The sequence below is a fragment of the Thalassophryne amazonica genome, chromosome 19, assembly GCF_902500255.1.
Source record: "Thalassophryne amazonica chromosome 19, fThaAma1.1, whole genome shotgun sequence".
NCBI lineage: Eukaryota > Metazoa > Chordata > Actinopteri > Batrachoidiformes > Batrachoididae > Thalassophryne > Thalassophryne amazonica.
Genome location: NC_047121.1, coordinates 67051227 through 67195405, shown reverse-complemented (window position 1 = coordinate 67195405; position 144179 = coordinate 67051227). Strand labels below are relative to the sequence as shown.

Genomic DNA, 144179 nt, shown 5'->3' with positions numbered 1-144179 from the left:
CAGACGCAGTTCATCCAGCCTCTGGCCTGACATCATCTCTAGAGCGGAGCAAAATTAAAAATGAAGCGCAAGCGCCAAAATATCCAGAGACGCTGCCAACCTTGTAATACATTATCTGCACAGACAAACATTGAAACTCCAACCCTGTAAATGTTAATATGACAATCCCATGCTAATGCGAGTGCATGCGGCCCGCTGTAGTCTGAGCCGTCGCGAATGGAGTCGATATCGGTGGGAGGAGGGGGTGTGTGTGTGCAGGGGCCAGTTGTCAGGAGACAGCAACAAACAACCAGCCAGTTGGAGGGATTGAGGAGGCGCCATGTTGCACTGACCCACCAGATTCTTGGGATAGCTCAGGGGAGGACAGGCTGTTCGCTGGCAAATGAGAAGAGGAATCTCTGTCCAGCGGCTGTGCAACACCCCCCCCCCTTACATCATCCTGCAACAACCCCTCACTTTCAATCCCACATCTATGTATCTCTGCCGGTGATCGTCTCGCCAAGTTGCTTCATGTTGGGTCCTGAACTTGAGGAGCTGCCAGGATTTTGTTGACCCTGCTCTCTTTTCAGTTCCCCCTCGCTCTTTTTCACTCTGTGACCCAGTAAAAATAATAAACCAAGACGATGGATTCTGCATAAAGAGCTCAGCTCAGAGATACGCCTCATTTACAGTATTACCAATAAATAATCTCTGCTTTGATCTCACCGTAGGTCACTGCAGTTAAGTGCACACAAGAAAATTAAGACGGCTAACAATGACCTGATTCAGGTTTGACGGAAAGTCTTACTCATGGTGATTGCACGGCGTTTACCTGCATTATGCTGGTGTCCATGCTGGAGATTTTATGCAGCAAATAATGGTGCATCACAAATGGACCAAGTTGATATTAAAGCAAACATTCTGCTGATGGCCTGAAGATTGAGATATTGCAAAAGACAATACAAGCAGGATGGGGTGTATTTATGTATTTACTTGTATTTATTTTACCGAATTTTGTACATTAGATAAGTCGCACCCAAAGATGTACCCACTGTACTGTTGCACATTCTAAGATGTGTTTGTAAGAAGAATGGGACAAAATAACAACTGAAACTCTACATCGCTTGGTATCTTCAATGCCAAAATGTCTTAAGTGTTGCGAGAAAGATTTTCAACATTACAAAATGGTAAATGCTTTAGCGTCCCAACTTTTTTGGAATGTGTCGGAGGTCTTAAGTTGGGTTCATACTGTCTGCAATGAAATAGAAGTCACAGTAAATGTAAGAAACACTGGATCTGTTTTTTTTTTTTATCTGTATTTCCTAATTTCCATACTGTCCTAACCTTTTCTGATTTAGGGGTGTATTTTTCCCACTGATATAGTAACCCTATGGCGGCAGGCTTTGTACTCTCTAGAGTATTCCTATCTACGGGAGTTTGTTATGTGCTCACCATCACCTGAAGACACACAGGAAATGGAACAAACTAGATCAGGATTAAGAGTCAGGCCAAAATGTTTCTAGGTAAATCCGTAACTCCACAAAGGATAAAAGAAAAAAACCAACCACTGATAAAAATCTCATGGAAATATGCTTCTATGAAAGCCTCATGATTCAATCTCCAAAAGTTTTTTTTTCCACAAGTAATCACCAAGTGGGAGGAAAGCAATGCATTCACTCAGGTTAAACTGATCTCGCTGCAATGTCTGCCAGTTTCATCGCAGCACTGACGTCTTCGTTCTCACTGAGCCTCGGTGCAGCAGAAGCCAAACCAGACAAACAGTATGTCATTTTAACACACCGCAGAGAGAAAGCGAGCATCTACCACTGGGATTAACCAATCATACACGTGTGACCCTTGTATACGAGGAAGGTGGCTGTAATTAAGCAAAAATCAGTCTTGATTCTCATTTGGAATTAACACTGAAGTCAGAAAAATAAATGTATTAATGATTAATAATGGAGTGGAAATGGTTCATTTCACAAGGTAAGTAGATGCATGTCTAAGGAGCTCAGTGGTCAAGGAAACATTTGAAAACTTTTCCCCTTATTTATGTTTCCAAATGTCCCCAAGCATGTTCTCCACTTCCATTAGACTGCCAGAGTCAAAAAATCATGAGCTGATTAAAATTACTCAGGTTTATATCCATTTTCCACCTCCTACTCAGTGCTGGGTTAGGGATCATGGTGGCAGTAAATTAAGTGCAGTAGCCCAGATATCCATCTTCACAAACACATTTTTCCAAAATGCCTTTGGATTCCTCCTGGGGAATCTGAAGGCATTCACAAGCCAGAGGGGATATGAAATCTCTCTCATGTATTCTGTCTTCTCCCAGCTGAATATGTCAGAAAAACCTCCAGAGGTGGGTGTGCAGGAGAAATCCTACAAAGGTGCAAAACAGTAATGGATATGGTTTGAGCAACATTTGGGTGTCACAACTCCTTATGAGTTACACAACCCTGCAAAACAAAGTCATTTTTGGCATTTGAATCCACAGTCTGATTGCTTTGGCTGCTACCAAGAGTTCAGGGCGAAATGTGACACCAGAATTCAGATCAATGTAAATTGAGAGTGTCACCTTCTAATTTAGCTCATTCTTTGCCACACTGGTCCAAAACAACAATGCAATCACTGGTGACGCCACTCCAAGCCACCAGTTCCCTCACTCATGAACAAGACACTATGATACGTTCTAGAATCAGTCCAATCTTGGTCATCATCTCTTACTTTGGGCTATATTCTTGTCTTTGAGCTTTAGTCACATCTCAAACTCATCCTCTCTGGTTAATTTCACCACTTGGGGGATTGAGGGTGAGATTTACATTTATCTTTTATCTTTGCAAACAATTACTTAAAAGTTAATGAAATATTGTTTCTTATATGCAAAAGAACCGGGTCATGATCCAGGTCCAGATGAACATCCAGAAGTTAATTGTTCACATGCAATATATATTTTAACACCATGTGTTGCACAATTGATGATCCACAAATGGGGACAGTATGTTCAAACATCTTTAAGGCAATGTTCAGGGAGCGCGAAGACAAAGTGTCCACATCATAGTGACATGGACTCTAAAGTTGTAGTAAAGATCACAAATTATAAAACCAACCCAAGCTTTGTGAACACTCACAAGTATTCAGTATGTGCAACATCTCACATGTGACTTATGGTGACTATATGGTTGTGGTCTCGATCTCCAACCTTTCATTTTAGCACAATCAGCAGACACCCTCGCTTTGAACTAACGGGCAACTTCAAACTGAACAAGAGCCAGAAATAAACTTTGTTTCCATCAATTCACAAGTCATGAGAGTACTATACGTCATATAGTTTTCTGAATTGCCCTGTGTTTTCCACATCTGCCTGATTATGGCTCTTCTCCTGAAGCTTGGCTGTCACAAGACCGGGCTGCATCTCCTTCTGCGAGATAGCACAGACTCTGGCACTAATTAGGCATCTTAGAGTAATTAGACTAAACACAGCCTTCACACTCATTCATCATGCTCGGCTCTAGTGCAGAGGAAATACACTGTACGCCCAAGTACATGTACACATGGCTGAAGCATGAGTAAAATACTTAAACTGCGTGGTCAAACTGTGCTCAATCCTCAAGGCCTCATCCAACAGCTGTGTGAGCCTGAAACCGCTGCTATTAGACTGAATGTGTTTCTTATTGTGGCGCTGCAGACCTCCTGCCTTTACAGAGTGTAGCCTAAGGAAAAGGAAGAGCTTGAGCTCCAACTGAGTCACAGACGATGAAGTAGTATGAAATATTATCCCACATGGCTGTTGACTTTGGGCAGGCAGTGGATGGAGCTATAACACATACAACAGATGAGAGGATCAACCTTTGACCAGACATAAGTCCTCTTGTTTTATAGCTCAACCTCTCAGTCTTCCAACACTTGAAATTTCAAACTGCGACTCACAACTGTGAGTTTACACTTCTCAAACAGGAGATGCCATATTTTACATTTGATGTCATGCTAGTCAAGTCAGGTCTGAGCGCTTGCACTCATGTTACGCATTGCCACATCCAGCATACCATGGAATCGCCTTGCATCCAGGATGGCAACCACACAGGCAGACAACCGGTCCCCACCTCAAGTATATATATATATATGTAAAATTCTTCAGCCACGACAAGGAATTAAAGTATTTCCCAGACATCCTTTTCCAAAATAAGGGCGCTTAATATGGATTAAAGTTTTCAACAGGCTGTGATGATGAATTCAACTGAAACCACGTAACAGGTAAGATTAAGACTTTATACTTACACAGTGTGTAAATGGTTAGCCACTTCCTTTAATATTTGAAGCAGTCTGAGCTTTTCGCATGAGGACTGCAGTGTTTGCTTTTGGTGCTGAGCCAATCAATGCACAGCAGCAGGTTGGCACCTCCCTTTTATAACAATCCATTATTTTGGGGCCCTAGTTAAAGGGTGTTGAAAAAAATGGTACAGTACGGGTTGGTTATTTTGGCACCCATTCACCCATTTGGCACTAAATTTGGATGTGGAAATGCACAAAATAGCATGCCATACCGTGCTGTAACAACCCGGACCACTCAGTGGAAATGAGGCTTTAGATCACTGGTGGGTGTCGAAATCTCAACAACCATATGGTAAGGCAGGAAGCAGCACGACCCAAAAAGACTTGGATGTTCTTTGACCTGAGAAAACAAATCAGCAACACCTATATCCGGTGACCTCATGACTCCATAAGCCCTTCCCAGGGTTCTCTGGATCTCAAAGGCAGAGGACCCAGAAACTGAATGTCACTGCTGAGATGAGTGATTGTCTCTACATGTTCAACACTTCAGCACAGAGCTATGCTATATGCTGTGAGATAAATAACTTTGTTTATAGGCATCTGACAGGATCAGACTGTATGATAAGAACTAATGGATACACATGGCAGGCAGTGGAGCTGCCTTGCTCATCAGCAGAGGAGGCAGGACACCTGACAGTCATGACAACAAGCTCTGACATCTCATATAATTGCCATAACTGTCATTTCTTTCTTCTGTTTTTGTGCTATATTGGACTGGGCATTGGGGAGTCCATATTGCCATCCGAGATAACTTAATGTTCCCCAAGATAAAAGCTGAATGCGTATCTGATCACCAGCTAACAGGCTGACGGAGAAACAGACACTACAGCCAGATTATTTCCCACCAGGAACCAGGACTCCACTGAAGATTAGATTGATGCATGGATTTAGTGACAAATTAATACCGTGCAGTATGTGTGGGATAATAAACATACAACTGCTTCAAAGTAATGAAATATACAAATATAGTGAAAACTCAGGTTTGATGATGACAGATTAACTGTACAAATTCTACAACCCCAATTCCAATGAAGTTTGGACATTCTGTGAAATGTAAATAAAACAGAATATAATAATTTGCAAATTCTCTTCAACCTATATTCAACTGAATACACCACAAAGACAAGATATTTAATGTTTAAACTGATAAACTTTTTTGTTTTTGTGCAAATATTTGCTCATTTTGAAATGGATGCCTGCAACACATTTCAAAAAAGATGGGACAGGGGCAACAAAAGACTGGGAAAGTTGATGAATGCTCAAAGACCACCTGTTTGGAACATTCCGCAGGTGAACAGGTTAATTGGAAAAAGGTGAGTGTCATGATTGGCTACAAAAGGGGCATCCCCAATTGGCTCAGCCTTTCACAAGCAAAGATGGGGAGAGGATCACCACTTTGTGAACAACTGTGTGGAAAAAATAGTCCAACAGTTTAAGAACAATGTTTCTCAACGTTCAATTGCAAGGAATTTAGGGATTCCATCATCTACAGTCCATAACATAATCAGAAGAGTCAGAAAATCTGAGAACTTTCTACACGTAAGCGGCAAGGCCAAAAACCGATGCCCGTGACCTTCGATCCCTCAGGCGGCACTGCATTAAAAACCGGCATCATTGTGTAAAGGATCTTACCACATGGGCTCAGGAACACTTCAGAAAACCATTGTCAGTTAACACAGTTCATCACTAAACATACCACTATCCCAGCTTTTTTGAAACGTGTTGCAGGCATCCATTTCAAAATGAGCAAATATTTGCACAAAAACAATAAAGTTTATGTTTGAACATTAAATATCTTGTCTTTGTGGTGTATGCAATTGAATATAGGTTGAAGAGGATTTGCAAATCACTGTATTCTGTTTTATTTACATTTTACACAACGTCCCAACTTCACTGGAATTGGGGTTGTACAGCAGCTCTGGATCACTCATGAATTTTGTTCGTAAATGTGAAAAAATTCAAAACAAAAGAAAATTGTGGTAGTTCTTGCATGAGGCCCAATGTTTGAAGCGACAGGTTGCACAAACCCCACCTGGACTCACCAATGACGATGAGGGTGTAGTTGACATTAACGCTGCCAAACCCATTGATGGCTTTGCAGATATATGTCCCCGTGTCATCTGCCTCCACCTCTTTAATTTTAAGGCCCATGCGGAGGATACGAAAACGGATCCAGCCACTGTGGATATTGCGTCCATCTTTGGTCCACATTATGAGAGGCGGAGGGTCTCCTTCCACTGGGCAGGGCAGCTTGATGGCGCTTCCAAGCCGGGCTGACTGTCTGTGATTCACCTTGTCAGATACCCGTGGAGGTCCTGAGAACAGACACAGCAATGGTAAGTTGTTTGAAACATTTTTTTTTCTGCATGAGCCTCAGAAATCACATTTATCCTAGCAGCTACTAATGTTGAGAAAAATATCTGATGACCGAGTGCCTACGGCCTTGTTTTTAGTCCGTGTAATCACTATCTGCTTGGAAAAATAGTCCTGTGACTAGTAGTCAATATAATTCAATTTAATTATATAGCATGAAATCAAAAGAATGTCCCTGTGGGCTTTACACTCCCCACAATAACACCCTGTGGCCTTGGACTGTTACCCTGGACAAGGACAACTACACAGAAACACAACAGCACAAGTGCAACAGAAATAATGCGTGGAGCTATGGGACAGCAGTGTGCTCGTCCTTATTACCTCACCTGCTCATCTGTCATTCTCCAAGTCTGAACAAACTCTTAAATTCTGGAATGTTTTTAGTCAGTAATGCAGCTACAGCTGTGGGAGATCTTGTACTCCAACATGCTTAGTACTCAAGAATGAATGAACAAAACTACTGTTTGGAAGCTTACAGCCACATCTCTTTAATTTCCTTCTTTTGGCTTCTCCTGTTTGCTTGAGATCTGGTATATATGGATCCACATGTTGATTTGTTTTACACAGATGCACCTTCCTGGCGTACGTAACTCCAGATGTAAGAGAATAGCCATTGCGGGTTTTGAACCCCAGACCTTCCTCTTGAGAGGTGAGAGTACTGGCATCTGCACCACAAAACTGCCCGTATCTCTCTATGTTAAAAAAAAAAAAAAAAAATTCAAATGCTCCACATCTGGAACCTGATCAGCAATGGAAGTGATCATTCCGGCAACCTTTATGGATACTGGCTAATCCTTCTAATACACCACATTTATGTAGTACGTCTTCCATCCACTGGATGTTCAAAGTGTGTCATAATACTGCCTTTTTATCTGGTTGGGGATCGAACCGCTGAACTTCCAGGACTAAGTCTTAGTTAAAGTAAAATAAGACACTGCATGGATTTTTTTTTAGTTTGGGTAAGGGGAAATCAAAGCATTCAATATATAAAATTTAATATCTAAGTCAAAATATTTCCTGCAGATGGAATACCACAAGCCATTTGTCAACTGTTTGATTACTGAGAGATGATGAAGCCAGATTGTAATAACTGGACAAGCCCCGCTGTCCACTGCACAGAGAGGGTAAAATGTTCTGACTCTCTTTTGTAGCGTGCAAGTGATCAAAGCGAAGACGGGGGCGGGCCACAGTGAGGTGGGTAGCAGCCTGTTCTCCCTCCTCTTAACTGGCTCAGGTCTGCTCCTTCAGATCTGGTGAAGTGGAGCGGGCCAAAACACATGATGGCGTTAGGAGGCAGCAGCGCCAACCGTGGACTAACCACCCCAAACTACAAACTAAACACAACCCTGAGCAGACCGTAGAGGGGGCGATGTAGGGGGAGCAACTGCAACCAAACCCTAGTGCTTGGAACAAATGGTCAGTGTGGTAGCAGTAAAAACAATGGGGAGGGTAAACGCACAAACAAAGTCACATTCCTTTGGTGCGTTTCACACAGACTGTAAACAAGAAGATACTTACAGTATACTGATGCAGGATGTGTAAGGAACAGAGACAGGTAGCTCCATCTAGGTTTATTTTCAGAATTAATTGAATTATACACTATTTTGCAATCACAATTCCATCACTCCAGCTGCAGATTGTCTTGTGTGTATACCAGGATTCTTGCATTTATTCCCAGTGTTTTATCTGCCTGTTACGACCTCCGATGTGTTCCTGTTTTGTTCGAGTTTAGCCTGTCATCTATTGGACTCCCCACATCGTTTGCTTGATTACTGTTTACTGATCTTCTGCTAACATATTTGTATTCTCCCTTTACTCGAATTCTCTCGGACACAGTCGCTGTTTGAATTGTGTATCGAATCCACGCTTGTTACTGACAATGTCATTGTTTATTTCCACACAAACCCCTTCAGTACAGACCGCAACAGCTAACTGTTACCCTCTGGTCAGCTGTAAATAAAGACTGTTTGAACTTCCCATTGGTGTTCTCTACTCAGGGGTCACCAGCTGTGCAATAACCATTACAACCTGCTGCACTAGATGCACTCACACATTTTCACACAAGCAAATTTATATAAAGCCACCAAAAATCAAATAAATCCATTTGTTTTTTCTGCAACTTTCTTAGGCATTCACTCCCACAAACAGTTTGTCAGTTTTCCTTCCCTTCAGTGGATGGATGGTGGTTCCTCATCCACGACATGCAGAGGAAATTGGACATGTTATTGTTTGTCTGTGGAGTAAACGTGAACACAGAACATTCTTGCTTGTTTTTAGCTGTCCCATATCTTGCTCGTCTGCTACCAGGAAGGTAGAACAGAGGCGTTCACTGTTTGTTTCTACCCTCCTGACTCTGCTTAGGACCACAATCAGGTCACAGCTCTGGATTGGAGCTGTGATCGTATGGACCGAGTTGATCTTAAGAGACTAAACCTGCCTTGTGAAAACATAAATACCAAATCTTGAACAAATAGGCTTCAGTCATCTCTGATTTATGGTCCACGAGCCACTCAGCCATGTGTTCCATTCTGATCACAGATGTAATGGAGAGGAATGACATACGAAAACAAGGCCTGATTCTTTTCAAAGGTCTAGCTGCCTCAGAGGCAAAATGATGCTTTATGAAAGATGCGGACCTTTCCTCAGACGTCTATACTTCTTGAGACAAACATGCTCATCTTATGGTATAATTGTAGTTTTCAAATATTTTGGGACTACTACATGAATACTTCTGAGTATTTAATTAAGCCCAGGTGCCTAGTGGAGAATCACCATGTCTTAAATGTTTAAGGCACTGCATAAACAGGCTGGAAAACCTCCAAGGTTCTTGTCCAAAAACAATGACAGGAACCATCAGCTGGAATCGAACCCAGGTCTACATATTGGTAGCCTATCTCCAATCCCACTGAGGTGCCTGCTACTTAACCGTGACTATGAATTTACAGCATATAATGCCTTTCTGGAGTAGACATGACATGCTTTACAATCAAATAAAATATGTGCAATACAAGAATTCAAACTTGAACATAATCAAGTTCAAGACCACTTCTGTTCCTGAGTGTTGGGCTTAATAAACTGAAAAGGGTGCGGGCGGCTCCACTACGTACAAGGAATGTGCTACAAATGATTTTCTCCCTCCATCTCCACTCCTAAAAAACCTTTTGAAGTTCTTCTAACAAACAAGGAACGATGAGGTGCTGAAATCAAGGCTATCGGCTAAATCACTTAAGTATTTTTGCTGTCTGTATGACCACCAGCCATTCTTCAACGGGTCACTCCACTGCCTCCTCCGCCTCCTCCTTCTCAAGGACACGTTCTTTTAACCTCGCAGCTGAAAACTAACAAACCACACAGTAATCCTCTGTGCAAAAACAAGTCTGAGAAAAGGGAATTTCTACCGTAGCTGTTTGATTACATTATGCCTTTTTTTAAAACATATGCTGTAGCTGTAACTTTAAAAAAAAAAAAAGAAAAAAAAAAAGAGCGTTGTGATTCTCTGCCAACATCCAAAGTTATGGCAAAACTGTTGAGCATTTGAGAATGGTTTCTCAAATTCTTACAAAAGTTCACTGCTCCGCAAACAGAAAATGATACACATGACCATATGGGCTTTCACGTATTGGTACGGCTCCTTATTTTAGGCCAGTTGCATGTGTGAATGGAATCTTTCATAGTACAGGAAGGAGAGGAGGAGGCCTGGCGACGTACAGAATTCACTCTGTTTTTCTTTACTCAGTTTGGAGATGGATTATTTTAAGAGAAAGGAGTGCATTCAATAAGAGGCATTCTTGTGATTCGGACTAAATATAGCCGTTTTACGAAAGCTTGTAAGCGAGTTAATGAACCGTTGATCTGGCTTGCAGGCGTCCATGAAGGGAAATATAGAGAGCGAGCGAAAAAGAGAGAGAGAGAGAGACATCAGAATGCAAATGAAAGAGAAGCGCACATAAAACTCTGGAAGATTACAAAGACCGCCAGGCTAAAGCAATATTCAGATGTGCTCTCTCTGCGTTACTGCATTTATGTTCTCTTTTACAAAACACCTGTGGATTTGTAATGATGTGTGCATGCAGGTTTTCTTCTATAAAGTGTGTTGATCTTTCTAGTCTTTTGCAAACATGCCAATAAAGGGTTGGCTTGTCCGCTGACAGGCACTGCAATACAGAACACCTGGAATACTACCAACCACAATGCCAACAATTTCATCATGCACGCAATGCTGTCTGCCCAGTACAGGACACAGTTAGTCAAACAACACTGCAAACATCAAGTAAAGAGAGTTTGGTCGATAATCTCCAGCCAAATGCAAGATCTTCTCGTGCATCATTCTGTGGAGACTGCCAGACCGTAGTGATTCACTGCTAAGATAAACACTGATATGACTGAATGTGTCTTCATTATGCAATCTTTACAGAAAAAATAACCGGCAGAGAGCTTCATAGAAGTTGGACAACTGTTCCTCCTGCTGCATTAGTGCAGCAGACCGTACAAGAGCAGGCGGACGCTCCAATGGCAGCATAACGGAGGAAGGAACTACAGTTTCATGGATGTTGTTGCTTCCAGGGAAACATTCTATCAAGCATAACCTCAAGTTCACTGGTATGCTACAAATCAACAAAGTGCATGGAAAAAAGGAAAGAAAAACAAAAACAGAGAGGGAAGAGAAGGGGGGGTGCATCAGGAAAAACACATGAAAGCTAGAAACCAAATCCCAGGCTAGTGACTTCACTTGGGGTTTGGTGAAGGCGAAAGGTGAGCTGAGACACCGTAGCTTTGAGAGTGTGTGAAAGGCTGGTTCTTCTGTTCCAAGACAGCCACTTCGCTCAGCTATACATTTCACAAGCGGAGATAAAAATCAGCAAGAAAATGAAAGCGCGAATGAGGGAGAGCCACTTTGGCAATTCAAGAAAGGAATGGGGCAGCGAAGGGGTGAAAAAGGGGAGGCGGGTGAGGAATACGTGGCGTAGTGGCAGGTAGGTAGGCTGGGGATGTCCTGACAGCAGCGGGGCAGCGGAGGGTAAAGAAAGACGCCTTTTCTTACTCCTTTAGACGTCCTGCCCGACAACTTCCACCCAGTATGGTAATCAATACCTGTTATTTTCCCATCTCGGCTTTCCAATCAATAGATAAGCATGGGGTAAGAACGCCCGGAACAATGGGTCTTTCTTCAGCGCCATCTGATGTGCGCTGAATAGCAAGTGCTTTGGTGGTGGGAACAGCAGAGAAGACGCTATTGGGTGACATGGAGTTATCGTAAAAAGAAAGGGCTCAAGAGAATGAGATGCTCCATTCAATCTATCTGATTAAAACTCTGGAACAAAGTTGTTTCTTTTGATGATCGCCAGAGAACGTCTGTCTACTTCCTTCGCTAATGGCTCCAGAACAACCGGCTCCTGCTGACTCCATCAAAAGAACAGGAAAGGAACAGTGAGAAATGACTCCAGCATCATAAAGCTTCTGAAAACATCTCCATCACGAGGCTTTACCCCTAACAGGCCCTACTGCCGCGCCTTTGAACTCTAAGCTGCTATATTTCATTAAAGTTGATGGCCTTCTCCCGGCCCCAGCTGCCTCTGTGGGGAAAAAGGAGCATGTGTGAGTCTAAGCATGTGTGTTTTTGTAGGCTCCTGACGGCCGCCGTGTAACATAAATCCAGGCTCCGCCCACCGCAATAATGGGTTGAGACATCAATACTGCATTCATCTGTTTATAAATGAGGCTGATGTAGCTTTTTTTCATATTATGTACTTCTGATACAAAGGTGTTGACTTACTGAAGGGTTTGCAAAACGATTAATGACAAAAAGAGAACTTGATGTGCAAACTGTTACATTATTTGTGTAATAATTTGGTACGTCACAACTGATGATGTAAATATTTTGCAGTGGGCGCGTTTCCTGTGTTTTACCTGATTCACCAGCGTGCAGAATGTTTCATTTTTAACTCAACCAAGATGGTTCTATTTTCATGACTTTTTTTTCCGTCTGGTTAGCAGGATTACTCCAACATGAGCAAACTTTCTTAAAATGTAGTGCAAAGACCTGGGCCCTCATTTATCAAACTGTGCATAGAAATGCTTGCATGCATGGTTTACGCACAAATCTGTGCGTACAAATGGTTGATAGATGAGGGCTTTAGAGTCGAAACCAACACAAGTGTCTCCAGTGTAAAACAGGGTGTTTTTAAATCTTGTAGACTGCCTTCCAAGTTATGTTATTCATTGTTATCGATGGGTTAGTACAGCAACAAGACAGGACATTCCACTTTTCCAACTAAACAACCTGCCTCAGTTGGGGACCTGAGTACCATGGCATGGCTCTTTGATGGGTTTTGTGTCTTCCAAAGATGGAGCGCCGAACATCTTCCTGCCAACCCTGACAAAGAGTATGTTGTTCTTTGGTGGAACGCAATAGGGGCATCATCTTCCTTTTGCTGTGGTTGGAGTGCCACAAACCCCCGAACGGAGTTCTTTGCAATCTGCAGCATCAAGTGCAATTCAACATCACATGCATTTAATATCATATAGGATGAATGGATTATTTTCATACTAGGTGTCTTTGGAGACTCTGCTGGAATAACTTTCCGGCAAATAAGTTGTTAAAGGAGCTTGGATGAAGGCTAGTACATGCACCAGAGCATCAACTGTGGTCATGTGGTTTGCTTCCCAAGCATGACCATCCAGCATGCTGGTGCCGGACTGCCGTGGACCTCAAGAGTTGGACTAGAACATGGGTGGGCAATCATGTGCCATGAAGTGCAAGACACTGCAGGTTTCCTTACTACCAATCGCCTCAGCAGGTGATTTCATTCATGATCAGGTGTTTCAGCAGGTGATTTCATTGACAATCAGGTGTTTATGTTCAGAGGAGAACCTCATCAGCAACTCACCTGCTGAAGTGATTGGCTGCAAGGAAAACTTGCAGTGTCTCGGCCCTCGCTGCCCACCCCTGGACTAGAATAACAGGACATCAATGTAATAATATCTGGCTGCAGCAAGTAGACGATTATTTTTGGGAGATATGGAACACAGATCAACTCTGATCGTCACTCAGTTTGAAAGAAAAGCTGTTCCATTAGATGGTGGCCATGGTAATGTGCAGCATCAATATGTACTCTCGAACCTGACCTAAACTGAGCAGAGCAGCTTGATCTCACGCTGGAGTTTCAGTGAAATAACTGACGGTTGCCTCTGTTTGAAAAAGACACCAAATTTCTCCATCTTTGGTACATCTTTAAATTTGCAGCTGGGTCAAATTTGCAGCTGGGTCTGCAGAAGGTCATGCTTTTAGAGCTCTCATCATAGGGTAAAACATGGATGCTAAACAGTGTCCTAAGATGACAAGATGTCTTGCTTAGGGGAGGCATACAAATTACGCCGTCGGGGAACGTCAGCTATCACATTTTGGTGATGTGGTGCGTTTATCTGGGCATGAACCAGCATAGTGTTGAGGACCCCAAATGCAAATAAGTCATTCACTGCTCAGTGCACACTGAGTGGCACTCTGGTTGCTTTATCTGGCTCCATTAGGCTAAGGCACACACCGGGGCTGAGTATGTTCTTAGGGCCACTCATCAGGAAACGAGGGAGGCTGGGAAGGGAGAAAGATAGGACAGCAGAGAGACAGACAGACTGGGAAAAGGTGAGAGGAAGAGGTCAAGGCAAAGAAGAGAGAGAAAACTGAGACCGGTGTCCCAGACCAAACGGTCCACCCCTAAAAATTGGTCCGCCTTGCCTCCACTGCGCATGCGTCATTTTGGTGCTCTGAGACGGTCTCTTCACCCAAAGCAATCAAATTGATTAATGTGATTATTAACCATCAGATGACAAGGTAAAACCTCTTAAATCATTTTAAAATCAGTTTTAAGCAGAAATGAGGCCGTTTTAAGCAGAAATGAGGCGATACTTGGTGACGCTTTGAAATGACCGACTCGCAGTGAACGCATCAGCTAGCAGCTTGTGTAGCTGCAGTGCTCTGATCGCTTCCTCCGTCTTTTATGATGAAATAATGCTGAATTTATGTGGAAATGATTATTGTACAAAAGCTTCGGATATCTGTCACTGAGATAGATGATGACTGGAGTGCAGTTTGAAGCAGAAACAAGGTGATAATCCGTGAACTGCAGCTGATGACGTATGCGCAGTGGAGGCAGGGCGGACCGATTTTCAGGGGGGACCGTTGAGTCTGCGACACCGGCACAAGTTTAGGTTGAGGGTTAAAGAGACAGGGGCTGACTTACAGAGACCAAGATGGCAGAGAGGCCTCCGTTAATGAAGCCCATAAGAAGAAGAGAGCTGCAAGGGGGAGTGAAGAGGATTAGGTATGCCCAGGCGGCAGCAACCAGGAATCCCAACAATCTCACACCCCACTCCCTGGACTGGACTCAGCCACATGACACAGTCAAAGACACTTTTCTTGCTCGCCGGAGTACAGTAACGGAGACGAAGGAGCACCTGTTTATTACTGTCCGGCTAACGTGTTTGGAGACGATCTAGACCATCCGCGTGCGTCAACTGTTACACGCACATGTGAATGTTTACGTGCAAACAACACAGTAACTCAATAAAGTGATACCAAAGGGCATTCAAGATTAAAGCTGTTACTTCAGATTCTCATTTAAACCCAAACTGCTTCCTCCCAGAGGATGACTATTAATTCTGCCAAAGAGGATGTGTTTTGAGTCTTTGCTGGCATGGTTAGTCAAAGCCTAATAAAGTTTCATGTAACCTTATGGAAATGTTTGGCACATTATGAGAAAGAACAAATTAATTTTTACTGGTATCCAGATGCAGGAGTTAATTCTTAGTTGTTTGAGAACTGGCGAGCATGCATGTTTTTGATCATTGTTTTCGTGTTACAAGCATAAAATACAGATTCCTGATCCATTCCACACCGAAAAAACATCAGATCACAAGTAAATCAGCCAAAACTGTATCAACACTTTTAAAAATTCTATAATCCAGAAGAGGATGCCCGTAACCCTTGACTGGAGTATGTGGCTATAGCAAATGAATGAATGAATGAATGAATATGAGGATGGAAGTAGACTAAGTCTTATCATATACCCGTCACAAAGCCACGTAAGGTGTCACTGCTAGTTTCCACCTGACACAGTTTAAATTTATACGCCCTCTCGATAAATACCACCTGAGCTCCTGTTGGCGTGTTGATTTCCAAATGAAGTGTGGTCAGACTCTGAGCTGTCGTGCTGACTGACATCTGCATTCACCAGAAAACATTTGCACTTTTGACCACTAAAAATCTGGTCTAAAGTCCAGTGCTGTTTAGCGCTGTACAGAGTGCAACAGTCAGATGCACCTTACACAAGCAGGTTCACAACGCACAGAGTGGGCAGATGGGTAGGGCAGGGTGGGGCAAGGATTCTGATAGTTTGAATGTTAAAGTTGTGATTGTTGGGAACAACTACATTATCAATGAATACCTGAACATATGGCAAACCTAAGAGTAATACACATGTCCTCTCCTGACCTCATCACTGATCCCACTTCAGATTTGCCTGTTTTTGAGAACCAGCATTTTGACTTCTGAACCAATTTATTGTAAAAACAGTATAAATTAATCCACAGACATAAAATAAATGGACATATTTTAAATTGGAGTGCTTATGGAGCAGTGCAGTGGCTAGTAGTTAGCACCGCTGCCTCACAGCGGGAAGGTCCCAGATTCGCTTCCATCCTGGTCCTTTCTGTGTGGAGTTTTCATGTTCTCCCCGTGTTTGTGTGGGTTCCATCTAGGTGCTCCAGGTTCATCCCATTTCCAAACTGGTTAGGTGAATTTCTAAGTCTAAATTGTGTGCAGGTGTGAGGGGGGGAATGTGAATGAGTTTGTCTGTCTATATGTGTTGACTTTGCAATAAACTGGCAACCAGTCCAGTACCAATGCCTGCTGGGATAGTCTCCAGCTCACCCTTCCCCCTACTGTGACCCTTAATTGGGTTGGGTTTAGACAACTAATAAAGTGCACATGTGCTGTATGGATGCCTATCCCCAAATTGACAGATAAAGAACCCAATCTGGTGGATTGTTGGTTCTTGGCAGAGGTATGAACACTGAGTGCTGTTCAGGTTGGATAATGAATGCTGGTGGATTCAGGAGCGTTTTGTTGCATGGGCCACCAATCAGTCAACAGGGAGGTGCATCCTGCCGCTCCCAACAAGCCTCCCAACTCCTCTGACTTCCTTGCATTCCACAGGGGAGAAAACTAAATGCCCACCTGCGTGTAGCTGATTGCGTATATTAGCACAGTTGGAGTCCAGTCTGGAAGTGCTGGAACGAGACCCAGATGTCTCATTAAACAGAGACATCTCTGGTCTGAATTTGCGGGAGAGATGCTCAGATTGTAAACAAGACCATCTGGAGCCAGACACGTTGTCACCGACAGAGCAGTACGTGTCTCTATGCATGTTGTGGTCACATGTGTGTGACGGCGATGAGCGCTCACAATTATCTGCGTCTCCAGGAACCCTACACCAGCGTGTACAGTCAGAGGATCAGCCATAACACTGGGAAGTGCTTTACACCGGCACCTTCATCAACAAGGCCTTTTCAGCAGAGGGCCGGTGACAGAATGTGTCGTAGCAGGAGTGTTCGGGCAGAAAGGAGCGATTCAGGCGCGAGGCAGTGCAGAGGCCAGGAGAAGAGTGGGTGAGACAGAGACGAGACAAAGTAGGGAGAAGGGGAAGAGACAGACGGAGGGGGCGGAGGAACTGGCAAAGCTCTCACTGACAGCAGCGAGGCCTCTTGACAATCCAGGAATATTGTCTGAAATCAATCTGTCATCATGGAGCTGTTGAGCCTGTCGTTACAACGTGGTACTCGCCCTTTCACAGTGACAATTTGTTCAGCGCTTTCCCAGTTCACCTCTGCGCTCAGCTGTACAGAGGCCACTGACCTCTATCCATCTCAGTCTGCCAGCCTGTCTGTCGCCTTTGTTAATCAACTGTCCACTTATACAGTCACCTTATCGAGAGAGAGCGGCACGCAAACGACCAGCTGATGACCAGAATAGACACACTAACAGGAATCATTTTATAGCTTTTTTTTGGGGGGGGGGGGGGGGGGTGTTTCATGCCTTATTCAAAAGTAGGAAGAAATGATGTGCAACAAAGGTTCCTGGTTGGAACTTTAACTGGGAACACCCTGAACACACTTGCACCAAGACTACTACTCCAGAAGACACGCGAACACACCCTCATCCCCAAAAAACAACAACACAATGAAAATAATAAGGAACTAGAAGAAGACTCTGTGACACCAAAACCCAAAAAACAACCAAACTTGTCATTTTCTGTGAGGAAAAAAAAAATCTTTTATTAATTTTCTCTACCCACTTATTGAAATTAAGGGTCATGGGCGTGAGAGGTGGGGTACATCCAGGACAGGATGCCGTTCTATCACAGGACTTAAAAAAAACTCCTACTTTCTAAAGAAACAAAGCAAAACACAACTTGTATTTCCTCTGTGTATTTCATATTCTTTAAAGGGGTTACAAAACAATAACCACATGTCAGGCAGGCTTGTGAGGACGTCGATTAGACTAGTTTGCCTCAGGTTCCAATTCAAATAATAATCTTTTAAATCTTCCTCCCTCCAACATCTCCAAAGCCGCCTCAAAACACAGCAAGTTCTAATTCATGTCAGTCCTGGGTCTGATCTTTCCACTAGGTTTAGAGAAAATCCTGCTCACAACCCAACCAATAAACAGACGGCAGCACAAAACAGGACCTACTTGATAATGAACAGTCAGGGAGAATAAGTGTGTGAATCAAGCAGTGAGCCCCATCAACCAAGTCAATTATCTCCAAGTGCATCCCAGCTGTGGCTGATCTAACATCCAAACTCACACACACATGAGGAAATCAAATCACCGGATGGTACAGAATTCCAGTCCTGGATAACAGTAACCCAGCTACAAAACTTAGCCAATTATACTCTGAAATGACTTTTCCACTATTCAAGTCAAACTGAGGACACATTTTTTCCATTTATTACAGATTGAACAGGTCCCCACATTGATGATTTTTCTGCACTCCATCTCCTTGGCAGGTGCTGAAAATGGTTAAAAACAAATTCCATCACGACCGCCTGTGCTCGCAATGACTGTTCTGACAAGCAAACCGCCAAACCAGACTCTTTTTAACGTCCGTCAATGGGGACAATGCACAAAGAATTCCCGGGCTCAGTCAAAAGAATTCTGAATGGAAAACAAAGCAGAAGTGAAAAAGCCAGAAACCCATGTGGGGTCTCATTGAAGCCTATCAGAGGTGAACTGAAAAGGGGTTTTGAAGGGAAAGATGGAAACTGGAAAGAAGGTCTGGGGGTGAGTGTCGTGGCAGTGGGGGCCTTGTTCAGGGCTCATTATCCCAGCTGTCCCCTGGCTCGACTTTCTTCAGGCCCGCCCAGCTATCCTTGTTGCCACCATAACATTCAATCCACCTTTTGACTGCAGAACTGCAGGGTTCGGGTCTGTGTGCATGCATTTGTCAGTAAAAGTGACTTCTGAATAAATCAGCAGAAAGAGAGGAGCTGTGAGGGGAAAGTAAGAGAAAAAGAGAAATCTGTGAGCAAGTGCACAAAATTAACCCCTCCGATCTACCGTACTAGTTGGTTGCACATATTTTTTCAATTTCAATTTATTTTCATTTATATAGCAACAAATCACAACAGAGTTGCCTCAAAGCGCTTCACACAGGTAAGGTCTAACCTTACCAACCCCCAGAGCAACAGTGGTAAGGAAAAACTCCCTCTGAGGAAGAAACCTCAAGCAGACCAGACTCAAAGGGGTGACCCTCTGCTTGGGCCATGATACAAACATAAATTACAGAACAATTCACGGACAAATATACAGGAAATGCTATTGGTGCACAGGACAGGATGATCGCCAACACGAATACAACTCCCATCTCTGGATGGAGCTGCACCTTAAACAGAGAGAAAAAACAGAATCAGGCATCAGAAAGACAAAAAAATACTGTATAATTTGTCAGCATTAAACAACAAGAAAAACAGAGAAATACTAAGGTGATCGCCGGCCGCTAGCCCTAAACTTCACTAAAAGACCCAGAATTTAGGTAAGGTTGAGGCCGCAGCCCGCTCCAATTACTAATAAATGAATTAAAAGAGTAAAAAGCGTAAAACAAAACTGTACCAGTATGCTAGCCATATAAAAGGGAAAATAAGTGCGTCTTAAGTCTGGACTTGAAAATCTCCACTGAATCTGTTTTTTTTTTTTACGCAGGGAGATCATTCCACAGAACAGGGGCACGATAAGAGAAAGCTCTGTGACCCGCAGACTTCTTATTCACCTTAGGGACACAAAGTAGTCCTGCACCCTGAGACCGTAAAGCCAGGGCCGGTACGTAAGGTTTAATTAGGTCAGCTAGGTAGGGAGGTGCCAGTCCATGAATAATTTTATAGGTTAGTAGCAGAACCTTAAAATCTGATCTCACTGGGACAGGAAGCCAGTGAAGGGATGCCAAAATGGGTGCAATGTGGTCGAACTTTCTGCTTCATGTCAAAAGTCTGGCTGCAGCATTTTGAACCAACTGGAGACCCCTAATGCTAGACTACGAACCAGAAAATAGAACATTGCAGTAGTCCAATCTAGAAGAGATAAATGCATGGATCAGGGTCTCAGCATCAGCCATAGACAGGATGGGACAAACCTTCGCTATATTTCGCAGGTGGAAGAAAGCAGTCCTAGTAATATTTCTAATGTGGAGGCCAAAGGACAACGAAGGATCAAAAATTACCCCAAGGTTCCTCACTTTGTCAGTGTGATGTATGACACACGAGCCAAGTCTGAGCGTTAACTGGTCAAATTGTGTATAAGACATCGTCAATCTTTTGTGATGAAATATCTGATTTAAGAAACTGCTCAACGTCTGTATTGAAGAGCCCAACAGGTCTGATTATACCATATTTTCCGGTGTATAAGCCGCACCTTTTCTCTGTATTATTAGCTCTTTAATATGGACGTTTTGTGCATTGTTGGAGTGTACTTTTATTTTTGGAGTATATTTTGTTTAATACTTTGAAATCTGTGAAAGTCTTACATAAATAAAATATGATTTATACTCTGGAAACTACAGTCCATGTATTTTACAAATATGATGTACAAAAATAAGTCCAACTATCTCATATCTTATCAATCCCCTCCCAAAGATGTCAGACCGTAATTACTTTCCTTCCTGCACTTCTTCATATGGTGCGCTACCACTGTGTGAAATTTAACTGAAATCCACCAATCACTTCAGGAGAAGCTGCACTTATAAAACTCACGGACAGACGGTCATATTAGAAAAACATTTCTCCAAGTGGCAGGACTTAGGTCTTGTCTTGGTCTAGTCTTGTCCATGAACACAGTAATACTATGCATAATCAGCGACAATTATCACCCATTGGTACCAGCTTGCAACGGTCTAGATGAAACTCCAGTCTCCATGTAGACAGACAGGATATTTCTTATATACGTTCTCAAATTTTTGTTTGTGGGTGGTATAAAACAGAAAACATTTCTTGTAGTGTGTCACCATAGCGATGATGAACAATCTTTTCAAAAATCATTGCAAGATAACAATGAATGCCTTGATACAGCACAGGCGGAAAGGGACAAACATCTTCAAATTACATGCAACGAGCACCTCCTGGGTACCAGATTTGTCATTTTGATGAGAGTCGAGCAGGCTTCTGCAAGTATAACACACAAGAGCATAAGATGAGGCAGATAATATTTCTGGAGTGTAAATCAGCCTTTTATTCATCAACATCTCAGTGATAACTCCTGAGCTTGTCCAAGCTTGCCGAGTCCAAGCAACATCCCCAATTCTATGAAGTAAACAGCACATCTTTGTTTTTACAACAGGGAGGGTAAAAAGAAAAACTTGCCAGGATACATATTTTGTTATACTGTACACAAGATCAGTCCACACTAAAGAGGGAACAACAGGCCTCGCTGAAAGACACACATGGAGAACCAAATTAACTCCTCACTTCTTCAGACAGAAGGTATGTGTGTAGCCGTATTTGGAACATCACAACAGTTCTATAGCCATAGAAACACATACTTCTGAACACCAGGCATATCACCAGAAACATGATTGAGCAAATTAGGTTTAAGAAATTTATTTTACAACTTATTCTGAACAAGACTATACCAATACCTGAAGTGGGAGCATTTGATGATTTTGCAAACCCCTATATCTTTTCTCACTGATATTAACTTGTGAATTAGGCATGTTATCTACCTTGTTCACGAAGCTAGAGTATTTATTTTAAGAATGTAGCAGCTCTGCCCTGAGATAGACTGGTGCTCTGGCTGGGGTGTACCCTGTCTTGTGCCCTATGACTGCTGGGATAGGCACCAACACCCCTCAACACTTGTAAGTAGGCTTAAAAAAATGAATGAATAAATATAACAGCTCCCTACTTACTTCTTGACTATGTTAATTTCAAAATACACTACACTGAATTCAGCAAAGACCTGCGAGTATTTCCACAAGAGCATGCATTTTCTATGCATGAAGCTCATACAATAAAAGAAGATATCTTTGTGTTTTTTTAACTGTTAGATTTTCCAACCACGCTATACCATGAAACCAGCAATCAGGTCATACCTAAAAGCACCAGATCTTCAGACAGGCCCTCAAATACTGTTAAAGGTTCCTTAACTAACACAAGATTATGCCAATGAGTAATTCGGGAGCTTTATTCCATCACATTCTTGAATCGTCTGGAATCTTCCATGCTACACTCAAAAAATGTTATATTTACTTAATCTAGTTACGTCAACCTTTCACACAAAACATGGTTGTTTAAATGTGGAAATAAATTGTTATAATTTGCTTTTCCAATTTAAACAACCAAGTTTTATGGAACCAGTTGACGGAATCATCGATTATGTCATGGTCGCTATTAGGGATGATTCCTGTGGCTCTCTGTTGGGACTGTTTACACAGAGACTGCTACCTGCTGCTTTGGACTTGAACTAACAGTCTTTTTCAAGACTTTTTTACTTTTTTTACTTTTTAATTTTTTTTAACTTTTTACTGTGCTCCAATGCCTAAGGAAGACCTCTAACGGTCGAAACATCGCGACGGAGCACTTTTATCAGCTAACTTTTATTAGCGTTGGCAGGCTAACTAGCTTGCTAACGCTTTCGTTTTTATTTTTTTTATTTTATTTTAGCACCGTTGTCGTGCGTTGCCTGTGCTGCTTCATGGCCTGTTTGGTGCCTTGATTGGGGCACTCCTTCTGCTGAATCACCTTTGGATTATTTGCACATTATTTACTTTGTGTGTTTTTGGGAATCCGCTAGCTTAGCGTAGCTACTAGCTCTTAGCCGATTTAGCATGGCGGCTTCTCCTGTCTCTCCCGCACTTTTCTGCTCTGGGTGTGAAATGTTTAGTTATTCCTCGGCCTCCTTTAGCAGTAACGGTACTTGTAATAAGTGCAGCTTATTCGTAGCTTTGGAGGCCAGGCTGGGCGAAGTGGAGGCTCGGCTCCGCACCGTGGAAAATTCTACAGCTAGCCAGGCCCCTGTAGTCGGTGCGGACCAAGGTAGCTTAGCCGCCGTTAGTTCCCCCCTGGCAGATCCCGTGCAGTCGGGAAAGCAGGCTGACTGGGTGACTGTGAGGAGGAAGCGTAGCCCTAAACAGAAGCCCCGTGTACACCGTCAACCCGTTCACATCTCTAACCGTTTTTCCCCACTCGACGACACACCCGCCGAGGATCAAACTCTGGTTATTGGCGACTCTGTTTTGAGAAATGTGAAGTTAGCGACACCAGCAACCATTGTCAATTGTCTTCCGGGGGCCAGAGCAGGCGACATCGAAGGACATTTGAAATTGCTGGCTAAGGCTAAGCGTAAATTTGGTAAGATTGTAATTCACGTCGGCAGTAATGACACTCGGTTACGCCAATCGGAGGTCACTAAAATTAACATTAAATCGGTGTGTAACTTTGCAAAAACAATGTCGGACACTGTTGTTTTCTCTGGGCCCCTCCCCAATCAGACCGGGAGTGACATGTTTAGCCGCATGTTCTCCTTGAATTGCTGGCTGTCTGAGTGGTGTCCAAAAAATGAGGTGGGCTTCACTGATAATTGGCAAAGCTTCTGGGGAAAACCTGGTCTTGTTAGGAGAGACGGCATCCATCCCACTTTAGAGGGAGCAGCTCTCATTTCTAGAAATCTGGCCAATTTTTTTGGATCCTCCAAACTGTGACTGTCTAGCGTTGGGACCAGGAGGCAGAGCTGTGGTCTTATACACCTCTCTGCAGCTTCTCTCCCCCTGCCATCCCCTTATTACCCCATCCCCGTAGAGACGGTGCCTGCTCCCAGACCACCAATAACTAGCAAAAATCTATTTAAGCATAAAAATTCAAAAAGAAAAAAATAATATAGCACCTTCAATTGCACCACAGACTAAAACAGTTAAATGTGGTCTATTAAACATTAGGTCTCTTTCTTCTAAGTCCCTGTTGGTAAATGATATAATAATTGATCAACGTATTGATTTATTCTGCCTAACAGAAACTTGGTTACAGCAGGATGAATATGTTAGTTTAAATGAGTCAACACCCCCGAGTCACACTAACTGTCAGAATGCTCGTAGCACGGGCCGGGGCGGAGGATTAGCAGCAATCTTCCATTCCAGCTTATTAATTAATCAAAAACCTAGACAGAGCTTTAATTCATTTGAAAGCTTGTCTCTTAGTCTTGTCCATCCAAATTGGAAGTCCCAAAAACCAGTTTTATTTGTTATTATCTATCGTCCACCTGGTCGTTACTGTGAGTTTCTCTGTGAATTTTCAGACCTTTTGTCTGACTTAGTGCTTAGCTCAGATAAGATAATTATAGTGGGCGATTTTAACATCCACACAGATGCTGAGAATGACAGCCTCAACACTGCATTTAATCTATTATTAGACTCTATCGGCTTTGCTCAAAAAGTAAATGAGTCCACCCACCACTTTAATCATATTTTAGATCTTGTTCTGACTTATGGTATGGAAATAGAAGACTTAACAGTATTCCCTGAAAACTCCCTTCTGTCTGATCATTTTTTAATAACATTTACATTTACCCTGATGGACTACCCTGCAGTGGGGAATAAGTTTCATTACACTAGAAGTCTTTCAGAAAGCGCTGTAACTAGGTTTAAGGATATGATTCCTTCTTTATGTTCTCTAATGTCATATACCAACACAGAGCAGAGTAGCTACCTAAACTCTGTAAGGGAGCTAGAGTATCTCGTCAATAGTTTTACATCCTCATTGAAGACAACTTTGGATGCTGTAGCTCCTCTGAAAAAGAGAGCTTTAAATCAGAAGTGTCTGACTCCGTGGTATAACTCACAAACTCGTAGCTTAAAGCAGATAACCCGTAAGTTGGAGAGGAAATGGCGTCTCACTAATTTAGAAGATCTTCACTTAGCCTGGAAAAAGAGTTTGTTGCTCTATAAGAAAGCCCTCCGTGAAGCTAGGACATCTTTCTACTCATCACTAATTGAAGAAAATAAGAACAACCCCAGGTTTCTTTTCAGCACTGTAGCCAGGCTGACAAAGAGTCAGAGCTCTATTGAGCTGAGTATTCCATTAACTTTAACTAGTGATGACTTCATGACTTTCTTTGCTAACAAAATTTTGACTATTAGAGAAAAAATTACTCATAACCATCCCAAAGATGTATCGTTATCTTTGGCTGCTTTCAGTGATGCCGGTATTTGGTTAGACTCTTTCTCTCCGATTGTTCTGCCTGAGTTATTTTCATTAGTTACTTCATCCAAACCATCAACATGCTTATTAGACCCCATTCCTGCCAGGCTGCTCAAGGAAGTCCTACCATTATTTAATGCTTCAATCTTAAATATGATCAATCTATCTTTGTTAGTTGGTTATGTACCACAGGCCTTTAAGGTGGCAGTAATTAAACCATTACTTAAAAAGCCATCACTTGACCCAGCTATCTTAGCTAATTATAGGCCAATCTCCAACCTTCCTTTTCTCTCAAAGATTCTTGAGAGGGTAGTTGTAAAACAGCTAACTGATCACCTGCAGAGGAATGGTCTATTTGAAGAGTTTCAGTCAGGTTTTAGAATTCATCATAGTACAGAAACAGCATTAGTGAAGGTTACAAATGATCTTCTTATGGCTTTGGACAGTGGACTTATCTCTGTGCTTGTTCTGTTGGACCTCAGTGCTGCTTTTGATACTGTTGACCATAAAATTTTATTACAGAGATTAGAGCATGTCATAGGTATTAAAGGCACTGCGCTGCGGTGGTTTGAATCATATTTGTCTAATAGATTACAGTTTGTTCATGTAAATGGGGAATCTTCTTCACAGACTAAAGTTAATTATGGAGTTCCACAAGGTTCTGTGCTAGGACCAATTTTATTCACTTTATACATGCTTCCCTTGGGCAGTATTATTAGACGGTATTGCTTAAATTTTCATTGTTACGCAGATGATACCCAGCTTTATCTATCCATGAAGCCAGAGGATACACACCAATTAGCTAAACTGCAGGATTGTCTTACAGACATAAAGACATGGATGACCTCTAATTTCCTGCTTTTAAACTCAGAAAAAACTGAAGTTATTGTACTTGGCCCCACAAATCTTAGAAGCATGGTGTCTAACCAGATCGTTACTCTGGATGGCATTTCCCTGATCTCTAGTAATACTGTGAGAAATCTTGGAGTTATTTTTGATCAGGATATGTCATTCAAAGCGCATATTAAACAAATATGTAGGACTGCCTTTTTGCATTTACGCAATATCTCTAAAATCAGAAAGGTCTTGTCTCGGAGTGATGCTGAAAAACTAATTCATGCATTTATTTCCTCTAGGCTGGACTATTGTAGTTCATTATTATCAGGTTGTCCTAAAAGTTCCCTAAAAAGCCTTCAGTTGGTTCAGAATGCTGCAGCTAGAGTACTGACGGGGACTAGCAGGAGAGAGCATATCTCACCCGTGTTGGCCTCTCTTCATTGGCTTCCTGTTAATTCTAGAATAGAATTTAAAATTCTTCTTCTTACTTATAAGGTTTTGAATAATCAGGTCCCATCTTATCTTAGGGACCTCGTAGTACCATATTACCCCATTAGAGCGCTTCGCTCTCAGACTGCGGGCTTACTTGTGGTTCCTAGGGTTTGTAAGAGTAGAATGGGAGGCAGAGCCTTCAGCTTTCAGGCTCCTCTCCTGTGGAACCAGCTCCCAATTCAGATCAGGGAGACAGATACCCTCTCTACTTTTAAGATTAGGCTTAAAACTTTCCTTTTCGCTAAGGCTTATAGTTAGGGCTGGATCGGGTGACCCTGGACCATCCCTTGGTTATGTTGCTTTAGACGTAGACTGTGGGGGGTTCCCATGATGCACTGTTTCTTTCTTTTTTTTGCTCCGTATGCATCACTCTGCATTTAATCATTAGTGATCGATCTCTGCCCCCCTTCTCGGCATGTCTTTTTCCTGGTTCTTTCCCTCAGCCCCAACCAGTCTCAGCAGAAGACTGCCCCTCCCTGAGCCTGGTTCTGCTGGAGGTTTCTTCCTGTTAAAAGGGAGTTTTTCCTTCCCACTGTGGCCAAGTGCTTGCTCATAGGGGGTCGTTTTGACCGTTGGGGTTTTTCATGGTTATTGTATGGCCTTGCCTTGCAATATGGAGCGCCTTGGGGCAACTGTTTGTTGTGATTTGGCGCTATATAAGAAAAAAGTTGATTGATTGATTGATTGAATTACATTAAGTAAAACTAACATGTTTTAACTAACATATTTTTTGAGCCGCTTGGGTGGGTAAGGAGAGTTCCCATGGGATAAAATAGCTTTCCAACCTACCATCCCTGGTTCTCAAGACCAGGCACCTAGGTGGCTCTACTCTACTCTTCTTTTTTTAGATCTTTAAATATACCTTAGTATACATCAGTAGAGTTCTACTTTAGAATTGGAATATACAGTGAGGAAAATAAGTATTTGAACACCCTGTGATTTTGCAAGTTCTCCCACTTAGAAATCATGGAGGGGTCTGAAATTTTCATCTTAGGTGCACGTCTACTGTGAGAGACATAATCTTAAAAAAAAAAAAAAAAAAAAAAATCCGGAAATAAACAATGTATGATTTTTTTTTAAATAATTTATTTGTATGTTACTGCTGCAAATAAGTATTTGAACACCTGTGAAAATCAATGTTAATATTTGATACAGTAGCCTTTGTTTGCAATTACAGAGGTCAAACGTTTCCTGTAGTTTTTCACCAGGCTGTCACACACTGCAGCAGGGATTTTGGTCCACTCCTCCATACAGATCTTCTCCAAATCTTTCAGGTTTGGAGTTTCAGCTCCCTCCAAAGATTTTCTATTGAGTTCAGGTCTGGAGACTGGCCAGGCCACTCCAGGACCTTGAAATGCTTCTTACGGAGCCCATCCTTAGTTGCCCTGGCTGTGTGTTTGGGGTCATTGTCATGCTGGAAGACCCAGCCATGACCCATCTTCAATGAATCTTCAATCTTACTGAGGGAAGGAGGTTGTTTGCCAAAATCTCGCAATACATGACCCCATCCATTCTCCCTTCAATACGGTGCAGTCGTCCTGTCCCCTTTGCAGAAGAGCACCCCCACAGTATGATGTTTCCACCCCCATGCTTCACGGTTGGGATGGTTTTCTTGGGGTTGTTCTCATCCTCTAAACATGGTAAGTGGAGTTGATTCCAAAAAGCTCTATTCTGGTCTCATCTGACCACAAGACCTTCTCCCATGCCTCCTCTGGATCATCCAGATGGTCACTGGTGAACTTCAAACGGGCCTGGACATGTGCTAGCTTGAGCAGGGGGACCTTCCTGCCCTGCAGGATTTTAAACCATAACAGCATCATGTGTTACTAATGTAATCTTTGTGACTGTGGTCCCAGCTCTCTTCAGGTCATTGACCAGGTCCTCCTGTGCAGTTCTGAGCTTTCTCAGAATCATCCTTACCCCACAAAGTGAGATTTTGCATGACATCCCAGACCGAGGGAGATTGACAGTCATCTTGTGTTTCTTCCACTTTCTAATAAATAATCATAACAGTTGTTGTCTTCCACCAAGCTGCTTGCCTGTTGTCCTGTAGTCCATCCCAGCCTTGTGCAGGTCTACAGTTTTGTCCCTGGTGTCCTTAGACAGCTCTGTGGTCTTGGCTATGATGGACAGGTTGGAGTGTGGTTGATTGAGTGTGTGAACAGGTGTCTTTTATACAGGCAACAAGTTCAAACAGGTGCAATTAATACAGGTAAAGAGTGCAAAATAAGAGGGCTTCTTAAAGAAAAATTAATAGGTCTGTGAGAGCCAGAATTCTTGCTGGTTGGTAGGTGTTCAAATACTTATTTGCAGCAGTAACATACAAATAAATTATTAAAAAATAATACATTGTGATTTACGGATTTTTTTTTTTAGATTATGTCTCTCACAGTGGACATGCACCTAAGATGAAAATTTCAGACCCCTCCATGATTTGTAAGTGGGAGAACTTACAAAATCGCAGGGTGTTCAAATACTTATTTTCCTCACTGTATTATAGAAGATATACCTTACTGAATATTCATGTAATGTTTTAGAGTATGTAAAGACCATTGATCTTCGTATGTATATGTAAACGGCTGATCTCTGAAAATCTGACATGGTGAATCTTTTAAGGAAGTGTATTTGGAAATAAAGTAGACATTATAACTAACACAAATACTGGCTGATAACACAGAATATGTGCAGTGGGTGAAAACTCAGGTTAAAAGTTTTTTAAAAAGATATAAAAAAAAATAAAAAAAAAAACCTTTAATGGAACCAGTTCTAGAAAAAACCTAAACAGAAGTGAAAAGTCAGAAAAGAATGTCATTCCCATGCTTGTGGTCAGAGCTAAGGTTACAAGACAGAGTGAGAAGCTACTCTCACATAGAGTGTGTGTGTGTGTGTGTGTGTGTGTGGTGTTTCGAGGCACATGTAGCATTCGCCACTATCTGCCACAAACACATCACACTGCACCACATGGTTGCCGGCATTCGCCAGGGTGTTGTGAGAGTGATGTTCAAATCACTTGTTACTCAACTTCACTTGTCGCACGGTTTCCCCTTACGCAACACTAACACGCCACACACATGCCGTCTGCATGACAGGCTAAAAAGCACCGAGTTGATCAGGAACTCCAAATCCATAATATAATGGGAAAAAATTAAATTAAACAAAAACAGAGACAAAGTTGATAAAACACTGGCCAGGAAGCAGTAGATGACATGCTACATTAAATGCTACTGAATCTCACACACACACACAGCGGTCACACGATGCACGCACACGCACACACACGCACACACACACACAATTCCTGGTACTGGCGATGAGTGCGGGTTAGTATAGCATGCCAGTGGGTGCCACTAACACACCACACACACGCCATCTGTGTGAGAGGGGCTAGAGACGTCCTACCCTTCTATTCAGAGCTGAAATAATGAGACAGAGTGAGAGATCGGAGAAGGAGAAGAGCTCACATCTCTATGGAACCTGACAGGTCAAACCATAAATCTCTACTTTAAAATCTTGAGAAAAACAGAGCTGGGCAGTCCTGTTGAAGGATAAACGAGGAGAGGAACTGGCTTCTCATTCTTTGACGTACTAAGTGAGTGAGTGAGTGAACAGCTGTGGCGAACAAAACACATAGCTGTTGGTGGGTGGGAGAAAACAGCGAGGGACTGGAGAAATGAAGGAAGTGTAGAAAAAGGGGTCACGCAAGACAAACACTTCCCACTGTGGAGCTGAAATGTTATTGTAAGGTCACTTGTAAAGGTTCCAGTGAGGCGGATTCTCATTGCACGCTCGCTTCCAGCAGCTCAGTCCATTCGGTGCAAAACAGAGGCGGCGCCTTGCTGTCAAATAGCGGCAAAAAGTCCCAGCGCCACTGAACGCCGAACAAAAATGCATGTCTTGTTAATTGTGAAAGTCAGACCGGGGACACACACAAGCGTGATTATCATCTGAATGCCAGAGTGACTGACACATCCGTGTGCATGTAGTGAACAGAGGAGGTTAACAGGAGCAAAAGAAATTCTCTTTAACTAAACCCAAATCCATTTAGCCAGCAGGAAGAGGCTGTGTGGTCTGAAGACACATGCAGAGCCAACTGCACAAACACACTAATGAGCATTGTAGACACTCGCACACACAACTTTATATTATACAATAAGATTTTCAAAAAAGAAGAAGGAAGAAGAAAATCCCCCTGTGCGTCTAAGCATTAGCATACATCTGACAGAAAGTGTACAGCGTCGTGTTGTAGTTACACATGAATGCTAATTGAAGTGGCTATTAAACTCACGGGGATTATATGACCCCGCTAAAGCAAACACCAACTGACCTCCATTAGGGCTACTTATCACCGCTTCCCTCCTCACTGCAGCCCTTTCCTTTCCTTCCCCTCTGTCCTCAGAGGGGTGAAGGCACACGCATTCCTCTTTCCAATGTTTCCTTAAACTCTCACACAGCTGACAGCAGCGTGTGCTGATGGACGGGGAGCTTGGGAACAATGTCCGCAACGCTATTCCATGTGCTGTTAACAGTGTAGGATTTCATCTCATCACATCTTCAAGCGCTTATCTGGGATCAGGTTGGAGGGGCAACAGCTCCAGCAGGGGACCCCAAACTTCCCTTTCCCGGGTTACATTAATCATCTCTGACTGGGGGATCCCAAAGCGTTCCCAAGCAAGTGTGGCAATATAATCTCTCCACCTAGTCCTGGGTCTTCCCCGGGGTCTCCTCCTAGCTGGACGTGCCTGGAACACCTCTGTAGGGAGGTGCCCAGGGGGCATCCTTACCAGATGCCCGAACCACCTCAGCTGACTCCTTTCAATGCGAAGGAGCAGCGGCTCTACTCTGAGCTCCTTACAGATGGCCAAGCTTCTCGCCTTATCTCTGAGGGAGATAAGGTGAAGAGGTAAAGAGTCTGTCAGGGCGGTGCCTCATCACAGATCCTATTTGTGATATTTATGGACAGGATATCAAGGTGTAGTTGGGAGGAGGAGGGTCTTCAGTTTGGTGGGCTGAGGGTCTCATCACTGCTTTTTGCAGATGATGTGGTCCTGTTGCCTTCATCAGCCTGTGACCTCCTGCACTCACTGGATCAGTTTGCAGCCAAGTGTAAAGCGGCTGGGATGAGGATCAGCACTTCTAAATCTGAAGCCACGGTTCTCAGCAGGAAACTGATGGATTGCCTACTACGGGTAGGGAATGTGGTCTTGCCCCAAGTGAAGGAGTTCAAGTACCTCAGGGTCTTGTTTACGAGTGAGGGGACAATGGAGCGTGAGATTGGTCAGAGAATCGGCACAGCAGGGGCAGGGTTGCATTTGCTCTACCGTATTGTTGTGACGAAAAAGGAGTTGAGCCAAAAGGCGAAGCGCTATAACTAGATTGCGGATGCAAGCGGCAGTATAGAATTTGTACAGTAAAAATGGAGATACATAGGTGATTCAGTCAATGCTAGCTTGTGTAAACAGCTGCACAGAAACAATAAATGTGTGTACTTAATTGAAAAATCCTGATGTCTGCAGTAAAACCTTGCAATTGGGAAGTTGTACTTTATACCTACTTTATTTAATGCTTGTTAAAATATCTATTCATAAATTAAATGACAATGAATTAATTACTATATATTTATTTACAAATTTATCATAACAGACTGCTGAACAGGATACCTCAGCTGATTTCCTCAAGCAGCTGTAGCCTGATTGGTTTTGGAGCAGTCAAGTCCTCCTCAACAGTGGGCAAACATCAGGAAAAGTTTTTTTTTCCAGTGTTAAAGTCAATGTCTGTCTATACACTGGACAAACTCTTCCTGACATCACCCACGGGGTTTCTGAAGGGCTGGTTTGAAGTTCAAAAGGGGCAACTCCAAAAATCGACAAAAGAGCAGTGCCTGACTCCAGCTAACCTTTGGCCAACACATAAATGGACATAGAGATGGAGCAAGTTAAGGCTAACAATTGTTAAGGTTAGCACATTGACGCATATCTTTTTGCAGGCTGGGTGGTATAGTTTTCATATCTGGTGGCTTGGCGTGTGTATAACAAAGAATGACCAGCCTATTGCCTCTGCAACAACAGTATTGTCAGTGGAACTAATGTCATCAAGTTAACAATAACTGCTAATCAGTGGTCATGGTGTTGACATATAAATTAAATAATAGTAAAATTTCACCCAACGGAAATGCTGGAGCACAGACTTTTTAGATGGTCCGTTACTACAATTAACCACACAGCAAGCCATATTATCTCTTGTGATACTTGCAACAAAATGCTCAGAAAGGAAATACATGGTCAAGTCCACAGCGGCTAGCAGCCACCGCTAGCGCGGCCCTGGAGTGTGGATTCCTCTCACGGGCCGCGGCACACAGTTATTGCTGAAAGCAACCATTCTCCTAATTTCTTATAACGTTATGGCTTAAAATATCTTAGACTGATTAGTTATATAAAAATTCACCCCCTGTGCTGTTCTCATGATCGTGAAAACTATCAACAGAGACCAAAATCTTTTTTGGGGGGGACCAAACTGTTAATATGTTTATTTCTGCTCTAATGTTGGACATTTTAGCACAGGCTTTGATGGGGAGTGACTCGTTTTTGGATCCACATTCAAGTGGCCTTTCAAGAAACTGCAGGTACTGGCACTTCTGCATTGGCTTTGTTTTTTAACACTGGAGCTTACCCCTTGATGTGCGCTAGCATGGATGTTGCTTGTTTCTACAAAGTAAGAAGATCATTTCCACCTGGTTTACAAGAGAATGAGAGCAGGAATGATTGTTGATGAACCTCTGAAGTTTCCAAACTACCCCCTATGACTTGGACATCTCATTATCATGACTTTTCTCTAGGCGATTGTGTTTTGTTTAATAAAACACGCATATTATTCTGACACACACACCGCTCTGTCAACCTTGTAACTTCTTCTCACGAACTTCTAAATGGCAGCACCTCAGCAAAGTGAGACCCTCATCTGCTCGGTGCGCTAATAGATGGGGAATAAGTCCAGTCTGCGGGGATAAAGAGTGTTTAAAATGAATTACTGTTGCTCCATCCAACCTGGGGGACTGCTGCATGAAATAATCCGCTCATTGTTCCATGCAAATGGACCTATACTCTGTAAATAGGAACCAGTGAGAGCTGAGAAAGGCTGGTGGGACTAAAGGTCAACTTGTGCCTGTTTTAACGACAGCACATTAATTTAACTCACTTCCTTCAAACTTTACACTGATAATAAAACGGGAGGAAATGCAGACAGAAGCAGGAGGCAACGGCTGTCTGGTCACATGCTGGTTTGGAAAACAGTCACGCAGATTCTTCCTTACAGTCGCACAGATCAGTATCAAAATAGAAGATGCAAGACCAACTTTTCCCTTATTTGATGGGCATAAATACAAATAGCAACATGAAACTGATTTTATGACTAATGCCCAAATGGAGCATTAAAGTGAGAGCTGAGCAAGGATTATAAAAACATGTTCATCTTTTGTGGTGCTGTTTTTTTTTTGTCCTCCTTTTCTTCCTCCAGCCATCCTGCTTAAACTCCTTACTATTGAGGAGCTTTAAAAAAATAACAGGACTATGGGGCATTTAGTTACTGAGAAACTAGCCTCGTTACATTTAAAGGAAATGGAAAACTGACTGGGGGCCAGCTGGCATTGTGATTTTAAAAGCTTTTGGCATATAGTTTATCTCATAGTACCTTCTTGTTATGAAGCCATGACGTAACTCTGCTATAAAATGTATATTTTTCCAAAGGGGTTGCAGAGCTGTTTGCATGCTCTAAATTTCTCCAGATGGCTGCAAACGTGATGACGGAAGAAAAAAAAGTGCCTGATGAAATCAACCAGATTTACATTAAGCACATGCACAAAATGCTGCCTTTAGAAAATGGAGACACATACGGTTTAGGTGCATTTAATCTACATATTAGTAACCAAGTGGCCTCTTTGTGTGTGTGTGTGTGCGTGCATGATTTTATTTAGTAGTTTCAATGTAAGTACATAATATAATACATTAAAAATACATGGATGACACAAGAAAGTGAAAACACTTATTTCCATTGTGGTCCATTTAAAAATCAAATGACAAAATAGAAGTAATAATGAAATAAAATAATAATAAATCAATATTACTATTATTATTATTATGATGATGATTAGTATTATGATTATTAATAACCAGAATAATAATAATAAGTATATGATAACAAGAACCCCAACAACCTATAAATACTTTAAGACAGTAAATTAACATTAAAAATTATGTAATTAACAGGAAATAAAGGGGTTGAGCTCTTCCTCTAAAAACTGTTGAAATCTAAGGTTCTAAAAACATTCTGGACTCACGTGCCATTCCAACTAATTATACAAATATGCATTATTTATTACTCCCCTTGAAAATGTCAGCTACCTATTTTATAAACACTACCCATTCTAGAGCCCGTGGATCCACATGGGCAACACGCTAGTATGTTTTAAATCCTTTAATGTTTAACATAAATAGACAAAATGTGTGACAAAATATGAACAGCCAGATTTCTTCAGACAAGTCAGTAGATGGATGCACTGACATTTCCAAATAAATTAATGTATAATTTACGTCAATCATTAATAAGTACAAAGAGGATGACACTGTGATAAAAAGGTCTGGAGACGACAGATCAAAAAACAACTGAGTTACAATGCATGAAGGAGACTAGTGAGGGAAGCCACCAAGACATTTATTGGCTCGTGGTGACACAGTTTTCTTTTGGCTTCAGTTTAACTTTGTTTTTGTTTTTTTGGCACTTTCAGTCACAACAGAAGATCTTCCACATTTCTTCAGTTCCATGATCCTAATGCTAGCACATGTAAATATGAAATGGACTGCATTTATATAACGCTTTTCTATCTGAATCAGAAGTTCAAAGTGCTTTACAGTGATGCCATGCATTCACTCACACATGTAATCACACATCGATATCAGGGTGCTTCCATGCAAGGCCCTCAACTGTGCAATGGGAGCAACTGGGGATTAAGGACCTTGCCCAACGACCCTCAGTGATTTTTCCATCTGGTGGGAATTAAAACCAAGGATCGCCTGGTCTCAAGCCCACCGCTTAACCATCAGACCATCACCTCTATCACGGTATATATCACATATTTATATATGTCATATTTACAGAAAAGTGTGTCATTGAATCATGTCATTGTATTGTAGCTTGTTTTCACAAAAGGCACATTTTGATCATATTGGTAATATAAAACTTTGAATCCTTTATTTGAATACCCAAGAACAAAAGTATAGTGGTGCAGAATAAAACCATTTTTAGGACTTAAATAGTTCAAAAAATAAAACATAGGAGGACACCTTTAAGGGCTTTCAGAAAACAGAAATGTATGTTGCTGTTGCTTTAAATGAAAAATATTGCTGCTAACTACAACCCCTCTCAATTCAAAAAGACAGAAACCATCTGTCTCTCCAATGTAACATGCTGCTGTACCACACAGCAAGATCAAGTCCAGATATGGAGTTCTGTAACATATGTCACAGAAGTTTAAAATGAGTTGTTCAAGGCCTAACAGGGCTATTCCTGAGGGTGCTGTTGTACTACGATCGCCCAAAATCCAAAAAAGTGCATAAATGGGATGAAACAACTTAATCCAGTTTGTCTCCAAACAGACTGGCTTATAAAGTGCAGACCTAGCAACCTGCCCAAAAATAAAAGAAAGGAGCTGCGCCCTTGGCCAGACATGATCAAAAACTGCAAGACATGCTGCTTTGGCTTAAAATTTTGACCCCATTGGGGCATGATCAAACAAGTTTCAAGCTGCAGTCTGTATGAATACCCTGTTTAAAGAAGTTGACTGAAGCCGTTCAGACTACAAATACCATGAAGTTACCACGTACATCAACAATTTCAAGAATCGGGATGAAATTTTTGAACAGTTCAAAAACTGGATCCCAATTTCAAATTTAGTGCCAATGTTGGCTGTAACTACTACGTATGGCAAGTTTGCTCAAGATTGACAAAGATGGATCAAGAAATTACTATGTTTCAAAATGTTCCCCCAATTTGCTATTCGGGATTAAACAGGAAGGAACAGCAGTCTGTAGAACAGCCCCATTAATCTTGTTTAAATAAGAATAGATCCACATACACAAACAACTGTGGGTGAACCTCTGAGGATGTCTAACTTGAAACTCCAATCATATTTTAACCGGAAAAGGTAGATAAAAACACGTTTGCATAAGATGACCACTTGAAGTCATTTATCAAGCAAAAATAGCAGTTTTATGAGTTTATAATTACTTTTATGTGCTTTGACCAGCTGATTGATCTCTAGCCATCTTTCATTAAAATGCACCCAAAGATTTGTGCTTGTCGTGTCTCGTTTTCGTCTACAGCTCATGCAGCAGATCCATATGTACAGCTTGTTGCATTTCGCAGTTTGTGGAGCACAGTGGTCCCCCGGCCTGTCACCACATTAGAGGCTCTGCTGGGACACATTACCAAGCACCTCGTACAGCTGCTAGGGGCGGCGACACACTGGGGGGGGTGCTGGGACAGAGGACGTACAGGGGTTCCTAAGGGGGGATCTTAAGAAATAAGTCCTGCCTGGTGACTCGCAAAGTTTTAACAATGTAAGGAGGGCGGCTCCATATGTGCACATTTGGGACAGCGGCTCGGGGGTCAGATGTCACCCGATGACTGACAGCAACAGGCTTTAAACAATCCACCCAAACTGAACCGTGCTCGCACGTGTATTGTTGAAAATGTTTAGATAACAAAACAACACATCTGAAGAGTTTTCCGTTTTCACATACAAATCAAAGCACTTTAGAACCAAATCTGATTTTGACAAAGACGTCCGCGTCCATTGTTAAATTTGCAAGGACAGTTTTACAGCTTTCTTGGCCTTTGCTTCGCTATAAAAGCACAAATTTTGACACACACACACACGACTATATTTCACAGGATGTCAGCGACTGTAATGCTCGGCTCAGTGTATCGTTTTGTCTGCTGGGAGAACTCCGGGATATTTACACCTCACAGATTGTCACGTACCATTTAAAATAATCTCACTCAGCCTGACTGCCAGCTATGTTATCTGCCAATGTATCCGTCCAGCCATGCATCTGTAACCACTTTGAGAAATTATGAAAAACAGTCCATAACTTCTTTCTGTCCGGCAGATATTAAATCACGGCAGAGCCATTCAACCCGCACAGTTCTTCTGCTCTCCAGCCTCTCCTTTGGGGTCCTCATCACTGACATCTGTTAATCTGTAAACATACAAAATTGCCTGTCTAATCGTATTTCGCTTCCACGTCTTGTTTATTTTTGGTTTAACCGTGCCTTTACGGCACGACTGCCACGCTGTGAATGAAGCATTGTCTGCATACCCACAGATCTAATACCCCCCCCCCCTCTGCTGCCCCCCGTCCCTCCACCACAAGCCTTGATAGCCACATGCAGGTATTGTACCTATCAATAGCGAGAAGGAGAATAAAGAGAACGCCACGGTGCTCGCTTCAGGGAGCTTGACGTCCAGATTGCTCTTGTTAAATTTTAGTTTCAACTTTTGCTCAGGCCTCAGACACGGTTCAGCAGTCAGCAATGGAGGCTGAAATCATCAAAACCGCCTCGACGGTCGACCTGCTGGACAGCTTACTGCAAGCCGTCCTACAAAGCAAACAGTGTAGTGAGTTATGGTCAAGCAGAGGTCACCCACTCTTCACCGATGAGACGCTCCCGGACTCCAACACTGACTTGAGTTTTTTCACCCTGGGAAGCTGATGGATGATGTTTGTTTGGTTTAGCAGCAGCGACTGCACACTGGGGGTAGGCACTGGCGCGGCCAGTCTCATTCCGCTGCCCTGTATTGATTTTGGGCTCTTTCAATTTGGACGTTTTCCGTCTTTTACTCCTTGGTGCAAAAACATTAAGAGCCCACTGAGGATTTCTTCACGCTCGCACTAAACCAGCCAGGTGTAACGAGCTATGGATTCAGTGTTCGCTTCCAGATTTGTAACTTGAATTTTGAGATAATTACATTTTTTACAAGAGACAGAATAAAAGAAACTGTAAGACAAACAGAAAGAAAGGTTGATGTTGATCTCACCTCGTGCACAGTCAGTCAGTAAAACAGCCTCAAAGATGAACAGCACAATCTTCACGACACCCATACTGATCAAGGACAGCTTCATGATCCTCAAACCTGGAAGGCACACGTTCAGTCACACATTGTAGAAACACAGGAGAAGAAAGAAGTGCAATAATATCATGTCCATCTGGGGGGAATCCAAAACTTTCTGCATGATGTAATAAGTATTACATGCATGGGCAAGAATGATGCATTATTGTTATTATTGTTATTATTATTATTAGAATCTCATATTCAAGTGTTTAAAATCCCATCAAAACAAAAGAACCGTCTGAAATCTGATTAAAACATTTAGATATGTTTTAAAGTGGTATAAAGCAGATATTAACCTTATTTTTAAAAAGTGTTTAAACATCTTTAACAGTAAAACTGTCTTTAACTTGGATGAATTAGATATAATCTGTTCATTTTTCTACACCAAGCACAGAACGGTTTAAAGTGCTTTATCTGATGATTTATTAAAGAGTCAGGCATTTTTCAGGCAGTCTGGGTGACACGGTGGATCAGTGGTTAGTACGCTTGCCTCACAGCAAGAAGGTCTGTGGTTTGATTCTACCCATTCCCACTGCCTTTCCGTATGGAGTTGCATGTTCTTCCCTTGTATGCGTGGGTTTTCTCTGGGGACTCTGCTTTCCTCCCACTACCAAAAACATGCACATTAGGGTTGTGCTCCTGTCTCTGCCATTGACTAAGGCAGTATCTCCAGATCTGGAGTTGGACGACGACTAGTGAAGATACTGCTCCTAGTGGTTGGATTGTCTTTAACTGTAATTAGGATAGATTCAATGTAGAGGACAAATTTCATTATGTATATCCATGAATGTACAATGACAATAAAAGCCTTTCTTCTTCTTCTTTTCTATTAGACCTGTCAGATTTGCCAGAAAAAAAAAAATTCTTGGGGGGCGGTTGGGGGTTAATGGGTAGTTCAATTTCTTTGAGCAGACAATTGTCTTTCTCAAATTACATAAAAATTAGCTTTTGGAATTAAAACATTTTAATGTGCCAATGACTGCCCAGTATTAGCTTGACTGATGCTAAGATGTGATGGAAACAATGGGCTTACTGGGCAGTTGAGAGTGCTGCCTACAGGGAATGCTGCAAAACATCAGTGCAATACTGTCAGCTCAGATTTGGGAACATGCACTGGTGCCGAATCCACCACTATGAAACCCCCTTGGGCCCTGGATGGCAACCACTAAGGCAGACAACAATTCTATCCCTCCCTCTTGAAAGTAACCATTCCTCTGCTGCAGCCAGATGGAACATGGGTGCTCCCTTGGCTTTTTCCTTTTGCTGGGGTACTCAACACAGAAGAACCTACCTGATAGATGAGGCACAAACTGTGCCTGATCTACAATATTGTAGACAAACCAAAATGTTGCAGCTTACAATGTCAAAATGCAAGTGATATAGCTCTTCTAAGTCCTCCCCAAGTAACTGTTCATTTGACAAAAATGTATTCTAACCCAAGGATACTCAAATGAGATCAGTTACCAAAGACACTGAGTCATCTACTTAGCTCACTGGTTACTGTCCACAACCATACAATAAGACAGGACACACCAAGATGTTGTGGCAGATGTGTTGAACAGGTCAATTTGTGTTATGGGGGTTGCACATCTCCTTGAACCCCCCAAAATGGCAAATTTTATATTGTGACCCACTTGAATGCTCTGTGTGTGCTCACACCTCCAGTATTCCACATTAATTTCAAGCATCATAGTATTGCTAATGAAATTATATCATGCATAAACTAGCTTGGGATGTTGTGTAAGCAATCTTGAACTTCATTTATTTATTTTCTGAATCTACGTACTCGTGTTAAAGGTCACTGGGAGACAGACGGGTACCTGACAGGTCACCAGTCTATTGTAGGGTTTCACAAATTGACAGACAGTCTAGAAATGCATCAGATATAAGTGTCACTTCAGTAAAAAGTAGCTTTCTGTAGTAGTAGTAGTAGTAGTAGTAGTAGTGTACATTATAGTAGCTAGCCCTTTATAAGCAGTGCCCTCAACTACCCACCAAAATTTTGAAACTTTACAGAACTACTTCCATTGCAGATTAACATCCATGAAAAGGAAGCTAGACACTCATTTGTGCTTTAAGTTATTTCAACTTCAACAGCTAATTTTTTAAGTTCAATTTTGGACCTCAGGAAACTGACTGTTCTAGAAACAAACCAACAAAAAAATTTCATCTTTTTTAATCTGGCAATTGTACTCTGGCCAATACATTTTCAGGCAAATATCAGCCATATATTACCCACCATCTGAGAAAAAAAAAGTTCTTAAATTGATTTTGATAAGTATTCATCAAAGTAGTTCAAAAGTCAAACAAACAAAATTGGAGATAATCTGGTCCACTGTGATACAAAGGGGACAGAATAAATTAAAATGCTTCAAATAGATTCAGACATGCTTTAAAGTAGTCCAAAACAGACAGAACTTTTTGTTTGTTTTACCAGTACTTTTAAACTAAAAAAAGAAAAAAATGATTTAAATCTGGATAAATTGGAGAATCTGGTTCACTGAATGGTATAAAGTGCTTTGAACAGATTCAAAAATTAGAAATAATCAGGTTCACTTTTCTACAAGAAGGTTTAAAGTGCATTAAAACATATTCAGACATGTTTTAAATAAGTATAAACCAGCTAAACCCCTTTATTTTTGTTTGACCAGTATGTGGACTTCTGCCAGTTGACAAGTCCCACCAGTGTCATCACTAGTAGGGGTGGAATGATACATTGTGTACGGTGATAATCATATCACGGGGCTTGTATCGAACTGTATTGTTTTTGTTGTGTGTGGTTTTTTTTAATGACTATCGTGATCGCACACTCATCACTCATCTTCAACTGCTTATCCGGTATTGGGTCGCGGTTGAAGATGAGTGATGAGTGTGCTATCATGATATTCATTAAACAAAACAAAAAAAAAAAACTTTTTGATGCTATCGTGGTAGCATCAAAAACTTAAATACTGCATGGAAGAAATACTGATCACTTGAAGAACAATCATAAACGGTTTATAAAACATACAAATAGGATATGACATCAAGGATTACAATTTATCCTTCAGGAATAATTTGTGTCTTTAAAGTTAAACATTCACCACAGGTTACTTTCTTCATAATTAGCATGAACAGCAAAGTAATTATGTGATATTATCAAACCCTGATGGTGTATCATATATGTAGGGTATCGTGGAGGTAGTGCATTGTTCCATCCTATTCATCAGTATTTTAAACATCTCTAAACTAACAGTAAAATGGATTAAAATCTGTATAAACTAGAGATAACCTGTTTCACACTTCTATAACAGGGATAAACTGGTTTAAGGCGCTTTAAAATAGAGTCAGACATATTTTAAATTGGTATAAAGCTCATATTACTCTTTATTTTGTTTTATCAGTGTTTAAACATGTCTAACCTAACAAAATTTGGTTTGAATATGTATCTGTTACAGATAACCTGGTTCACTCTTCTAAAACAAGGATAGAATGGTTCAGCCTAAGGTGATTTAAAACAGATTCAGAATGTTTTAAATTGGTATAAGAATCATATTCCTCTTTATTTTGTTTTATCAGTGTTTAAACATGTCTAAACTAAGAATATTTGGTTTAAATTTGTATAAATTACAGATAACTTGGTTCACTCTTCTATAACAGAGATACAATGGGTTAAGGCGCCTTAAAACAGATTCAGACATATTTCAAATTGGTAAAAAAGCTCATATTGCTTTTAGTTTGTTTTATCAGTGTTTAAACATGTCTAAACTAAGAATATTTGGTTTAAATTTGTATAAATTACAGATAACTTGGTTCACTCTTCTATAACAGGGATACAATGGGTTAAGGTGCCTTAAAACAGATTCAGACATATTTCAAATTGGTAAAAAAGCTCATATTGCTTTTAGTTTGTTTTATCAGTGTTTAAACATGTCTAAACTAACAAAATTTGGTTTAAATTTGTATAAATTAGAGATAACCTGGTTCACTCTTCTATAACAGGGATAGAACGGTTTAAGGTGCTTTAAAACAGATTCAGACACACTTCAAATTGGTATCAAGCTCATATTGCTCTTTATTTTGTTTTATCAGTGTTTAAACCAAGCTCATATTGCTCTTTATTTTGTTTTATCAGTGTTTAGACATGTCTAAACTAACAAAATTTGGTTTCAATTTGTATAAATTAGAGTTAACCTGGTTCACTCTTCTATAACAGGGATAGAATGGTTTAATGTGCTTTAAAACAGATTCAGACACTCTTCAAATTGGTATAAAGCTCATATTGCTCTTTATTTTGTTTTATCAGTGTTTAAACATGTCTAAACTAACAAAATTTGGTTTAAATTTGTATAGAGATAACTGGTTCACTCTTCCATACCAGTTATTTAAAGCAGCTTTACACAGCACTGTTTTAAGTGCTTTTACACAACTCAAAATTGATGTTAAACTAGGTATAAGTGAGTACATAGTTATTTTTCCTTTATATATATATATTATTTTATGTATTAATATGTTATATCTGAATATCTTTGGTTGAAACAAGTCATTTGCGTTCTGAGAGCTAACAGACAGGTAGCCGTGTTTTTATTTGTTTCTTCAAAGAACTAATAAGTCACAAAAAATGTCGACTCTCACCTTAATATTCGATGCACCACGAAGTGGCCTTTTTGTCGGGATTTTGACAGAAAATCGAAGAGGTTGAGTCCGTGAAGAGTCCATGAATCAAATGTGACAGCTGGTCGACTGTTCGACGACCTCTACGAGTTCCAGCACACGCTCTGCCGTGAAGTCAAATAACGGTTTTAAGAGCGGAATCATCAGGAAGGGCTCCATAAATCACAATAAAAGTCACACACTGCAATTTGTTCACGCACACCGAGGTCTGTGTCTCCTTTAGCACTTTTCCAAGACGAACAGATCCGTCCGCGAGAGCTGCAGCAAACGGACCAATCAGAGCGCAGGACACGTTTAACTCTTCGTCTCTCACAACAACCACCATCCTCATCCTCATCATACTGTCAAACTACACCCCTATACATAACCCTGTATCTAGTATCAAATTATTATTTTTTTAAACTTAATTTCACCATGAAATCACTGCTGCCCCTCACACATCCAAATTAATCTGACAAAATGATCGCAGAGAACTTTAAGATGAAAAGCTAGAGAAATTTGTGTTGGAATAATTCTATATCATATATATATATATATATATAATAAGGCTAAATTAATAATAAAAAAAAAAACTTAAAAAAACGGTGTGATGGTGGACTGCACAATCAGCGAAGGGTGCAGCATGAACAAGTGCTGCCACCTGCTGGTCATTATGTCAACAGTTCCCAAATCAAATCAAATCAATTTTATTTATATAGCGCCAAATCACAACAAACAGTTGCCCCAAGGCGCCTTATATTGTAAGGCAAGGCCATACAATAATTACGGAAAAACCCCAACGGTCAAAACAACCCCCTGTGAGCAAGCACTTGGCGACAGTGGGAAGGAAAAACTCCCTTTTAACAGGAAGAAACCTCCAGCAGAACAAGGCTCAGGGAGGGGCAGTCTTCTGCTGGGACTGGTTGGGGCTGAGGGAGAGAACCAGGAAAAAGACATGCTGTGCAGGGGAGCAGAGATCAATCACTAATGATTAAAAACAGAAAGAAACACTCAGTGCATCATGGGAACCCCCCAGCAGTCTAAGTCTATAGCAGCATAACTAAAGGATGGCTCAGGGTCACCTGATCCAGCGCTAACTATAAGCTTTAGCAAAAAGGAAAGTTTTAAGCCTAATCTTAAAAGTAGGGTGTCTGTCTCCCTGATCTGAATTGGGAGCTGGTTCCACAGGAGAGGAGCCTGAAAGCTGAAGGCTCTGCCTCCCATTCTACTCTTACAGACCCTAGGAACTACAAGTAAGCCTGCAGTCTGAGAGCGAAGCGCTCTATTGGGGTGATATGGTACTATGAGGTCCCTAAGATAAGATGGGACCTGATTATTCAAAACCTTATAAGTAAGAAGAAGAATTTTAAATTCTATTCTAGAATTAACAGGAAGCCACTGAAGAGAGGCCAATATGGGTGAGATATGCTCTCTCCTTCTAGTCCCCGTTAGTACTCTAGCTGTAGCATTTTGAACTAACTGAAGGCTTTTCAGGGAACTTTTAGGACAACCTGATAATAATGAATTACAATAGTCCAGCCTAGAGGAAATAAATGCATGAATTAGTTTTTCAGCATCACTCTGAGACAAGACCTTTCTGATTTTAGAGATATTGAGCAAATGCAAAAAAGCAGTCCTACATATTTGTTTAATATGCACATTGAATGACATATCCTGATCAAAAATGACTCCAAGATTTCTCACAGTACTACTAGAGGTCAGGGTAATGCCATCCAGAGTAAGGATCTGGTTAGACACCATGTTTCTAAGATTTGTGGGGCCAAGTACAATAATAATATAATATATAATAATAATAATACTGCCTAAGGGAAACATGTATAAAGTGAATAAAATTGGTCCTAGCAAAGAACCTTGTGGAACTCCATAATTAACCTTAGTCTGTGAAGAAGATTCCCCATTTACATGAACAAATTGTAATCTATTAGATAAATATGATTCAAACCACCGCAGCGCAGTGCCTTTAATACCTATGACATGCTCTAATCTCTGTAATAAAATTTTATGGTCAACAGTATCAAAAGCAGCACTGAGGTCTAAGAGAACAAGCACAGAGATGAGTCCACTGTCTGAGGGCATAAGAAGATCATTTGTAACCTTCACTAATGCTGTTTCTGTACTATGATGAATTCTAAAACCTGACTGAAACTCTTCAAATAGACCATTCCTCTGCAGATGATCAGTTAGCTGTTTTACAACTACCCTTTCAAGAATTTTTGAGAGAAAAGGAAGGTTGAAGATTGGCCTATAATTAGCTAAGATAGCTGGGTCAAGTGATGGCTTTTTAAGTAATGGTTTAATTACTGCCACCTTAAAAACCTGTGGTACATAGCCAACTAATAAAGATAGATTGATCATATTTAACATCGAAGCATTAATTAATGGTAGGGCTTCCTTGAGCAGCCTGGTAGGAATGGGGTCTAACAGACATGTTGATGGTTTGGAGTAAGTAACTAATGAAAATAACTCGGACAGAACAATCGGACAGAAAGAGTCTAACCAAATACCGGCATCACTGAAAGCAGCCAAAGATAACGATACGTCTTTGGGATGGTTATGAGTAATTTTTTCTCTAATAGTTAAAATTTTATTAGCAAAGAAAGTCATGAAGTCATTACTAGTTAAAGTTAAAGGAATACTCGGCTCAATAGAGCTCTGACTCTTTGTCAGCCTGGCTACAGTGCTGAAAAGAAACCTGGGGTTGTTCTTATTTTCTATAATTAGTGATGAGTAGTAAGATGTCCTAGCTTTATGGAGGGCTTTTTTATAGTGCAACAGACTCTTTTTCCAGGCTAAGTGAAGATCTTCTAAATTAGTGAGACGCCATTTCCTCTCCAACTTACGGGTTATCTGCTTTAAGCTGCGAGTTTGAGAGTTATACCACGGAGTCAGGCACTTCTGATTTAAAGCTCTCTTTTTCAGAGGAGATACAGCATCCAAAGTTGTCTTCAATGAGGATGTAAAACTATTGACGAGATACTCTATCTCACTTACAGAGTTTAGGTAGCTACTCTGCACTGTGTTGGTATATGGCATTAGAGAACATAAAGAAGGAATCATATCCTTAAACCTAGTTACAGCGCTTTCTGAAAGACTTCTAGTGTAATGAAACTTATTCCCCACTGCTGGGTAGTCCATCAGAGTAAATGTAAATGTTATTAAGAAATGATCAGACAGAAGGAAGTTTTCAGGGAATACTGTTAAGTCTTCAATTTCCATACCATAAGTCAGAACAAGGTCTAAGATATGATTAAAGTGGTGGGTGGACTCATTTACATTTTGAGCAAAGCCAATTGAGTCTAATAATAGATTAAATGCAGTGTTGAGGCTGTCATTCTCAGCATCTGTGTGGATGTTAAAATCGCCCACTATAATTATCTTATCTGAGCTAAGCACTAAGTCAGACAAAAGGTCTGAAAATTCACAGAGAAACTCACAGTAACGACCAGGTGGACGATAGATAACAAATAAAGCTGGTTTTTGGGACTTCCAATTTGGATGGACAAGACTAAGAGTCAAGCTTTCAAATGAATTAAAGCTCTGTCTGGGTTTTTGATTAATTAATAAGCTGGAATAGAAGATTGCTGCTAATCCTCCGCCTCGGCCCGTGCTACGAGCATTCTGACAGTTAGTGTGACTCGGGGGTGTTGACTCATTTAAACTAACATATTCATCCTGCTGTAACCAGGTTTCTGTAAGGCAGAATAAATCAATATGTTGATCAATTATTATATCATTTACTAACAGGGACTTAGAAGAGAGAGACCTAATGTTTAATAGACCACATTTAACTGTTTTAGTCTGTGGTGCAGTTGAAGGTGCTATATTATTTTTCTTTTTGAATTTTTATGCTTAAATAGATTTTTGCTGGTTATTGGTGGTCTGGGAGCAGGCAGCTGCTCCATCCAAAGTGGGATGGATGCCGTCTCTCCTAACAAGACCAGGTTTTCCCCAGAAGCTTTGCCAATTATCTATGAAGCCCACCTCATTTTTTGGACACCACTCAGACAGCCAGCAATTCAAGGAGAACATGCGGCTAAACATGTCACTCCCGGTCTGATTGGGGAGGGGCCCAGAGAAAACAACAGAGTCCGACACTGTTTTTGCAAAGTTACACACCGATTCAATGTTAATTTTAGTGACCTCCGATTGGCGTAACCGGGTGTCATTACTGCCTACGTGAATTACAATCTTATCAAATTTACGCTTAGCCTTAGCCAGCAGTTTCAAATTTCCTTCAATGTCGCCTGCTCTGGCCCCCGGAAGACAATTGACTATGGTTGCTGGTGTCGCTAACTTCACATTTCTCAAAACAGAGTCGCCAATAACCAGAGTTTGATCCTCGGCGGGTGTGTCGTCGAGTGGGGAAAAACGGTTAGAGATGTGAACGGGTTGACGGTGTACACGGGGCTTCTGTTTAGAACTACGCTTCTTCCTCACAGTCACCCAGTCAGCCTGCTTTCCCGGCTGCTCGGGATCTGCTGGAAGGGAACTAACGGCGGCTAAGCTACCTTGGTCCGCACCGACTACAGGGGCCTGGCTAGCTGTAGAATTTTCCACGGTGCGGAGCCGAGTCTCCAATTCGCCCAGCCTGGCCTCCAAAGCTACGAATAAGCTACACTTATTACAAGTACCATTACTGCTAAAGGAGGCCGAGGAATAACTAAACGTTTCACACCCAGAGCAGAAAAGTGCGGGAGAGACAGAAGCCGCCATGCTACACCGGCTAAGAGCTAGTAGCTGCGCTAAGCTAGCGGATTCCTAAAAACACACAAAGTGAATAATGTGTAAATAATTTAGAGGTGATTCAGCAGAGGGAGTGCTTTAGTTAAGGCAAGTGAAGATTACACTGTGAAACAAATCCTTATCTAGGTAACTAGATCAATCTAACTGCGCAGATTAAACAGCTAACAGATACAGAAAAACACCGCTGTGCTCCGGAACAGGAAGTGATACAATACCGCAGTGAGAGCCAACCACCAGTAGAGGCAAGCAAGACGCATTCCCAGTATTATAGTAAAACAAACAAAAGAACCCTGATGAAGTCAAACATGACCTCATCATGACACCATTCATGCCAATCGATCACAAATATTTTGCTGATCAATATAAACTTTACTTCATCTCTCTGGCCCCCATGGTTGTGTAGATACAGCCAAAAATGTTTTGTTTTTTTCACACCATGTTTTTGTCCGATCTTCTCCAAAACCTAATAATCTCAATATATATGCTATGCCGAATGAATATTCCCACAAAGTTTAGTGGAAATCCTTTTTAGTGCCAATTCCTTTTAGTTTTCTTGTTCACACACACACACACGACTGATTACAATATATTGCTTCATCAAGAGAAGAAAAAAAAAAAGTGATACCCTGCAATGTTAGGCAGTTTGCAAAAAAACAAACTACAGAATACATACACAAAACGTTTATTTATTTATTTTACAGGAAAAAAGTAATTTATTTCAATATACATCGCATTTAAAACTATATAACATTATTTGTTGAATAGATTACACAGCTCTTATGGAAATGTACTGCAATTTTACAAAATAAGACCAAGCTCTGGAATACAGTAGTGTTCAGAATAATAGTAGTGCTATGTGACTAGAAAGATGAATCCAGGTTTACCATTAGATTCTCACAAATCCAACAAGACCAAGCATTCATGATATGCACACTCTTAAGGCTATGAAATTGGGCTCTTAGTAAAAACAAAGTAGAAAAGGGGCTGTTCACAATAATAGTAGTGTGGCATTCAGTCAGTGAGTTCATCAGTTTTGTGGAACAAACAGGTGTGAATCAGGTGTCCCCTATTTAAGGATGAAGCCAGCACCTGTTGAACATGCTTTTCTCTTTGAAAGCCTGAGGAAAATTGGATGTTCAAGACATTGTACAGAAGAACAGCGTAGTTTGATTAAAAAGTTGATTGGAGAGGGGAAAACCTATACGCAGGTGCAAAAAATTATAGGCTGTTCATCTACAATGATCTCCAATGCTTTAAAATGGACAAAAAACCAGAGACGCATGGAAGAAAACGGAAAACAACCATCAAAATGGATAGAAGAATAACCAGAATGGCAAAGGCTCACCCATTGATCAGCTCCAGGATGATCAAAGACAGTCTGGAGTTACCTGTAAGTGCTGTGACAGTTAGAAGACGCCTGTGTGAAGCTAATTTATTTGCAAGAATCCCCCGCAAAGTCCCTCTGTTAAATAAAAGACGTGCAGAAGAGGTTAGAATTTGCCAAAGAACACATCAACTGGCCTAAAGAGAAATGGAGGAATATTTTGCGGACTGATGAGAGTAAAATTGTTCTTTTTGGGTCCAAGGGCCGCAGACAGTTTGTGAGACGACCCCCAAACTCTGAATTCAAGCCACAGTTCACAATGAAGACAGTGAAGCATGGTGGTGCAAGCATCATGATATGGGCATGTTTCTCCTACTATGGTGTTGAGCCTATATATCGCATACCAGGTATCATGGATCAGTTTGGATATGTCAAAATACTTGAAGAGGTCATGTTGCCTTATGCTGAAGAGGACATGCCCTTGAAATGGGTGTTTCAACAAGACAATGACCCCAAGCACACTAGTAAACCAGCAAAATCTTGGTTCAAAACCAACAAAATTAATGCCTCGCAGATGTGAAGAAATCATGAAAACTGTGGTTATACAACTAAATACTAGTTTAGTGATTCACAGGATTGCTAAAAAAAAAAGCAGTTTGAACATAATAGTTTTGAGTTTGTAGCGTCATCAGCAGATGCTACTATTATTGTGAACACCCCCTTTTCTACTTTTTTTTACTAATAGCCCAATTTCATAGCCTTAAGAGTGTGCATATCATGAATGCTTGGTCTTGTTGGATTTGTGAGAATCTACTGGTACCTTGTTTCCCATGTAACAATAAGAAATATACTCAAAACCTGGATTAATCTTTTTAGTCACATAGCACTATTATTCTAAACACTACTGTAATAGGACAACCAGCTCTTTGATTACTGCATAAGTCCTTTTTACATTATAGCTTCATGCATTATGTACCTTCTTTATATATGAGCTTGTGTTCTTTGATGAAAATGAGGTTGATCCAACAGTAGTGAGTGATTCAGATAGTGTAACACCTGAGAAACCGTTTTGAGATGAAGCAGAATGGACGTAATAGTAATCACTGGTAATCAAAGGTTCATGGCTGTAGATGTGTAAGTTATATTATACAGTCAGATTTATAAGCATTTGGACAGTGAAACTTTTTATAATTTTACATCTGTGCACCACCACCATCTGCTTGTTAGTGTTAAACTTTCAGCTTTAATTCACAGGGGTTTAACAAAAATCATCACATCTAAAGCTGGTTTTCATTTAGTGGTGCAGCTTAGCTAAAACATCCATAACTATTGTTCGTTTTGTGACTACACCACCAAATTTGGCACACACATTCTAAATTAAGTACCATTTATTTTCTGATGTGAAGGCTTCCTGGAGCTGACCTCTAATGACCTACAGGGGTCAATGAAGAATTATACAGGGGTCAAAATTGAAAAATGTTCCACTCATATTTGAAATGTATACCATATTATTTGTCTGATCATTAAATTATAGGAGTACATTAAACATCACCTTTAAAAAGAAAATAACACCTTTACATAATGTCAGGAAAGACGGGATATGCTTTGATTATGTACATTAATTCATGCAATCGCCACCAGGTGGCATTCATGTCATGCAAAAGCACAGACCAACGTCTATGTATGTATGTGAATTCAGTGTTTTTATTACAATTATTCTCACACTGTTACACCGTAGAATCCAGAGACCTATCGTCTACAAATCTGGACTGCCAGAGGGCAAGTAATCACAAATGTCTATGAAATCTCACACCCAGGCATCACTAGGTATAAATAAATTTAAGACATATTTAGTGACTTGGAAATGTTCATGTATTCATCCCTTGACTTGTATTAAATGTTACACTTATATTTAGGTGGTCCAATTACTTATGAGCTGAGCAAATAGGCCTTTTTATAATGAGCTGCAATTTCTAAATGGTTAAAGTATTTCCATTAAACTCACTGAATTAAAGCTGAAAGTCAACACTACAATGGCATCAGTACTTGTTTCATTTTAACTCTACTGTGGTGGCGTACATCACTGTCCAAAAATTTATAGACCTGGGCCCAGCTTCATAAAGCAGTTTAATCTTTTAATCTACTAAACTTACTTAGTCGACTAAGGTTAGTCACCCAACATTATCTGTCTAATCTCGGTTTCACATCAACAGCTAAACTTGTAGATTAGCCGTTTTACGTTAGTCAACAATTTTCACGGTCATAGCGGCCTTGTGATGTGCCGTTGCCAAGAAATGCCTCCAATGCGCGACAGTTCTGTTCACTTCCGGGTTGGTCCGTCTGCTACAAACATGTCCGGGTCCGCCACAGCAGAGGAGAAGCACTCCCGACCTCGGCGTCCGTAAACATTTCCAATGGATTATTCTGGTCCCAGAACACCTGCTCCCGCCGCAAGTATCTCATTCCTTCCTCCTCCATCAAGTGGTGGTACACGATTGCCGCCATTTTTTTTAGGTAAGACACTGAAGGTTTGTCAACTAAAATAAGATTAGCCTCCTGTGGAGCAGGCTAAAAACTTTAGTCAGATTAACACAAAACTTTAACTGGTTAAGCACTTTGTGCAACAACTAATGTCAAAGCATGAGTCGACTAAGTGAGTTTAGTCCACTAAACAATATTAGACTGCTTTATGAAACCAGGTCCTGGCTGAAAGCACATAAATTCTTTCTCATTGTTATGAAAGCAGAAAGTTAGTCAGCTGCAACTGCTGTCAGTGTTGGAACAAAGTCAGAGTACCGCCAGAAAAATCACCCCCCTAAAAATAAATGTCACAAATAAAAAAGATGTAAAGGAAAAAAACAAGGGTTTTCACAACTAAAATGTGGAGGCTGAATCAGTAGTCGCAATATTGCACTATCACAAATATGAGGAAGAGAGATGCAGTGGGCAATAATTAGTCTGCGGCCTGTACGCCGGCACCTGAGAAGGCCTCTGGTTCAAGATAAACTGTTCACACCGTGCTAATGTGTGCTGAGTGAAAGAGGTCAACTCTCCACTAGGGGGCTTTCAAGCTCTGACACTGATGAGTAATGAAATAAGAATTATCCCTCGTGCAGCTGAGCCCCCAAAGAAAATCTCAGCATGCTGTGATATGAAACATAAAAGCAACGGGCACAGCCCATAATCATTTTAAGGAGATGAACTGCAGAACACACACACACAGTTTCACCAGGTGATACAGAATTGCACATTCATTGCCCTTAAAAAGCATGAAAAAAAAAAAAAAGAATAGAAAAGCTGTAAATTGTCAGTTTTTGCTTTCCTGGGATTGGTAGCCTAGTGAAGATAGCCATCCACATCCCACATATACAGCATATCTGAAAACATTGTCGTGGAGTAATTAGCAGAAATATCCTTATTTACATCGTTATGGTGGCATACATTCTTTCGAGTAATCCAAGTCCCGTGGGAGCTCTGGCACAAATGTAGGAAGCTTGCTAAAGCATAGGAAACATGTAAGGAGTTCTGTGATGCACACTAAACCAAGAAACCAAAAAGGCCTGTTCAGATTTTGTGTTGCAAACTGCTACAAAAGATTGTTGCATGATCCCAATGTGTTATTGCCCATTTATCCTTCAACACTCTTTCACTCCTCCACACTCAGGCATTTGTGAACAATCCATGTGCATGTGTCTGATGAAAAGTAATCCAATCCTTTGGTTCCCACATAGGCACCGGCCTCTCCGGAGCCATTAAAGTCATATCTTCACTTTTGTAGCCTTGTCTGTTTCATCCGTCATATCCCGGTTCTGAAGCTGTTCTTAAGGGGTGATGACAACTGCCAGCGTTTAACAGAGTAGTGTTAAAGTTGCATTGTACACAGCCTCGTTGTGGTGGACAGTGTGCTTTCCGTGATCATATGGGGTCATATGTTGGCCTTGTCGCTGTAGAAGGGTGTGACGTGAAACATGTAGCAGTGTGTGCACACCCTGACCGGCTTCACTTGGCCATAGCGTGGCAGTGGGGCCGAGTGGGAGGAGCAGCGGGAGCAGAAGATCTGAAATGACACAGTGAAACACATACAAGCATTTTACACGATTTAGAAAGAATGATCATGTCCAATGTATTGGTTATCTGTCTAATCAACTGATTGAGAGTAATGGTCATTATTAAAGCTGCAGTGTGTACAATTTAGTGCCATCTAGTGGTGAGGTTTCAGGTTACATTTTGCTTTTATCTTTGGCGATGGGGATTCATGCTCCCTTGCCTTCACTTGTGACAAGCAATACAGTTGTGTTCAAAATAATAGTGTGTAAAGCTCAAAATCCTTATAATAGCCGTTATTTCCGTACTCGCAAATGTACTGGGAATACTGCACATTCTTTTCCAAATCAAAACATGAAGAAAAACTTTGCAAATCTGTTATCAATTTACAGAAAGTGAAGAAAAAGCATAGCACTGCTATTATTTTGAACACAAACTTGTTATCCTGCACTAGCAACCAGTACACAGTTTGTGCGGGAGCAACCAATGATATCACTTTTTTTTTTGTCTTCAGTCTTCTGGACTGAAGAAATCCAATCCAAGTGGACTCATGACTCTGAACACATGGATACTGCCTGTAAAAATGACAACTGTCAAGTGGAAACTTGCAATGACACCAGCACTCCAGTGCCCAATTTTACACTGGGTGGAAAACAGGGCCTTATATGTAAATTTGAAAAACTTTTGAAACAAAATTTTACATGCACTGATAAATGGACACCTCAAACAATGTGCAGTGTTGATATACAACCACAGTTCTTGTGCCATAACAGCAGTGAATGAATTCACTTTGTCCATGTGATATAAGTAACACGAGTGGCCATACAGTAGAGTTCCACTGTGCATTTGCTAATTATACTCATCAACTAGCTTAACTATCATTTCACACTTACGCATATTTGTTTTTTACTGGATTTTAACAAAATGATTGCAGAACTGCAAGATTTTTCATGTGTTTGCATATGCACTTTCTTTTAGGAGACTCTTGCAATGGCAGCTGTCGAGTCAAAGTATAACCTCATCTTAAAATAGGACGAGAGTAATCATACCTTCCCACAGCTTCTACAGTGATGCTTCCTCCGGATGACTGTGAAGGGAGCCTTACAGGCAATGCAAGAGTTACAGGCGTCATCGGGGACCCATTCCGGAGGGTCTACACAGGGCCAAAAAGAATGAGTTAATATTGAGCAGACTTATCATCAGTATGTCTGCTGCTGCAGGGTGGAGACACTGCAACTAAACTATGTTTGGGTGACTAAGCAGCAGTGGATTTGCTGACCTTCAAACTGGCCCTCCCGAGCCTTGGCTGCCAATTCAGAGGAGGGGATGGCTTCCTGACAGAGAGCGCAGTTCTCCAGCATGGCACTACGCAGAACAGGACCTGTTTGACATAGAAGGAGAACACAAAGCAGATGTCATGTGAATGCGTTACTGCAGATTGGACTGACCCATAAAACTGTGGCTCCTACAAACAAATAAACAAACCCTGTCGGTTTTCACTGTCAACTGTTTATTATTACTTGATGCACATGTGAGAGCTCTTAAAATGTGTTGTCATAACGATGATCAGACACTGTGGGTCATTCCTCACTGTTTCTGCCACGCTGATGAAGTTCTCTTGCATTCATACAAATTTCCCTCGACTGCACATATTCCATTTTATCAATGTGTGTGTGTGTGTGTATATATATATATATATATATATATATGTATATAAAGTCAGTTAAAATATCTACTGTATGTTCACAGAAAGTTATATAATAGTTAGAATTACAATGTTTATTATTGTTGTATCATTTAATTATTAGAATAATTACCTGTATTTCAATTTCAGTATTTACCATGTCAGATTTTCAGGGGTGTCAAACCTTTACATACACCAAGATGACTAACTCTTTAAACAGCATTCCAGAAGTTGATGGAATTACTCTTAAAAGCTTCTGAATAATGGAATAATCTAACCTGGATGCTTACAGTAATTCTTATGAATTCTCAGTCGTACAGTATATACAACAAAAGAGTCCTCAAATTATGGCAATTCATTCAGAATCTTTTAAAAGCTACACTGTATGGATATAGATATGTTTCTTCGTAAAAGTGGAAAATAGCATTTAAGGAATCAATGTGTTTTTATAAGCTTAGAATGATATCTACAACCCCTGGCAAAAATTATGGAATCACTGGCCTCGGAGGATGTTCATTCAGTTGTTTAATTTTGCAGAAAAAAAGCAGATCACAGACATGACACAAAACTAAAGTCATTTCAAATGGCAACTTTCTGGCTTTAAGAAACACTATAAGAAATCAGGAAAAAAAAATTGTGGCAGTCAGTAACGGTTACTTTTTTAGACCAAGCAGAGGGAAAAAAATATGGAATCACTCAATTCTGAGGAAAAAATTATGGAATGATGAAAAACAAAAGAACGCTCCAACACATCACTAGTATTTTGTTGCACCACCTCTGGCTTTTATAACAGCTTGCAGTCTCTGAGGCATGGACTTAATGAGTGACAAACAGTACTCTTCATCAATCTGGCTCCAATTTTCTCTGATTGCTGTTGCAAGATCAGCTTTGCAGGTTGGAGCCTTGTCAAGGACCATTTTCTTCAACTTCCACCAAAGATTTTCAATTGGATTAAGATCCAGACTATTTGCAGGCCATGACATTGACCCTATGTGTCTTTTTGCAAGGAATGTTTTCACAGTTTTTGCTCTATGGCAAGATGCATTATCATCTTGAAAAATGATTTCATCATCCCCAAACATCCTTTCAATTGATGGGATAAGAAAAGTGTCCAAAATATCAACATAAACTTGTGCATTTATTGATGATGTAATGACAGCCATCTCCCCAGTGCCTTTACCTGACATGCAGCCCCATATCATCAATGACTGTGGAAATTTACATGTTCTCTTCAGGCAGTCATCTTTATAAATCTCATTGGAACGGCACCAAACAAAAGTTCCAGCATCATCACCTTGCCCAATGCAGATTCGAGATTCATCACTGAATATGACTTTCATCCAGTCATCCACAGTCCATGATTGCTTTTCTTTAGCCCATTGTAACCTTGTTTTTTTCTGTTTAGGTGTTAATGATTGCTTTTGTTTAGCTTTTCTGTATGTAAATCCCATTTCCTTTAGGCGGTTTCTTATAGTTCAGTCACAGACGTTGACTCCAGTTTCCTCCCATTCGTTCCTCATTTGTTTTGTTGTGCATTTTCGATTTTTGAGACATATTGCTTTAAGTTTTCTGTCTTGATGCTTTGATGTCTTCCTTGGTCTACCAGTATGTTTGCCTTTAACAACCTTCCCATGTTGTTTGTATTTGGTCCAGAGTTTAGACACAGCTGACTGTGAACAACCAACATCTTTTGCAACACTGCGTGATGATTGATTTGATAATCCTCTCCTTTGTTTCAATTGACATCTCTCATGTTGGAGCCATGATTCATGTCAGTCCACTTGGTGCAACAGCTCTCCAAGGTGTGATCACTCCTTTTTAGATGCAGACTAACGAGCAGATCTGATTTGATGCAAGTGTTAGTTTTGGGGATGAAAATTTACAGGGTGATTCCATAATTTATTCCTCAGAATTGAGTGAGTCCATATTTTTTTCCCTCTGCTTGGTCTAAAAAAGTAACCATTACTGACTGCCACAATTTTTTTTCCTGATTTCTTATAGTGTTTCTTAAAGCCAGAAAGTTGCCATTTGAAATGACTTTAGTTTTGTGTCATGTCTGTGATCTGCTTTTTTTCTACAAAATTAAACAACTGAATGAACATCCTCCGAGGCCGGTGATTCCATAATTATTGCCAGGGGTTGTACAAGGGGCGACAGAGGTTCTGAGCCTGACCCAGAAAAAGTAGGACTTGGTTCTCCATCCTTTGTATTCTAAGAAACCAACATTTCTCAACATTGCACCCAGCGAATCAAAATTTCACACATTCTTGAGAAATGTTGGTTTCTTAGAATGCAAAAGATGGAGAACCACATCATATTTTTTCAGGGTCAGGCTCAAAACCTCTCAATCACCCCTTCATACATACGAGCGGGCCCCCTCATAGAGGCTGCCATAGTATCCCAAAAGGGACATAGCTACTCCATCTTTTGCATTTTGCAGTGTGACTGGATTACTGAAGAAAAAAGAATCCGTGGATGCTCTCCTATGCACTGGTTGGTAGTGCAGGCTAACCACTTTTGAGAAATGGGGGAACCACACATATTGCTTATCGTAAGAAAAAGGCAAGGGAACATGAATACCCATTGCCAAAGAAGTGACAATGTAAAGTGAAACAAAATTATGACGGACAAGGACATAATGTAATATGCAACCTCACCACTAGATGACACCAAATTCTACATACTGTTCCTTTAAAGTAATTCCATTTGGAATCTGCTTCAAGAGTAAGTCATCTCAGTGTATGTAACTTACTAACCCACTGAAAATCAGACATGGTGATTAGAAACAAATAAAAATATCTTGTAACTCATTAGGGAAAACGAGACAAAGCTTACGATGCAAAAGTGACACTTTGACCTGTGTGCATATCAGAGCAGACAAAAAATAAAGGGAATCCACCATATATACCAGATGTACTTCTCACCTTTCTTTTCATTATCAGTGGCTTTCTGATCACACTTAGTCGCCATAACTTCAAAGAGTGTTTTCAGGATACTACGAAGGTCACTAGCATAGTTGGTCTGCAGTTGATCAGCAACACCTGTAGCTCACAAGAACATAAACAACATCACGGAAGAAAGACAGAAAGACAGGGAGTGACCGAGACAGGTTGGGGATTTACCTGATATACAAACAAAGAGACGGTGGATGAGGTCACTACTGCTGTGGAAACGTGATCGGATTTTGTTCCTGGCAGCCATCCTGGCATCTTCCAGGGCTTGCTGGATCTCTTGATGGTCCACTTCTTCTAATGTCCCTGAGCTGGGGGTCAGACTGCTGACAGGGCTGTCGGGTGAGATGGCCAAAGATGGTCATGTCTCAAATTTTCACATGCAGATGCGTTCTTCATACATTCAACACAAACTTCACCGGCAACAATTTACTTTGAAACTGATTCAACGACAGCCACTGAATACAACTTTGGGATGGGGTGGTGGGATAATGTACAATCCACTCCCAAAATATTCCCCCACTCTTATAAAAAAACAAAAAAAAAACTGCAGAAACGGCCCATGTGACTGTTTAGTGAATGTTTGCAGGCACATTACAAATAACCAGGAAACCACTATTATATTACTATGATTGTGGACTTCAACATTCCTAAAAATCTGCAATTTAAAATCAACAGCATGAACGATAGTAGTTATAGTCTTTAAAAGAAGCTGTGGTCTGAAGTCATTACAAATGTTTTCTTAGCATGTCGGAAAGGGAATTCTGCGTTCAGTTCTTATCAGAGTGTTGCCAGAAAACAAAAGAGAGTAATGCGACACTAATATACACTCACGGGTCATTAGTTACTGTACCTGGGACTATATGCACTGCTTGACAGACTACATGTGGTGACTGACACACTCTCACAGTCACTATCTGAGCTGTAGGGGGAGTTCTGTGAACTAGAAACAACCAAAAAGGGGAAAAATGTACATGAGGAAGCAAAATAAAAATAATGACAGCAACAGAATAAATTAAAAGATATGATGAAATATGAAGAAATTAAAAGGGGGTAGGCTGAGTAGAGCGGAAATATCCTCCAAAGGAAACTAATTACAGACTGTTACAATAATAATTATAAATAAAAGAATAACTAAATTTATTACAATAAAATAATACACCTGGAGCTCTGCCTGCCATTCCTGTTGTTGTCCATCTTGGAGTCTTTGTTTTCAGTCTTGTCCTTATCCGTGTTATTGTCCCACTGTTGGCTTCCAATGGCCTGCTGCGTCTTTTCAGTCCTCAGTTGGTGGTTGCAGGAAGAGGGCCCATCCCCTCTGCAGTCCTGAGCATGATGCCTTGGACCCGGAGCGACCACCAGGCACTTATCGCCGAGATGGGAATTTCTTTCCTCTTCCAGAGACTCTACAAGATGCCGGGAAGATGGTGGCGTCAATTTGGAGAGGTCTGCTTTTCCATGGGGCTCATGGCATTGGGGAGGCAGCCGACAAGCTGAAGACTGGATGACGGCGCTTGACGCTGGAGTCATACAGTGTTTGTCCAACCCCAGAGCAAGTCCTAATCCGAGCCCAGTGTTCTCCGTATTGATCGGATCATCGTGGCCATCCTCGCAGCTGCCACAGCAGACGCAGGAATTAAGCAAGCAGTGAGTGGCCACCAGGGGGCCGCAGGGCTCAACCTCAGAAGGCGCAGGTGGCGGCAGCAGCAGCTTGTCCACAGTCAGCTCTGTCAAGCTTGGAGAGTGTGGGTTGAAGATGACTGTGGCAGACAGCTTCATCCCACCCATACGGTGGGCAATGACCTCGGCGGTTTCAGATGCAGTCCCTTCCAAACCCATCTCCCACCCATTGGTATAAGGCAGCGGTTCAGAGCTGGGCACAGAAGTGCATTGTGAGTGCTTTACACTGAGACACTGTGGATTCTGGCTGCGAGGCTGTGGGCAAGGCTGTTCTATTGATGCTTCAGTGCACCAGCCTTTTCTCACACAGTCTGATTGTAGTCCCGGCTTATGCTGAACAGGACAAGCAGATTCCAGTCCTTTGGAGGGTGAAGCAACAAAATTACAGGCCTCTTTTGAGATGCTGGTGCTGTTGTCTCCTGCTGCATCCAGATCCTCCATGAAAAAGACCCTGTCCTCCTCCTCTACATTGATGCCTGTCCTTCCTCTGCCTCTCAGGAGCCTAAGAGGAGACACCTCAGTGCTGGAAGCCCCACTGGAGCGTCCTGCCTCTGGTCTGTTGCGGATGTGTGCTGGGGACTGGCCCTGACTGGGAGGTGACAGTAATGTGGACATCTCATCTCCCACACGGTAGACCATCATGTTGAGCTGCTCCAGTTCCTCCTCATCATACTGCATGGAGCAAGCCAGCTCAGCCTCCTCTGCCTCTTCACAAAACAGCCCCTCATCATGCTCCTCCTCCCCACTCTTAGTTTCCACCTCGTTTCCCCAGCTCTTTTCAACTTCCCCTACTTCCTCCTCCTGACTGGGACAGACAAACAGAGCCAGATGCTCTGGTGGCTCCTCACTCTCGCCATTTGAAACATTACTAGTGGGGCCACAGGATGAGTGGTTATTTTGGACTGGTGCTGGTATGGTGCTTGTGGACAACCCCTGCTCTGTCTGTAACTCTCCATCCTGGGAGATACAAAGGTTCCTCTCCAGTGTCAACAATTCTTCCTCTGTCAGGGTCTGAAGCAGGTCCCTGGAGAAGCATGTTTGTAATATAGACATAGTGGTGAATATAACAGTTTGACACCGTGTCTGTATTCTGCATTGTGTGGATTTGTTTGGTATTTATCATCTGTACCTGATTTTCTTCAGTAAAGTGCGAAAAGGCCGGAAGAGCTCAGACATGTCCTCTGATTTTCGGTCCAAGTTTAGAGGTCCTTCTGAATACACAACCAGCCCACTAAAAATATTTTTAAGTATCTGTTAAAAGTAAGAAATAGTAGAAAAGAGGAGGATAGAACAACAGGCAAGAGAAGCAACCACTTACCACACAATGGCAAGTCTAGGAATTGTAAACATCAGTGCTGGTTCATAGTCATCGATCATATCTTGAGTGAGATAACCCAGCTTCAGAGCCCTAAGACAATCACACAACACATTATGCCAAGGTATGATTCAGACCGAGCTTCTGGTATGCCTTCTGCTAAGGACTGACTTCATCAGAGTGATACATTTTAACTTTATGGTAACTTAAAAAGTATCTGATTTTCACACACCTAGGTGGTAACTTTAAGTCTGGCCTGGAACATAACTTGTGATTTTTTAAAATCACATTTTATTTTTTTGTAGCCTTTGGGATTATTCAAAATCTAAAGGCCCTGCCCCAATCTGCCATACTGCTTGCTTGGATGCGTTATACATCAGTGGTCGTCAAGCTTTTGTGTTGAAACACTTGAACTAACAAACTAATTGATGAATATGATGTATTAAAACAAACAAAAAATAAAACACCCAAAGTCCAATTATCTCAACTTGAAGACAATGGACCAAAACTATTTTCCTTCATGCACATATTCATATGTTGTGCTACCACTTTGTAAATCCACAAAGCAGTTTAGGAAGACCTGCACTTACAAGATCAATATCATACATTCTAATCCACCAATTAAACATAAAAGACAAATTATCTCTCCTTGAAGATAGCAGACCAAAATTATTTTCCTTCCTGCACATCTACATATTGTGTGAAGTTTCACTGAAATGCACCTAACAGTCTACGAGGAGTTGTACTTACAATGTAAGTGTCATGTGATGCATCAGTTAAATTATCTTGACAATGTTGGACTGGAATTATTTTCCTTCATGCACATCTTCACATGGTGGGCTACCTTTGCGTGAAGTTTCACTGAAATCCATAAAGTGCTTTAGGACGAGTTACGCTTACAAATTTCACAGACAGATGGACCGGATGATGTGTATATACCCCATAACAATAACAAGAGTCACCAGGACATTACACATCCCCCTGGGTCCCCACAAATCTGTAACTGACTGGTGTTGGGGAATCACTGAAGTACACTATTATGCTAAATATGAATGAACTTGGTTAACTAGTTCTTGAGATATCATGTTAACAAGGGTGTCAAGGACAATATGTTGACTATCTTGCTGTGACCTTGAAATTGACCCCAGGGTTACCGTAATGAACTGGTGCCGTGGGATCACCTAAGTACACCTTTATGCTAAATATGAATGAAATTTGTCAACTGGTTATTGAGATAACGCAATAACAAGTGAAAACGGACGGACAGACGGACATGCTGATTGCTTAATCCCCCCATATTTCATACCGGGGGAATAATATTTGGTGAAAGTGTTAACGACAGCCTGGGATAAAAGAAACTATCACATTTTTGAGAAGAATTAAATAAAGGACAGTGGAAAGAAAATTTTAATGCACTTTGAGCAAGATTAAACAAAAAGAAACATCAAATATTCAGGAAACAACGTAAATATTTTGGAGCCGGCCTGGAACAAATGCTATTAAAGTTTTGGGTGTACCCAGAAAAGGGGTTGCCCCTTTAAAAGTGCTTTTTATCATTGCCATATTAAAGTAGAACCACACCAACTGAAAAGGCAACTTTAACATTTGACCTACTTTCAATAATAAAACTAAATATCATCAATTATTCAAACTACAGGTGCCAGTTACTTTCCAGTACTACTTCAGCGTTCGCTCCTGTGTAAACTCACCTCTCTACAGTCTCACAGAAGAGCACTATTACCTCCTGCTGCACGTAGTATTCTTTGGGAGACTTTACAGGCACCATGGCTGATACATAACTGTGAACAGAACAGGAGGTGGCATACAACAACATTCATGGCATTACCAAACATTTTTGAAAAGATTTACTCATAACTGTTCACAGGATGCTGAATGAGGAATTATGTGAAATAATGTTTAGTCCTGAATTTACCTGAGCTCAAACTCAGCAAAAAGGCTGTCGAAATGCCGCAATGCATCCTTCATGCGGTCGGTATACAAGTTAAGGTCTCTCAGGGCCTGATCTCTGGTAATGCTGCGTACCTCTTCCAGGCTGCGAGTAAGATCCTTAGCCAGGGGCCTCATAGCTATGCTTTCTATTTCTCTGTTCATGATGATGGAGCCAGCAGCCAAACACTGCACATAAACACATTTGTTACAAATTATCTCACATAGTTTTGTTTTAAAGATTTAACTTCATCATAGCAATCAATAAATGGGGCATTTGTACAGTTTTTATGCAGAGTGATGTGTGTGCTCACAAGTGTACACCAACACGTGCGCAGGGTTGTTTGCTTTACACACAACGCTAGTGGTAAAAATACTCTACCTCAGCCCCAAACCACAGCTGCCCTGCCAAGTTGTCATGACGAATCTCCTCAGGGAACTTGACACAGAAGTCTCTGTTGGCCCGGTCATTGGGGATACATTCATCCATGATCTGATTGATAATATTCAGTACATTGTCCTGCAAATAAGATGAACAGAGATGGAAAACGAGACTGAGCAAACTATTTGGAGGTACTCTTGAAATCCTTTCCAGTTCACTGCAAGGACCGCAGATCTAAGCAAGTGTAATAATGTGATTCTTAATCTTACTGAGCTTCTTTTCAGCATAAATGGATTTTCGAGTGCTTTCGAAGAGAGATCCTTCGGCTTAATTAAAGTATGATAAATGTAACTTGCCTTGTCTTTATTTGAGTTATTTTTAAGGAGACAGAAGGGTCATGTCTGCAAAACACACAGTTGAAAGCCACAGAAGCGTTATTTCAAGACATACTGAAATATTGAAAATACTTTGATTTCATTTCAACACTTTATGTGCTATATTGGATTGGATATCATGACCCATTTCAAGATGCCTTATCAAATAAAATTCACTTACTGCACTTGCAGCGAAACTGGATTGTTTTGATCGCACATATGCTTATATCTCAAAACTGTCACAAAGCCAATGAGCCAATGCACTCACCACCGCACCATTGTGCTTATTTTAGGTAATATGTGCATATTTGTAAATGCACCCATGTTACCGAAATGAGGAAGCCTGTCACACAAAGCCATGTGTGGTTATGGTTCAGGCTAGTGGTTTCAAGTCTCACTTGGGCCATAATTGTTAAAAAGAGTTGACATATGAAGGGAAGCAGTCAAAATAATGAGATAATGCTTCGGAGAGACACAAAGGCACCTGTTACGTTTTTATTTATTCCTTAATTTTCTATACCCACTTATTCCAATTAAGGGTCACAGGGGGCTGGAGCCTGTCCCAGCAGTCATTTGGCAGTGTGTGTGTGTGTGTGTGTGTGTGTGTGTGTGTGTGTGTGTGTGTGTGTGTGTGTGTGTGTCGGGGGGAGGGGGGGGGTTACACTTTGAACAAGATGCCAGTCTGCAGGGCTGCACTTCATTTAATTTGATAACATTTATTGTATTTCACTTATTACTTCCTGTAGCAAGTTTGATCTCAAGTAAACTGATCTTAAACAAAGCATTTTCTACTTATGCCAACCACTGCACACTTATCAGAGCCTATTTATTTCTACACTGGAACAAACTTATTGTAAGATTTCTTGCCGAGTAAAATGATCTTGCTGCATAAACAGATAATTTCACGAACATTAAGTCATTTATTTCTCTCAAATTTAGTGTTTATTTCTTGTATTTTAGCTATGCTTTTTGCAATGCATTATTAATAACAGGCTAAAAAACTGTTACCTTTCCTAATAAAGTCAATGTATTGCAAAGCTGAAAGGCCATTTATTAATTAGTAAGTGAATTAAAACAATTTGACAAGAACACTGGACCATTAAGGCTCCCACAGCTACATTTGCCCTCAATTAAAAAAAAAAGGAAAAACACTATCGCACATAATTCCAGCAAGGAAAATACAGTGTAAAGCACAGCAAGAGTTAATCAAGAGCTTATGTGCCGCTGGCCTGTACAACAATGACTTACAATGAGCCTTTCACTCAGTGCAGCGGCACTGTGCACTGTAATCTTGTCAGGCACAGCACTGCGTCTTTCTTTGCTCACCCCGAGGAAAAGATTAAAAAGCTTTGAGAGGGAGCTTAACCACAGATTTCTTTACGGTGATGTGCTGTGTGTGTTTCTTGACTCAGTCTAAGTGCCACCCAAATGTCTCAGAGCTTCTTCCATCGCCAGGGAACACCATAGATAACCTTTACTACCGTTGCAGCTGGAGTGATGCCTGTATTTGTCAAAAGATGAGCTTCCATTCACTTTTAAGCCTGTCATTTACTTTTCTTTGTTCATCTATGACCCGTTTCCCCCCCAGTGCTTGTGTACTGTATTGTATGTCATCAAAGTCAGAGTCCATCTCTAACACACTTACATTTACCTGTTCTGGCTGCACTGTGTGAACAGTAGTGCCAACATAATAGGAGCAACATGCCAGTAAACCCCACAGAGTTCTATGAGCAAGTGTTGATTTCTGCAGTGGAAGGTTCAAATGGTAGATCCTGGCAGTCCACTTGCTCTCTATCCTAGGGGCCTTGGAGAAGTGGGCAAACATGCTGCTTATTCTGATTACTCCATTCGGGCCTCTAAAGCAGGCAGCTAAATGAAATAAGGGTTACCAATGCGCAGACCTGGTTTCAATTCCCAGTCATGCTACCTGACTGTCTCCTTGAACAAGACACTTCCCCATCATTTTCTCATTCCAGCCAACCTGACTGTGGGAGTGGCATCCTGTCCAGGGGGAGTCAAATACTCTCATATGTTTCACAATCTGGAATCTGGGGATTAGCATTAGCACAAACAGGTCTTGGGGCCTATATAGGGCTTCCTTCTTCTACTTAGCTATAAGTGGCTCCATGGAGATATTGCCTTGATGGCATGATAGTCCTACCAAGATTTTCAGTAGCTGCACCATAAACCCATCAGAAAACTGAAATTTACCTTTTGGGAAAAAAAAACAAAGAGGAAAAAAAATAAAAGTCAGTGGATGCTGCTCCGGTGACTGATGTAATGCAGGCTTTGATGTTTTGTGTATAGATTTGCTCCCTCACTAAGCAACCTCTCACTTCTGTCAACTGAGTTTGACATCTAAATGTGCCATATTCAAGTGCACATGACTCTTAACAGGAAAGATAGATGACATGCCCAAAGCACTTGTGACTATTTGACTAGATACAAACCCTTCAAACTCTATGCCTTGCTTTCTGCTAGATTATGTCCAATATAGATTTAGAGGCTCATTGGTGCCCCTGCTTATTTCTAGATTCCATATAGTGTGAAGCAGTTAACAGTCTATGACTCCCCCTGGATGGGACGCCAGTCCATTTCAAATAACGTCCCCAGCCAAGGCCAGTACCCATTTACATCTACATGCACTGGGACAATGCAGATGAAGTGTCTTATCCAAAGCCACACACAAGTAGCATGACCGGAAGTCAGATAACACACAGAGCAAATAGCAAAGTGGAGTTGAACATGTCCCAAATATACTTGCACTATGTGCACTAATCTCTTATTATGATATTTTACAACACTTTGATTTCTGTGATAGGTCTTCATAAATGAAGTCAATGACCATGCCCACATCTGGCCCCACCAAGAAAAAGAAACGTCTGCAGCTGCCACTGCCTTTATCATACAGTATTATACATTTCCAGCTAACAATCAAAAAAATGCATCACAACTGGATTGCACTCCATGTCAGGATCAAATTTTAGAATTGCATGAGACACTCGTACTCTAGTTTTTAATGACAAGCTTTTATTTTATTTATTTATATATAAGCAGTTTAGAAATCTATGTTAATTGAGGTGATGATGTCTCTGGGAGTGGTTTGAAGTGGGTGTGTTTTTGTTTGTCCTCTGGATTTGATTGTAGTTGAGCTTCATTCATGCCAATTACACTGTAAGTAAAATACTGAGTTAAACAAGGTGGACTCTTAAACTCTAAACATTAATATTGTATGAGGTGACACAGTATATTGTTAAACCTGTTTATGTAGTTGCGGCTGAGAGGAGTATAACAAACAACAGTGTGTATTAGTGATGGCTGGTGTGCTGTATCATGCTGAGATAGAGGTGGTAAAGGGAGATACTCCCTCCCTGCTGGTCTGCCACATAGGAGAGAAACACTTAATAAGGTCACCGCTTCATCTCAGCTGCTCTCTTTCCCTCTATCCTCCCCTCTCCAGATATGTCACCTCATTTGTACCTCCAATAAGGAGGTTAGGTTTTGCTCCATTTGCCCTTTGTTCATCTCTTAGCAGGCTTAGTCAAAAATCAATGAGTCAGACTTTATTAAACTTGGTGGAAATGGGCAGTAGAATTTTTTTTTTTTTTTTGTATTTTTTAACAGACAAGAATTTATATTATATATATATATATATATATATATATATAGTAAGTCCCTTCGGCTGCTCCCTTGTTTGCAAATCTGCATGTTGAATTGGCACAGGTTTTACGCCAGATGCCCTTCCTGACACAACTCCACATTACATGGAGAAAAGTGGCAGGGGTGGGATTTGAACCCGGAACACATATATATATATACACACACACACGTGTATATATACACACACACACACGTGTATATATACACACACACACACGTGTATATATACACACACACACACGTGTATATATACACACACACACACGTGTATATACACACACACACACACGTGTATATACACACACACACACACGTGTATATACACACACACACACACGTGTATATACACACACACACACGTGTATATACACACACACACACACGTGTATATATACACACACACACACGTGTATATATACACACACACACACGTGTATATATACACACACACACACGTGTATATATACACACACACGTGTATATATACACACACACGTGTATATATACACACACACGTGTATATATACACACACACGTGTATATATACACACACACGTGTATATATACACACACACGTGTATATATACACACACGTATATATACACACACATGTATATATACACATATATATATACATATAGACCCTCATAGTTTCCTGTAAACCTGGATGACACACAGCCGAGTGTTATCAATGCGACATGATTATACCCACTGGCTGCTTTCACATAAAGTCACCTTATCTCACATTATCAGCAAACATGCTTGACACAAGAACCTGGCCACGCAGTCTTTGTTTGGTAAAGCACTAGCCACATTGCCAGGAAGGAACGATAAGAATGTTGTCTATTTTCTAGTGTCAAGACCAGATCAAAGTCCAGCAAGCAGCTGTGTAAAACAAGAGAAGAACCTAACAACAAACATATGAACTCCTGGCCCAGAGCCAAAGTCAATATGGAGGTTGCTTTATATTGTCTCCATTATCACACAGTTTGCTCAGTAATGACTATTTATGTATATTATTACCTCTGTCATTGTGTTTTTAACTATCTGGTCACTGACATCTGTTATTTTGCTTGATTAGCACGAGGATTAGTCAAGTTTATGGCCTGATTTTCATGAAACCTAGTAGAGGATTGGAGCACTGGCCAAGAAATAACTCATTAAGTTTTGGTGTGAATCCAGTCCCGCTTCACTGGCGGATCAAGGAGTATGTATGTATTTATTTATTTATTTTATGTCAACATTTTTAGTATTTTCATCATATTCTCATGAAATAATACATGGATTTTTTTTAAGCTGTGGTTATTTTGCTGTGAAGCACACCTGGCTAAGTTTGACATTGAGTGATGCTTGGGTGATGCTCAGGGGGTGGAAAAAACACTTTGTGGATCTCCTCAAACCCAATGACATGCCCTTCATTGAGGAGGCGGGGATGGAAGATTCGGATGGATCTAGTGCCATCACCCTAGTGGAAGTCACTGATGTAGTAAAAAAAAAAACTCCTTGCTGGCAAGTCAACAGGGACGACGAGATGTGTCCTGAGATGCTGAAGTCTCTAGATGTTGTTGGGCTGTCATGGCTGACACGCCTATACAATGTTGCATGGAAGTTGGGCACAACACCTTTGGATTAGAAAACTGGAGTGGTGGTCCCCATCTTTAAAAAAAAAAAAAGGGGGGGGGGAGAGTGTGTTCTAAATTATAAAGGACTCGCACATCTCAGCCTCCATGGAAAAGTCTATGCCAGGGTACTCGAGAGGAGACTTAGAGCTTTAGTCAAAGTTCAGATTCAGGAGGAGCAATAACAGGTCAACTCTGGTTGTTGAACACAAGAAAAAGGAGCTGAGCAGGAAGTCAAGGCTCTTAATTTACCCTCCGATTTATGCTCCTATGCTCACCTATGGTCATGAACTTTGGGTAATGACTGAAAGAATAAGATCACATAAACAAGCAGCAGAAATGAGATTCCTCAGTCGGGTATCTAGGCTTACACTCCAGGAGTGGAGGGTGAGAAGCTCGATTATTCAGGAGGGATGCGAAATAGAGCTGCTATTTCTTCGCATCAAAAGGAGCCAGCTGAGGTGGTTCGTGTGCTGAGGTACTCCTTGGTCATTTCCCTGAGGAAGTCTTCCACGCATGTCCAACTGGGAGGAGGACCCAGAGAATACCCAGGATATGCTGGAGAGATTATATTTCCCGGATGGGTTGGGAGCACCTTGGGATCTCCGTGAAGAGTTACAGGATTTGGCCGAGGATAGGGAAGTGTGGGATGAGCTGCTTGCTCTGCACCTACCATGACCTGGACAAGTGGCTGAAAATGAATGAATGCTGCTTGCTGCTCGATGTGGCTCGGCATAAGTCTGGAAAGCTTAGTTAAGCTAAGTGGCCATGGGTATTTTATGGGTATAGCACTTAAAGGATGATATCTAAGCTATCATTCATGTTGAGGAATGTGCACCACCCAATGCAGGGTACTCTGACAGCACTGAACAGTTCCTTCAGTGATAGGTTGCTCCACCTATTGTGTGTGAAGGAGAGGCACCATGGTCCTTTCTTCCTGCCAATGTCAGATCACACAATCAGCACTGTTCCAGTAGACTACACAGTACACTTGAAATGTCTTTCAGACTTTTTAAGTTTTTCTTGTATGTGTAATATCATGTGAACTCACTATCTGAATTGTGTTTTTTCTTATTTACTTTTAGTACACTCTGTTGTCACTTGCTGCTGCAACAATGCAAATTCCGCATTGTGGGACAATAAATGATTATCTTATCTTAAAGGGTTGGAATATGGGTTGGGCTGAAGTGCCTGTTGTGCCTTGTCACAAGAATGTACTCTAGTGCATACCCCTCTAGTTGTATGATGATTTGAAGCTTTTGCATACTGACCTGACAGGAGCGGAACTGGTTGACCAGCAAGGTACATCTCTGAGGGTCTTTCCTACCGTCGAGGCTGTCCAGCTCAGTGGCCACCTGGTTTAGCTCTTCATCGGCATAGTAGAACTGTGCCAGGAGTTGGGGGTCCGTCCTCTATACAGAAACAATAACACAAGATACTCATTTCTCATGCTGGGGATTTCAAATATTGTAACATACACAATGGGTTGACTAAGCAAATGTTTTTTTGCAACCAACAATCTTAAATCAAGAAGTACATCTATCATACATCATTTGATGCACTAAAAAGAGTTAGGATTTAAAATTCTTAAATTAAGCATTAAAATGAATTTGAATTGAATGAATATTATTTCTCATTGATAACTTGTTATTCTGGAATCTGTCTCCAGACCTAGATCCAGCTGATGTTGCAGGATGGTTGAGCAAAGGTGGCATCCTGCCTTGTGAAAAATTTAAGAGACTGAGATGCATATAACTAGAAACAGAAGTCAAACTTTTAAAATTATGTCCATTTCTCACAGGTCCGGCGCCAGAAAAAAAATATTAAGGGGGCGATGAGTTTATCACAGAGGGTGGGGTCGCGCCCCCCCGCAAAAAAAAAAGTGCGCACCGGAAGGGACCTGCCTCTGAGTGTGCGTAATGAATTGGGTGCGCTCCTGGAAAGCTCGTGTATTTAGGCTACACCGTTGTAAGAGACTGAGTAAGAGTAAAGAGTGATGACTATTTTTTTTTATTATTATTTGAATGTATAGACCCTCGGTCAAGTGATCTCCCGCATACCACAAAACCAAACCAACAACTGATCTGAGAAACGACACGAAACAGATTAATCCCACATACAGCCCTCCATCACAAGCGCAAACACAGCGCAACTGGGCATGACAGTCACACAACGGGTCAAAGATAAACCTTTCATGTAAATATACAGTGGTCCCTCATTTATCGCGGGAGTTATGTTCCAAAAATAGCCCGCAATAGGCAAAATCCGCGAAGTACTCAGCGTTATTTTTTACAATTATTATAAACGTTTTAAGGCTGTAAAACCCCTCACTACACACTTTATACACTTTTCTCAAACAGGCATTAACATTTCTCACTTTTGTCTTGTGTGTAAACACTCTCAAAGTTCAAACCTTAGTAGAAAAATAAGACCAACCTGTTTTCAGGCCCAAACATTTGTTTGAGAAATAAAAATAGAACATTTTCCTATAAATAATTATGATGGCTTTTAGAACTAACAAATTTAATTTTAACGATCAACCTTCGAGGTTGGACACGTAAGAAATTATTAATAGTGACTGACCAGTATTTCACAGTTCCTCTGATTGCGCCTCTTCGTCGTGGTACCGCGGCACTGAAGGCCTCGCTGCAGGTGTCTTTTTCCGAGTGAAGAACACAGTTATGGGTAGTTGTTGGCACTCTTTTTTTTCTTCTGGGCAAGAAGATTCTTATAAACAGACACGCAGAACACAATGTGCATGATCTGCCTTCGCGGTGGCGCAACAGGTGTCCCATCATCTGGACAGAACACCGGCCTGCTTGATGAGGATGCAGAGCACAATGCGCTGTTAAAAAAAAAAAAGCATGCAAAACTGGACTAAAAAATCTGCGAAACTGCGAGGCGCTATATTTTCCAGTATTTCTTATTTTTATTTTTGATAACTCTCACATCCGAGGGGGCGAGGTTGATGACGTGAGGGGGCGTCGCCCCCAAACGCCCCCTCGTGGCGCCGGGTCCGATTTCTCAACAGTACAGGATCTATTAAAAACAAAAATCCATATTTTTATTTCAGTGTCAAAATAATTCTGAAATTATGATCAATGTCCACCTGTGCCACTATCAATCACGATAAACAATTAATAAAAAAAAATAACTGGCTTTTTTAGTTGGCCTATTATAACCACAGACAAGCAGAGGTTATAAGATAGTGAAAATTCAAAATTTCCATTATTATAGCAGCACGGTACCTTAGTGGTTAACACTATTGCCTCACAGCAAGAATGTCATGGGTTCGATTCCCACCTGTGGCCTTTCTGTGTGGAGTTTGCATGGGTTTCCTCCCACATTTAAAGACATACAGGTTAGGTGAATTGCAAACTTTATATTAATTGCCTGGGTCTCCCTTGCAAAAGAGGTCTTGATCTCAATGGGATTAACCTGGTTAAATAAAATTAATTACATTATCTGACAAGGATAGATGAAATAGCATTAATAAAATAGCATACATACATATATTTGACATGGCTACCAAAGGGGAGAAATAAATTTAAAACAAATCAAGCACCCCACCTACATTGACTGAAAAGCTTGCGGTTTTGAAAATGGTAACCACATGCTAGCGTGCATCATCACAAACCACAACCACCCAATGACGTCACAGGAGCTCAGCTTTTAAAGAGGTCAGCATGAATATGTAGGCTGCAGTTTACGCCAATAAACATTTGTATGCAACTGCAAGTATTTTCACAAAGTCAAAATGTTTACTGAAACCTCCTTAGCGTGTGATGCCACCTCCCTGGGCCTTTGCACTCTCTGATCAGGATATATGGTGCAGTTCCCTCGCATATTGTCATGAATTCGCATTAAGCCAACAGTAAAAAGGAAAAACACCTGTAACCCACAGTTTGGTTATTGTCACATTATTAGTATTTAAACTATACTGAAAGCCTCTGGAGGTATGACACCGTCATCACACTGGAATACATAAAAATGTCTTGTCTTATACACCTATAATATGTCATTATTTTGAGATGTTATCCTTAGGAGGATTTTGTATACTTTTCACCTGTCTGCAAGAATGTCAGAGCCACAGCAGGATCAATTAAAGCACTAATGTATGACACCGAAGCCCACAGGATTCCTCGACTTTCTCCACGACACTTAAATCACAAAAGATATTTACTGAGATGAAGGCTTACTCCCACGTTACCTTGTGTATGGACAAGCCTCTGAGTCATTTATCTTGTCAATTTTAACACAGCAGAACAAGACCAAGTGTTCCAGCTTTATTTGTTCATTATGTGAGTTTTGAACAAAGGCTGCTGAAATGAAAAAGTAAACTGGATGAGTGGCAAAATATCTTGAAGACCAACAAGAAGTCCATTTGCTGTCAATACCTTCGTGTAAAAAACTAAACAAAAAACTCTTTCATACTGGCTGATTCAAATTAGATGAATGACAGGGTTAAAGGAGGAAAGTCTGGTTCTCTGTTGCAGCAGAAACTGTTGTTTTTTCTCAATATGATCCCATAATTGCTCCAAATACAATCAGCTATGAAGAACAGAAAGACAAGCAAATATAGCATGCAGGGTCATTATCTGTCGTAGGCTTCATCAGAAAGGACTGGCAAATGTGGTTCTGCTACTGTACAATGAGAAACAATGGATGAGAATACATAACCCAGTCAAGACCCAAAACACCCCATCTCTCAATGTAAAAATAATTTAACAATAACGAGTGGTGGGTCTTGTAACTTAAGATTAATATCATGGTATTTTTAAATTTTGTGGAGAGTGACTATATTATGTCACGATATTAGCCCTACTGGTTTTGCACTGTATGACCCCTTTAATAATTATCTTCTTTAAACAATAGTTTAACCTGGATTATCTTCATTTACAAGCAGATATTGGTAAAACAGGACCTCGTTGGTCACAGTAATACAACCCCAATTCAAATGAAGTTGGGAAGTTGTGTAAAATGTAAATAAAGACAGAATACAATGATTTTCAAATCCTCTTCAACGTATATTCCATTGAATACACCACAAAGACAAGATATTTAATGTTAAAACTGATAAACTTTGTTTTTGTGCAAATATTTGCTTATTTTGGAATGGATGCCTGCAACACGTTTCAAAAAAACCTGGGACAGTGATATGTTTACCACTGTGTTACATCACCTTTCCTTCTAACAACACTCAATAAGCGTTTGGGAACTGAGGACACTAATTGTTGAAGCTTTGTAGGTGGAATTCTTTCTCATTCTTGCTTGATGTCAGTTGTTCAACAGTCCGGGGTCTCCGTTGTCGTATTTTGCACTTCATAATGCGCCACACATTTTCAATGGGCAACAGGTCTGGACTGCAGGCAGGCCAGTCTAGTACCTGCACTCTTTTACTACGAAGCCACGCTGATATAACGCGTGCAGAATGTGGCTTGGCATTGTCTTGCTGAAATAACAGGGACGTCCCTGAAAAAGATGTTCCTTGGATGGCAGCATGTGTTGCTCCAAAACCTGGATGTACCTTTCAGCATTGATGGTGCCATCACAGATGTGTTAGTTGCCCATGCCATGGGCACTAACACACCCCCATACCATCACAGATGCTGGCTTTTGAACTTTGCGCTGGTAACAATCTGGATGGTCTTTTTCCTCTTTTGTCCGGAGGACACGATGTCCATGATTTCCAAAAACAATTTGAAATGTGGACCCATCAGACCACAGCACACTTTTCCACTTTGCGTCTGTCCATTTCAAATCAGCTCAGGCCCAGAGAAGGCGGCAGTGTTTCTGGATGTTGTTGATGTTTGGCTTTCGCTCTGCATGGTAGAGTTTTAACTTGCACTTGTAGATGTAGCGAAAACTGGGTTAACTGACAATGGTTTTCTGAAATGTTCCTGAGCCCATGCGATAAGATCCTTTACACAATGATATTGGATTTTAATGCAGTGCTTCCTGAGGGATCGAAGGTCACGGGCATTTAATGTTGGTTTTTGGCCTTGTCGCTTACATGTAGGAAGTTCTCCACATTCTCTGAATCTTCTGATTATATTATGGACTGTAGATGATGGAATCCCTAAATTTCTTGCAATTGAATGTTGAGAAACATTGTTCTTTAACTGTTGGACCATTTTTTCACGCAGTTGTTCACAAAGTGGCAGCACGGTGGCTTAGTGGTTAGCACTGTTGTCTGACAGTGAGAAGGTCATGGGTTCAATTCCCACCTGTGGCCTTTCTGTGTGGAGTTTGCATGTTCTCCCCATGTTTGCGTGGGTTTCCTCCGAGTGCTCCGGTTTCCTCCCACATCCAAAGACATGCAGGTTAGGTGGATTGGAATCTTTAAAAATTGTCCATAGGTGTGCGAGTAGGTGTGAATGTGTTTGTCTGTTTGTGGCCCTGTGACAGACTGGCGTCCTGTCCTGGGTGTACCCCACCTCACGCTCTATGACTGCTGGGATAGCAGTTCCCCCGTGACCCTTGACTGGACTAAGCGGTTGAAGATGAGTGTGTGTGTGTGTGTGTGTGTGTGTTCAAAGTGGTGAGCCTCACCCCATCTTTGCTTGTGAATGGCTGAGACTTTTGGGGATGCTCCTTTTATACCCAATCATGACACTCACCTGTTTCCAATTAGGTGTTCTTTGAGCATTCATCAACTTTCTCAGCCTTTTGTTGCCCTGTCCCAACTTTTTTGAAACGTGTTGCAGGCATCCATTTCAAAATGAGCAAATATTTGCACAAAAACAAAAAAGTTTATCAGTTTGAACATAAAATATCTTATCTTTGTGGTGTATTCAATTGAATATTGGTTGAAGAGGAACTGAAAATCATTGTATTTTGTTTTATTTACATTTCACACAACGTCCCAACTTCATTGGAACTGGGGTTGAAAATGAAAATCTGTGAACTGCACAGAGCAATAAAGTGTTTAGTTGTCTCTAAATTCGGTCTCCGAACTTTTAAAAAAAAGCTGCTGATCTCACATCAAGTCCAGTCAGATATCCAGCTGCATAGCAATAAGTGAGTGTTCAACACAGATTTAATACACTCGGCACAGGCGCAATGCAGAAGAAAAGATGCATTTGTGTCGGATGCCATCCTACAGCCTGCTGCATTCCACAGACAAGCGAGAACATTCCTGGAGCATTGAATCATGAGATAAAAGTTTTTTTTTTAAAAAGCAGCCAATGTTCACAACATACTGATCTACCTTTTGCTGGTAGCAAGTTCCATTCTTTAGATATTTAGATCACAGTGTGACATGTCCCTGCTGGCAAGAAAACAGATTTCTGAATGCTTTAAATGATGAATATCCAATTCAGCATAGACAACTCATAACCCCACATGATGAATAAATACTGGAGACGCTAGTGTGTGAGCAAACGTCAAAATAGCAATGAATACAAGGACTTAGACATCTGTAGTTTAACTTATTACACCACACCAATGATCGTAACCAAGGCAATAATTACTACAGATGTCGAAGTTAACGTTGTCCTTGCCACAGAACTCAGCCTAAAATTTTGCTGAGATCAAAATTAAAGCTTTCAACAAAGAGATTTATCTTGTTAAATGAAAAAAAAAAAAAAAAAAACTCTTAGTATCTTTATTTCTTTAAAATAAGAGGGGATGGCACAAAACAAAATAAAAGACATTTGAATTGCATAATGGACAACACACACTATCTGCACCATCCCAGTCCACCTAGCTGTAAATGGGTACTAGGCTCGGCTAGAGAAGTAACCTGCAATGGACTCGAGTCCCACCTCCAGGAGGTGGATGCTTATTCATTTCATGCTATAGTGTCTGGGGATAAGCACTGGGCCGATGGGCATCAGGGTCTGTTGAGGACTATTTCTTCTTTTATAGATACGAGTTATCGTACCAATCAACAATACCACTTGCCATGTTAAAAATAATTTACTTTATTTTCAAGTGGTTTTGCCAGAGGTTGTGGTGGTCAAGAAGGAGAAGAATTATTATCATCATCATCATCAACATCATCCCCGGATACTGTAGCATGAGACAGATAAGAGCCTACGATTCCCACTGGATGGGAAGCCAGACCCAGATGAGGCTGGTATTAATTTCCAGCTGATAGGGATGGACTGGGATAATGCAGATGAAGTGTCTTGTCTAAGAGCACTATAGGAGAGCCTGAATGGGGAAACCTGGAATCCTAGTCAGTATACTGGTAGCCCAACGTCAATCCCATAGAGCCACCTGCTCTGCCAAAAGTTATGTCAGGTCAGGGATGGTCACATGTACTGGTGCTACACACTGCCACTGCCACATCCACCACACTATGGACCTGCCTTGAATCCTGGATGGTAACCACACAAGCAGACGAGTTCACCCCCAACTCTTGACAGTATCCATCTATCTGCTGCAGCCAGGTGAAACTGGGGCATCCCTTGGGTTTCTCTAACCACTGGTATCCTCAACACTGAGGCACCTGTGTGTTGGATCATGCCACAAAAAACGTGTTACATATCCAAAATGTCATAGATAAAGTTTCCTCACAATGCAAAAAGATAACATTTTCAAGGGAGATAGCAGTGTCTTCCAAACTGGGCAATTCACTAAATGTGCACCATTTCATCATCACCAATGACAGCTCTACCTTGGAGTGGTGAGGAAATGATTCAGCAGATTCTGCTCTCGTTCCCTGTGGCTTGCCTCTCTGCTGTAACACTCCAACTGTCAGCTGTCCCGAGTGACCTCTCTGAGATGACTCATAAACTTCAGCCAATGTGGTTACAAACCCATCATTTCAGACCATTAAACTCTGATAACTTTACCCAGTCTGATAATTACTCTTAAAACCCTTCAATTTCAATGATTTCACAATGACTGACATTTTTTTGCGCTTAGAAATGTGCTGCAGACAGACAGCGACCGTTTGACTTACTGAAAGGCGTTACTTAAGTTTTTATCCTTTCAGCGAGCCTACATTCTTTTAGAGCTGCTGATTTCGGGCATCACTTTCATGGAAACTGCATGGATGATGCAGGCTGTCAGGCGAATGCTTTATGAACCGCCATAGCATTAGTCCGTGCACACCCAGCCTACTTAAGGGACTTGTGTGAAACCTTGCCTCTGACCTCCAAACACTATTCCAGGTTCAATTTGCTGCCTTCTGGCTGCCTTCCAACTACCAGAGAGAAATACTGAAGGGGAATCCAGTTCACAGACAAAGAGAAAAAAAAAAAAAAAAAAAAAAAAAAAAAAAAAAAAAAAAAAAAAAAAGGTGAAAGAGACACAGAGAGAGAGAAAAAAAGCAGCCAGATATGGTTCATCCCCTTATTTATTATTCAGGACAAAGCATAAAAGCCCGAGCAAGAGCAAGCCAAACGTTTTAGTAACACACACATAAACCTTGTCAACCATTAAACTTACAAGGCAACATAGGAGCCGGTATCCCCCTACTTTCTTATAGATTATCATCCAACATGCAGCATTGTGCAGGCTTTTAATTATGTATCATTTATGATGTAGAGTTCATGAAATTTCACTCAGTAGCTCATACTGCAGTTTGTCTTGTAGCTGCTGTCCGCAGTAAGCAGAAATGGGCCACGCCAAGGGCTGTAACAATCTAAAAAATGTGACCACAAAGTTCTTTTTCAAACCTATTTGAAGCTAGCAATCACTTAGGAAACTGGGCAAAGTTTATGCAATTGTGTCAAATAATTTATTGTGGTGTATCTTTACGGAACCCATTCCAATATCCCCCTTTTCTACTCTGTAGCTATTTAAAAAAAAGTGCAGGGACTTGCTGAAGTAGATTCACTTAGTTTTGTTGAGTCATTTATTTCATGTTCAGCTTGCATCAGGAGTCCCCCCCCAACCTCCTTTTCAATTTCCAAAAGCAACAATACAAACTTAAAAAAAAAATATTGCATTCTTACCCTTCCCTATTATCTTACCCCTAGAATCTATTAAGGAAAAAATGTAAACTTAAATTAGAGCAATGAGGTCTGAGCTCTCTCATTTACACAATTCAATCCTCGATTTGACACAGTCAAGACCTGGATCCAACTCCCAAGGTTCACTGAGTCTCATCACACCCATTTTTTCCAATGCATTTAGTTTATATAGTGCCAAATCTCAACAAAGCTGCTTCACACAAGTGTAACTTTACCAAACCCTAGAGCAATCACACAGGCGACAGTGGTAAGGAAAAACTCCCTCTGACGATACTGAGGAATAAAACCTCAAGCAGACCAGACTCACAGGGGTGACCATCTGCTTAGGCCATTCTACCAAAAAAGTTTATAATACAGAACACAACACAACCACAATTGATGAGACCATACATGCGCCCAGTCCACCATCGGGGGAGGGGGTCAACGAGCCACTCGTTGGATGTGTTCCTGCAGCAGAGTTTGTGCCACGTCCATTCCAGAAATCATCTAATCCAGCCGCATCTCGGAGAGAGAGAGAAAAAGAAAACAGAATCAGTCGGCCAGAAAAACCAATGCACCAGTAATCTTTAATGTCCTTTGGTACAAAAACAAAACCATAAACTACCAGTTCCCTTGGAAGAGTAGAATGGAAGCTTTGATAAACAATGCCCAGGAGGACATTAACCAGCTAATAGAGGTGATAAGGGACAGGACCTGCCTGAAAAAGAACAAAAGCAAGGCCCTAGAAACTGCATCTCTGGCAACAAAGCTGAAGACATACACCAGGGAAGCAGAAGCCAAGAGGAAAAATGGCTTTTCCCCCAGAGAACCATTCAGAGTGTACTCACAACTACAAGGAAACAACTGCCCAAAACATACAAAGACATAGGGGAGGAGAAGGCATCCCATAGACTCACGGACCCAAAAGAAGACATCAGCAAACTCTCACAACAACAACAACCAATCACTGTCACAAAGGGAGACATCCAACAATCCATCTCAATCATGATGAGCTGGGTGGTACCAGAACATGACAGCACCCCAATGAGCATCTGGCAGCACAATGAATCAGCTACAAACATCAAGGTGCCAACTTGACTGGCTAACACAAGATCATGGTAGCACAAGAACAGGCCCTGGGAGGCAGAGAGGACAAGAAGTGCAGGCTGTGCAAAGATGAGAACATTGAACACATAAGGGCAGGGTGAAAGATGAAAGTTGGGAAAGCATACACCAGCATGTAGCTGGGATACTGTACAGGAACATCTGTGCCAAATACAGACCAACAATACGTAGTGGTGGTTGACAAGGATCAGAGAAGGGCAACTATGGCAATTCCAAATGATTGGAACATCAGGCATGTCACCTCAATAACTCATTTTCCTCTTATTCTCCCTCGCTGATCAAATGGGACACAGAGCAGTGAACATTTTTTTTTAGACATCCTTTTGCTTATGCAATCACAATATGCAAACATACTACTGTACATATTAAGTTTATTACTCTTCTTCCAGGCCTTTTTCCGTCAATCATCGTTTCCCTACATATACTGATGACACAGGGCTCTGATTCCCAGTCCTGCAATGAATTTAAAAAGGCCTTCAATTGCCTGGGCTGTCTACATCTGCAGTAGGGTCAGCTCTGTAAATCCAAGCAGCTGACATCAAATCAATTACCTCATGGCTGGTGGGTAAGCAGAGCGGCACATTCACAAAGAAGTTGAGAAACAGGGATAAATATGAAGCCATGCTGACCACTGCTCAGCAGTTTGTTGTTCCCTCCTCCATCAACTCTGCGCCAATTGTGCAGAACTCAAGGTGGGAAGACAAGCCCCTAATTACGCTACTTTATCTCAATTCTAAAACTTGCATGTTAGCAATACTAAAACCAGCCAGTATAGTAATCAATAACAAAGGCAAAACAAAAATGTAGGCCTAAGTGTCTAGCTATACAACTGCATATAAATGTGCACCAGAACCTCCTAAATTTAGGCCGTAGAATGTAATTTCAAATCCACAAAAATGGAAAGAGATACATGAATGCGACACAAGCAGTCAGTCAGTCTGTTAGCAGGAAAACTAAAAAAATAACAGATTTCAAAGAAATTTGTTGAGCAGATTAGATAATTACCAATTTCAATTTGATTCAGTTTTGGAGGTGATCTGGAATAAATTGTGGAACTGAAATCCAGATGAATGTTTTTAAAGCTGCGAGAGTATGTTGATGAAATCTGGTGAGCAGATGGATAATGTCAAAGAAAACAAGAAATTTTATGTTGACTTTGATCTGAAACCTGTTTTGGATCCAGGATCAAGCACAGGTTTTAAGCAATATACAACCTTGGCTGAGGTATGTGCTCTGACTATCTTCTAGCTCTAAATGAGGCACTTAATGGTCATCAAACTCTAGCACAGTACTGTGTTGCTCTGCTATACAAAAGTGCATTATCTATATTACTGCCATTCTAGAATTGTGTCATAGTCAGCGCATCAGACAAACATTTCCTTTCAAAGACAACAAATTCAAGTAATGTATGTTTACGTAGGTCCTTTACAGGTGGGAACAGAAGAGCCAGACTGGATGTGGATTAAAGAAAAATGTGTTCTTTTGTCAAAACCCATCAACTGTCAACATGTTTGTTTTCTTTCTGACACACATCTCTAAAGGTTCTTTTATGGTGATTTGACAGTGATTGATAGCTACAGTAAGTACTTAGCCTGCTTATGTTTCACGAACAAGTATACAAAAGATTTTACACATTTTTTTTTAATGCATAACAGTTGTCTGAATGTATCAATTTTTAAAGAATTCAGATACAGTTTAAACATACTGTATTCATGTTCAGGTTTAGGAGGGTGGCATAGTGGTGCAAGCAATTAGCATATTTGTCTGCCAAAGAGAAGGTTTCTGGTTCAAGTACCCGATTTTCCATGACGTACATCTAGAGTCATGTCCCGAAGAGCATTTGACATAAAATTTGTGCCACATCAATGTGCAGCTCCATAGTAAATCCGTTGTGGCGATCCCCAACCAAAGTCATACATACATCTTCAACTGTTTATCCGGGATCGGGGTCACAGGGGCAACAGCTCCAGCAGGGGACCCCAAACTTCACTTTCCTGGGGCACTTTAACCACCTCTAACTGCAGTACCCAGAGGTATTCCCAGGTTAGTGTGGAGATATAATCTCTTCACCTAGTCCCAGGTCTTCTCCAGAGCCTCATCTCAGCTGGATGTGTCTGGAACAGCTCTCTAGGGAGGCACCCAGGAGGCATCATTACCAGATGCCCGAACCATCTCAGCTGGGTCCTTTCAGTGCAAAGGAGCAGTTGCCCAAACCATCTCAGCTGGGTCCTTTCAAAGGAGCAGTTGCTCCACTCCGAGCTCCTCACAAATAACTAAGCTTCTCACCCTATCTCTAATCGAGACACCAACCACAGACCTGAGGAAACCCATGCTGGTCACTTGTACCCTCAATCTAGTGCTTACAGTCAATCCTCATGACCGAACAAGACTTCCCGGTGGATCGAAAACTTCCCCCTTTGGCTCAGCTCCCTTTTCGTCACAACCATACAGTAAAGTGAATGCAATACTGTCCCTGCTGCACTGATTCTCTAGCCAAACAAACACTCATTCTCCATTCACTTGTGAATAAGACCTCGAGGTACTTGAACTCCATCTCTTGAGGCAAGACCTCATTCTCTAACCGGAGTAAGCAATCCATCGGTTTCCTGCTGAGAACCATGGTCTCAGATTTAGAGGTGCTGATCCTCATCCTAGCCACTTCACACTCGGCTGCGAACTGACCCAATGAATGCTGGAAGTCACAGTCCAATGAAGCCAATACGACCCCATCATCTGCAAAAACCAGTGATGACACCCTCAACCCACCAAACTGAAGACCCTTCTCCCAGGTTACAGGTTATTCTGCTTATCCCATCAAAGTCAGTTTTCCAGTATGTATATATATATATATATATATATATATATATATATATATATATATATATATATATATATATATATATATATATATATATATATATATATATATATATATATATATATATATATATATATATATATATATATATCTTGCTCACGAGAGAGGGACAAATGGAGCGTGAGATCGACAGACGGATTGGTGCAGCATCTGAAGTGATGTGGTCACTGTATCAGACCTTCATGGTGAAGAGAGAGCTAAGCAGGGGGGCAAAGCTCTCGATTTACCGATCGATCTACGTTCTGACCCTCACCTATGGTCATGAGATTTGGCTCATGACCGAAAGAACAAGATCGCGAGTACAAGCAGCCGAGATGAGTTTCCTCCGCAAGGTGGCTGGGTGCACCCTTCGAGATAGGGTGAGGAGCTCAGTCACTCTGAAGGAGCTTGGAGTTGAGCCGCTGCTCCTCCACGTCGAAAGGAGCCAGTTGAGGTGGCTCGGGCATCTTTTTTGGATGCCCCCTGGACCCCCCTCACTCCATACTCCCACAGCACCTGCATCTCCTATAGTGTCTTCCAGGGTACCTGATCATACACCTTCACCAAGTGCACAAAACACCTGTAGACTGGATAGGCATACTCCCAGGCCCCCTCCAGGATCCTTGTGGGAGTGACAAGTTGGTCAGTTGTTCCATGGTCAGGATGGAACCAGCATTGTTCTCCCTCAATATGAGGTTCGATTATCAGCCAAACCCTCCTTTCCAGCACTCTGGAGTAGACTTTACCAGCAAGGCTAAGTAGTATAATGCCCCTGCAGTTGACACATACTCTGTGGTCCCCTTATTTAATATGGGGACCACCACCCCAGTTTGCCGCTCCTTTGGCACTGTCCCAGACCTCCACACAATGTTGAAGAGACATCTCATCCAAGCCAGTCCATCCACAACCAGAGCCTTCAGCCTTTGCTGGACGCATCTCATCAACCCCCGGGGTCTTGCTTGACTATCTCAGTGACCTCCACCAAGGAAGGAAACTGATGAAGGTTCCCCATCAGCTTCCAGGTCTGCCTTCACTACAGAGGGTGATGCAGGAGTTCCTCAAACTGCTCCTTCCAGCACCTGATTATTTCTTCAGCTGAGGTCAACAGAGTCCCATCCTTACTGTTTACAGCTTGGATGGTTACCCGTTTTCCTCTCCAGAGGACCGCACTGTCCTCCAGAAGTACCTTGGTGCTGACCGTTGGTCGTTCTCTATGGTTGCTCCAAACTCCTCCCACACATGCTGCTTTGCCTCCCCCACAGCAGAGGCTGTTGCCCTTTGGGCTTATTGGTACCTTTCAACTGCCTCCGGAGTCCTCAGAGATAACATATCCCGGAAAGACTCCTTCAGTCAGACAGTTTCAATGAGCACCAGTGTCCACATCAGTGCTCAAGGGTTGCTGCCCCTTGAGGAACCTAATAGCTTCATGCCACAGCTCCACGCTGCAGTTTCAGTAATGGAAGCTTTGAACATTGTCCATTCTGGCTCAATGGCCCTAACCTCCACAGGGACAGTGGGCTCATCCAGACATTCCCAGTTCACCTGCACTATCCATTTGAGCTTACCAGGTCTGTCCAAAATTCTCATCCACCCTCTGATCCAACTCACCACCAGATGGTGATCAGTTAACGGCTCTGTCCCTCTCTATCTCTACCTCCGTTAAACAAACTAAACATAGTTGAGCAGAATTTACATCAGATGTAATACTTTTTTCCAGTTCTCCAGCATGAGTGAAATGTGAAGACAGTGAAAGTCTTTTTTTCACATCAATCTGGCATAAGCAGATTCACAAAAGGCAGAAAGCAAAAAAAAAAAAAAAAAAAAAAAAACATTGGGTGAAAAACATTCCTACAGGGTTTCTCTTACAATTTCGTAGGTTCAGTGGGCCTCAGGCAGAAATGTGTGACTTACTGGGTCTCAAATGCTAAGAAAGCACACTATAAAATAAGACAGTCAAGTGAGAGTTGCTCTGAACAACTGACAAATTTAGTAGCTCTGAGAAGTAAAGCTAAATACGTAAAGTTATAGCTGATAACTTATCTTCCAAAAAAGCAATTCATATTATTTGTTGTCCCTTGGATTCAAGGATAACAGTGTTGTTCATTCTATCAATGGACATGGAAATGACTCTGGTCTCAGCCTGGACTTGCAGTGTCTGGTACAGATGGGTCATTGGAGCTCTGGCATTGAAGCAGGTTAGATGTTGCTGTATGGTGCATTCTCTAGCAGCCACTAGCTATCTTCCATGCTCCTCCTCCATAGTGGTAGATACTTTTCTTATCAGTGCATGTCAACAACATCTATCTTCAGCAGTTCCAACAAGGTCAGCTAGCCAGATATCACATTACTTGACATTGTCCTACAAGCTGTCTATGTAGCATTTGCATGGCTGACCCCATTCCTCTTTCCCTGTTCAAGGCATCCAAAAAGTACATGATTTGGGATCTGGTTATTGTGTATCTTGATGATGTGGCCAGTAACTTCATTGGCTTCACTTCTTCAATGATGGTGACCACATCTTGTCAAAGGACACTTGGGCATGGTCACTTGGCCAACAACACAGTTCTAGAAGAAACACTGCACTAAGTGGCAAGAGAAAACTGTGTCTATGCAGCAGAGTTTAGAACACATTACCTTTGCACATTAATATTCTACCAGCTGTTCCTTTACATAATATATTAATGATGGAAATACATACTCAAAAATCTCCTACTGTTGTTCAGTTGGTTTGAGAACTGGCGACTGTGTGTGTTACAGTAGATGTCATTTTCATCAGTCAGCCAATATGCCATGTGGGTGGTGCAATGCGAGTCTAGAAGAAATCAGCCCCATCAAAACGTATGCTCACACAGAATAAACTGACTTTCAATTATCCTTCCCCTTAAAGGAGGTAGAACAACCTGTGCCTGAGATGTTCCTTCACGCATTTATTCAGAATTTGTCTACAATCAGCAAGTTCATACACTTCAAAAGCAGTTACATTGTTAAATGTTGACATCAGCTTTTGGGATTGAGATGGGTACATGCACAATAAACTGTCCACTGGAAGGAACAAAAGAAAAAGCAAATTGGTAGCATCCTGCAGATGGAGGTGAGTGCACCCATCCACAGTGTGAGTTGTGAGCCTGTCACTCTGACAGATGAGCCGGTGTGGATCTGAAGGTCAGCTTCTAAACATCTGACAGAACAACATCCAGCAGAGGAACACAAAGTGCAGAGAAAATGTACAGGTTTAGCCTCCTGACATCGCTGTCTCTCATCACTCACTCGGCACGTTTGCCACTGATGAATGAGAGGTGAGGAAACAGCGGCTGCTTTGGCTTATCAGAAATCTGAGCTCATCTTTGCCTGGAACTGCAGCAATGTACACGTTTTTAAAAATCAGCATTTCTCCCCTCATGAGCCCCTTTCTTATCTTATCTAATGTCTTCTCATACCTAAACCTCAGCTGTGCACAAGGTAGAGTCAAAGGTCTGCTGTTGAACAGTTACATAAAATGACAAGCAAACAGAGATTAGACCATTGCCACTAATCTGTTCCCAACTTGACGCATCACAATGAGTCACTAACGCACCTGCGGAAACGTACATTTCGGAAACCACTTTTACATCAATAAACTGATTACAAGCTGATGTAGAGGTGGCATGGCTCTCCCCAGAAATTTAGAGCTTGACGGCACTAGAAGAGAGGCTCCAGCATTTTGCCTTTTTCAAATACCAATGAAGCCAATTCTTGCAACTTCAGCGTTACATCTTATTTAAAATTACAAACTAAGGCCTTGCCCACAAGGAAACGCATGCAATCTTTTGTTGTCATTTTCAAAAAGTGTTCTGCTCGCATAGCACCATTTCAAGAAACACCCACTGAAAAGGCTGTAGTATATATATGCCAGGCCTGTAGATGGCGCTGTAATGCTTCGAGAATAAAACAGACTTAACAGCTGGCTGTTCTTATCAGCTCTGCACTATCAAACAGCGAGACAGACGGTACTGACATATGGCATATGTATTTTTAAAAACATACGGCGCTGTGTGTTGATCCACTGGGTGTTTTCCACCTCACAGACAAAGCGAAAGGGCACACACTTTCAAATGGGAAAGGGTAAATGGACTGCATTTATATAGCGCTTTTCCATTTGCATCAGACGCTCAAAGCGCTTTACAATAATGCCTCGCATTCACCCCGATGTGAGGGTGCTGCCATACAAGGCGCTCACTACACACCGGGAGCAATAGGGGATTAAAGACCTTGCCCAAGGGCCCTTAATGATTTTCCAGTCAGGCTGGGATTTGAACAGAGGATCTTCTGGTCTCAAGCCCAATGCCTTAACCACTAGACCATCATCTCCCCTCAGTGAGAGGAGCGGACAGCAGCTTTATTAATGCAGCTTTTGTGGAAAAGCTGCACTCCACAGCCTAGTTTTTTCACAGGCATGATGGTGCCGAGACCCAACGTAATGGTGCAGCGCCACTGTGCCATTGTTTAAGGAGAGGTCTAGCTGGGTGGTATAAACAGTACATACTCATAGCCTGTATAAAGCTGTTCTGTGGTGTGGATTTTGTTTACACCGTGCAAACCAGTAGAACAGGCTTCGACGTCATCAGCCTGGGCCAGCAAATCATCCGGAAATTATGAGTGCTCATGCTGCTTTGTTTTGCAATAAAAAAATAAAAAAAAATTATAAAAAGCCAAAAATTTGGTGCACGATGAAGACCAGTTGGTCCAAAAGACCAGTGGGATGTCTGCTATATGAACATGGTTCACATTTAAGAAGACATACAAAATAATAACAACCACAACAACAAGAGCAATCAGAGATTTCTGACGTCCACCAAGGGTTGACGAGGACTCAATATAACAGAAATGTGATTCACATCGCAACCCAGATTTTACCTGGATCCAGATTCCACAACACAATGTAATAATTGCGTACTGATCCAGAATGGTCAAACTGATCAAGATGTTGCAATGTGATATTTAATTCACAAGCTGAAACAAAAGAGTGTCGTGCTGATCTTGGTTTTACTTTTTGATGTTGTATCCATGAAGTAATTTTGACATAATCCTTAAAAGTCTACAAAGTGGATCTGGATCCAGCACCTCCAAAATTGAATGGAGTTTTCCCAGGCCTAACACCAATGTGTGGTGAGAATTTGGTGAAAATCTGTTAAGTAGTTTTGATGTAATCCTCAAAATCCGACAGAATGAAGCATACAAATTGAAATCCTGATCACCTCCAAAATTCAGTGGAGTCTTCAATGGCCTAATATCAGACAGACAAATAAATAAACACACACTGATGATTTTATAATGTCCTTGGCGGACGTAATAATAATAATAAGCAAACTTGTCAGATGTTGTGGAATACGAGGACTGCAGAAGAATAAATCCACCGCAAACATCAACTGTTGAGTGGCCATCGGAAGACAAAAAAAAAAAAAAAAAAAAAAAAGCTAGAACTGCAACTCAGATCATTTTTTGCTCTCACTTTGTGCAATTACATTTTTTCTTATACGAGGTCTGTTAGAAAAGTATCCAACCTTTTTATTTTTTTCAAAAACCTGATGGATTTGAATCACGTGTGCTTGCATGAGCGAACCTTGAATCTTCGTGCGCATGCGTGAATTTTTTCACACATGTGGGTTGCGTCATTTGCTTGTAAGCAGCCTTTGTGTGAGGATGGGTGGAGTCTCTCCTCGGACTTTCTTTGCAAGGAAAATGGCGGAACAACTGGAGCAGCGCGTCTGCATCAAATTTTGCCAGAAACTGGGCGACAGCCAAGTGGAAACCATTCGGATTATTCAGACGGCTTTCGGTGACGATCCTATGGGCATCACACAGATTAAGGAGCGGTACAACAGGTTTAAAGACATCCGCACAACGGTGGAGAGCGAGCCGCGCTCCGGTTGGCCATCAACATGCTGAAATGACCAGATCATTTCCGAAGTGAACGCTGTGGTGATGTGGGACCATCGTGTGACTATCCGAGAAATTGCGGAAGAGGTGGACATCAGCACTTTTTCGGCACATTCCACTGTGACAGAAGATTTGGCCACGAAAAGAGTTGCAGCGAAATTCATGTCGATGGCTTCGGTACGAAGCTGCTGATGGAGCAAAAGCGCCACAGCATTGAAGTCTCACAGGACATGCTGGACTCTGAAAAATTATGCCTACGTCTTCCACCATTCAGAAGATTCAGACGGCTTTCAGTGGCTTTTCAGACGCGTGACTATCGGAGAAATTGTGGAAGAGGTGGGCATGTCACAACATGTCCTGTGAGACTTCAACACGGTGGCGCTTTTGCTCCATCAGCTTCCTGCTGAAGCCATCGGCTTCCTGCTGAAGCCATCGGCATGAATTTCGCTGCAACTCTTTTCGTGGCCAAATCTTCTGTCACAGTGGAATGTGCCGAAAAAGTGCTGATGTCCACCTCTTCCGCAATTACTCGGATAGCGTTCACTTTGGAAATGATCTGGTCATTTCAGCATGCTGATGGCCGCCCGGAGCGCGGCGCGCTCTCCACCGTTGTGCGGCCGTCTATAAACCGGTTGTACCGCTCCTTAATCTGTGTGATGCCCATAGGATCGTCCCCGAAAGCCATCTGAATAATCCAAATGGTTTCCACCTGGCTGTCGCCCAGTTTCTGGCAAAATTTGATGCAGTCGCGCTGCTCCAGTCGTTCCGTCTTTTTCCTTGGAATGAAAAAACACAGAGCGCACGACACACACCTCACACAAAGGCTGCTTACCAGGAAATGACGCAATCGACAGGTGTGAAAAAAATTCACACATGCGCACAAAGGTTCAAGGTTGGCTCATGCAAGCACACGTGATTCAAATCCATCAGGTTTTTGAAAAAAATTAAAAGGTCGGATACTTTTCTAACAGACCTCGTATTTCATGAAAGGGTTTTTTTTTTTTTTCCAAAGATTGAAGTTACCTTAGAAAAGCTTTTGGATTTATCTCTATTGCAGTTTTGCACCATAACTGTTCTTTAAATATCTCTATACTATGTAAAATATGTTGCAGTGATACAATTAAGTGTACAGCCATAGCTGCCATGCAGTTCCCATACCAGTACTTCACCACATCACACAAAAAAAGAATGTACCATGATATATACAGTAACCATTGTGCTTCAAATTTTACTGTAATATAAATTTTAGACCACACATAGAACCCTAATAAGATGTCTCTTCAGTGGAGACACACCTTGAGGAATCTTATAGAAAGAGACATGCACACAAAAACCAGACTGCTTTCAGGACCCTCTCCCCATACTCCAGAACTATGAGATCTCATTTCTAGATAATTGGGCAAGCACAAAGGAATAATCACACAAAAACCAGCTACTCCATTTTAAAAGACTCAAATTATGTCAATGTCACATTTATCCTGCAGTTGGGTCATTTACTCTTACAACCTGCTCTGCAGCTTTACAGTAATACAATCTTACCTACCTAAGACATTTTCGTGGAAATGGTAACTTTTATAGCAGTCGGCTAGAACTGACAGACATGTACATTTTGGGAAATACACTACAACAAGCTGGGAAACGATTGTGAACGAAGGGTAAAGTAAGTCCTCCTGAGTGGGATGTACCTGAGATAGTTGGCCACAGTGTTAAAACATGAATAATTTTGCCTCAATCAAGGGAACATGCTGATTGAATATTTTTCTATTTTTAAGGGAACACAGCTCAATAATGGCTTTTTGTTTATGCAAAATGACAAACCCTTTTTAGCAAATGCCACAATATACAATGTGGGCTGGCCATGGGCATTTATAAGAAATATTTTTTTCTTAGAAAAAAAAAAATCCACTCATGATTTTAGCTGCTGTTCAACAGTAGGAACATAAAAAGATCCAAAGCATCACTTCATTACTGCTGTCTGTTCATACTGGCTGTGATAATTACTGAAGCTTTTAGCACTTTTCAGTCCTTTGAGGCAGAAGCGGCCATTTAACAGCCGCAGATTTATGTGTAATTCCGTTAAATCTGACCATGGTGGGGATTTGACATAAAAGACACTGATGTAATTGCTCAGCAGTCCTGAAGCAGTACTCATCCATGGATGTGACAATACTCTGGTGAATCCCCACAATGGGCTGTGAAAATGCTGTGACAGCAAACGTGGTTAAACACAGAACTGAGGAATGACGCAGGAGTGTGTATGTGGTAAAGACGAATGATATATAATGATATATTTTAACTGTAAAAACTGCTATTACCATGACTGGCCACCAGGTTAAACTGATCAAAAAACTCCATTTTCTTGCATTAGCTGGAACACTGATGTACCAACTTTACCTGGCAATAAATGCCATGTCTGCTTGTAACCCTTTTTGATAAAACAAAAGCTTTGACCACAAACACAACACTATACCAGACAACAAGCTGTTTCTCACCATATCGGTGAATACTGCAGCAGCAGCCCTATGTATGATAAGGGTCATCAATCTACCACATCTGGATCTGTGTACACATCCAGACAATTTGCATTTGTGATTAGTCCAATTCCAATATTCAAATATTAGTAGTAAATGAACAAGAGCTTCACTTCTGAATCCAACCTGAGCAGATCATACATTCATTGAGTGTTTTTACACTAGTGAAGCAATTAATCTGCAGTCGGGTGCATAAATAGTTGGATAGTGACACAAATTTTGCCTCTGTACACCACCAAAATAACACTGTCATGTTGCATTACCAGTTGCACAGCTTCATGTTGGAGTGGAGCAGAGGACTTTGAATCTCCCAGGTGCCTTCTGATGAAATGCAGCATAAATCCACCATGAAGTTGCACAACTGGCAACATAAAAGTTGCGCTATGCCCAGTTTTTCCAATCACATCCACAGAAGACTACACCTCTGTGTCTCTTGGTGGCTTCCCTCATGTGTCTCCTCACAAGTCTTCGTAGGGCTGCAGCTATAGAGTATTTTTGGAATCAAGTATTCCATCTATTATTTTATTGATTAATCGAGTAATCAAATAAAACGTTTCAGAGCTTTCCAGGACCAGCTGTGCATGAATGTGAATGCAGCCTGTGAAAAACTGCTGTGGAATGCACCTTTTCTGCAAAAGCTGCATTGATAAATCTCCTGTGCACCCTGTTGATGAAAACTGATCGAACCCAAACAAAAGGTATTTTTTGAATAGTTGAAATTTAAATATGCAATAAGTCTATTTCAGATGATCAGTGTGGACCTTTTTTTTAATCTCTTAAAAGGCTTTATTTTACTCAGTGTACCACTTTAGAAAGTTGTAGCTTCTACTACACTGATTATCTCCTTACACCGGTTATGTGCATCCTCCATGTCTAACTCATTTTTTTTGTGGGAGTATTGCAGCTCCACATACAGGCCTGGTGTATATACTCCAAGGTGTTTACGGAACACTTCAATGAAAGGAATTAAATGAAGCCTTGAGGCAAAGAATTATTACTTACGAATTACGTATAGCCTATAAAAAAAAAAAAAAAAAAAAAAGAGGGACTGTGTAATTCCTAAATGGGTCATACAATATTTGTTAAATCTCTTAAATTAAAGCTGAAAGTCTACACAAATATGCACATTTTATGATTCGTTTTAAATACACTGAGGTGGTGTACAGCGGGAGCATTACTAAAATTGCATCACTCTACAAATACTTATGGACATAAATGTACTGTGATGACGCATTGAAAATAACCACTGTATTGATCTGTGACTACCCGCTTCAGTGCTGAGTAACTGCAAGCTGTTGTATTAGTCTGCAATTTCTCTCCTAAAACAGAAGTTAAAAAGAATACAGTCTCTGAAGAAATCTTCCAATTTCCAAAAAAGTGCTGTAGCTGGCATATATTTCACTGTTCATTTAAATATTCACAAAGCCTTCAATACATCCTCTACTGGGTCAGGCAGGCTTCCTAACTATGGGCTTGATTTAAAGAATCACAGCACATTACTTGCTCACTCTAAACGAAGTGATGCTGACTACAAATGCTTCATCTTGGGCCTGGTCGCTGGCTGCGACAGTTGCCAACATGAATTTGCCACTGCTTCTTTATTAGCAGGGTTCATCCAAAATGAAAACTGAGGTGCTCTCGATGCAAATCCATGAGTTCATTGACATTTTTTGTTGCAAGATAAGAAATCTCTGAGGGGATTTGCCAATAACTCAAAAAATGATGCAGATATGACGATAGTTCTGCTTTGCACAAATGACACTGACTATTTTTGGACTGGATCTGGATAGATGCAAAGATCTGGCAAACTGTTGGGTCTTTTGCTGAGCTCCTGTTTCACAGTTTCATCAAATATTCTGCTACCCCTCCACAACTCACATTACTGTAACTAATAACCAACTGACAGACCAACAAAATCTTTGATTCTCAAATATGATAATCCAACCCCCCCCCCCCGATTTACTTTTGCCACTGAAAATTGAATTAGAGCTTAAATAATTCATAGATCAACAGAAAGAGAGTCAACTATTTTTAGTTAATTGCTGATGTCATTTATGAATAGAAAATTTAAAAAACTCACTGGTTCAAGTTTTTTTTATGTGAGAAGTTGGAAGGTTCTTTTAAAACCTTAAACTCAACACCTTAAAGTTTTGGACTCTGCTGGGGCGGAAAAAATATATATATATGTCAATATATAACAGTGGTCTGTGAGAAACTGTAAAACTCTCATAAACAAAAAGATTAATCAAAACAATAATCAAGAGTCACTGATAATGAAAATCATCATGCGTTGATGCCCTAAACTAAGTATCTCTGTTGGCTGGGCAAAACAAATAAGCTAGAATATGCTGCTCTGGGCTCTACAAACTATGAACAATCCTATTTGCTTACAGTTTATTGGGTGAGCAATTGCAAAAATAAATGAAGAGATCATTTAATTACAAAAATATAAGCTATCAAAACTCATTTGTTGTTGTGTTGTTTTTAACATTGAATCAATTACTTCACAAGGTGTTAAAATTAGTTTTTAACAATTATGTCACAATTTGTCAGAGGCAATTTATTTTTCTACAAGGCCGCGGCTACGGGTACAGACCCGTATCTACAGAGATTGTTCTAAAGATACTGAGGGTGTCTTACCGACCAATCAGAATGTGCAAATATGTCGGTACACATACCATATGCGGCTAAAGGTCCGGCAAGGCTTCAAAACTCATCCGTACATTGTCCGTATCTTCAGTGAACCCCGGTCCGTAGCTTTAGCAGTCCCGCAGAAGATTCGGATGTACGTACCCGTAGCCACTTCGTTTCTACAAACGATTTTTCATCCATCCATTTTCTATACCTGCTTACTCCAATTAAGGGGGGGAGTTTGGTTAGAGGCTATCCCAGTAGTCAAATATTTTAAATATGATTATTGCCTATTTTGCCATATTAAAGCCAGTTTAAGACATTTTACCAATGTTCCAGTACTATTTTAAACCAGTTTAAAATAAATTGCTATCTGTTTTAAATCAGGTTCTAACATCTTTGATGTGATACACTAAACATTCTGTGCCTGATGTAAATTCATCAACTAAATCCTCTCATTTACATAAACAAGGCCAAATGTACTTCCATCCCATAAACAACTTGAACAAAGTACACATTATGGACAATATAGTTTAGTTCTCAGTCCTAAAACAAAGCTAAAAAGAATCGTGATTAAAATGGGGAATAATAAAGGTTTACTGCAAAACTGACTAAAGGAATACTTGTATTTGATAGTCTATAAGCAGCAAATAGCAGTAATTAAAATTCCCTGCGTTTTATTTTACAAAGTATAATTTAATCATCATTACAGTTGTTGCTGTTGTTATAACACTTGAGAAATTGCAAAAAAAAAAAAAAAATCGCTAAAATAAACGAAGGTGTGAATGAATAAATAAATCAGGTTGTATTTTCTGCTTGCAACAAAAGCATCACACAAAGGGGAGCTGCTGTAATTACAGTGTATCATCAGGCTAACGTGAAGTGATCACCAGGCTAGCCAAGCACGCTGAAAGCTGTGCAAGAAAAACGACCGAGTGCGGCTGAGAGCCAGGCCAACTTACCTTGGGCTTATACAGCCACTTTCGAAAGCGGTTCATCGTTACCTCGCCACTTTCCTTTGTCACCTCCTCCTCTCCTACCTGTGTTGTCTGACTATCAGCGGCGCGCTGCTAAGCTAGCAGGCGGCGGTGGATTCCGACACGAAAAGCGTACAAAACACACCGAACTAAAACGTTACAACGCGGCTCTCAAAGGAAATACTCGAAAAGTCGTTTCCCATTCCCCCCCTAAAAGAATCCCCGGCGCTGGCTTCCTGACCGTCTCTCCCCGCCTGAAGAACGGAGCTGTCAAGCTGTTCTCGGCTCCTCCACCGTCACTGGATGACAGTCACGTTGACAACATTCACCTCCCACTTTCCCAGGAAGTGATGCGTTCAAGCGCTGCTCCCAAAAATCTGTGAGGGCATAAACAATTTATTTTAAGGGATAAGTACACCTTTTATTAAGCAACCTTTTTTGTTTTTAGAAAAGGTTTAAGGGGAAAAGGAACGATATGGAACAATACAGCTGTCACAGAAGTGACAAAAAGTTACTGTATGTTCAAAACAGCAATAAATTAATGTTGGCAAGCTTATTTGTCATTCATCTCATCTTCAACCGCTTTTCCGGGTTCAGGTCGCAGGGGCAACAGCTCCAGCAGGGGACCCCAGACTTCCCTTTACCGGGCCACATTGACCACCTCTGGCTGGAGGATCCCGAGGCGTTCCCAGGCCAGTGTGGCGATATAATCTCTCCACCTAGTCCTGGGTCTTCCCCGGGGTCTCCTCCCAGATGGATATGCCTGGAACACCTCCCTTGGGAGGCGCTCAGGAGGTATTCTTACCAGATGCCTGAACCACCTTAGCTGGCTCCTTTCAACGCGAAGGAGCAGCAACTCTACTCCGAGCTCCTCACGGACGACCGAACTTCTCACCCTATTTCTAAGGGAGACACCAGCCACCCTCCTGAGGAAGCCCATTTCAGCCACTTGTACCCGCGATCTAGTTCTTTCGGTCATGACCCAACACTCATGACCATAGGTGAGAGTAGGAACGAAGACTGACCTGTAGATTGAGAGCTTCGCCTTTTGGGTCAGCTCCCTTTTCGTCACAAAAGTACAGCAGAGCGAATGCTATACCGCCCCTGCTGCGCCAATTCTCCGGCCAATCTCACGCTTCATTGTCCCCTCAGTCGTGAACAAGACCCCGAGGTACTTGAACTCCTTCACTTGGGGCAAAGCCGTATTCCCTACTCGGAGTAGGTAATCCATCAGTTTCCTGCTGAGAACCATGGCCTCAGATTTAGAGGTGCTGATCCTCATCCCGGCTGCTTCACACTCGGCTGCGAACCGATCCAGTGAGTCTTGGAGGTCACCGGCCGATGAAGCCAACAGGACCACATCATCTGCAAAAAGCAGTGATGAGACCCTGAGCCCACCAAACCAGAAACCCTCCTCCCCCCGACTATGCCTCGATATCCTGTCCATGAGTATCACAAAACAGGATTGGTGACAAGGCACAGCCCTGGCGGAGGCCAACCTCCACCGGAACCGAGTCCAACTTACTGCCGAGCACAGCTCTCGCTTTGCGAGTACAGAGATTGGATGGCCCTGAGAAGGGACTCTTTCTCTCTCCATACTCCCGCAGCACCTCCCACAGTATCTCCCCGGGTACCCGATCATACGCCTTCTCCAAGTCCACAAAGCACATGTAGACCTGGTGGGCATACTTCCAGGCACCCTCCAGGATCCTTGTGAGAGTAAAAAGCTGGTCGGTTGTTCCACGACCAGGACGGAACCCGCATTGTTGTTCTTCAATCAGAGGTTCGGCTATCAGTTGAACCCTCCTTTCCAGCACCCTGGAGTAGACTTTACAAGGGAGGCTGAGTAGTGTGATGCCCCTGTGGTTGGCACACACTCTCTGGTGCCCCTTTTTAAATATGGGGACCACCACCCCAGTTTGCCACTCCTTAGCCACTGTCCCAGACCTCAACGCAATGTTGAAGAGACATCTCATCCAAGACAATCCCTCCACACCCAGAGCCTTCAGCATTTCTGGAAAGATCTCATCAACCCACCGGGGCCTTGCCACTGCGGAGTTGTTTGACTACCTCAGTGACTTCCACCAGGGAAATTGATGAAAATCCTCCATCAGCTTTCAGCTCTGCCCCTACTATAGAGGGCGCTCCGGTCTGATGCAGGAGTTCCTCAAAGTGTTCCTTCCAGCGCCGGATTACATCCTCAGTTGAGGTTGACTCAGAAGGTCATCCTCAGTTGAGTTGACCTCCTTATTTGTAATTGATGTCTTAAAATATGAAATTCATAATTTGACCAGGAACCTGGATGCACATTCCTGGATGGGTGCAAGTGCCATAATATTGAAAGAGTTAATGAAGTTATGTTTCTTGGTGTTGTGTTGGATGAGCAATTAAATTGGAAAGCCCACACAGATTACATAACAAAGAAAGCTAGTAAAAGCATTGGTATCTTATTTAAAGTAAACGATTTGTTTGAATGCAATTCCTTGTGTATGTTGTATTGCTCAATGATTCTCCCATACCTCAGTTATTGTGTAGAAGTCTGGGGAAATACGTACAACAGTACCACTAAACCATGGTTTTTGCTACAAAAGAGAGCCATTAGAATAGTCAAAAAAAAAAAAAAAAGGTTACAGACAGCACACTAACAATCTGTTTATTGCAGCCAATCAGTTAAAATTTAAGGATATTGTTGCACTTATGTGGAAAGCAAAGCATGGTACTTTACCAGAGGAAATCCAGAATTTATTCAGTTTTTTTTTTACACACACGATTTGCCATAGAGGAAAATATAACTTTTGGATTACGTACTCACGAACTACTACGAAACAAAAGTGTCCCTCTGTGTATGGAGTTAAGCTGTGGAAAGCACTGACTCAATAAATTAAATGTTGAACAAATGTTCACAAGTTCAAAAAAAAATGCACAATGATAAAATTATGAGAGAATACAGTAAACTAGAAGAAAAATGAATACAGCTGCTGAAGGGTCAATGTTGAAATGTAGGATAATCGTGTTGATGATGTTAGTTTGATGTTTGGTGGCTTGATGGAGCGGCGTTGGGGATGAAATTGAAGTGACAAGGGGATTTCTGTCTATTTTTATTTCTTTTATTTTTGATACAAGGAACAGAAAATACAAGATTTATCTTCCTTCTGTTCCTTTTTGTTCATGTGTGTTTATGTGGATGAGAAACAAATGAAATGACATGATATGAGTATGAACAAATAAATAAATGATATGTTCAGGTGGCACGTTAGATTAGTGGTTAGTACGGTTGCCTCACAGCAAAAAAGGCTGTCAGGATTGCTTCCACATGGTCCACTTTGTGTGGAGTTTGCATGTTTGCATGGCTTCCTGCCACTTTCAAAAACATGCAAGTTAGGTGAACTGGAATCCAGCAGGCCACAGGTGTGTAAATGACTGTCTTTATGTCGACTTGCGATGCACTGGCATCTTGTCCATTGTGTAACATGCCTCTTACCCTTTGACTGCTGGGATAAGTTACAGCTGCCCCCCCCCCCCCGTGACCCTTGATTGGTGTAAGCAGGTATAGAAAATGAATGAATGCCACTGGTTGTGATTTTGTGTGTATATATATATATATATATATATATATATATATATATAGGGAGGGGGTAATAAGTTTGTTGATGGAGATTTTTCCCTCTAATAGAAATGGTTCCATGATCATATTATTTTCTTCATGGCTTTCCAATGAAAATCACAAGACAACCACTCCATTTGTAAGGTGTTTAAAATAAATAAATAAATAAATAAATTCATAGTTGGTCATTTCCACTGTTGTGCATTGCTCAATCATGAAAACCCAGACAAAAAAAAAAAAAAAAAAAAAATCGCCAAATAAAACAATTCCAACTGCACCTGAAGGCAGCGCACGACTTACAGATACGTCACCTTATTTATGGCAGCAAACAAAGGATCGGTATTTTGAATTATATCTATTAAAAAAAAAAATATATATATATATACATACATATACACATACACACACACTCCAACAAACCATCCTGTCCCAATATAAAAATACAACTGACTAATTCAAGAAAACACAATATTCTTGGACCCATTACTTAAGGAATGTTGTTTACGACAGGGGGTTGCTATGCAACGGCTGATGTGGCAACGCCTGGAGCTGAAAACAAAACCTCTCCGATAGTTTTCAGGTGAAATATTCTCTGAATCGACAAATATTGTTAGTAAATTTTCTCCCCCGTCACCATTACTTATCACTCTCCTCGGGTTTATTTAAGATGGCGTCAAATCACGGGTTACTTTTTAAGGAAGCCGTTGTGCTGTTTGACAAATTCAGTGTTAGCAAACAGGTTTTGGATGATTTCTTAGAAGATGCCTCAAAGGACCTGCAGGTAGGATTTTCTGTTTAATTCTGTTAAGGTACAATATACTGTAGCAACCTTGGCCCAAAGAATGGACAATGAAACAGCAATTTTAAATCAAGCACTTGTACCCGATACAGTGCATGACCCTGGGATTTAAAGTTTTATTCAGTGAATATCATTCAACACTGTACAGTCAGGGTGGTCATTTTGCCAAGAGTCAAACTCTGGTAAAATCACAAATCTAGGGGCATGTAATGGTTCAGGCCTGATGTTGTTGACTGAAGAAGATGACAAGTTGGGTGACCAGGATACAGCTGAACAGTAACTGGATGATTCATAGACACAGACCATTCATAGACAAAAAAAAAAGACCACTCATAGACAGATTTACTGAATGAAGTCAAGTCGAGAGATCGCCCGTGTTATAACTTAAATCTGTTATGTTTTATATAGAAATATAATGTAATAGTATTTTTTATATATATATATATATATATATATATATATATATATATATATATATATATATATATACACACACACACACACACACGCATATAGCCTAATCATCTCTTCAAATTACTAAAAGTTGACTTTACTGCCACTATCTGTCCTCTCTATCATATATTAGCGTGTGTATGTACATATGTATGATGTATGTGTGTTTACAGTGTTTGCAAAATACCTACAGTCTAGCCTATATCAGAATATTCTATTACTGTTAATCCCAATATGAATATTAAAATACGACCAACCATTTGTCCTGTATCATAGTTACATGTAAGATGTTTGCAGAAAAAAAATGTGTGAAAATCGGTTTAGTATTCAGAGACAGAGTTAAGATGGATTAAATGCACTACCATAGAATATCCCTGCATCACCTGCCATAAACCAGTCCACAATCATCACCTGGCCATCACCTGTGACAGTGCTGTTTTAATAAATAATGAATGACTCTTCACATGTCTATGAATAGTCTTTTTTTTTTTTTTTTTTTGTCTGAATGGTTCGTGTCTATGAATGGTCTGTAAACCCAGCTGAACTGCTACATCATCACTTCACTCTGGCGATGGACATCTACAGACTTCCACCCAAGTAGACAATGCTCAGAAAGTCCACAGGCCAGGAACTGCAAGATGATGTTCCATCATCCAGACACCTTCAGTCTTGTCAAGACCCAGTTCCACCTGACAATACCCACTACGCAGGTCATAACATTAAGGAGCTGATTCCCAACAAAATCACCAGCTACCCTTGTAGTGTCTTCAGGAAACACGTAGCTAAACCACCAGAAGAAGCCTCAGATGTTTGCAGTTTATATTTTTCTTTAATGGATGGTGAAAACTGTAACACATACATTACGTTGTGTTAGCAAATGGATAATATAAATTCAAAAACAAAGTGCATGCATCCTTTTAAACATAATTTTAGCAAAATTATCTGTGAAGTCTATACACACTGATAAAACATTTCTGAAACGTACAGAATTGCCCATCTGACGTCTCAGGGTGGATGGCAACTAATGACAAGAGACTGCTTGCATTGCATTTATGTCAGCTCTCACATGGCCTCTGTTTGCCGCCTAGTGGGCGGAATCGGAAGTGCATGGCAAACCAAAAGTGGATTTTAACTATAATATTCTTTAACTTTTTTACAAAAAACAATGACTCAATATTCTAAGCAATTCAGAAATAGTTATTTAACTTATTCCAACATTTTTATACTTCCATAAGTTGTCAATGAATTATTTATTATAAAAACAAGTGCCTTAAGGGCAACAACCATCTTCTTTCTCACAGGGAGAGCTGGGGCCATCCTTGGCCTATTTACTCAGCCTGTTGGAAGGTTCCATCTTGCAAACTTTGTCCACAGCCACTTGCTCCTTGGCAAGGGCAAGCCTATGGCCGGAGTTGAATGAGCTGAGCTGATCTCAGTGATGAGTTGGCCCATCTACTAGGGGAGCTACGACCACGACCTTTGCACCCCCCTCCCCCCACCAGGACTAAACCAAACCAACTTTTTTAGGTTCCTTAGATGACCCCAAAACACAATCAGGATGTTCCCAAAAATAAAAACTGGCCTCAAGCCAGTTATCCAAGATGGCGTAAAGATGGCCGCCAAAATAGGGTTTTTCACTAAAACACCTTTAAACAACATATAATCAACTTAACTATCACAGAGATTCAATGGGAAGACCATTGCAGGTCACACCAAACTCATTTGTGCCTAAACTAAATTCATGGATTTAAGATTCAAAATGGCATCCAGCCCCAATAGACCCTTATCATTGAATATCTGTGATATTTAAGTTGTTTATATGTCATTTAAAGGTGTTTTAGTGAAAAACCCTATTTTGGTGGCCATCTTGGATGCCATCTTGCATAACTGGCTTGAGGCCAGTTTTTATTTTTGGAAACATCCTGATTGTATTTTGGGGTCATCTAAGGAACCTAAAAAAAGGTGGTTTGGTTTAGTCCTGGGTGGGTGGTGTAAAGGTAGTGGTCGTAGCTCCCCTAGTAATCCTAGACTGCTAGCAATCTAGCTGCACAAATATCCTCAGTCATTGAGGAGACGTTTTAGCTTGGTTCAGTTTGCTGGTCCTACTGTTTGCTGATGGTGCAGCTGCTCTGATACTACAAGCGAGGGGCAACTTTGATCATTTGACTTCTGCTGCTAGCATGCACCACTGGTTCGACTTGACTGCTACTGAAAGTTATGAGCCCATGCAGTCCATCAGTGTGTGTGGAGAGTTCACTCAGTGGAATTTGCACAACTGTCATTATGCATATTTTTAGGCTGTGTGAGGCCGAACTGATCCGGAAAATACTGCTGTAAGAAAACTATTAACGTTATTATGCAGACAGTAAATGCAATGTAAAGCACTCATTTAGAGTACCAATACAACATTTTGACCACAAATTTTGGTTCTGAGGTTTGTTTGCAATCACTTTGTATTAGTTGATAATTCGTGTTAGTAGTGATATCATTTTAGTTTAATAGATAAATTTGATGGCGACTGTTTAGATATGAAATAAACAAATGACAAAAAACAGTGAGAATATTGACATTTCACAGTTGATTTGAAGATTGTATTGTGAAAATGTACTTTGAAGCATTTCAGTGTGTTGTCCCTCACAGTTGTTATTTGTTGCAGAACATGACTAATACAGATAAGCAGTTCATTCTTGATGTTGTTTCTGGATGTATTGAGCACAAAAAGTTACTGGACGCAGTCATTGAACTCTTCTATGCCCAGAATAGGAAGTACTTATCCAGATGTAATCGCAGCCAGTTTGTCAGTAAGTTCATTAACGTCACTATTTTGTCTTTTTTTTTTTTTTTTTTTTTTTTACTTTATTCATGTCAGGTGACTAATTCTTTTTAAACAATATTGTCCTTCAGTTATCTGCTACTTCACCACATTCCTGCTTGATGAACTTGGACTTCAGTGTTTTAGTAACATTGTGAAATCCCTGGACATCAAGAAGATGCATGCAGTAAGAAACTCATTTTATAAAACGCATCTACTACATTGCAAGAATTCAGAGTTCCATATTGCAATGTATACGTTTTGTAGTTCCTGAGTTTCTTCTTCACATACCTCACCACATGGATACAAGATAAGTGGAGCAGCATCTATGATGTTGCCTTTGTGCAGAAACAGTGGATTGAGCCTCTGCTCAGGTGAAAAAAGTAGAATCCAACACAAATACTATTATTCTAGAACCAAAGAACAAATAGGTCTGTCACATTTTCCTTTAGGTGGCGCCCTGATATTAATAGTCTCATTGACCAGCTTGCTGCAAAAATATCCAGTGAAGCCCAAGTCAAGAAATTTCCAGTTACCACCACCAAGCCTCAGGAGTTTTCGCTTACAAAACCTAAACCTCTACCCCTGCCCATGCCTGAGCTCATGCCCCAGCAGGAAAAGCACAAACCGGTCAGCACAAGTTGCACCATTATTCCAAAATTTTTGCACACAGTTGGTTACTGCATGTATGTGGGTTTCTTTTTCCTACTGTGCTACAGCAAGCAGATGTAAGATATTCAAAGTCATATTATGTGGCTGCCCTCAGTTCACCAGGACCTTTATTTTGTAGGTACCAGATACCACCTACAAGGCTCCAAAGGAGATAGAAATGATAAAGGTGCTCAAACAAAGAAACCGTCAAAAGACTGAGGTACAGTTTAATTGCTATACTTACATTATGAGAAAAGGTCTGCTGTGTCTAAAGGGAAACATTATGGCCTGCTGTTATCCTATGGTTTGTGATTTTCCTGGATCAAGACTGAAATCCAGGTATACAATTATTTCCTGGATTCAGCTATCAAAAGTATTGAAGTGTTTGAGTGCTTTTTTTCTTTGACCCTTTCTTTGCATTCAAGCACAATCTAAGGTAAAATGCTTTATGACATTATTGTCTGTGTGCTGCCGTGATGACATCTTATCTGGTTTTCAACAAAGGAGCTGCTGTACGAGGCCAACATGAAACCGTTTCAATGTGTAAATCAGCAGACGTCTGAACACACAAGGGTAGGCATGAGGTTCCAAAATAACATTTGTTCTGTTTAGCTTCTATCTCTGTAAGCGAGTCATTACTGATGAGTCACATTTCTGATTCTGTTTTGCAGAAAGCAATAGCCCAGATTAAGAAAGATTTGGATTCAAAGCTCAGGTTCACTTCATTCCGTTCCTCTGGTCTTCCTCCTACTCACAAGGTGCGATCTAAATATCACCAGTATCAATGAAAATCATAAATAACATTACCGGTATATGATAATCCCAATGATTGTGACAGACAAACAATTGGCCCATAAAGTTGAACAGTGCAGCTATCCTGAGACAGGGGGCATTTTATGATCGCAAGGTGGAGGAGGAGCTTCAAAGGTATGTCTCAGGATTTATGTTCCATCCCTTTAGTAACATTGAGTATGCAGTAATATTGAAATATTTGTTTTTTGTTTTGCTACAGAATTGAGAATCTGGTAGAAGGGGCACTTGAGCCCTCACCTTTCCTACAGTGGCGGAAGGAGATGCATGAGAAGGATCTTCAAGAGGAGTTGGCCAAGATTGAGCGCAGGCGTCTGGAAGGACGTATCAGTTATGAAGAGGCTGCTATGGCCCGCACACATATTATGGAACGCAACCAAAAGGCAGCACAACTCAAGAGGGAAGAGGTGCGATGAGACACCCTGTAAATGACAAAGTGAACTCATAGCCTGCCTTTTCAAAAGTCCTTTGAAATGGATTGATTTTGTTTTGTTTTATGTGGATGTCTTGTTGGATTTTATAGACGGAGCAGCTGATGAGAAGATATGCTGAGAAAAGGCTGCAGGAGGACAGAGAAATGAGAAACTTGGTACAACAAGTAGCTGAAGGTCACAAAAACTCAAAGGAAGCAAAAATCAAGTTGCAAAAACTGAAGCAAACTATAGGTAACTATAGGCCACTTTACAGTAGTGTTCAGAATAATAGCAGTGCTATGTGACTAAAAAGATTAATCCAGGTTTTGAGTATATTTCTTATTGTTATATGGGAAACAAGGTACCAGTAGATTTTCACAAATCCAACAAGACCAAGCATTCATGATATGCACACTCTTAAGGCTATGAAATTGGGCTGTTAGTAAAAAAAAAAAAAGTAGAAAAGGGGGTGTTCACAATAATAGTAGCATCTGCTGTTGACGCTACAAACAAAACTATTATGTTCAAACTGCTTTTTAGCAATCCTGTGAATCACTAAACTAGTATTTAGTTGTATAACCACAGTTTTTCATGATTTCTTCACATCTGCGAGGCATTAATTTTGTTGGTTTGGAACCAAGATTTTGCTGGTTTACTAGTGTGCTTGGGGTCATGTCCTCTTCAGCATAAGGCAACATGACCTCTTCAAGTATTTTGACATATCCAAACTGATCCATGATACCTGGTATGTGATATATAGGCCCAACACCATAGTAGGAGAAACATGCCCATATCATGATGCTTGCACCACCATACTTCACTGTCTTCACTGTGGCTTGAATTCAGAGTTTGGGGTCGTCTCACAAACTCTGCGGCCCTTGGACCCAAAAAGAACAATTTTATTCTCATCAGTTCACAAAATATTCCTCCATTTCTCTTTAGGCCAGTTGATGTGTTCTTTGGCAAATTGTAACCTCTTCTGCACATGTCTTTTATTTAACAGAGGGACTTTGCGGGGGATTCTTGCAAATAAATTAGCTTCACACAGGCGTCTTCTAACTGTCACAGCACATACAGGTAACTCCAGACTGTCTTTGATCATCCTGGAGCTGATCAATGGGTGAGTCTTCGCCATTCTGGTTATTCTTCTATTCATTTTGATGGTTGTTTTCTGTTTTCTTCCATGCGTTTTTTTTTTTTGTCCATTTTAAAGCATTGGAGATCATTGTAGATGAACAGCCTATAATTTTTTGCACCTGCGTATAAGTTTTCCCCTCTCCAATCAACTTTTTAATCAAACTACGCTGTTCTTCTGCACAATGTCTTGAACGTCCCATTTTCCTCAGGCTTTCAACGAGAAAAGCATGTTCAACAGGTGCTGGCTTCATCCTTAAATAGGGGACACCTGATTCACACCTGTTTGTTCCACAAAACTGACGAACTCACTGACCGAATGCCACACTACTATTATTGTGAACACCCCCTTTTCTACTTTTTTTTTACTAATAGCCCAATTTCATAGCCTTAAGAGTGTGCATATCATGAATGCTTGGTCTTGTTGGATTTGTGAGAATCTACTGAATCTACTGGTACCTTGTTTCCCATGTAACAATAAGAAATATACTCAAAACCTGGATTCATCTTTTTAGTCACATAGCACTACTATTATTCTGAACACTACTGTATATGACATCATATTGAATACAAAATTTAGCACCATTTTCATTCTTCTCATTTTTGTGCAATTGTCACAGTGAAAGAGGTCTCAGAACACAATCAAAAGCTTCTTCGTCAAGCACTGGAGGAGGCACAGGCAGAGCTAAGCAGAAAATATGAAATCATTCATGAAATCCACGCCATTGAATCAGTTCCTCACATGAGAGTCAAGTATTTTGATGACACAGAGGTGAGTGAAGGACCAAACAGATACACTATATATATGTTGCGGCAGCTCCACCCAGGCTTTGGAAGAGTCTCCCCTTTCATATTAGATCGCGCCTAACCCTTGAGACTTTTAAATCTTCTTTAAAAACTCACCTCTTTTCTATGACATTTCCCAAATGAGCTAGTGCATTTTATTTTCTTTTATTCCATCTTTTATTCTATTATTGCTTATCTAATTTTATTGTTGTTTTAAACTTTTTATTACTGGGGGTAACCCGGTGTCCATTTTTATTGTACAGCACTTTGGTCAACCACCGTTGTTTTAAATGTGCTTCCGAAATAAAAGGTTGAGTTGATGTACATCCGTTGTCCTATGCTGAACTGAAATTTGATGGTCATATCAATATTATGATAGACTGTAAATATTGTAACCTTAACCTTTGACCCAAATGACCTTGACCTTTGCAAAAACAAATCCCCTTAAGGGAAATTTTGGAGTCAACCTACATGCATACAGCAACTTTGGTGGAAAATGGACCAAGCATGTTGGAATACAGTGGATCAAACAAACAAACAAATGTTTGTCAAATTGTAGTCCTCACACATACATACAGTGCATTTGGAAATTATTCACAGCACTTAACTTTTTACACATTTTGCTATGTTATAGCTTTATTCCAAAAGGGATGGATTTTTTTTTTTTATCTCAAGTTTACACACAATACCCCATAATGATAATGTGAAAAACATTTTGTTCAGATTTTTGCAAACTTAGTAAAAATGGAAAAGCTAAGAAATCACGTGTACATAAGTACTCACAGCCGTTGCCACAAAGCTCAACATTTAGCTCAAATGCATCCTCTTTCCACTAATCATCCTTAAGATGTTTCTATAGCTTAACTGGAGTCCACCTGGGGTAAATTCAGTTGGTTGGACATGATTTTGAAAGGCACACCGGTCTACATACAAGATCCCACAGTTGACAGTGCAGACCACAAACCAAGCATGTAGTCAAAGGAATTGTCTATAGACCTCCGAGACAGGATTGTCTCGAGGCATAAAACTGTGCCTCGAAAGATAGGTGCACCAAGCTTGTGGCATCATATTCAAGAAGACTGAGGCTGTAAATGCTGCCAAAAGTGCATCAACAAAGTATTGCACAAAGGCTGTGAATGCTTATGTTCTTGTGATTTCTTTCATTTTTTTTTTTTAATAAATAAAAAAAAAATTTTTCATTATGGGGTGTTTGAGTAGAATTTTGAGAGGAAAAAAAATGAATTTACTCCATTTTGGAATAAGGCTGTGACATAAAATGTGGAAAAAGTGAAGTGCTGTGAATACTTTCTGGATGCACTGTAACTACAGTACTCAGGTTGTATCACTGAATTTCTATGATGTGTGTTTTTCATAAGTGTTCTCATACTGTTTTAAACATTGGTCCTTTCATATATTATTTGCTGTTTATAATTCCCTTAGAACTGTTCAGTCTTCTAGCATTAATCATTTATTAGACTTTTTTTTCTATTTCTATCAGGAGATAGAATTTTTAATGATGTGGCAGCTGTTTTTTGGAACATGCTTCCTCATTATGCAGTATAAAAGAAGATCAAACAAAACATGTCTCTTTGCAACCTGCAACATACCATTTTGTTGCTGTCTTTTATTTTGGGGCCATTTTTCCCAAATGGGTCTCTAAAAACAGCTTGTTTGCCACATCAGACAGAAGGCCACGGGCTGCTGGTGGAGATGTCCCTTGCTGAGCTGAAGGAGCGATTAGCCCTTCTGAAGGAACGGCAGCAAAGTAAACAGCGGGACAGGCGGAAGCAAATCCTGGATGAGAAACAGAGGAAGAAGCAATATTTGTTGGAGCAAATGGACACTATAAACTTCAGCAGGAATGCACTGGCTGCCACTATAAGGTGTGGAAAATGTTTGCTTCTCATGTAGTTATGGGAAAAAAAAATGTGGACCCACACATGTATTCATGATCATTTTGGCATGTGGCAGGAAAGAGGAGAGGAAAGCCAGACTGGATTTTAAGCAAGAGGTGGTGACTCACGATGAGACAATTTTGGCTCTGAGGAAAAAGCTTCAGGAGAAACAGCAAGAACGCCAAAGCCTGAAGCAAAGTGAACACGCCAAATTCAAAACTCCTGAACCGGCAGCAGCGCACCCAAGTGAGACCGTAAGCATCCATACTTTCAGTTTTCTCAGTGACTTTCTTTGTGTTTTTGCTTCCAATAAGTGTTAAAAAATAATACCAAACAATATTTCTCCATTTTCTCTCTGTTCCAGTTTAATCAGCAAAGTTTGACGAAGAAAAGCTGGTTGGATTTGGAACAGTGCTTAGAACGAGATCTACAGAAATTATCAGAGGAAAAGGCTCAAGAGTCTTCATGTTATGAATTATTATAATTATATTACCTCCACTAACTGACAGAGGGTGGATGGCCTGATTCCTTTTAAATTACATAATTGAATCATCAATCAGCCTGTCATGGTCTGGCCCTTTTACAGCCAATTGTTATAGTTCTGGACTCATTTCGTCTTCTGTGCGTTGAACTTCTGTGTTGTTATTCATGTCATGTCAGGTTATTATGATCATTCTCAATTAATGGTTTTGTTTCATTTTATCTTCGGTGCATCTCACCTTGCCTTTTGTGCAGTTTTGCCTTAGTTTCTGTAGTTGTTTATTGTCATCTTTCACTCTTGGTCCCTTAAATTACTTTAGACTTAATTTAGTTCTGTTTATCAAATTTATTGTATTATGCTTTAGTCACTGATTTTGGTTCTTATTTATCTTCAGTGTTTCTTATCTGATTATGTTCCATTTGTTATTGCATTCTGTTTATCATTTTTTTGTTATTTATTGCATATTTCTGTAGTCTCTGGTTTTGTCGTTCAGTTCTTTTATTTTTGGTGTAGTTTATGTGGTCATCTCTAGTGTTGTGCATGAACGAGTTCAAAAGAACGCATTCATTGAACACATTTTTTCTGTGAACTTTAAACAACAACACATTTGTAAGTAAAGAACTTGAACGTGAACTAGTTCAGACTGTGTGAAATGAACGACGAACATCAATGCTGAGGTCCAATTAAACGTTACGGAATTTGTTTTCTCTTGATGATTCGAGTGACACGACCTGTTCTCGCACTTGGATTGTCTTGACCCGATATGATGTGCAGCCAATCAGAAAGCGAGGTGATGGACGCACGGCGCGAATTGTAATTCAAAAAGGCTTACCAGAAAGTCCAGTGGTTGCGCTGTCTCCACTCCTTTAAAGAACGCCTTTTCTTATTGTATTGTTTTATTCCGTGTTACAACATCAAGGGAACATAGCAAAATAAGAATACTTTTTTTCATATTTGTGTACTCAGAGTTTTTGAATATTCACTTCCCAATACAGAGGCACTCCTAGTTTACAGGGGTGCATTAGTTGATAGAAAGTAAAAAAAAGTTTCTGTTTAAATGCAGTACAACACCATAGCCTTTTTGTATACGCAGTATTTCAGCACTTTAATCTGAAACGTTAGTACTGCAAACTGACAAAGATGCCCATCTGTCACACTAAATTTTTTTTTTTTTTTTATGCGAGATTTCTTTTCTGGTCCTTTTCTAGATCGAGAAACATTATTGGTGCAACAGACAAATAAACCAAAAATCTTTTTTCATCCTTTGTCCTTATTATATATGCAAAAACTTCCATTTTGTGTGATAGAATTTAAGATCTATAGTGAACAGTTTTAGGATAGAAGGTAGGCGTAGCGATTGAAGTCAGTTTGAAAAACAAGTTCAAGCTTTCATTTCTCACCTAAAAAAAGAAAAATTAACTAGTTCAAAATTGAAATGTGAACTATGAACACAAACAGTTCATTTTGAACATTTGTGAAGTGAACTTTGAACTAGTTCATGAAAAGTGTGAACTTGAACAACACTGGTCATCTCATTATTGGTTATTGCATTTACTTTTATAGTTTAATCTTTATAGTTTTATCATCCTTGATCTTGTTTTCCGCTTTTTAGATTAGTCACATTATTTCCTAGTTTTTACCCTTTTGTTCACATTAATTATTGTTTGTCAAGCATGTCACATTTTGCACCACTGGTTTTTCCGTCACTTATTTATCTTTCCCCGGTCTGCTTTGCCTTTGTCTCACTGCACTCTCCTTTGTCTTCCCCGGTCACACCCCCTTCCAAAGCCTTCCTTCACACCTGCACCTCATTACACCTTGGTTAACCTGCTCCCTATTTAAGCTCTCACAGTTCCACAGCTCACTGCCAGATTGTTGATTTCGTGTCACTTTCCAGCCTTCGTACCGTGCTCCGTTTTGGCCTGCCTGTATTCTGACTTTGCCTCGTTTTTGAGCTCAAGTTTGCCTTTGCCTCCGCTAGCCCATAAACTGTATTTTTGACCTGTACCTGTTTATTGAACTACATCTCATCCTCTCACCTTTCCGCTACCCTTGCCTCGCTGCTGGATCACCTGTGTACCGACCCTCTGCCTGTTGCACTTATTAAACCTTTTTGAACTCTATCAGTTATGTGAGCTTGCATCCACCCGGTTTGTGCCACGCCTGATACAGCCATGTTCATGGCCAGATTTTTTGGTTTTTTTCTTCTTTTTTTTTACCCTGCATAAATGGTGACAGCACAGGCTGTGTAACTGCTCTCCCGTCTTTATCTGAATCCCTGGCTCTGATGCTGCTGCCCCAAATGGCACCAGCAACAACACTATTGTAGAACATCTCCAACATCTTGCTGCACACATTGAAGGATCTCAGCTTCCTCAGGAAATAGAGTCTACTCATCCCCTTCGTGCACACAGCGTCAGTATTAGATGCCCAGTCTAGTCTGTTGCCGATCACCACTCCCAAGTATTTGTAGTCCTCCACCACCTACCCCCTGATCCTAAGTGGCTGTAAAGTCGTCGTCTTCCTCCTGAAATCAATCACCATCCCTCTGGTCTTACTCACGTTCAGCCTCAGGTGATTTCTTTCAGACCACTCCACAAAGTTGTCCACCAATGTCCTGTACTCCCCCCCCCCCCCCCCCCCCCCCACACACACACACACACACACACCCAACAACAGCTGAGTCATCAGAAAATTTCTGTAGATGACATGACTCAGTTGTACTGAAAATCAGTGGTGCATAAGGTAAAGAGAAAAGGGGAAAGCACAGTTCCCTGAGGAGCTCCTACGTCACTGACCACCAAATCAGACAGGACACTGCCCAGACGGACAAACTGTGGCCTGCCTGTCAAGTATTCAGTGACCCAGGAGACCACTGAGTCATGGACACCCATCCCCCGCAGCTTCACCCCCAATAGCAAAGGCTGAATGGTATTGAAGGCACTCGAGAAATCAAAGAATGTGATTCTCACTGTCTCTTCCACCATCCAGATGCATGTGGGCTCGTTGCAACAGGTAGATAACGGCATCCTCGACTCCTAAATGGGGCTGGTAGGCAAATTGCAAAGGGTCCAGAGATGACATCACCTGTGGCCTCAGCTGGGCTAGGACCAGTCTCTCCAAGACCATCACGAGATGTGAGAGCGACTGGACTTTAGTCTTCGAGGCTCGGTGGCCTTGACTTCTTGGCAACTGGAACCACGTAGGATGTCTTCCACAGCAACGGGTCTTTCCCCTGACTCAGACTCAGGTTGTACAGATGTACCAGTACAAGGGACAGCTAGTCAGCGCAGGTTTTCAGGATCCTGGGTGTGATGCCATCCGGGCCTGCCGCCTTCCTCTGATGTAACCTTTCCAGCTGCCTCTTAACCTGGCCTGTCGTCACCGTTAGCTGGGGATGTTTACAGTTGTCTACACTGGAGGGGGAGGAGGTGCTGTACAGGAGAGCGCTGCTGGATGGATTGAGCAGTTTGAGACAGTGTAGGGGGAAAACACCAAATCAATATTTTTGAGCCTTGCCTTTACTGATGAAGAGTTCAGATGCAAAACCCAATAAGTATTTTTCTCTTTAAATGGAGAAAAATGGAGTTGAAAATGATTTAAAAGAAACCATATCTGGAAATGCACAGAGTTTCATCAATAAAATGAAAACACTTTGTTCAAATTCTTTCATATTTTGCACACTGATGTTCCCCTTGACAGCCAAGTACATGTTGGCCTCAACTACAAATTTCTGGTTTTGGAGATACTGGGTTTGCATCTGAACTCTTCAAATGTATTCCATACATTTGAGGGCGGCTGTAGAAAAGGCCTCAAAGTTAGGGCGTAGTATGTTTATGATGTGATGTTTATAGATCAGGGATTAAAGTAGTGAAAAGCAAAAAAAGCTGAAATCAACAAAGACATGGACAAAGCGCGCTGTGTCCGAGTGCTGCAGCCTGGTGCAAAGGTGACAGATTTTTTTTTTTTAATATATATTTCCATGTGAGGACAGGTAGGCAGAGACACGCGCCTGAGGACAAAGGTTGTCAGTTCATGTCCTTCCAAACACGGAATGTGTTCTCAAGCTGGGACGTCTTGGAACACAGATCTTTACAGCCGTGGCAGTGAGCGGACCCCCCGTCCATTATGTAGGTATTGCCATAATTATTTATATAACTGCCCTGGCGATGGTTTCTGTGTTTGTAATGTGTGCGCTGAGCTGCCCTCCAGCTGTCAGTGTGCTATGATCACCTGACAGGCCCCTCTCTGTGCTGTGTGCGATCCGACCTGGCTGTCTGGCCCCCATGTGATCAGATCTGTACGTACATATAAGCATTTCATGCAAGTGTGCTTCCCCCCCGCACACCAGATGTGCTAGGGGGAGTGGGGGACACAACACACGCACACACGTGTGAGACACATGCACTACGTGTGTGGCTTTTTGCAAATTTCACATCCAGCTCGACAGTGATCATCTGCTGACTGTTTTCATGATGATAGAAAATGTGTGGCCATTCGCACTAAGTGCCAAATGAGCGGTGTTAGATGTTTGTCTTTCAGCCGCTGGTGTGCGCAAACAGTTGTAGCAACAGGTGTTGGTGGCCGCTACGATTTTACACATTTCCTTCTTCGACCAAATTCACACTATATGTGAAGGGGCCCTGAGGAATGGCAGCTGCCGTTAAACAACACAGACGAAGAAAGGGTACATTCAATTTTCACCACACCATCACATTTTGAAAGAAGCTTGTTCTGTGTCAAAATAAAGACATTTTATATATATATATATATATATATATATATATATATATATATATATACACTCAACAAAAATATAAACGCAACACTTTTGGTTTTGCTCCCATTTTGTATGAGATGAACTCAAAGATCTAAAACTTTTTCCACATACACAATATCACCATTTCTCTCAAATATTGTTCATAAACCAGTCTAAATCTGTGATAGTGAGCACTTCTCCTTTGCTGAGATAATCCATCCCACCTCACAGGTGTGCCATATCAGGATGCTGATTAGACACCATGATTAGTGCACAGGTGTGCCTTAGACTGCCCACAATAAAAGGCCTCTCTGAAAGGTGCAGTTTTATCACACAGCACAATGCCACAGATGTCGCAAGATTTGAGGGAACATGCAGTTGGCATGCTGACAGCAGGAATGTCAACCAGAGCTGTTGCTCGTGTATTGAATGTTCATGTCTCTACCATAAGCCGTCTCCAAAGTCGTTTCAGAGAATTTGGCAGTACATCCAACCAGCCTCACAACCGCAGACCACGTGTAACCACACCAGCCCAGGACCTCCACATCCAGCATGTTTACCTCCAAGATCGTCTGAGACCAGCCACTCGGACAGCTGCTGAAACAATCGGTTTGCATAACCAAAGAATTTCTGCACAAACTGTCAGAAACCGTCTCAGGGAAGCTCATCTGCATGCTCGTCGTCCTCATCGGGGTCTCGACCTGACTCCAGTTCGTCGTCGTAACCGACTTGAGTGGGCAAATGCTCACATTCGCTGGCGTTTGGCACGTTGGAGAGGTGTTCTCTTCACGGATGATGCGAAGGAGATGTGTTGCACTGCATGAGGCAAATGGTGGTCACACCAGATACTGACTGGTATCCCCCCCAATAAAACAAAACTGCACCTTTCAGAGTGGCCTTTTATTGTGGGCAGTCTAAGGCACACCTGTGCACTAATCATGGTGTCTAATCAGCATCCTGATATGGCACACCTGTGAGGTGGGATGGATTATCTCAGCAACGGAGAAGTGCTCACTATCACAGATTTAGACTGGTTTGTGAACAATATTTGAGGGAAATGGTGATGTTGTGTATGTGGAAAAAGTTTTAGATCTTTGAGTTCATCTCATACAAAATGGGAGCAAAACCAAAAGTGTTGCGTTTATATTTTTGTTGAGTATATATATATATATATATACACATACATACATACATACACACACACACACACACTTAGTGGTTTCATATGGCGAGATAAACGGAACATGGTAAGTAAGTAAGTAAGTAAACTTTATTTATATAGCGCTTTTCGCAGACAGGGGTCACAAAGTGCTTTACAAGGTAAAACAATAAAAATATACAGTAAAAATACACACTCAGTACTAAAAAAATTTTTAAACATTTATTTAACATAGAAACAAATTTTGACAGGAATCCATATACAAACAAAGGTTTTTCAGCCCTGCCTCTGCTGTACACTCAACCTGGTGGAGTTAAGTACATTAAAATAGCTTATAATGTTGCACTCTTACAAAGAGAAGTTTAAACCTACCAATAGTGAGTTGCAGCCTGTGACCAAAGCAATGCAGCCTTTCCCAGTTGTTCAGAGTCACTGCTTTCACCACATTTGCGGCGTTGTTGCCGGTACTGCACACTTGAGATTCTTCCCTGAGACCACATGATTCCAGCGCATCCTTTAATCCTTCTGCTATCGCTTCACCCGTATGCTCATCAGGGAAATATGAAGTCTGTAAGCACCGGCTGGCCAGTTCCCACTCATCAATTATGAAATGGATCGTGAGGCTGATATAAGGCTCCATGGTGCGGCTCGACCACAAGTCCGTAATAGTTGTGAAGTACTTTAATTCACAGAGGTCTTTTTCAACTTTCTCTCAGAGCTGGCTATACAGTTTGGGCATTTCTGTCTCAAAGTACTTGCAGCTTGACACTACGCATCATGGGTAAAGGGTTTTACCTTCTTACACTTATCAACCATCTGTTTTATATGTATCGTCCATGAAAAAGTCCTATCAAACCATAGGCACAGGTATTTAAATGACTCAACCTTCAAGGTTTTACCAGCAAGTTGTAATTTCAGGCCCGGTAGTGTTCTTTTCTTACTAAACAGTACAAATTTAGTTTTATCCTCTGATATCCTAAAACCCCATTTAAAAGCCCACTCTTGGGCTGTATTTATGGCTTCTTCCATCATATTCATAATGTAAGGTACATTTCGCCCCCTTTTCCAGATTGCCCCATCATCCGCAAACAGCGCCACACTAGCATAGCTTTGAACGTCCATGAACATTCCGCTAGCCATAATAGAAAATAATAAAGGACTGATAATACTCCCCTGTGGAGTACCGTTGTCTACTTGATAGCAGTCACTCAAGATGCCATTTACCTTCACTGTTATTGATCTATCAGACAGAAATGCCTTAACCCACTGAAACATTCACCCCTTAATGCCCAACTGGTTTAACTTAATTAGAAGGCCATCCTTCCACAACATGTCATATGCTTTTTCAATATGACGACGCTGCTTCCGACTGTAGATCTTATTAACACTCGTTCCTCGTCGATACTTCCGACTACCGCACCAAAACAAAAGCAAAGAAGGAAAGTCAGCATGAGTACCGTATACCGGACGGCTCGACTGAAAGGCACAGGATGTGCAGGAGTCTAAAATAATCGCAGGAGTGTGCAGGAGGCATGACAAAAATGCTGGTGTGCCATAGTGGCTGCTGTATCACTATTACTTTACTAAGCCATATATATTGATTTATAACACAAAACTGTCAAAAGGGACAATAAATATAAGTGTAAAGCTGAATGAATATATCATCAGAGCAGTAAATTGATTTTGAACACAACGCAGGCCGCTGCTGCGTTCATGTACCGTTGGAAATTAGATTCTGTTTACTTGGATTTTTTTATGTGGGTGGGGAGGTCAGCTTCACTGGGCTCAGACACCTTATATAGACAAGAATTAGTCTTTTGTGTGGATACAATAAATTAATTTACCAAAAATAAAATGAAAACCACGCTCCTGCCACATGCAACTGCTGAGTTTGAAACAACAAAAAAAGAGGCCTGTAATTACCGACGATACCCAACGCAGCAGCGACCTGACGAACCCGTGCAAATCCTTTCTCCACCCCCACCACCCCAATCAAAACTCGGTCACAAAAAGTATTTAAAACTCAAAATAATGAAACGAACGTCAGCAGGGAAAAAGTAATAAACCACTCACAAAATAGCCTCTTCTTCTTCTAACGATTTCCGGCAGGCTGTACGCTAAACAAGCGTAATGCTGCCCCATCCGGTCAACATCAACCACTTACACTATATTCTCACGTAGAAGTTGGTGGAGCGAAGAAACCTAGTAACAACTCAACTGGGACTTCTATCCGGAGGATCACAAAATATCAAACGAGGAGCTCCGCACCTCACTGCTCCTGCTAATTAGCGTCATTAACGTCACCTGCCGCCTCTGGCATGTCTAAATTTCCATCAGAAATATAGCCAAAATACTAGTTGGTCCTTAAGCAGAGTCTCACCTCTTTAAGATAAGAAGTTAAGGAAAACTTTGGTCTATTTTAGGACACAAGCGTCGAGAAGTTTTTTGAAATGTGTAAGTTAAACACTCGGTTCCCACTGGGGGCAAGAACCGAACAAGCAGCTCTGGCGCCTCTAGAGGCTGTTCAGTGTAATGACGAGGGCGCCACTCGATTTCTGAACAGTTTCTTCAGCGAGTTTCTTCTGAAGCAGAATCACATGATACGTATTTTGTCGTATGACACTGATGAGCGGACCTGCTCCAAGCGAGTTTCTCTGAGGTTATAGCTGTAAAAACAACTCAACCAGGAGGATGGCATGCTCCGGACGCTGATTAACCACAGGACTGGATCCGATCTGGAGGATGGACTGTTGGGGAGTTCTGCGTGTGATCGCCACCGTTTGTCTCCTCGGTGAGATTTCAACTTTAAAAGTGTGTGTTGGCGGGGAACCAAAACCAAAACGCATGTAATCCTGCTAGAGTTTGAGAGCCTATTATGGGCAGATAATAGCGGATAAAATTAAAATTCCTGCAGATGCGACAGCACATGTAGATTGTTGAAAAAAGCTTTCATAAAATCTGATATATTTATTTATTTATGTGCTTGTACTCATCCGTACGTTGGAATCTCTAGGTTTACCATATTTAATTTACAATGTGATCTTCTACATGTGAAAAACCGCCATGAAATTTAAATTTTGAGGAGTATGCATTTCTTATTATTAATCTTAAATTGACATAAAACTTGCTGTAGTGTTATTGCAAACTGTCTAGGCACTATATATTTTACTGATATTCATAATTATAAATTTTAAATTCGATTGTCTCCTTATGTCTATTAATTTGAGGGAGAAATGTTGCCAACCAAAGGAGGTTGAAGTGGAGAATCCACATGACCATTTTTCTGAATATCATGGGGGTGTGGCTCCTATTCAACAAGTATTAACCTAATAAGATTACTGCAACAATGTGGCCTCTGTTTTGCTTATGTGCTTATTCCACATTTCTCAGGCTAGTGACAAGTGAATGGAAATAGATCTACTGCCCATCAGTGACGTTTGATATTATGTTGATATTTTTTTTTAAAGCTACAGTGTGTAGGATTTAATGTCATCCAGTGGTGACGTCGTAGATTGCATTATGTTGTTGTGTTGCCTTTTTTCCCCTTTGTGTTATTGCTTCTTTATCTAAGGCGATTTGCGCCACCTTTGCCTTCTCTTGTGATAATCAGTATGCACCATCCTCCTTATTAGCCTGCGCGAGCAACCAGTAACCCGTGCATAGGGGAGCAACCACTTAGTCTTCTTTTTTTTTCTTCAGTCTTCTGGGCAGTTTGGTAGCCAAGCAGTTAGGGTGCTTGCTTCCTAATTGGGAGGTTCTCACTTTAAGACCACCTGTATCCATTCTCCATGTAACATGGAGTTGCATTCAGGAGTCAAACTTGTGTCAAATCAGTTGTGGTCACTGAAAAAGCGAGAAGCCAAAGCAAAGCCGCCTGTTCCTTTAATTGGAAAGGAGCTGCTACTTGCCACACCCCCTTTCCAATGGGTCGCAGATCAGGAGTAGTGGAAAGGCTTAAGTCTGTCTTTTTCTTCACAAGGACCAGCTCCAGCTTCATGCCTCACAGAGCAAGCAGCAGCTCAGAAATAGACTTCTGTGACATATGTCACAGAGGTTAAAATGAGCCATTTCATGTCTAAATGTGGGTTGAGGCAGGATAGTTTCTACCAGCAGAGAGAGAATTGTGGGACTTTGAGGATGAACAACTTGAAATGCCAACCATATGTGACTGCAAGAGGACGGTTTTGTACAATATATCCCCTTCAAAAAAGTTCAGAGAGCTACCAAACAGGCAACAATAGATTACCAAGAAGGTTTCATAACAAGGTGCGTGCAAACAAAAGGTCTACTTTAATGCACCTGTCTGAACAAGCCCAGACATGTCCCACTGTGTCAACATCACTATTTCAACTAATATATAAAATAATTTTTTTTCAATTATTATTATTATGCTAAAAGATGCCAACATGGCCCAAAATAAGAGATTCACTGGTCTTCGCCTGCTCTACCAGCGTTCAAGATTTCAAAGTAATCACAGGTAATAAAGAAATCTTATCCACGGCCGTTGATAAACCGGTGTTGGTAATCCTTTGTTTTATTCATCATTTTGGATGAGACAACTTATCCAAAGATCAATGTTTTCCAACACGCTAAGTGTCGATCAAAACTCTAATTGCAAAAAGTCCACTTCTCTCTAATGTGTCATTTATTTCCAGGCAGGGTGGAAAGTCAGACAACACTTCCTCCGGCTGTGACCAACACCACAGTCAGTGAGAATGTGACGAGTCCGACTCCGACTCCCCTGATTCTCAGCACCACAATCCCAGGCTGTTTGGGACTCAACACTTCCAGTTGTGAGCCTTGTGCACCGGGGTCCCGATATGACAACAGTGAGTCTCTGTGTAAAACAGATGATCATTAAAAAAGATACTTTTAATCATTTTGGATTCTGTTGCTGGCTGTTTGTAGTAACCCAGAACAAAACTCTAACTTGTGAACTGAACTGTGCTGATCTGTTGGACTAAGAATGTACAATTTCTAATGAAGAAAAGATTCTTTGTTCCCCAAGATACCCTGTTCTGTTCCTGCTGTCCTGACCTTGGGCTGTGTCTATTTCCTGGTGCGTGCCCGCCGTGTAGCAGAGGCTTTTTCCAGCCACTGGTTGGGCAGCAGCAATGTTTACCCTGCAGCCCTGGCTTCTACTCAAAGTAAGGGTGCAGACGTTGCTAGTATACTTCTTAAAAAAAAAAAAATCTATTTTTTTACTTTGAATGGTATTGACAGTTATCATTTTATGCCTTCCATGCAGTTTAACAGGGAGTCCATTATGTCAGCCCTGTCCTGCTGGATCATTCAGTAATGGAAGTGGTTCTGAAAGCTGCACAAGATGTTCCCCAGGTGTGGTGATTTAACTGTAGATACAAACCTTTGGTGACGTATTCAACCAGGTCAGGTCACATCTGGGAACACGTGCTTTTGGTCCTGGATGGAAATCATTCGAGCAGACAACCATTCCATTAACTATCTATCCACTCAAATCAGGTGGAACATGGGCGTGATCTTGGCCTTCTTCATCAACTGGGGTACTCAAAACTCAGGTGCCTACTTGCTGGATTATGCACAGAGAAACACACCACATGTTGTCACTTGTAATGGGAGTCTTTGGTGGATCCTTGGGTACAGCTGTAATGACTTTATTTCAAAGGAATGGTTCCTTATGGAGACCTAGATGAAATGTACCACTTGCATTGTGAGAGGAGAGCAACCATGGCATTACATCCATGTGGGGTGCTTCCCTATGGATGATCTAGCATTCATCCATAGGGAATCCATAGCATTCATGTTGTAGACCTCAACTGGAAAAGGCCAAAGGGAAGTCCACGTCACTCGGTTGTCACAGATAGATGCTGTTTGCAGGAGTTTGGGATGGGCCGGTGGTCTATCCACAATAGTTGCATGATGTAGTGGATGTGACACCAGCACATGTTCCCAGATCTGACCTACCAGTTGCTAGGTAGCAACTGTGGCTCAATCACTGTGACTTTATGGTGGAGGTATCATACCTGGCTGCGTCACATGTTTTCCTTTAGTGGAGTAGAATATTTCTTGTACAGTTTGGGTTGATGTTTTATTAGATGGGTAGGTACATCCAGACATATTTATTAACAGATTAGTTGATATAAGAAAGGAAAAAAGTATCGGCAGATCCCAAAGGTTCCAGTATCTGTGTTGTATCGTACATGAAAAAGTGGTATTGGACTCCCAAAATTTCCTGTATATTTGTATTGTCAGTTGTGTTGGTAGCATGGCCCAAGCAGTGTGTCACCCCTTTGAGTCTGGTCTGCTTGAGGTGTCTTCCTCAAATCATCAGAGGGAGTTTTTCCTTACCACTGCCACCTGTGTGCTTGCTCGAGAGGGTTGGTAAGGTTAGACCTTACTTGTGTGAAGTACCTTGAGGCAACTTTGTTGTGATTTGGCTCTATATAAACTAAATAAATTAAAATGAATTGGTACCATGCCATGCAAAATCATTTTCAGTCATGATCAAACCCTAATGTGATGGTGGTAAACTCACTGAAAGACTGTTGTTGAAAATGACAAGAAAACACAACAATAAAATGATTTCCAGTTGGTCACACTCACTCAGTCATCTTCAATGGCTAATCCAGGACTAAAAATCGGTCTGCCTTTTGCATCTGCGCGTAATTGTGCAAGTTCTCCTACTTAGAAAGATGAGAGAGGTATGTAATTTTCATCATAGATACACTTCAACATGAGAGCCAAAACGAGAAAAAAAATCCAGGAAATCAAATTGTAGGATTTTTAAATCATTTATTTGTAAATTATGGTGGAAAATAAGTATTTGGTCACCCACGAACAAGCAAGATTTCTGGCTCTCACAGATCTGTAACTTCTTCTTTAAGAAGCTCTTCTGTCCTCCACCTGTTACCTGTATTAATGACACCTGTTTGAACTTGTTATCTGTATAAAAGACACCTGTCCACAGCCTCAAACAGTCAGACTCCAAACTCAACCACGGCCAAGACCAAAGAGCTGTCGAAGGACACCAGGAAGAACATTGTAGACCTGCACCAGGCTGGGAAGAGTGATTCTACAATAGGCAAGCAGGTTGGTGTGAATAAATCAACTGTGGGAGCAATTGTAAGAAAATGGAAGACATACAAGACCATTGATAATCTCCCTCGATCTGGGGCTCCACACAAGATGTCATCCTGTGGGGTCAAAATGATCATGAGAACACTGATCAAAAATCCCAGAACTATACGGAGGGACCTCATGAATGACCTACAGAAAGCTGGGACCAAAGTAACAAAGGCTACACACTACGCAGAGAGGTACTCAAATCAAGCAGTGCCAGGCGTGTCCCCCTGCTTAAGACAGTACGTGTCCAGGCCCCTCTGAAGTTTGCCAGAGAGCAAATGGATGATCCAGAAGAGGATTGGGAGAATATCATATAGTCAGATGAAACCAAAATAGAACTTTTTGGTAAAAACTCAACTTATTGTGTTTGGAGGAAGAAGAATGCTGAGTTGCATCCCAAGAACAACATATCTACTGTGATGCATGGGGGTGGAAACATCATGCTTTGGGGCTTTTTCTGAAAAGGGGACAGGACGACTGATCCGTGTTAACGGAAGAATGATCGGGACCATGTATCATGAGATTTTAAGCCAAAACCTCCTTCCATCAGTGAGAGCATTGAAGATGCAATGTGGCTGGGTCTTCCAGCATGACAATGATCCCAAACACACCACTTGGTCAACAATGGAGTGGTTCCATAAAAAGCATTTCAAGGTCCTGGAGTGGCCAAGCCAGTCTCCAGACCTCAACCCCATAGAAAATTTGTTGAGGGAGTTGAAAGTCCATGTTGTCCAGCGACAGCCCCAAAACATCACTACTCTAGAGGAAATCTGCATGGAGGAATGGGCCAAAATACCAGCTACAGTGTGTGCAAACCTGGTGAAGACTCACAGGAAACGTTTAACCTCTGTCATTGCCAACAAAGGATATGTTACAAAGTACTGAGTTGAACTTTTGTTATTGACCAAATACATATTTTCCACCATCATTTACGAATAAATTCTTTAAAAATCCTACAATGTGATTTCCTGGATTTTTTTTTTTTCTTCATTTTGTCTCTCATAGTTGAAGTTTACCTATGTTGAAAATTACAGACCTCTCTCATCTTTCTAAGTAGGAGAACTTGCACAATCAGGGACTGACTAAATGTACTTTCTTTTTTTTTTACCCCACTGTATAATTCAAAACACAAGAACCAATATATAAAGTGTGTTTGCTGTTCTCAGGTTTCTTTTCATCGGAGCAGAGTTCCACTTCATGCACACCATGTCTTCAAGGACGTTTCTGCAAGTAAGTTGTGTGTGAACTCTGCTTGGCTGTTGTTGTTGTTTGAACTGAGATCCAGAGTTGAATGTTGGGAATCTAATAATATTAACTCAAGCTATTCATTTACATAATGACCAAATCTCACATCACATGCTTCCAACTCATGGTTGTGTGGTTTCTATCTGAGATGTGCATGATCTCTCTCACACACACACACACACACACACACACACACACACACACAGTGCCACTGGTGTATCTGCACAATCTGTAATCTTGGAAAAGGTTTATTAGTGAATGCACACTTTGCCTTGGTTTGTTGCAGTTGTTTCATGTCATTTTATAATCTACGAAGAGATGGCAAGTTGATAATTACAACAGACGACAGAGGGGAAAAACATGAATAATGCATGTTTGCAGATTTGTTGTTTTGAGTGTTCTGTCAACCAATAATTGTGCATCTGCAGTTTATTATCTCGGGTAGGTACACAGACTTCATAATCAGAATACAGTAGTGTTCACAATAATAATAGTGCTATGTGACTAAAAATATTAATCCAGGTTTTGAGTATATTTCTTATTGTTACATGGGAAACAAGGTACCAGTAGATTCTCACAAATCCAACAACATCAAGCATTCATGATATGCACACTCTTAAGGCTATGAAATTGGGCTATTAGTAAAAAAAAAAGTATAAAAGGGGGTGTTCACAATAATAGTAGTGTGGCATTCAGTCAGTGAGTTCGTCAGTTTTGTGGAACAAACAGGTGTGAATCAGGTGTCCCCTATTTAAGGATGAAGCCAGCACCTGTTGAACATGCTTTTCTCTTTGAAAGCCTGAGGAAAATGGGACGTTCAAGACATTGTTCAGAAGAACAGCGTAGTTTGATTAAAAAGTTGATTGGAGAGGGGAAAACTTATATGCAGGTGCAAAAAATTATAGGCTGTTCATCTACAGTGATCTCCAATGCTTTAAAATGGACCAAAAAAAACCAGAGACGCATGGAAGAAAACGGAAAACAACCATCAAAATGGATAGAAGAATAACCAGAATGGCAAAGGCTCACCCATTGATCAGCTCCAGGATGATCAAAAACAGTCTGGAGTTACCTGTAAGTGCTGTGACAGTTAGAAGATGCCTGTGTGAAGCTAATTTATTTGCAAGAATCCCCCGCAAAGTCCCTCTGTTAAATAAAAGACATGTGCAGAAGAGGTTACAATTTGCCAAAGAACACATCAACTGGCCTAAAGAGAAATGGAGGAATATTTTGTGGACTGATGAGAGTACGAGGGTAGGCTGAAAAGTTCTAAGGCTCACTATAATGTAGTTAATGCATTACTCCTTCATGGGGAGCCTTAGAACTTTTCAGCCTACCCTCGTAAAATTGTTCTTTTTGGGTCCAAGGGCCGCAGACAGTTTGTGAGACGACCCCCAAACTCTGAATTCAAGCCACAGTTCACAGTGAAGACAGTGAAGCATGGTGGTGCAAGTATCATGATATGGGCATGTTTCTCCTACTATGGTGTTGGCCTATATATCGCATACCAGGTATCATGGATCAGTTTGGATATGTCAAAATACTTGAAGAGGTCATGTTGCCTTATGCTGAAGAGGACATGCCCTTGAAATGGGTGTTTCAACAAGACAATGACCCCAAGCACACTAGTAAACGAGCTAAATCTTGGTTCCAAACTAACAAAATTAATGCCTCGCAGATGTGAAGAAACCATTAAGAACTGTGGTTATACAACTAAATACTAGTTTAGTGATTCACAGGATTGATAAAAAAGCAGTTTGAACATAATAGTTTTGAGTTTGTAGCATCAACAGCAGATGCTACTATTATTGTGAACACCCCCTTTTCTACTTTTTTTACTAACAGCCCAATTTCATAGCCTTAAGAGTGTGCATATCATGAATGCTTGGTCTTGTTGGATTTGTGAGAATCTACTGAATCTACTGGTACCTTGTTTCCCATGTAACAATAAGAAATATACTCAAAACCTGGATTAATCTTTTTAGTCACATAGCACTATTATTATTATGAACACTACTGTATATTTCATATTCCTAGGCTTTAATATGTATATTCAGGGGTGCACATAACTGGTACTCATCATGCTCATGTGTGCTAAAAATTATTGATGCACAGCAGACAGCACACAGAGGGAAACACCTTTCCTACAATCTGTAGGACAGATTGACCTTGACCTTGAACAGATTGATAAATTAGAGCACCGCACTCAGAGCGCAAACCTCTGCCAACAGTAGTTTTCAATTCCATAAATTTTTACCTTGGAAAAAAATTTCAAGGTCAAAGTCCTGTAAGAATTGCCTTTTCATGGGCTTAAATGTAATACAAAATATAGATCAAAAGAGATTTTCAAATATCTGCTAAATCCACAATCCGGATCAGATCTGGATCAAACTTTGACAGGCGATAGTGAGTGTCAGTCTCCACATCACCTTTAAATATGAGAGTGATTGGGGCATGTTTGGTTAAGATATAATGTAAAATATGCATTTGGGGTTTTCATTATTAAATTTAAATGGCCACAAAATGTGTAATCTGGATCAGATCCCGATCAAATGTCGTCAGTCAATAAAGGATACCATCCCATATAATGCTCTCAAATATGATAGAAATTTGATCTTTTTTGACAGAATTATGAATTTTTGAAAATTCTTTCAATGTTAAAGATTGGGATTTTCCTGACTTTGCCCTTTGACCTATAACCTTGAAAATTGAATCAGTTCTTGCCTATCAGGATATGAATCTTCAGTAATTTTTTTTTTAATGATATATGAAAAATTGTGGGTTACAGGCTGTTCACAAGCAGACAAACAAAGAACCAAGTGAAAACATAATAATAATGAATGAGTCCATCAGGAAACAGTTTCATGACTTGATTATTCAAAAACAAGAAATGCTATCATCTTGTAAGCCTACAAAGTAAAAGGGTATGTTTTTTGCGATTAGTGGGGCAAGCCTTTATTTAATGGGTCAGTCAGTCAGCAGGTCTGAAAATTTTTTGTAACTCTAAATACTACTGCATATTCACCTCTGACATTTTGAATTTAGATAACTGAAGGGGAAGGACCAGTGCACCTCTTATTTTGGGCCATGTTGGCATCTTTTAACATGTACAATGACCATAATATAAAATAAAGACAGACAGACTAGTGAAGTTGCTTGTCGAGCCTTGCTGCTCATTGCTGGATCCTGTTAGAATATACCCTGTACCTGTTTGTTACCTAGACACATCTGGAGCTGTTGCAGGGAATAATTTTATTATCATGCACAAGGAAATTAAGGAACAGGCATCACTTTTATTTTGTTGTCACATGGTGGAGCTGGTGCTTATCATGGGATAACCATGGGTGCAAATGGGTATCGGGGCTGATATAGAACTTACTGTAATCTGAGCACAAAGTAAGGCGCAGGGTGCAAAGGGTTTGTGTTTTTAGTAAATATCATGGGTTCATTTTGGGCATAACTTGAGTTACACTAGTCAGATAGTCATCTCTTGTTTCCTTTGAGAGGCATGTACTCTTGAATATCTCACATTTAGATGGCCAAGTTGGGTGGCGGAAGTGAGAGGTTGTCTGGCGAGGGAACATCCGCATGCAAGGCGTTCATTAGATCAGTTGCCAGGGCTGCATCCACTGCCATCATGCTCCTACCCCCTTGGAGCCACCTAGGAGATAGGGTGTGAAGAAGTTAACTCTATAGGCCCTGAGGCCCATTGGTGCCACTGCTTATTCCTGATTCCGTAGCATGAAGCAGATGCACAACTCTCCCCGGACAGAATACCAGTCCATCACAGGATACTTCCCAGCCAAGTCCAATGAAGATGAAGTGACTTTTCTAAGAATACAGAAGGGTAATATGACTAGGAATTGAACCCAGGTCCACATATTGGTAGCCCAAATCCTATTGCATTGAGCTGCCCGCTCTACATCTGTCAAACCTGCTTCAAAATCTAACTAGCTTGACCCAAAACTTGCTGTGGCACCACATTGTATTACAATCTCTTCACTTGTTTTTGCTATATCCTGCTGACAGACAGACAAGCATACCAAGCCAAAAATACTACCTCCAGGAGATGAGAAGTGTTTTTGTTTCCAATAGTTCCTCTGGCTGTTCCCACTGTCAGATCTGCCCCGGAGGTGCAGAGTCCCTGCAGGATGCTGCAAAAGCATGCACGCTGTGTCGGCCAGGTAGTTTACATCTTTCAATCGCAAAGCTAAAACTTCATGATTTAACATTTCTCAGAGCACTGTAGCTCACAGTATATCAGGAGAGAAGCAGGTGCGCTGCAGGCATCCAGCTGATGACTGGTTTTTGGACAGGTATGCACAAAGCTCCTCATGAGAGTAAGTGTGAAATCTGCAGCAGTGGCTTCTTTCAGATCCGCTGGGGACAGGAAAGCTGTGATATCTGCCCAGAGGATCACTACTGCCCCGTGAGTGTGAAAACAACCCGTTTATCTTTGAATGATCGCCTTGCTTGGTTTGGTGACCTAATATGTTGTTGTCACAGAGTCCAGATGTGAACCCCATTCCTTGCCCCATTGATGCCTTCTGTCCAGAAGGCATCTCAGCACCGCGTTACTGCATGGAGACCTTCTTCCGCAAAGCAGGAAACACCTGTGAAATGGCTCCTGTAACTATTGCTCTTTTAGTTATTGCAGGTGGTGGTAAGTAACTGTGCTTTCACAAAAAAACCCTGTTAAAGCTACAGTGAATGGGATTTAGGATTGTTTTTTTGTTGTTGTTGTTGTTGTTAGCAAAAAATTGAATGCATCATTCGTAAAAATCTGTTTATTAGTGTATAAGTACCTGCAACAATGAACCAATGTGTTTAGCTGATTTTAGAATTGGACCTTCATATCTAAATGGGAGTGGGCCCCCTGATGGAGGCTGCCATGTTGATACAGTAACCCGAAACGCATACGAGGTCTGTGAGAAAAGTAACGGACCTTATTATTTTTTTCAAAAACTATATGGATTTGAATCACGTGTGATTACATCAGACATGCTTGAACCCTCGTGGGCATGCGAGAGTTTTTTCACGCCTGTTGGTTACGTCATTCGCCTGTGGGCAGTCTTTGAGTGAGAAGTGGCCCACCCTCTCGTTGTTTTTTTCATTGTTTAGGAATGGCTGAGAGAATGTTGCTTTGTTTGAAAATTTTTTCAAAAACTGTAAGGCACAACTGAGTGGACACCATTCAATAAATTCAGCTGTTTTTCGGTGAAACTTTTAACGGCTGATGAGAGATTTTGGTCTGTTAGTGTCGCTATAAGGACGGCCCACGGCGCCTGACGGCGATCTGCGCTCCGAGGTGGCGTCATCTCGCTGTTTCAAGCTGAAAACTTCCTAATTTCAGGCTCTGTGGACCCAAGACGTCGTGAGATAACAGAGAACTTTCAGAAGAATTCGGGATCAGGAGTTTATCCAGACATTCCACTGTTAAAGGAGATTTTGTAATGAAAGAACGTGAGGGCAGATTCGCATGTCGGGCCGGACCCGACCGCGGGGGGTCGCCACAGGAAAAACACCTCTGTTGGAAACCTTAACGGGCAAGTTGGAACATGCCCAGCTGTTAAACAATTTCTCAGATACTCACTTGTTGAAAGCCATCAAAAGCTGCCTGAATTTTACCAATGGTTTTCAACACGGAGGTGTTTTTCCTGTCGCGGCGCAGACGGATTTGGGGCATCGTCACGGACCCGACTCGGCAAATTCGTCCGCACGTTCTTTCATTACAAAATCTCCTTTAACAGTGGAATGTCCGGGTAAACTCCTCATGGCGACCTCTTCTGACACTTCTCTGTTCTCTGACGACGACCTGGGTGAACAGAGCTTTAAATTAGGATGTTTTCAGCTCAAAACAGCCAGACGGACGCCACCTCCGACCGCGCTGCGCCGATCCGCTTTGTGGGCTGTGCTTAAAGCGAAAGAAACTCCACAATCTCTCATCGGCCGTTAAACCTTTCACCGAAAATCAGCTGAATTTCTCGAATAGTGTCCACACGGATATCCCTCACCGGTCCTGAAAAAATTTGATAAAGCAACGCACGCCGTCTCCCTGCAGCGTCTCAGACAAAGAGATTCTGACGGGAGGGGGAGTCCACACCTCACTCAAAGCCTGCCCACAGGCCAATGACGTCACCGACAGGCATGACAAAACTCACGCATGCGCACGAGGATTCAAGCATGTCTGATGTAAAAACATATGTATCAAATCCATTTATTTTTTGAAAAAAATAAAAGGACCGCTTTTTTTATCACAGACCTCGTATACTTGCTGGTACCGTCTAACAAGTTTGAGAATCCTTATTATTGTGAAATGCGGGAAACAAAACCTTGACAGGTGACAGTATAACATAATCTGCAGTCTCACCACTAGATGACACTCAATCCTACACACTGTATCTTTAAATATCAGTATATTCAGCACCCATTAGGATTTGATAGGATAATGTTTGCCACAATTATTCATTATCTTCCACTGGAAAAAAAAAGCTGAACATATCTCACTGTGTTCAGCAATATGAAATAATTTTTACATTGTATCGTTCCCCCCCCCCCCCCCCCCACACACACACACACACACACACACACGCACACACAAAACCACCACCAAAAATCTCTGGATCCACCCTTGTCCCACACATCTGATGGAAATCAACCTGGTTTTTGTGTAATCCTGCTGAAACACAAACTTTTTGTTGACATACTCATAAAATAAATGCATCAAAAATAATATTTTGTATGTCTGGTAGACTTTTACCCAATAATGTATTTCTTAGTTTTCTCTTTTGAACTCATGGAAATATTCAGTATTTTTGTGCACCCTGGGAATGTGGGATTTAATTTCCTTTGCACTAACATTGTGCACAAACAGGACTCTGTGCAATTGCAATCACTGTGCACGTGTTACTGTGTGATATGTTATCCAAACCTACAGGTGGTAAATTTCCACATTATCCTCTGGAATTTGTCCTGTCTACCTTTCAGTGGCTTTACTCTTCATTATTTTAATGGTGCTACGCCGACGCAGAGATAATGACCGAGACCTGGCTGCAGCTCAAGCTCCATTATTACCCAAAGAACAGTCTCCGCGGAGGTACTACGCCATCCCCTGTGACGCAGAACCCGTTTACGCCGGGTGGTGAGCCAAAAGACTTCAGCTTACAGCTATGCTGAAGTGCTAGAACATCAGCTGAGGTCAGACTTACAAACTCCTGGACCACCTTGTTTTGGAAGTCCACCAGCTTTTTTTTTTTTTCCCCTGAGGCATATTTGGATGATCTTTTTGAGAAACAGCACTTTTTGTCATTTTGTAAAATGACGCTGTTACACACAGACAGGTGACAAATGAAAGCAGCAAGAAGGCGCACTCAACGGTTATGACCTTGAGTTTGACCTCTTTAGGCCACTCAAGTTTAAAGGTCATATGATTGATAGAAAGGTGATATTGAACTTCATATTGGTGTTGAATAATAACCATAGGTGCATCTGCAACTAATTCCTTTAAATAGCAATTCTAAATGTTCTGTATATGTAAGATTTGCAGGGGTGGTGGCCAAGTGGTTAGTGCACTTGGTTTCAGTGCAGAAGGTTCCCGTTTCAGTTCCCTCCCCTGTCACATTTCTGTATGTAATATGGAGTTGCGTCATGAAGGGCATCCAGTGTAAAACATCTGCCAATTCAACATGCAGATCCACCTTGAATCTGCTGGGGCGACCCTGAGTGAGGGGGGGAAAAAAGGGAACAGCCGAAGGGTCTCTCTTTCTCCATATGTAAGATTTAGGCCTAAATTTGACCCTGTGCTGTGACCTTGATTTTTTTCTTCTTTTTTTTTAAGTGATTCCCCCTCCTCCCCTTCTCAAAATCAAGTCACTTTGTCCTTGCCTGACCCTCAGTCATTCCACCAGGTCTGTGCCACACTAATCAAAATTCTTAGTGAATGCTGGAGTTAAGATGTATTGAAATATATTCAGTTTTTGGGTTTATATTGCTGCACTTCCAGCAAGATGTTATACGGGGGGTGGGTGGGGGGTACCCTGCAGACTGCCATCAGACGCTTTCCTACCATTCTTCCAAAATATATTCCCTCATTTGGTGTTTTGATGATGGTGTTTACAGTTTGCTGTTTAACATGTCAGTCCAAAACCTCCCACAGGTGTTCGTTTGGGTCGAGATGTATTTTTCTCTGTGACACAGAGCGCAATTGGATGTTAATTGCTTCATTGTATGACGTCGTGGACCCATGTGGAAGCCGCTTCATTAGCTGTGTGTGTCCACACACATACTCAGGTTTTGTCTGTATTTTGTCACCTGTTGGTGCATGAACATTTCCTCTTCTTGAACTGGTGATTGGATTATGAACATTATGCTGGAACGGTGAAAATATCATACGTGACTCAAGTGGCTCTCATGTTAGAACATACCTTTTTTTTTTTTTTTTTTTTTTTTTTAAAGGTTTTTGATTCACTGTGCACATGTCTGCTGATGTTGTGGGTGATCCCACTATCGCATGTATGTCTTTGGTTACAGAGCGGTGTAAATGGTGTAAACTTTGGTTATGTGTGGGTTTTTTTTTTCATGCATTTTTCTGCAGTAAGCTACATCATATTGTCTGTAATTGCTTAATTTTTTTTCACCTGTTTTTAAGACTGAATTTTTGTTTTAAACAAAAACAAATAAATGGTGTGAATCTTTCTTTTTTTTTACTTATATTTCATGATATACTGAAAAAAGTGAATAAAATTAGTGTCACAATAATGTCAATTTATATGTTTCCATCAGTGTCTTGGTTCTATGTTAATAGGTAATTGTACCCCTGGGTACGAGGAAGGGTGAAAGCAAGTAAAGTGAAAACACTTATTTGCATTGTGGTCCATACATAAAAACCAAAAGCATACATTTGTCAATAGTAGAATATGAACAAATATGACAATATTTAAAAAAACGTAAAACAAGTTAGCAGTACAAGCACACATAGTTAAGATACGAGATAAAATTTGGTGTGTAACACAAAACAGGTATAAAACTAAAACTACTTTAAAATAAATATTTACTAATATTCATTGATTTGCCAAAATAATTAAATTATTGTTCTCAAACTGCTTTTTCTCTTCCGTGTGGAGCTCAAAATTAATTTTCATATGGGTTCCGGGTTCAAATCCCACCCCTGCCACATTTCTCCATGTAATGTGGAGTTGCGTCAGGAAGGGCATCCGGCGTAAAACTTGTGCCAATTCAACATGCAGCTCCACCTTGGATTTGCTGTGGCGACCCCGAGTGCAAACAAGGGAGCAGCCGAAGGGACTTACTAGAATATTTTGATCACTGTAAATTGAGTTTTCTTTTTTTTAATCTAGTGAATACAATACGCGTGGAAAAACATGAAAAAAATTCTTAATAAATCTACAAGAAGAAATTAGATGTTCTGTGGTGTCAATGTCCGAGTTGCAGAACAGGGCACACGCACGCGGACACACACACACAAAATAATCCAAATTTTGCTGTTAGCGCGCAGCCTACTGTTTGAATCGTGTATTGCAGCTAACTGATTATTCGAAACAGTGTTCGTGAGCCAGGTTCGTGTCGAACTTTGGTGTTTCGCATGTTGTGACAAGTTTGACCCAATGAGCTTCCGTACTGACTAAGGAAACATGGCGGCTGCTTTGCTTGGGAAGGTCTCCGGTATGTAGTCACAATTTATCACCTTTCCATTTTGATTTCTCTGTTTTCTTAAATATAAAATGTGCATTTGCTCAGTGTTGGAGTTGACGGAAGTACTCGTGCAGGTATGTGTGGTGTCCTCTGACGTGTTTTTGTCGTACAGGCCTGCTGAGGCCGCTGTCGGGCTTCGTCCGGACACCAAACGTTTGTCTGTCCGTCTCCGTCATCCGCAACTCGCCGCTTCTCAGCTCCGTGGCCGCTTTCCGCGCCCCTCTGCGGACTGTAGTGTGGCAGCCGCCCCGCGACAACATCCTGCAACGGTACCTACTGACCAGTGGGGGGCGCTAATGCATATGGAGATTTTCTCTGAAGTGTATCCTTGATGGGCAGCACGGTGCTTTAGTGGTTACCACAGTTGTTTCACAGCTAGAAGGTCATTGGTTCAATTCCCACCTGTGGCCTTTCTGTGTGGAGTTTGCATGTTCTCCCAGTGTTTATGTGGGTTCTCTGTATGCTCCAGCTGCCTCCCACATCTAAAGACCTGCAGGTTAGGTGGATTGGAAACTTTAAATTGTCCATAGGTGTGTGTGTGTGTGTGTGTGTGTGTGTGTGTGTGTGTGTGTGTGTGTGTGTGTGTGTGTGTGTGTGTGTGTGTGTGAATGAATGTGTTTGTTTGTCTATATGTGGCCCTGCAACAGACTGGCGTCTTGTCTAGGGTGTACCCCGCCTCACGCTCTGACTGCTGGGATAGGCGCCAGCCCCCCCCCCCAACCCTTAATTGGACTAAGCTGTTATAGATGTGTATACTTGATCAAAAATAACTTGCACAGATGGAGGGTACAAAGGGAACATCAAGTACAGAGTGGATTTATATTAATTTTCTGGGCTATTTCATGGAGCCTGTCTGATATTTGATGATTCTACAATCCGATGTGTCAGTGTATCAGTAGTATAAACAAAGATTTTCGTGAAAATTTGTTTTGTGTAGTTTTTGTAATGAGTCTTCACAAAGATAACATAATGCACTTTGAAATTAAACTTGTTTTGACATTAACAGCATTTGAACAACGTTTGAAAATATTAGTTTTGATAAATAAGATTGAAATATATTTATTTACTTATTTATGCAGCCAAACTCCTGTGATGAAGCTAATTGTAAAAGGTCCCTGCGTTGCTCTCGGAAGGACAACAAAAACAGAATCTGTACCAGTGGACTTTATATGCTGTTCATATCACACATACACACACATCTGTTTTGTAGTACTTTGTTGGTAACCTCCACATATGTCAGGAGAGATTCCACATACCCAGGGCACTACATGTATTTCAAATCTGCATCCTTTATATTTGTTGCAGGTTTTTTTTTTTTTTTTTCATTCTATTGAGGGATGACTAGCCCTGTTGTGTATTTCACGTGACAAGTAGCAACTTACCACAAACACATTTTTATGCTGCTAAGGCTCCCTTTAGACAGGATGGCGGCAGTTGTGAGTCTGTCATGCGGCTTAAAACCCACCCAATCCACAGAGATGACGCGAAAACACCTTTGTGTAACCACTTCAGTGGCCCTTGTATGATGTTGTCTCACATGGAGTTTGTGCACTCTTTATACAGAGATCTGTTTTTTGTTTTTAAATTGCTGGATCATTGTGTCCGTTGGGTGTGATATTGCTCTTTCTTTTCTGAGTTCATGTCCAAACTCAAGTCACTTATTGTTATTGTGGGTGATCTGCTGTTGCCGTGGCGAAAACACAGTGGTCCTTGGGCGGCCATGGGGTACCCTGTGAGGTGTTTTTTGCGTGGCCTGTGTGGTATTTATGTGTCTTTCAGGCTTGGTGACTTCTCCGGAAATCAGGTGCAACTTCATACTTTACAGTAACCATTGTGACAATGGCGGTTTGTGATAGGACACCGAGCGGAAATTGTAAGGTCTGACTGCTTCTTTGGTGTCATGCAGTGTTCGACACAATTTCATGTCTGCACAAGGACCGCTGGACAGACCCCGTGCCTGTGTAAAGGGGGTTTATGTCACATTCTGTCTGCTGATTGTGTTCCACAAATGTGTGTTGACAAAAGGGAAGCTGCAGAGTGCCCTGTGGTGGACAAACAGTGCAACTGCAACACTCATGTCACAGTTGGGGAGTCCTTTGACCTCGATAACCTTAACCTGGGATAATATGGGTAGCAGTTTTCAAATATTCAGCCTGTATAGCAAAAAGTAAAATAAAACATGAATTGGTTTTGTTGTTAACATAGTGTCAGAGAGTACAGTACATTTTGTGATTTATTGAATACGCATTCAAGTGTTGCACCTTTACTAAATCCTTGTGTTGTTGCAGGGTGTCTGCGCTCATTCCCACTGTGACGCAGCAGCCAGTCAGAAACCTGACGTATTTTGGGCTGAGAAAAGGCAAAAGGAAGTCAGTGAAAGCTGTGACGAAAAGGTTCATGAGGCTGCACTGCGGGCTTTGGATCAGACGCAAGGCACGGCTCATTTACTGTTGTCTGCTAAAGCCACTGCCCTGGGTGTGTGACTGCTAAAAACACTCTTGTTCCTTGTCTTTGACTGTCACCAGGCTGGATACAAGAAGAAACTGTGGCAGAAGCTACCCGCCAGAAAGAAGCGCCTCAGGGAGCACGTGTTTTGTAACAAGACACAATGCAAGCTTTTGGATAAAATGACAACTTCCTTTTGGAAAAGGAGAAACTGGTATCTTGATGATCCATATTTGAAATACCATGATCGTGTCAATCTCAAAGTGTAATCTTCCCATTTGTTCGGCTGCTCTTGCTCTGTTTAAAAAATATGATTTGTTGTATGAAGTAAATTCGTTTTTAAAATGATTTTGCTTAGTTACTTTTGTAAATCACACATGATGTTTTTACTTTTACCTGCTGCGATGTTGGCGATTGTCCTGGATCAAGACTTAAGATCCAATTTCAAAGACAAGACACAATTTAAAAGGCTCAAACCGCATCCAAGATTTGTTTTATTTAATGGCTGCGAAACAATGAACAGAAATTTTTAACCCAGTGGAACAATAAATAGCAATAAACCATCATGTCACCACATCACTGCTTTTTCTTATATAATTCACAAATTGAAATTTGTTTTGACATTCTGGCCTGCCAGAACCAGTTTTCGTAAGATATTTTACTAAAGTGAGATTTGTTTTCAAAATAAAGGAAAGTCGGTGACTGTAAATAAGACATTTTGCCCCTATCTAGAGCAACTAATAGCAGTAAGATTTCTGATTCACAAAATAAGTAAAAATGATAAAATTGCTCACCAGCAAGGCATCTAGAGGTCAACAATTTCACACATATTTTTTTAAACAAATATGCCATAATCATGCAGGTATGACGTTAATGCTCTACACACAAGGATACAAATCTACAGAGCAACATGTATTTTTTTGTTTACTTTTCATGACTTAATAGAAGAAACTCACCGCCAACACTTAACACTGATACTAATAATGTTGAAACACAGTTCTCTGCAACAGGTCTGATTTCCCTGTTTGTTTTTTTTGTTTATATATATATATATATTCCACCCCATTTATCCATTAAAAGGACATTTCATGTGCATAATGAATGTATCTACAACATCAGAGTGAATCACATGTAAACAGAACGTTTGTACCTGAGAAGCTTTTCTTTCGGACCACCTTAAATGAAACATGCGATGAAAATTGTACTGCACAGGAGTGTGTCGTGTAAAAAGTAATCACAGGTCAGTGAAATGAAAACACGTAGAACATATATAGACAAAAAGTGTGTCAACTTATTCCCAATATTATAATTCGCCGCAAACCACTGCAGCCACTCTTGTTTGTATTTCTACAAATTAGAAGATAAGAATGGTTTTTAAGCGTTTTCAAACACGCAAAGGAAAACCCATGATTGTAACAAATCCTACTTTTTGTCATCTACAGTAGTGTTCAGAATAATAGTAGTGCTATGTGACGAAAAAGATTAATCCAGGTTTTGAGTATATTTCTTATTGTTACATGGGAAACAAGGTACCAGTAGATTCTCACAAATCCAACAAGACCAAGCATTCATGATATGCACACTGTTAAGGCTATGAAATTGGGCTATTAGTAAAAAAAAAAAGTAGAAAAGGGGGTGTTCACAATAATAGTAGTGTGGCATTCAGTCAGTGAGTTCATCAATTTTGTGGAACAAACAGGTGTGAATCAGGTGTCCCCTATTTAAGGATGAAGCCAGCACCTGTTGAACATGCTTTTCTCTTTGAAAGCCTGAGGAAAATGGGACGTTCAAGACATTGTTCAGAAGAACAGCGTAGTTTGATTAAAAAGTTGATTGGAGAGGGGAAAACTTATACGCAGGTGCAAAAAATTATAGGCTGTTCAGTTGGCTATGTACCACAGGCTTTTAAGGTGGCAGTAATTAAACCATTACTTAAAAAGCCATCACTTGACCCAGCTATCTTAGCTAATTATAGGCCAATCTCCAACCTTCCTTTTCTCTCAAAAATTCTTGAAAGGGTAGTTGTAAAACAGCTAACTGATCATCTGCAGAGGAATGGTCTATTTGAAGAGTTTCAGTCAGGTTTTAGAATTCATCATAGTACAGAAACAGCATTAGTGAAGGTTACAAATGATCTTCTTATGGCCTCGGACAGTGGACTCGTCTCTGTGCTTGTTCTGTTGGACCTCAGTGCTGCTTTTGATACTGTTGACCATAAAATTTTATTACAGAGATTAGAGCATGTCATAGGTATTAAAGGCACTGCGCTGCGGTGGTTTGAATCATATTTGTCTAATAGATTACAACTTGTTCATGTAAATGGGGAATCTTCTTCACAGACTAAAGTTAATTATGGAGTTCCACAAGGTTCTGTGCTAGGACCAATTTTATTCACTTTATACATGCTTCCCTTAGGCAGTATTATTAGACGGTATTGCTTACATTTTCATTGTTACGCAGATGATACCCAGCTTTATCTATCCATGAAGCCAGAGGACACACACCAATTAGCTAAACTGCAGGATTGTCTTACAGACATAAAGACATGGATGACCTCTAATTTCCTGCTTTTAAACTCAGATAAAACTGAAGTTATTGTACTTGGCCCACAAATCTTAGAAACATGGTGTCTAACCAGATCCTTACTCTGGATGGCATTACCCTGACCTCTAGTAATACTGTGAGAAATCTTGGAGTCATTTTCGATCAGGATATGTCATTCAAAGCGCATATTAAACAAATATGTAGGACTGCTTTTTTACATTTACGCAATATCTCTAAAATCAGAAAGGTCTTGTCTCAGAGTGATGCTGAAAAACTAATTCATGCATTTATTTCCTCTAGGCTGGACTATTGTAATTCATTATTATCAGGTTGTCCTAAAAGTTCCCTAAAAAGCCTTCAGTTAATTCAAAATGCTGCAGCTAGAGTACTGACGGGGACTAGAAGGAGAGAGCATATCTCACCCATATTGGCCTCTCTTCATTGGCTTCCTGTTAATTCTAGAATAGAATTTAAAATTCTTCATCTTACTTATAAGGTTTTGAATAATCAGGTCCCATCTTATCTTAGGGACCTCGTAGTACCATATCACCCCAATAGAGCGCTTCGCTCTCAGACTGCAGGCTTACTTGTAGTTCCTAGGGTTTGTAAGAGTAGAATGGGAGGCAGAGCCTTCAGCTTTCAGGCTCCTCTCCTGTGGAACCAGCTCCCAATTCAGATCAGGGAGACAGACACCCTCTCTACTTTTAAGATTAGGCTTAAAACTTTCCTTTTTGCTAAAGCTTATAGTTAGGGCTGGATCAGGTGACCCTGAACCATCCCTTAGTTATGCTGCTATAGACGTAGACTGCTGGGGGGTTCCCATGATGCACTGTTTCTTTCTCTTTTTGCTCTGTATGCACCACTCTGCATTTAATCATTAGTGATCGATCTCTGCTCCCCTCCACAGCATGTCTTTTTCCTGGTTCTCTCCCTCAGCCCCAACCAGTCCCAGCAGAAGACTGCCCCTCCCTGAGCCTGGTTCTGCTGGAGGTTTCTTCCTGTTAAAAGGGAGTTTTTCCTTCCCACTGTAGCCAAGTGCTTGCTCACAGGGGGTCGTTTTGACCGTTGGGGTTTTACATAATTATTGTATGGCCTTGCCTTACAATATAAAGCACCTTGGGGCAACTGTTTGTTGTGATTTGGCGCTATATAAAAAAATTGATTGATTGATTGATTGATTGATTGATCTACAATGATCTCCAATGCTTTAAAATGGACAAAAAAAAAAAACACGCGTGGAAGAAAACAGAAAACAACCATCAAAATGGATAGAAGAATAACCAGAATGGCAAAGGCTCACCCATTGATCAGCTCCAGGATGATCAAAGACAGTCTGGAGTTACCTGTAAGTGCTGTGACAGTTAGAAGACGCCTGTGTGAAGCTAATTTATTTGCAAGAATCCCCCGCAAAGTCCCTCTGTTAAATAAGACGTGCAGAAGAGGTTATAATTTGCCAAAGAACACATCAACTGGCCTAAAGAGAAATGGAGGAATATTTTGTGGACTGATGAGAATAAAATTGTTCTTTTTGCGTCCAAGGGCCGCAGACAGTTTGTGAGACGACCCCAAACTCTGAATTCAAGCCACAGTTCACAGTGAAGACAGTGAAGCATGGTGGTGCAAGCATCATGATATGGGCATGTTTCTCCTACTATGGTGTTGGGCCTATATATCGCATACCAGGTATCATGGATCAGTTTGGATATGTCAGAATACTTGAAGAGGTCATGTTGCCTTATGCTGAAGAGGACATGCCCTTGAAATGGGTGTTTCAACAAGACAATGACTCCAAGCACACTAGTAAACCAGCAAAGTCTTGGTTTCAAACCAACAAAATTAATCCTCGTAGATGTGAAGAAATCATGAAAAACTGTGGTTATACAACTAAATACTAGTTTAGTGATTCACAGGATTGCTAAAAAAGCAGTTTGAACATAATAGTTTTGAGTTTGTAGTGTCAACAGCAGATGCTACTATTATTGTGAACACCCCCTTTTCTACTTTTTTTTTTTTTTTACTAATAGCCCAATTTCATAGCCTTAAGAGTGTGCATATCATGAATGCTTGGTTTTGCTGGATTTGTGAGAATCTACTGAATCTACTGGTACCTTATTTTCCATGTAACAATAAGAAATATACTCAAAACCTGGATTAATCTTTTTAGTCACATAGCACTATGATTATTCTGAACACTACTGTATGTGAATGAAATAGCAAAGCTGTAGGGTAGATTGTCAAAACAGTCTCCTCCAAGAAGAAATCTTACAATGTTAACATGTTGTGTCTTTATCATCTTTATCTTTTTTTTATTTATTTAAGCATGATCAACTAAGAATGTTTGGCCATTTGAAAGTTTTCAGAAATATTGTAAATTATAGTGCAAAATGATAGTTTAAATTAAAGCAGGGTTTTGTTAAAAATCACCAGGTGTAGAGACATTTTATATTTTTATGTCTTCATCCTTTTTTAAGGCTTTAATGCAGAGGTAAACCGAAATATCATCCAGTGCTGCCTGACTTTCATGACTATAAAAGCATGTCATTGCAGCTGAGTGATGCCTTGGTGTCAGCGTTCATCAGCACATCATTTTGGATGCATCACCACGACAGACTAAAAACTTTGACACTCTGAAAAGTAAAATGCTTCATGAAATTATTTTCATCAATGGGCTCCACAAAACTTGGTTGTTTAAATGGGAAATGTAATATGGAGTTAATTGTTGCAAATTGTTACAGTTTGATTTTCCCATTTAAACAATTACGTTTTGTAGGTGTGGTTGATGACAGTGGATTAAAGCCACAGTGTGTAACATTTAGTGTCATCTAGTGGTGAGTTTGCAGATAGTATTATGTCGCCACTGGTCACCATTTCTTTCCCCTTGATCAACACGGTGGCCTCCATGTACATCTGTACTCCAATCACCTGTTTTTGCACACAATCTGTCACATTCCATTATGTTTTATTTATTTAACAGTGATTATAGTTTTGTCTATTGACTCTTTTTACTTCTTATAGAAGTGTTTTTCTTTTCCTATTTATGCACCAAGAACAACATCAAATTATTTGTATGTGCAAACTTACTTGGCAATAAATTTGATTCTGATGAAGGGGCCTGCTTCCATGTAACCGTGCATTTGGAAAGTATTCACAGCACTTCACTTTTTCCCCATTTTGTTATGTTAGTCGTATTCCAGAATGGAGTAAATTAATTTTTTCCCTCAAAATTCTACACATAACACCCCATAATGACAACATGAAATTTTTTTTTTTTTTTTTTTTTTTTTTTTTTTTTTGCAAATTTATGAAAAATAATAAACTAAGAAGTCACATGTACATAAGTAGTCACACCCTTTGCTCAATACTTTGTTCAATTGCAGCCTGAAGTCTTCTTGAATATGATGCCACAGGCTTGGTACATCAGTCTTTGCGCAGTTTGGCCCATTCCTCTTTGTAACACCTCTCCAGCTCCATCAGGTTGGATGGGGAGCGCCTGTGCACAGCCATTTTCAGATCTCTCCAAAGATGTTCAGTCAGATTCAGGTCTGGGTTCTGGCTGGACCACTCAAGGACATTCACAGAGTTGTCCTGAAGCCACTCCTTTGATATCTTGGCTGTGTGTTTAGGGTCACTGTCCTGCTGAAAGAGTCTGAGGTCCAGAGCACTCTGGAGCAGGTTTTCATCCAGGATGTCTCTGTACATTGCTGCATTCATCTTTCCCTCAATCCTGACTAGTCTCCCAGTTTTTGCCACTGAAAAACATCCCCACAGCATGATGCTGCCACCACCATGCTTCACTGTAAGGATGGTATTGGTTAGGTGATGAGCAGTTTCTGATTTCCTCCAAACATCTTCAATCTTTGTCTCATCAGATGAGAGAATTTTATTTCTCATGGTCTGAGAGTCCTTCAGGTGCCTTTTGGCAAACTCCAGGTGGGCTGCCATGTGTCTTTTACTATGGAGTGGCTTCCGTCTGGTCACTCTACCATACATGCCTGATTGGTGGATTGCCGCAGAGATGGTTGTCCTTCTGGAAGGTTCTCCTCTCTCCACAGAGGAATGCTGGAGCTCTGACAGAGTGACCATCAGGTTCTTGGTCACCTCCCTGACTAAGGTCCTTCTCCCCCGATTGCTCAGTTTGGATGGGCGGCCAGCTCTAGTAAGAGACGTGGATCTGAACTTCTTCCATTTACGGATGATGGAGAACACTGTGCTCATTGGGACCTTCAAAGCAGTAGAAATGTTTCTGTACCCTTCCCCAGATTTGTGCCTCGAGACAGTCCTGTGTCGGAGGTCTACAGTCAATTTCTTTGACTTCATGCTTGGTTTGTGCTCTGACATACACTGCCAACTGTGGGACCTTATATGTAGACAGGTGTGTGCCTTTCCAAATTATGTCCAATCAACTGAATTTACCCCATGTGGACTCCAATTAAACTGTAGAAACATCTCAAGGATGATCAGTGGAAACAGGATGCACCTGAGCTCAATTTTGAGGTTCATAGCAAAGCCTGTGAATACTTATGTAAACATGATTAATTAGTTGTTGTTTTTTTTAATAAATTTGCACCAAAAAAAACTTTTTTCACATTGTCATTATGGGGTATTGTGTGTAGAATTTTGAGGAAAAAATATTTCATCTATTTTGGAATAAGGCTGTAACATAAAATCTGGAAAAAGCGCAGCGCTGTGAATACTTTCCGAATGCATGGTAGATACTATGAACGTGCATTCTAAGTTTAAGAAAAGACACTGATTGGTTGTAGGTAATTATGCGCTAATGAACATGTGATTATGAATACGATATTCAATTTATGCAAACAAACACACCCTAAATTCTACACACTGTAGCTTTCAACTAAAAAAAAATACAAATTTCTTTTTTTTTTTTAACTTGTTAAAAAAAATCTTTGTTTTGTAACACATTCTTCATGATGATGTCACAGTCAGTGCCAGCTGTAATATTCAGTAACAGTACATTCTGACAAATAATGACCAGGAAGACTGTACATGCAATTACCTACCCAAACCTGATCATGTATACAAAAACAAAGGATGAACATACATCAACAGTATCAATAACCAAAACAAAAAAGCAAGATCTCTCAACATGAAAAACCTCTTACCGTAAGCTATATATTTGCTATATATATATAGAGAGAGAGAGAGAGAGAGAGAGAGAGGGGTTGTAGGTCACTTTGGTAATACCTTGTTCCAAAGCAAAGCTGCTTCAGTCATGTAGCTTTTGGCCATTCAGTATTTTTACTTCTTGCAGCAAAGGCAGCTGGAGTAGTCTTGAAGGCAAGTTTCACATGGCTTCGTTGTTTGAAGAAAAAGCACTCCTGGATCTTGTGAGAGGCCTTAAGACTCTATGAGGAGGCTGGAATGAAGGAAAGACGGTGATAAAAGCACACAGATGGAGATTAGCCAGCTAGCTGCCACTAGTACGTTATTTACAGTGCAGTGTAACGTAGCGGTGCATTGCCATGCCAAACAAACATACTAGATCCTGTATTTTTTTAACCCGTCGCCAAAAACAGCAAGTTCAGGAATTGCTTGACTTTGTGCTAATGTGTCTGTGCAGTTAATGTCTGAAATCTTGATAGATTTTGTTTGTCAAGATCAAATGGGGTACACAAGGTCACGTTTGATGGGTGTGTTTCAATGGATTGTGATGAAATGTGCTAATATAGATTATACCTTGACGAAGATCAAGATGAAACTTGGTACACAAGATTACTAACGCACTAAGTTTGTTGTTAGGTGCATTTCAATTCTATGTGTTGCCACCAGGAGGCAGAAGGTCTCCTTGTGTACATCATAAAACCAGAAAGACCTAAAGTAAAGATAAAACTTGTATACCTTGCTAAGATCTTGCAGCCTTGCATAAGTTTGTTTGGGGATATTTCAGTTGTGATTGTGGCCACAAGGGGGCTGAATCTCTGTAATGTAGTGAACGTGATCATGCCAAAAAGGCTCATGGGTCATGATGATGCTTGCTGAGACCTTGCAGCCTTGCACAAGGTCAACATTGGATGTGTTTCAATTCAAACTGTGGCCACCAGGGGATTCAGTCTCAGTTACCTAGTTAGTGAGGCCCTTCGGCATCTCCCTTGTTTTCGCTTGTCACCACAGCAGATCTACGGTGGAGCTG

General features: G+C 41.0%; 6 protein-coding genes across 10 annotated transcripts in view; 3 read left to right on the top strand and 3 right to left on the bottom strand.

Annotated features, from left to right (window-relative positions):
* Nucleotides 1–43831, bottom strand: part of LOC117500666 (fibroblast growth factor receptor-like 1) — a 56977-nt gene extending 13146 nt beyond the window's left edge. The window contains exons 1-3 of the mRNA XM_034159424.1: nucleotides 43523–43831; nucleotides 38834–38929; nucleotides 6354–6626 (exon numbers count right to left, since the gene is read on the bottom strand). Of these exons, the coding sequence (XP_034015315.1) occupies nucleotides 6354–6626; nucleotides 38834–38918 (358 nt within the window). The 5' untranslated portion in view covers nucleotides 38919–38929; nucleotides 43523–43831. The remainder of the gene's footprint in view (nucleotides 1–6353; nucleotides 6627–38833; nucleotides 38930–43522) is intronic.
* A 7940-nt stretch (nucleotides 43832–51771) lies between these two features.
* On the bottom strand, nucleotides 51772–95512 carry zfyve28 (zinc finger, FYVE domain containing 28). Of its 3 annotated transcripts, none has more exons than XM_034195183.1 (14): nucleotides 95212–95512; nucleotides 70556–70696; nucleotides 63632–63769; nucleotides 63236–63438; nucleotides 63012–63101; nucleotides 61306–61395; nucleotides 61117–61218; nucleotides 59470–61011; nucleotides 59161–59250; nucleotides 58479–58642; nucleotides 58281–58397; nucleotides 54952–55056; nucleotides 54722–54825; nucleotides 51772–53685 (listed from the first exon to the last, which is right to left on the bottom strand). In XM_034195183.1, the coding sequence occupies exons 1-14, from the start codon at nucleotides 95245–95247 to the stop codon at nucleotides 53554–53556; spliced, it is 3054 nt and encodes a 1017-aa protein (XP_034051074.1). In that variant the 5' UTR covers nucleotides 95248–95512; the 3' UTR covers nucleotides 51772–53553. The 3 variants fall into 3 exon arrangements, with proteins under 3 accessions (XP_034051074.1, XP_034051075.1, XP_034051076.1); XM_034195184.1 differs by having other exon boundaries at nucleotides 54952–55053; XM_034195185.1 differs by lacking the exon at nucleotides 59161–59250.
* Nucleotides 95513–99333: 3821 nt separating this feature from the next.
* On the top strand, nucleotides 99334–109139 carry cfap99 (cilia and flagella associated protein 99). Its single transcript, XM_034195234.1, has 15 exons — nucleotides 99334–99611; nucleotides 102739–102883; nucleotides 102987–103081; nucleotides 103162–103268; nucleotides 103347–103524; nucleotides 103685–103765; nucleotides 104050–104118; nucleotides 104217–104303; nucleotides 104384–104472; nucleotides 104558–104762; nucleotides 104879–105020; nucleotides 106523–106674; nucleotides 108372–108571; nucleotides 108660–108837; nucleotides 108948–109139. The coding sequence occupies exons 1-15, from the start codon at nucleotides 99498–99500 to the stop codon at nucleotides 109065–109067; spliced, it is 1962 nt and encodes a 653-aa protein (XP_034051125.1). The 5' UTR covers nucleotides 99334–99497; the 3' UTR covers nucleotides 109068–109139.
* A 560-nt stretch (nucleotides 109140–109699) lies between these two features.
* mrpl35 (mitochondrial ribosomal protein L35) lies at nucleotides 109700–136060 on the top strand. Of its 2 annotated transcripts, XM_034195237.1 has the most exons (6): nucleotides 109700–109711; nucleotides 112496–112500; nucleotides 132957–133009; nucleotides 133152–133308; nucleotides 135328–135472; nucleotides 135565–136060. In XM_034195237.1, the coding sequence occupies exons 3-6, from the start codon at nucleotides 132979–132981 to the stop codon at nucleotides 135751–135753; spliced, it is 522 nt and encodes a 173-aa protein (XP_034051128.1). In that variant the 5' UTR covers nucleotides 109700–109711; nucleotides 112496–112500; nucleotides 132957–132978; the 3' UTR covers nucleotides 135754–136060. The 2 variants fall into 2 exon arrangements, with proteins under 2 accessions (XP_034051128.1, XP_034051127.1); XM_034195236.1 differs by lacking the exons at nucleotides 109700–109711; nucleotides 112496–112500 and having other exon boundaries at nucleotides 132894–133009.
* si:dkey-21a6.5 (multiple epidermal growth factor-like domains protein 9) lies at nucleotides 117456–130769 on the top strand. The gene is made up of 9 exons (XM_034195235.1): nucleotides 117456–117773; nucleotides 119638–119811; nucleotides 119991–120129; nucleotides 120231–120319; nucleotides 123250–123313; nucleotides 127424–127512; nucleotides 127645–127757; nucleotides 127835–127991; nucleotides 130316–130769. The coding sequence occupies exons 1-9, from the start codon at nucleotides 117725–117727 to the stop codon at nucleotides 130471–130473; spliced, it is 1032 nt and encodes a 343-aa protein (XP_034051126.1). The 5' UTR covers nucleotides 117456–117724; the 3' UTR covers nucleotides 130474–130769.
* Nucleotides 136061–143044: 6984 nt separating the features above from the next.
* The window catches only part of reep1 (receptor accessory protein 1), a 14448-nt gene continuing 13313 nt past the window's right edge, over nucleotides 143045–144179 (bottom strand). For both annotated transcript variants that reach the window (XM_034159559.1, XM_034159560.1), the window contains one exon: nucleotides 143045–143405. In XM_034159559.1, coding sequence (XP_034015450.1) covers nucleotides 143387–143405 — 19 coding nt within the window. In that variant the 3' untranslated portion in view covers nucleotides 143045–143386. The remainder of the gene's footprint in view (nucleotides 143406–144179) is intronic.

Bases quoted from the DNA above. Each gene is read 5' to 3' on its own strand.
- zfyve28 (XM_034195183.1), bottom strand. From the start codon at position 95,247: ATGAACCGCTTTCGAAAGTGGCTGTATAAGCCCAAG. The intron at 61,012-61,116 runs GTACAGATGATA...ATGCTTCTCCAG, and splicing joins ACTTTACTGAAGAAAATCAG to GGACCTGCTTCAGACCCTGA. The intron at 55,057-58,280 runs GTGAGAAGTACA...TTCTATGTCAAA, and splicing joins CACTGATAATGAAAAGAAAG to CAGGTCCTGTTCTGCGTAGT.
- cfap99 (XM_034195234.1), top strand. From the start codon at position 99,498: ATGGCGTCAAATCACGGGTTACTTTTTAAGGAAGCCGTTGTGCTGTTT. The intron at 99,612-102,738 runs GTAGGATTTTCT...TATTTGTTGCAG, and splicing joins ATGCCTCAAAGGACCTGCAG to AACATGACTAATACAGATAA. The intron at 104,119-104,216 runs GTAGGCATGAGG...TCTGTTTTGCAG, and splicing joins AGACGTCTGAACACACAAGG to AAAGCAATAGCCCAGATTAA.
- si:dkey-21a6.5 (XM_034195235.1), top strand. From the start codon at position 117,725: ATGGACTGTTGGGGAGTTCTGCGTGTGATCGCCACCGTTTGTCTCCTC. The intron at 119,812-119,990 runs GTGAGTCTCTGT...TTGTTCCCCAAG, and splicing joins GGGGTCCCGATATGACAACA to ATACCCTGTTCTGTTCCTGC. The intron at 120,130-120,230 runs GTAAGGGTGCAG...CCTTCCATGCAG, and splicing joins AGCCCTGGCTTCTACTCAAA to TTTAACAGGGAGTCCATTAT.
- mrpl35 (XM_034195237.1), top strand. From the start codon at position 132,979: ATGGCGGCTGCTTTGCTTGGGAAGGTCTCCG. The intron at 133,010-133,151 runs GTATGTAGTCAC...TTTGTCGTACAG, and splicing joins TTTGCTTGGGAAGGTCTCCG to GCCTGCTGAGGCCGCTGTCG. The intron at 133,309-135,327 runs GTACCTACTGAC...GTGTTGTTGCAG, and splicing joins CGCGACAACATCCTGCAACG to GGTGTCTGCGCTCATTCCCA.